Below are 127,489 nucleotides of genomic sequence, written 5' to 3' on the forward strand. Positions count from 1 at the left end.
TGCAAAATGCTTAATACCAGTTGAAATTTGCAAATGCGGAAAATGTGGAAAAGATGCAATGTGTCAGTACGTAGTCAGTCCACACAGTGTACTACTAGACATGTTTACACTGCACTACACATTATATACAGTATGAACTATATATGTGTGTATATATATATATATATATATATATATATATATATATATATATATGTGTGTGTGTGTGTGTGTGTGTGTGTGTGTGTGTGTGTGTGTGTGTGTGTGTATAAGTATGTATAAGTATAAATAGAAATATATATATATATATATGTATGTATATGTAACATGTAAGGTGCAACAGACTGTACATATACAGTGTACATATACAGAGATGTCCTGTGGTACCGATAGCTTATTGTCAGATAGATTGTAATATTAAATTAAATGCAGTGTGTGTGTGTAGTCCAGTGTTGAACTGTTGAAGTTTGAGTGCAGTGTGTAGCATACCATATTGTGGAAGTATGCTGTGTTAGTTATGGCTGTTAATTAGTCTGATGGCCTGAGGGAAAAAGCTATCCCTCAGTCGACTGGTGCGGGATCGGATGCTGCGGAGACGTCTTCCTGAGGGGAGCAGAGAGAGCAGTCTGTGGGATGGGTGGCTGGAGTCATTAGAGATCCTCCGAGCTTTTCTTATACACCGCCTGGTGTAGATGTCCTGGAGGGAGGGAAGCTCACCTCCAACAATGTGGCTGGCAGTTCGCACGACCCTTTTCAGGGTTTTACGGTTGCCAGCGGTGCTGTTTCCAAACCAGGCAGTGATGCAGCCCTTCAGGATGCTCTCTATATTGCAGGTGTAGAATGTTCTGAGGATGCTGGGGCTCATTCCAAACTTCCTCAGCCATCTCAGGAAGAAGAGGCGTTGGTGTGCCTTCTTCAGCACTGCGTCAGTGTGTGTGGACCAGGTGAGATCCTCACTGATGTTAACACCTAGAAACTTAATGCTTCTCACCCGCTCCACAGGTGTCTTGTCGATGGTGATGGGTCTGTGTTCTCTGCTCTGTCTCCTGAAATCTACCACCAGCTACTTGGTCTTGTCAATGTTTAGTGAGAGGTGGTTCTCTGGACACCATTTAGTCAGGGTGCTCACCTCTTCTCTGTAGGCCGTCTCATCATTGTCGGTGATCAGGCCTATCACCGTTGTATCATCAGCGAATTTGACGATGACGTTGGAGCTGTGTGTGGCTGTACAGTCGTGTGTATACAGGGAATACAGGAGTGGGCTGAGGACACAGCCCTGAGGAGCACCGGTGTTGAGGATCAGCGGGGATGAAGTATTGCTGCCCATTCTTACCAACTGACTTCTGCCTGTCAGGAAGTCCAGAATCCAGTTGCACAGAGATCTATTTAGTCCCAGAGTCTGGTGTGGCAGGCACTATTGTGTTAAATGCTGAGCTCTAGTCCACAAACAGCATTCTCACATAGGTGTTCTTATTTTCCAGGTGGGAGAGACCAGTGTGTAGGGTGAAAGCGATAGCATTGTCTGAGGCAGCACAGAGCAGATGTATTCTCTGATAAGTTTCTCAAAGCACTTACTGAAGATGGGTGTGAGAGCGCAATATTGTAGCCTATGCAAACTTTATTCTCTTTTTCTTTTATGTTGTAAACAGATCTGACTCAAAGCACAATTCAGTAACATCAGATGTACATATTTGGAAGAAAATTAGTGTATCAGTTCTTCTTAACACATCTTTCTAATTTGAGTTATTTCTCACTCACAGTGTTTCTGATATCAGTTCACAGCAGTGATGAAAACACGTACTGTAAGTGCTAAAACACCCTTATTCTTTCTCGCTTGTTTTTCTCTGTGGTTTGAAAGATATGTAAATTTGTTGCTTTATTGAAAAGATGAACATGTGCTTAGAGTTCAAACCCAAACACTGCAGTATTTAAGCAGTAAGTGAACAGGTGATTATTACACATGATACTTTCTTGCTTGTAGAAACTTTCTCATGTCGCATGTCGTCACTACATGTCGTCTGGTTACAGTACTTAAGCTGACAGTTTGTGAGGGTAGTGGAACAACTGCTTGGACGGTTGTAAGTTCAAATCCCAGCACCTATAACAGGCTGCCTCTGCTGGGCCTGTGAGCAAGGCTGTTAACACTCAGATGTATACTGTAAGTGACTCTGGATAAGGGAGTCTGCCAAAAAGTCTGTTTACTGTAAGGGTACTTCTTTATTAAAGTGTAATGAAATCAGAGCTTTTTTTTAGGTCTTTTTTCTTTCTTTCTTTCTTTTTTTTTTTTTTTACAAAATATATAATGCAGTTTTGTTATTAAAAATAAAAAATAATTATAACACACAAAACATCAGTCAGTAAGCTTTCTATTAGCTGTTTAATCACTCAGGTCAGTGAAAATCTGGTGCCTGAAGTGTAGAAGCTGAATGTTTTATTAAATAAATGAAATTATTTAATAAAAAGTAAATAAAAAAATAAATAAGAGGAAAAAAAACATTAAAATGAATGTACTATTAGATGTAAACAAAAAAATTACATTGGATGACTTATAACCAAAGAAAGTACCAGTACAGTGAACCATGTACTTCAGTACTGTAAAGCAACTAGACGTCACTGGAGGAATGATTTATATTAGAAGATGAACAAAATAAGGAAACACACACACACACACACACACACACACACACACACACACACACACACACACACACACACACACACACACACACACACACACACACACATACATTTACATTTACATTTATATTTACAGCATTTGACAGATGCCTTTATCCAGAGCGACGTACAAAAGTGATTAAGTCTCTATAATTGGATACATTAACTCTGGTTCACTACCTGTAGATTACATTATTAAGATCCCATGAATCTAAAACACTGGTCAAAGTTTTTTTTTATATACATACATACAACACACAGGGAAGGAAGTGCTAGTACACACACGCACACACATATACACACACATGCACGCAAACACATACACACGCATGTACATACACAGACACACACAAGCACACATACAGACACACATGCATACACAGACACATTTACACACGCATGCATATATACAAACACACACAGACACACAAATGAACAAACACAGACACACACCCATATACACACACATAGAAATGCATGCACATACACACACACAGACACGCATACACAGACACATACAGACACACAAAGTTTTTTTTATTTTTATTATTTTAAATATATACAGCAAACAGTGCTATTACACACGCACATACACAGGTACTGTATGCACATACACAGACACACATACACACACAGACAAACACACAGACACACACGCATGCACATACACACACACAGAGGCTGGATGAAGGTGTTATGAATTGTTATTATTGTTATTATTTCTATACTTTGCCCATAATCTCCATTATTATATGGGTCAAAGCACCAAAGTGGCATTTTGAGGTCAGAGAACTTTTTTCTGATGATTTTTTTGGTAATTACTGTACATTTTTCCCCCTGTATATTGACTAAAACTCATTAATAATCAATTGTGATTGTGTGAAACCTGATGAACTTCCTGGTAGCGACTGGGTTTAATCATTTTAATGAAAATAGAGAATCAGAGCTCCAAAGTCAAATAGCTTTAAGAACTCTTTTTACAGTTATAACCTGGTTGTTAAACCATATAACCTATAATGCATTTCAGAAACTGTGATCCAGAGACATCAGTCACTTAACAAGTGCAAATGATTCCCTGTGATGGTGCAGGGTCTCTGTGTAAAAATGTGATCATGTGACCAGTCTGCACTTATAGAAGGTTTAAAGTGGACGAGTAATTATTTATAATCTTAATGTTTAGTGTCAATAGCTGACAAAGTTTCTTTCTGTGTCTTTTTTTTCTTGCATATATTACCTGTGACTTGTTCAACACTGACATTAATTTAAAAATGTACCTCAATTAATACATTCAATTATTTGTGCTTTTTTTTAGAGGGTGTAACAGTATGAGATAAAAAAAGAAAAAACAGGAAGTCAGCTAGTACAAATTAACATCAGCCACAAGTAGGAAGTGTATTTGTTATACAAGTCTCTTAGAGAAACATGAGCTTTTACTCACTATGTGGTTCTGTAACTCTCCTTGGGTTTTTCCTCTGTATATCAGGTAAGATTAAACTCTATCATTCTCATATACTGTCTGGGTATCCTTCATTTTCTAAAGGGTTAAAGAAGCTCTTGTTGTTTATTTCCTTTCATGGAGCAGTGGCTGTTAACAGCTTTCATCACTGGTAGATTAAATGTACCTCAGCAGTGACACAGTGATTCCTGAATGTTCTGATCGTCCTGATTCAGTATCTGAGTAACGCTAATACTGCTTCCTAATGTGGCTTACTTGCAGAGGTAGAGAGCATGAAGACACTGAAAAATGTAGCTGTAAAAAGAGGAGGATCTGTCACTATTCCATGTCTTTATGATGAGAAGTACAAAGCAAACAGTAAATTCTGGTGCAAAGGGAACTATTGGTCTACCTGCAGTATCGTAGCCTATGCAAACTCAAGTGGAAATCCATCAGTCGTTGATCATCCAGAGCAGAATTTTTTCACGGTGGAACTGAACTCTGTCTCTGAGTCTGGAACGGGTTGGTGTGCTGTAGAAATTGGGGATAAATGGCAGCCGGATGACCGTGATTATTTGTACCTCACGGTTAGTCAAGGTAAGAAACTGAAATGAGTCTGAATTATAATTGTTATAAATTCCCTTACACCACTCATTTACTGCCTATTTATTCAGATCCTGATCTGTCAGTGAGGGAGAGCAGAGTGAGAGGTGAGGAAGGAGGCAGCGTCACAGTCCAGTGTCTCTACAGTGCTGCGTATCAGAATAAACAGAAGCAGTGGTGCAGATTTAAAGATGGACAATGCAAAACAGTGAGGACTGAAACATCCCAGAATTCAGCAGTGTACATCAGTGATGATGGGAGAAGATCCTTCAGTGTGAAGATGAGCAGAGTGAAGAAGAGTGATGCTGGATGGTACTGGTGCAGTGCAGGAGATCTGCAGGTTCCTGTTCACATCAGTGTCAGTGATCCACCTCCAGGTATTATCACAAACACTGATCAACTTTAACAAATGATGAGACAGAAATCACACTGATTATTTTACTTTGTATTGACAACAGTCACTACATCAAAGACCACAACAGTGCCCACAACAGTGCCCACAACAGTGACTACAACAGTGACTACAACAGTGACTACAACAGTGCCTACAACAGTGACTACAACAGTGCCTACAACAGTGACTACAACAGTGCCTACAACAGTGACTACAACAGTGCCTACAACAGTGCCTACAACAGTGACTACAACAGTGACTACAACAGTGACTACAACCGCTCATCAAGACAACACATACACGTAAGTAGGAAAGCTTCATGTTATTTAGGCATGGTGTTTTCCTCTGCAGTTTTACGTTTTTTTAATTTATGAACCATTTCAAAGATGGAAGTGATGTGAAAAATAAATATCATAAAAAATGGATATAAATCTGTCTGAGAGTTAATCACCATGAGCTAATGTATATGAATGAAGGAAAAATATTTAAAGTGACCAAACTTTATTTTCTTTTTCTTTTATGTTGTAAACAAATCTGATATAAAGCACAATTCAGTTAACATCAGATGTTCATATTTGGAACAAAATTAGTGCATCAGTTCTTCTTAACACGTTTCTAATTTAAGTTATTTCTCACTCACGGTGTTTGTGAATTTAGTTCCCAGCAGTGATGAAACCATGTAAGTACAAACACATTATTCGAAAATGCTGACCAATTTAGTCCATGATGTTTTTCTCTGTAAATTTGTTGCCTTATTCAAAGACAAACATGTGAACATTACATGATCATTTCTTGCTTGTTGAAACTTTCTCATGTCACATGATCTTATGTAAATACACATGAAATCAATAAGTACCAGATTCACAGGAAAGAAAATTTTCTACTAATATAATTTTATATTTTATGACAATTTACACCACAGGTGGAAAGTAATAAAATAACTACATGTACTCTTGGTACAGGACTTTATTAAAGTAGAACGTTTAAAATATTTGTAAATGTTGTAATAGTTTGATACTTTCCACTTCTGCCTAACTAGAGAACATGCCAATAGGATATTTAACTACTGATGATGAAGGATTATTAATGCATGATGATTAATGATGAACTGAATTAAAGGTGGGGTCTCCAATTTTTGAGAAATGCTTCAGAAAAATGAGCCGGACCGAAAACTACACAAAAATCTAAACAAACGTGTAGCCAATGAGCAGAAAGGGGCGGGTCTTGTCAATATGTGTTTGTCAGAGAGTGTTCAGTGGGCATGTGTGACATTAGCAGAAAGTGGTTTTAACATTGACATGGAGGATAAAAACAAAGAAAGAAAGTGAAGAAAGACTTATGTTAAGGCAAGAAGTAGGACGTGTTAATATAGGATCAGCATTCCAGCACTGGAGAGAACTGAAGGAGCAGGAAGTTGGCCGCATATTCACAGATTGGAGTTTCCCGAGTCAATAACTCCTGAGCTAAACGCTGTTACTACACTCAACATCCTTACAGATAAATTCCCAGTCAGGACAAGGACAACATGCCCCACACTCACTCCACAGACTTACATCACAGTCACATGACCCTCCGTCATTCAGAAAAAAAACAGTTTCCTCACTGTAGCTATCAGATTTAACTTATTCTCTTCTGTACTTTAATTTTTTGAGGCTTTTGCTTAATCTGAAATGTATTTATAGTGTTTATATTTCATGTTTTTATTTCAATATATTTTAACTCAAAATTCTTTTACATTAGCTCTTATCATTTCTGTTCACATGGTCTACAGTCCTTAAATACAACATTAGTGTACAACATAACACACTGCAGAACCCACAACACTTAATGAGTAAAAACCTGTAGGACAAATATCTTCTGATTTTAAATTAAAGCATGCAATTATTACACACTGCTTTGCTACGCTATTATTATAACCTCCTAGTGAAGCCAGTGTTAATATGAGTGATGATTAGGAAAACACTTCACATGGTGAAATTTTTACTATATGTACATAAACATCCAAGATGAAATGCTTCTCTTTTATATAATTAAGGATTTAATTCAAGATAACGGATCACAAGCAGCATGGACATTCTGATAAACTGTGCTGGAATCTGATTACAATCTGAATGGATTAGGCTCATGACCCTGTAAAGATGAACAGACCATTCACTGTGGGAGAACATCACACTTAGTCTGTAGTCTGACTGTATTGTAGCACCGTGTTTGTTAAACCTAAAATCATACCATATATTTATGGGTCGTAAAAGTGGAAACGTCAAAACTCTCTCACTCACTCACTCTCACTCATTTTCTACCGCTTTATCCGAACTACTCGGGTCACGGGGAGCCTGTGCCTATCCCAGGCGTCATCGGGCATCAAGGCAGGATACACCCTGGACGGAGTGCCAACCCATCACAGGGCACACACACACTCTCATTCACTCACACACTCCGGACAATTTTCCAGAGATGCCAAACAACCTACCATGCAAGTCTTTGGACTTAGGGAGGAAACCGGAGTACCCGGAGGAAACCCCAGAGGCACGGGGAGAACATGCAAACTCTGCACACACAAGGCGGAGGCGGGAATCGAACCCCAACCCTGGAGGTGTGAGGCGAACGTGCTACCCACTAAGCCACCGTGTCCCCCAAATGTCAAAACTGTAAGCAGAAAAATAGAATCTTACGCATAACCTGATTAAATTTTTTTTTACTAGAATTATGGCAAAGTGAGTTCTGTCATAATTCTTACAAGCCAGTGATGGGTTTTCCACAGAGTCTCACATACAGTATATAACACTGGAGCATAAATGCCTATATTTAACTCACATTTACATATAAATGCAATAACCCGCAAAGTGCTACTTATACTGTAAATGTCTGATAACAATTTGAAACATTTATGTTTTTAATGTTTGCTTAAGATGCAATAATTTAGCTGTAATGATTGAGTGGTGAATGTAATGATGTGCAGGATGATGCAGAACTGTACGTACTGTAATGTGGAACGGTAGGTTGGGGTCTGGCTGTCGTAGAATAGGGGCTGTGGTGAAACTTTTGTAGGAGTTTGTCCCGCAAATCAGACACGCAGCCTCTAAACTCTCACTGCACCACACTTCCTCTTATCTTCTAGCACTGCACCACTGATCACACCAAGATTCATATCAAGTTTGTTCTCTGTTCACAATTTTTAATTTTTACCCAATTCTCTATATTGAAGTACAAAGTATTAAAAAGAAGACTAAGTTTCAGGAGTGGAACAATGAGGCCTAAGAATAGTATACCGTGTGTCTGCACTGCAAGGTATGCAATGAACCCTGTCTCAGTTATAACAGCTATATAAATGTGTTCTTTTGTCAGCCTTCTTCTCTTCACACTGCTTTTAGAGCACAAAGTGTGATGAGCAGGAAGAGGAACTGGTTGAGCCGCTACAGACACAGTACCAACTTCACATAGAAGCAGGACGTAAGAAACCCTCACATCTGATTCAACATCAGAACAAATCAACATGAGCTGTTTTTTTATTTTTATTCTCATCTTTTCCGGTAAGTTCATTTCTCATGCAGTCTTGAAGCTCTTTACATCACAGTGAAATCAGGTATTAAACTGCAATCTGGAAATACTTATTGATTTTATCAGTAATATTATGTTTCTATTCTAAATGAATCATACAAAATTGACAACATACATTATTTGTGCTTAGATCCTGATCTGTCAGTGAGCGAGAGCAGAGTGAGAGGTGAGGAAGGAGGCAGCGTCACAGTCCAGTGTCTCTACAGTGCTGCGTATCAGAATACACAGAAGCAGTGGTGCAGATTTAAAGATGAACAATGCAACACAGTGAGGACTAAAACATTCCGCTATTCATCAGTGTACATCAGTGATGATGGGAGAAGATCCTTCAGTGTGAGGATGAGCAGACTGAAGAAGAGTGATGCTGGATGGTACTGGTGCAGTGCAGGAGATCTGCAGGTTCCTGTTCACATCAGTGTCAGTGATCCACCTCCAGGTATTATCACAAACACTGATCAACTTTAACAAATGATGAGAGAGAAATCACACTGATTATTTTACTTTGTATTGACAACAGTGATTACTAGAAAGACTCCAACAAAGTCTACAACAGCGTCTACATCAGAGTCTACAACAGAGTCTACAGCAGAGTCTACAACAGTGACTACAACAGAGTCTACAGCAACGACTACAACAGAGTCTACAACAGCGTCTACAGCAGAGTCTACAGCAGTGACTACAACCACTCACCAAGACAATATGTGCACGTAAGTAGGAAAGCTCCATTTTATTTAGCATGGTGTTTTCCTCTGCAGTTTTACACATATTCTATTTTAATTAACTTTTTTATAGAATAAAGTGTGATTAATGTGAAAAATAATCAAAATAGGAATTAAAAATGTAATATCATTATAAATCTCTATATTTAATAAGAGAACGGTCCGCAATCACCTTGAGCTAATCTATATGAATGAAGGAAAAAATATTAAAAGTAATCAAATTTGCATCTTTTACGTTTTAAACAGATCTGACTCAAAGCACAATTCAGGTAACATCAGATGTACATATTTGGAAGAAAATTAGAGAAATGGTTTTTCTTAACACATATTTCTAATCTGAGTTATTTCTCACCCACAGTGTTTGTGAATTTTGTCCCCAGCAGTGATGAAACCACGTAAGTGCTAAAACACCTTTATTCTCTCTTGCAATAAAGAAAACGCTGAACACTTTAGACCATGATGTTTTTCTCTGCAGTTTTATAGATATGTAAATTTGTTGCTTTATTGAAAAGATGAACATGTGCTTAGAGTTCAAACCCAAACCCTGTAGTATTTAAGCAGTAAGTGAACAGGTGATTATTACACATGATACTTTCTTGCTTATAGAAACTTTCTCATGTCACATGGGATTATTTTTTTGTTCAAATGAATAATACAGTTTTGCTATTTAAAAACATTTATTTTTATATTACAACATTACAGAGAAATAATACCCAAAAAACTTCAGTCTGTAAGATTGCTATAAGCTGTTTAACCACTTTAGACAGTGATGCTCATCTGTCTCCACTGTCTCAGAAAACATCTGGTAAATAAATATGTAAATAAATAATAAATACATAAGAGGAAAAAACCTTCAATGTACTTTAAGACTAATAACTAAAGAAAGTACCAGTACAGTAAACCATGTACTTCAGTCTTGTAAAGCAACTAGACGTCACTGGAGACTTGATTCAAATTAGAAGATGAACAAAATAATGAAAAGCACACACACACACACACACACACACACACACACACACACACACACACACACACACACACACACACACACACACACACACACACACACACACACACAGAGACACACACACACACACACACACACACACACACACACACGCACACATACACATACACAAACATACACACACATACACATACACACACAGGCAGACACATACATACAGCACACACAGAGGCTGGATGACGTTGCATACTTTATCATTGATCTAATCCAAATTCAGCTTTATTTCTGTCAGCACCACTTTGTCAAATGAGAGTTTATTAGACGATCGCATACAGTTAGTGTTGGCAGTATGGTTCTGTTCGGGGCAGGAATCCACACACACCCGTCCGTGCGCATGGATTCCTGCCCCAAACACTGTGATTGACCCCTGGTGTGTTTTCTGTTTCAGAGAGCAAGAGATGTTCTGTATCGTAAACAACTGAAGGACGTGATCTATCTATCTATCTATCTATCTATCTATCTATCTATCTATCTATCTATCTATCTATCTATCTATCTATCTATCTATCTATCTATCTATCTATCTATCTATCTATCTATCTATCTATCTATCTATCTATCTATCTAGTCATACAGAATTTATTACTTTAGACTGTAGAACTTTTCTATAAAAAGGGATAAGTTAATTTATTCATCTATTAACATTGTATGAATGAATATTTCATTGGGTTGTTGATTATAATAAAGTTAATACAAAAAAGTTTCCCTTTCTTTGACATGTTTAGTGACAGTTTGTGAGGGTAATCAGAAATCACAGTCCTTTTTTTTTCTTTTTCTTGATTTTGCTTTTTTTCTTCAAATGAATAATACAGTTTTGCTATTTAAAAACATTTATTTTCATATTACAACATTACAGAGAAAAAATACCCCAAAAACTTCAGTCTGTAAGATTGCAATAGAATAAAGATTGTTTAATCACTTTGGTCAGTGATGCTCATCTGTCTCCACTGTCTCAGACAACATCTGGTGCCTGAAGTGTAGAAGCTGAATGTTTTATTAACTAACTAACTAACTAACTAACTAACTAACTAACTAACTAACTAACTAACTAACTAAATAAATAAATAAATAAATAAATAAATAAATAAATAACAGGAAAATGTACTTTGAGATGTAAATGAAAAAAAAATTACTTTGGATGACTTTTAACTAAAGAAAGTACCAGTACAGTGAACCATGTACTTCAGTACTGTAAAGCAACTAGACATCACTGGAGGGATGATTCATATTAGAAGATGAACAAAATAAGGAAACACACACACACACACACACACACACACACAAACACACACACACACACACACACACATTCATACATACACACACAAATTCACACACAAACACACACACATGCAAAGACACACACATTCATACACACACACACACACACACACAAACACACACATATGCACAGACAGACACATTCATACATACACACACAAATTCACACACAAACACACACACATGCAAAGACACACACATTCATACATACACACACACACACAAACACACACATATGCACAGACAGACACATTCATACATACACACACAAATTCACACACAAACACACACAAACACACACATACACCCATGCACAGACACACACACTCATACATACACACAAAGACACACACATACACAAACACACTTACATAAACACACAGACACTCATACATACACAAAAACACACAAATACACACAGACACACATATACACACATACACACATGCACACACACCCACAAACATACACAAAGACACACACAGATTAACACACACACACACACACACACACACACACACACACACACACACACACACACACACACACACACACACACACACACACACACACACATCAACCAATCAAATTTCATCAAACACTTTGATTCCTGAATGTTCTGATCGTCCTGATTCAGTATCTGAGTAACGCTAATACTGCTTCCTAATGTGGCTTGCTTGCAGAGGTAGAGAGCATGAGGACACTGAAAAATGTAGCTGTAAAAAGAGGAGGATCTGTCACTATTCCATGTCTTTATGATGAGAAGTACAAAGCAAACAGTAAATTCTGGTGCAAAGGGTACTATTGGTCTACCTGCAGTATCGTAGCCTATTTAAACTTTATTCTCTTTTTCTTAACTAACTAACTAACTAACTAACTAACTAACTAACTAACTAACTAACTAAATAAATAAATAAATAAATAAATAAATAAACAGGAAAATGTACTTTGAGATGTAAGTGAAAAAAATTACTCTGGATGACTTTTAACTAAAGAAAGTACCAGTACAGTGAACCATGTACTTCAGTACTGTAAAGCAACTAGACATCACTGGAGGGATGATTCATATTAGAAGATGAACAAAATAAGGAAACACACACACACACACACACACACACACACACACACACACACACACACACACACACACACACACACACACACACACACACACACACACACACACAAATTTACACACAAACACACACACATGCAAAGACACACACATTCATACATACACACACACACACAAACACACACATATGCACAGACAGACACATTCATACATACACACACAAATTCACACACAAACACACACACATGCAAAGACACACACATTCATACATACACACACAAACATACACACAGACACACACACAGACAAAATCACACACACACACACACACACACACAAACACACACATATGCACAGACAGACACATTCATACATACACACACAAATTCACACACAAACACACACATACACACACACACACCCATGCACAGACACACACACTCATACATACACACAAAGACACACACATACACAAACACACTTACATAAACACACAGACACTCATACATACACAAAAACACACAAATACATACATACACACATATACACACACATACACACATGCACACACACCCACAAACATACACAAAGACAAACACAGATTAACACACACACATACACACACACCCACAAACATACACACAGACACACACAGACAAAATCACACACACACACACACACACACACACACACACACACACACACACACACACACACACACACACACACATCAACCAATCAAATTTCATTAAACACTTTGATTCCTTCATTTATCCTTCATTTTCTAAAGGGTTAAAGAAGCTCTTGTTGTTTATTTACTTTCATGGAGCAGTGGCTGTTAACAGCTTTCATCACTGGTAGATTAAATGTACCTCAGTAGTGACACAGTGATTCCTGAATGTTCTGATCGTCCTGATTCAGTGTCTGAGTAACGCTAATACTGCTTCCTAATGCGGCTTGCTTGCAGAGGTAGAGAGCATGAGGACACTGAAACATGTAGCTGTAAAAAGAGGAGGATCTGTCACTATTCCATGTCTTTATGATGAGAAGTACAAAGCAAACAGTAAATTCTGGTGCAAAGGGTACTATTGGTCTACCTGCAGTATCGTAGCCTATGCAAACTTTATTCTCTTTTTCTTCTATGTTGTAAACATATCTGACTCAAAGCACAATTCAGGTAACATCAGATGTATCAGTTCTTCTTAACACATGTTTCTAATTTGAGTTATTTCTCACCCACAGTGTTGGGAAAACACCTTTATTCTCTCTGGCAGAAAATGCTGCGTAATGTAGACCATGACGTTTTTCTTTGCAGTTTTATAGATATGTAAATTTGTTTATTCAAAGACAAACATGTGAACATTACATGATCATTTCTTGCTTGTTGAAACTTTCTCATGTCACATGATCTTATGTAAATACACATAAAATCAATGAGATAAAATCAACAAAATCTACTAATATTATTTTGTATTTCATGACAATTTACACCACAGGTAGAAAGTAATAAAATAACTACATGTGCTCTTGGTACAGTATTTTATTAAAGTAGAACGTTTAAAATATTTGTAAATGTTGTAATAGTTTGATACTTTACACTTCTGCCTAACTAGAGAACATGCCAATAGGATATTTAACTACTGATGATGAATGAAGGATTATTAATGCATGATGATTAATGGTGAACTGAATTAATGAATATTTTCACTGCAGTTGATTCAGCCAGTCTGTGCTAAATAATGCTTCAAATGTTTGTCAGTAGTTTGGTTTGGACCCTGAACCATTGGTACCTGGTGGCCCTTCTTCTGCCACTGGTGATACTGGTCATCATCATCTGTATGCTCAGAAAGAAATGTGGTAAGTGTCCCTGGTGTGTCTGTAGTTTTGAATTAGTTCTCATTCTTCTATTATTTCAAATGCGCAGGTCTGAGATCCATTCATTGGAGGTTCATTAACAAGAAATTCAACACAATCAAATATAATACAGTGTTCATACAACCAGAGGACAGATTCAAAGATTTGACAGTCAGATAAATCAGTCAGGAGTCAAACACAGTGCACCTAGAATCTGTGGGCAAATAGAAAACAGGAGAACAGAGGGGAAGAAAGTCACATACACTGATTGTAAACTCACCAGTTATTACAGTCTGAGCCTTTACACTGTATTTGTCTGTAATGTCATGAATATCACTTGTCTTTTTCCTCTGGAGATAATGTTGATGGCTGGTTATGAGCTTTCTGAACCCTGTAGTCCCACGATTCTTACATGGTCATGACAGGGCGCAGGGTTTTTTTTTTTTTTTTTTTGTCTATCTTCATTAATGGTTTTCTTCGTTGATAATAAAGTTAATACACTCAAAGCAACCATAAACAAACAAATGAGCCATTAAATCACTTAAAGTAAAACATCATTTAGGGCACCGGAAAGAAAAATAGCTAGAAAATGACAATTTAATGTCAGGAAAATATTTACAACAGAACAATCTTAAAACCTCTATCACAAAGAGAGGCAGTAGTGTATGTAGTGGGCATAACAACATCAGTGTCTAAATGTGTAACATGGACCTCAAACAAACACCAAAAACCCCGACAAAACCCAGACCCATGTGTGTTTTATCTCAACATAAAGTGAAACACGACTGCACTGTTATTTCTTCTATTTTGGAACTTCATGCTGTTTGATTTTATTGATTTAGAACTTGATATTTCAGTAAATTAGACCTTGTAAACTTGGAGTATTTTATCACCATTTCGTGGGGTGATGGAGGACAGATGGGGTTTGAAAATCAACCAAAGTTAGCAGAAAATGTTTGAGCTCCACAGATGTACACAGAACATGAGTGTAAAGATTAGGAAGAAATAAATGTAAATATAGGTGAGGTGATGGTGCCCTCTAGTGGCACAAATGTATGATAATAATAATGTGAAGTGACATACGCCTAAGTACGGTGACCCATACTCAGAATTCGTTACCTGCATTTAACCCATCCAAAGTGCACACACACAGTAGTGAACACACACACCGTGAACACACACCCGGAGCAGTGGGCAGCCATTTATGCTGCGGCGCCCGGGGAGCAGTTGGGGGGGATTCGGTGCCTTGCTCAAGGGGACCTCAGTCGTGGCCGGCCCGAGAATTATTATTATTATTATTATTATTATTATTATTATTATTATTATTATTATTATTATTATTATTATTATTATTAATAATAATAATAATAATAATAATAATAATAATAATTCATTTATTTATTGTTTTAATTGAATACAATTCAATAAATATTGAATTCAGTTGACTATGTGTAAATTTTTAGTTATTTATTTGTTTGTTTGTTTGTTTGTTTTTGTATTTTCTTTTATTTATTCTCTATTCCAGAGTTAGAGAACCAAACCAGGATCAGAGAGAGGAGCAATGACACCACTGTTCCCACAGTTAGTACTGTGTCTTATGTCTTATTTCAGTGCCTTTAGTACCTTTTAGCACTTTTAATGAACATCATCACCACAATTTCTCATCAGTGCTGTTACTTAACAGTAAATAAAACCTTTTCAGGCTGAGAGATCCTACAACTGTTTACAGGAAAAAAGAAATTAAAGCATTCACATTTGTTAAAACTCTGGCCACAGACATACCCCAGAGGGATGGCAGTTTTAACATTTTACATATGTTTGCATTTTTTTAAAATAAAGATAAAATTAAAAATAATAATAAACAAATAAAATATGTCATTTTGATTAAGTGAATTCAGATTACAGTTACATTAATGTTAATAATAGATTTAATAAACTGTATTAATAATAATACATTATAAAAAGAATAGAATGTGTGTGTGTGTGTGTGTGTGTGTGTGTGTGTGTGTGTGTGTGTGTGTGTGTGTGTGTGTGTGTGTGTGTGTGTGTGTGTGTGTGTGTGTGTGTGTGTGTGAAACAGGCGAACACTGATGAAGACTCCATTGTATACAGCACAGTTGCTGTTTCTAAGCCAAAGGTAAGATCAATACATTGGTACAATTCTGCATTTAAATGAAAATAATGATGATTATTGTTGTTGTTCTTGTTGTTCTTGGTGGTTTAGGCTAAGAATAAGCCCACTTGTACTGCTGAAGACTCGATTATATACAGCACTGTGGCTACAAAGGTAAAGATGTCAATCCATTGATCCAATTCTACATATTTCTATTACTGATTTGTTATCCTATTGTCTTCATCTGTTCTGGGTTTCATATTAGTTTCTGTATTTATACTCTGATGATGCAATGTCTTATAAAGTCTGTTTAAATTTACAAAGCACTCCTGTGATTTTTTTTTGTCCTAAACAAGAATCTCTGAATTTCACTTCAAGTAGTAAAAATAAAATACTTGTGAAATTATAATTATATTAATTTAAAACAAATCTCTCTCTCTCTCTCTCTCTCTCTCTCTCTCTCTCTCTCTCTCTCTCTCTCTCTCTCTCTCTCTCTCTCTCTCTCTCTCTCTCTCTCTCTCTCTCTCTCTCTGTGTGTGTGTGTGTGTGTGTGTGTGTGTGTGTGTGTGTGTGTGTGTGTGTGTGTGTGTGTGGTTTAGAGTAAAAAACAGGCCACTTTTACAGATGAAGACTCCATTATATACAGCACTGTGGCTAAACGCAAGCCAAAGGTAAAGATGGCAATCCACTGGTCCAAGTCTACATCAATTTCCTTATTATTATTATTATTATTACTATTATTATTATTATTATTATTATTATTATTATTATTATTATTATTATTATTATTATTATTATTATTATTATAAGCAGGATGTGACCTACAGCTCTGTAAACACTGCTTCTAAAATGAGTAAATTCTGTTAAATTAAGTCTGTTCCAGTTCAGTCCAAGCTACAGATCTAAGTGTATAAACTGATAATAAACACTTTACTCACTAATCTACCAGTGACTTTATTTATATCCTGTTCTAGGTTTCTCCAAATGATGTCACTAATGAGACCCTCTACAGCTATGAGGTTTACCAGTAAGAGGTTTGTGATAAAAATGTATACTTAACCCACTCAAATATGTAAAGTAAAATTACAAACCTTTCACACAGCAATTATATTTATTCCCTTTAGAGGATGACTTACTGTCTACTGGCTGTGGGGCCTCAGGGATCTCTACTGGGTCGTGTGTCCATCCTCAACATCCTTACAGATAAAATCCCAGTCAGGACAAGGACAACATGCCCCACACTCACTCCACAGACTTACATCAGAGTCACATGACCCTCAGTCATTCAGAAAAATAACAGTTTCCTCACTGTAGCTATCAGTTTTCACTTATTCTCTTCTGTACTTTCAATTTTTTGTCTTTTGTTTGATCTGAAATTCATAGTGTTTATATTTCATGTTTTTATTTTTATTATATTTTAACTCCAAATTCTTTTACATTAGCTCTTATCATTTCTGTTCACATGGTCTACAGTCCTTAAATACAACATTAGTGTACAACATAACACACTGCAGAACCCACAACGCTTAATGAGTAAAAACCTGTAGGAAAAATATCTTCTGATTTTAAATTAAAGCATGCTATTATTATGCTCTGCTTTGCTACGCTATTATTATAACCACCTAGTGAAGCCAGTGTTAATATGAGTGATGATTAGGAAAACACTTTACTTGGTGGAATTTCTACTATATGTACATAATCATCTAAGATGAAATGCTTCTCTTTTATATAATTAAGGAAATAATACAAGATAACGGATCACAAGCAGCATGGACGTTCTGGTAAACTGTGCTGGTATCTGATTACAATCTGAATGGATTAGGCTCATGACCCTGTAATGATGAACAGACCATTCACTGTGGGAGAACATCACACTTAGTCTGTAGTCTGACTGTATTGTAGCACCGTGTTTGTTAAACCTAAAATCATACCATATATTTATGGGTCGTAAAAGTGGAAACATCAAAGCTTTAAGCAGAAAAATAGAATCTTAAACATAAACTGATTTAATTTTTTTTTACAAGAATTATAGCAAAGTGAGTTCTGTCATTATTCTTACAAGCCAGTTATGGGTTTTCCACAGAATCTCACATACAGTATATAACACTGGAGCATAAATGCCTATATTTAACTCACATTTACATATAAATGCAATAACCCACAGAGTGTTGCTTATACTGTAAATGTCTGATAACAATTTGAAACATTTATGTTTGTATTGTTTGCTTAAGATGCAATAATTTAGCTGTAATGATTGAGCGGTGAATGTAATGATGTGCAGGATGATGCAGAACTGTACGTACTGTAATGTGGAACAAATGGTAGGTTGGGGTCTGGCTGTCGTAGAATAGGGGCTGTGGTGAAACTTTTGTAGGAGTTTGTACATTAATTGTACACTAAAAGGGCAATAGTCAGGGCTCACCTTAGTGCTGCATGGAGTGGCTTTCTCAGGACAGGCTGAACAGCAATGACCTGCTTGACCACAGTAAAGGTAGAGCCGTATGCACAGACGACACTGACGCATCTTTGGAGATACATTTGGCAATTTAAAGTATTGGAGATGAGCTCTGCCTGAAGGGAAAGGTTTAGGCCTTCTTAGAACATGGCTTTCAGTGCTGCATCCTTTCAATGTAATTTCCTTTATGTTTAATCCATTCAGGTCTGCCTGGAAATCACACAAATAACAATCCATATCATTTGTAAGTACTGAGATATTTTACACCCCTGTAACCAAATGTGTAGAATTTATTCATACATAGAATTATTAGATGACTAATAATGAAAAATTATTTTGCAAAAAATAAACAAAAAAACATGTGAAGTAAATAACTACATGTCGTCTGGTTACAGTACTTAAGCTGACAGTTTGTGAGGGTAGTGGAACAACTGCTTGGAAGGTTGTGAGTTCAAATCCCAGCACCAATAACAGGCTGCCACTTCTGGGCCTGTGAGAAAGGCTGTTAACACTCAAGTGCTCAGATGTATAGTATAAGTGACTCTGGATAACGGAGTCTGCCAAACATTCTATGTTTACTGTAAGAGTACTTCTTTATTAAAGTGTTATGAAATCAGAGTTTGTTTTATTTGCTTGAGGTTTTCTTTCTTTCTTTTTGATTTTTTTTTTACAAATAAATACAGTTTTGCTATTTTAAAAAAAATCATTACAACCCACAAAACATCAGTCTTTAAGCTTCCTATTAGCTGTTTAATCACTCTGGTCAGTGATGCTCATCTGTCTCTACTGTCTCAGACATCAGCTGGTGCCTGAAGTGTAGAAGCTGAATATTTTATTATATAAATATGTAAATAAACAAAAAGAGTAAACATTAAAATAAATGTACTAAAATAGATGACTTATAACCAAAGACACTACCAGTACAGTAAACCATGTACTTCAGTACTGTAAAGCAGGGGGATGATTCAAATTAGAAGCTGAACAAATTAAGGAAAAACACACACACATACATACAGTACACACACACACACACACACACACACACACACACACACACACACACACACACACACACACACACACGCACACACACACACAAACACACACAAACACACACACACACACACACACACACACACACACACACACACACACACACACACATACACAGAAACACACGTTGGGTGATGGTGTTATGAATAGTTATTATTGTTAATATTTCTATGCTTTGCTCATAATCTCCATTATTACAGTATGGGTCAAAGCACCAAAGTGGCATTTTGAGGTCAAAACTATTTTTTCTGATGATTTTTCAATCAACCCAAACTGCAAGCCAGACTATTAAGTTTCCCAACTTCAATTTCAACATTTGCAAAAAGATGTATAAGGATTTTGTGAACAAGTTCTAGAACGTTTTTCCTGTATTTTGACTTAAACTTATTAGTAATCAAAACACATTGAGATTTAATTTATAAAACTGAAATAAAACAATAACAACAGAACATGGCAGCCACAGGCCTAATGCACTCAGACAACTGTAATGTAGAGAGTTTAGTTACACTGATGGAGCAGAGTTACAGCCTAATAGCTGTCTGTATTTGCTGAGGGAAGGAAAGAAAACAAACAAGAAACATAAAAACATTAAACTTTGCATACTGTATCATTGATCTAATTCAAAAGCAGCTTTATAATGATGACTGTGATATTTCTAGAACAGGGCTGACATCAACCACTCATATTTCATCAGCGATTTTTATATAATTATTATTAAGATATGATCACAATGACAGGACGCATGTTCATCTCTTGTCTCTTTATTGTTCTGTGTAACCTGGTGAGCTGTAATACACACTGTGATTGACCCCTGGTGTGTTTTCTGTTTCAGAGAGCCAGAGATGTTCTGTATCACAGACAACTGAAGTACATGATCTTGGTGACAAGGAGAATATAAGACGCTGGAATGTTGGATCGATCGATCGATCTATCTATCTATCTATCTATCTATCTATCTATCTATCTATCTATCTATCTATCTCTCTATCTATCTATCTATCTATCTATCTATCTATCTATCTATCTATCTATCCATAAAAAACGTTTATCTTAGTCAGTGGACCTTTTCTGTAAAAAAGCATAACTGCATTCATTCATCTATTAAAATTGTGTGAAGGAATATTACATTTGGTTGTTGATTACAATAAAATTTAGTACAAAAAGTTTCCCTTTCTCTGACTTGTTAATTGTCTCTATGATAAATGTCAGGCCACTCAGGTGTTTGTTCAGTCCCTTGATATATGTTGACACTGGACTACTGCACCTCGCTCCTGGCAGGTCTGCCTCTGATCACCATTCCACCTCTACAACTGATCCTGAATGTAGCTGCAGGACTTGTTAAAAACCTTCCTATGTTCTCCTAAACCACCCCATTGTTATATTTCCCCCTACTGGCTTTCAGTAGCTACACACTTCAGATTTACAACCCTGAGTCTACAAAGCCAAAATTAGACCAGCAGCATCTAACCTCTCACTGCACCACACTTCCTCTTATCTTCTAGCACTGCACCACTGATCACACCAAGATATCAAGTTTGTTCTCTGTTTACAATTAGTTCATAATTCTTCCCCAATTCTATATATTGTATAAGTACAAATTATTAAAAAGAAGACTAAGTTTCATGAGTGGAACAATGAGGCCTTTAGAGGCACAATGAGGCAGGCCATAAAAAAAAACTGGTCCTTCCAGGTTCCTTATATATGACTAGAAATACTGACAAAGACACAGACATATCGAGTCCTGTGAGTTCAACAGTGTTTCATTTTAAAGAGAAATTTCACAGAGTCTTTCACAGGGCTGGACGTCTCACAGCAACATGTTTTATAATCATATAAGAGGAACTCAGATAAACTATTTATGAACAATGTAATAAACATATGATCTTATCGATGACTGACACTATGGTGCAAAACTTAGCTTAAAGTAACATGAATTAATAAAACTAGAAAAGATTTATTAAGAATAGTATACCATGTGTCTGCACTGCAAGGTATGCAATGAAGTCTGTCTCAGTTATAACAGCTATAAAAATGTGTTCCTTTGTCAGCCTTCTTCTCTTCACACTGATTTTAGAGCACACAGTGTGATGAGCAGGAAGAGGAACTGCTTGAGCCGCTACAGACGCAGGTATTATTACAAACACTGATCAACTTCAAATGATGAGTGAGAAATCACACTGATTATTTCCTTTGTTTTGACAACAGTCACAACTAGAAAGACTACAGCAGTGACTACAGCAGTGTCTACAACAGAGTCTACAGCAGTGTCTACAACAGAGTCTACAACAGTGTCTACAGCAGTGACTACAGCAGTGACTAGAGCAGTGACTACAACAAAAGTAGGAAAGCTCCATTTTTTTAGGCCTGGTGTTTTCCTCTAAACACCACTTAAAATGCATATAATTTTAAATCTGTATATGTAAAAAGAGAAGGGTCTCCAATCACCATGAGCTAATGTATATGAATGAAGAAAAAATATTTCAAGTGATCAAACCTTCTTTCTTTTATGTTTTAAACAGATCTGACTCAAAGCACAATTCAGGTAACATATTTGGAATACAATTAGAGAAACGGTTTGTCTTAACACATGTTTCTAATCTGACTTATTTCTCATTCACAGCGATTGTGAATTTTGTCCCCAGCTGTAATGAAACCACGTAAGTGCTAAAACACCTTTATTCTCTCTTGCAGAAAATGCTGAACACTTTAGACCATGATGTTTTTCTCTGCAGTTTTATAGATATGTAAATTTGTTGCTTTACATACAGTACAGTACACACACACATACAGTGAACCATGTACTTCAGTGCTATAAAGCGAATAGACATCAATGGAGAAATGATTCAAATTAGAAGATGAACAAATTAAGGAAAAACACACAAAGCCTATTTGGAGAGAAATGTTTAATGTGACAAAATGTCAGTCATTATGTGATAACGAAAATATGACTATGCCTTGACCAGTGGTCCTCAAAAGTTTTTGGCAAGCTGCATTCCAGACCCGGCTGTGCGGCAAGATGCTGTCTAATTATTTTTCTTGCCTCTTTTTTTTACTGTAATATAGTTTTTCTGAAATTTTCTTTTTAAGTTTACTGCTTTTTGTAAGAATATTTTTGTTCAGTCTCATATAAATATATCTGTATGTTGCACTGACTGTAGTGGGAAAAAAAGATGCTGCAACAGCATGTGTGTGTATCTGCAAATATTTCTGTGCATGTGATCAATCTGATAAATATTTTAGTATTATGGCAAAGCATACTAAAGATGGCTGTGCTTTTCATTATGCCCAACAGTGTGTAGTTGGTTAGGCAAAAATCTGGTAATATGAATGAAGTGTGTGCCATTTCATGCAAAAGTTTGATTTTGATAATGCTATGTGTAGTTTCGGTTGCAGTGCTTCATTTTGCAGGATAAATGAGGTATTTTGCAGTTTGGGTGTGGTTTTGTGAATCGTGTTAAGGATTTTGATCAAACCAGACTAGTTTGAAAAAACTGTACGCTGACAGCTTCTGAGGGTAGTGGAACAACTGCTTGGAAGGTTGTGAGTTCAAATCCCAGCACCAATAACAGGCTGCCTCTACTGGGCCTGTGAGGGAGGCTCTTAACACTCAAGTACTCAGATGTATAGTATAAGTGACTCTGGATAACGGAGTCTGCCAAAAAGTATGTTTACTGTAAGGGTACTTCTTTGTTTTTTGTTTTATTACAAATAAATAATGCAGTTTTGTTATTAAAAATAAAAAATCATTATAACCAGTAAGCTTCCTATTGGCTGTTTAATCACTCAGGTCAGTGATGCTCATCTGTCTCCACTGTCTCAGACAACATCTGGTGCCTAAAGTGTAGAAGCTGGATATTTTATTACTCACTCTCACTCACTCATTTTCTACCGCTTATCCGAACTACCACGGGTCACGGGGAGCCTGTGCCTATCTCAGGCATCATCGGGCATCAAGGCATCAGTGCCAACCCATCACAGGGCACACACACTCTCATTCACTCACGCAATCACACACTACGGACAATTTTCCAGAGATGCCAATCAACCTACCATGCATTTCTTTGGACCGGAGGAGGAAACCGGAGTACCCGGAGGAAACCCCCGAGGCACGGGGAGAACATGCAAACTCCGCACACACAAGGCGGGGGCAGGAATCGAACCCCGACCCTGAAGGTGTGAGGCGAACGTGCTAACCACTAAGCCACCATGCCCCCGGATATTTTATTAAAATAAATGTACTATAAAATGTAAGAAAATTACTTTGACTTATAACCAAAGAAAGTACCAGTACAGTGAACCATGTACTTCAGTACTGTAAAGCAACTAGACGTCATTGGAGCGATGATTCATATTAGAAGGTGAACAAAATAAGGAATAGCACACAAACACACACACACACACACACACACACACACACACACACACACACACACACACATACATTTACATTTACAGCATTTGGCAGATGCCTTTATCCAGAGCGACGTACAAAGTGCTTAAGTCTCTATAATTGGATACATTAACTCTGGTTCACTAGGTTACATTATTAAGATCTCATGAATCTAAAACACTGGTCAAAGTTTTTTTATATACAACAAACAGGGAAGGAAAGATAGTATATGGAATAAAAACACTGACAATAATAATCGTACGTAATTCAAAGCATTTGTGTGTACATTTTAATTTTGCGGAGTTGGCTCACAAAATTTACGACAACGACAGTTTACAGATACGAGATTTTGTGTGTTTGTTCAAATACAACTCCAAAATGTACGACTATGACAGTTTATACACACAACACTTGTTTTCACAACACCTCTTTTTCACACACGAAAACGGTCTGCGAAACAACTGTCAAAAATACGTCATCACGTTCACAGGCATTACTATCCGAGAGAAGATGAATCGATTCCACGAAGTGCGCATGCGCCACGCCCTCTTTTAAACCACTGGCGCCGAAATGGTAGAACAGCAGCCAAGCGCTCACTCATCGTCAGTGTTGTATAAAGTAGTAGAAAGCAAAAGTATCATACTAGAAAAAGACTTTGGTAGAAGTGAAAGTCTCCTTTTAGAATATTACTCAAGTAAAAGTCTTAAAGTATCTGATATTTACTGTACATAAGTATCAAAAGTCATTTTCTGATATTTAATGTACTTAAGTATTTGAAGTAAAAGTAAAAAGTACAATTTCAGTGATTTTCGGTAGGCATAAGATCAGGGGCGGCTCTAGGGTTTCATCTTTAGGGGTTTTAGCCCTCAGTGAGAATTTAAAACAAGAAGAGTTTCATATTATATATTATATGACTATATAGTAAGCCAAAAGTTATGGTATTATATTAAATGGCAAAAGTGGACACCAAAATTTTATGCTTGATGTAATGATGCCAGTCTCGAATCAAATCAGTTCATGTCGGTGTCCATTCTCTACAAACAGTGTGTCCAATGAATGCAGTCATTAATAAACACATATTCACAAGACAAAGAACAAATCAATAAATGTTATTTTTATTCAGTATTGATATTGAATTAATATTTTGTTTGTGCTATCAACTCTGGTAATAAGACTAGGGAAATTTCACTGCTTTTGGTTTCCGTCTTTGCGGCTTTCTGCCGATTAACGTTATAGATAAACGCCTCCAGCTCTGACTGCGCGTGCACGCTGCGCGTACCTGTGCTTCTCCGTAGAGCGAGCGGACGTGCGTAGTGCAAGGAGCAGTGATCCAAACCTCCCTTATTACAGTCACACACATTTCTTCTGATTTTATTTTGTAGTAACGAAGATGCTGAAATTGGAAAAGTGGAAATATAACAGAGTAAAAGTATACATTTTATCTAGGAAATGTAGTGGAGTAAAAGTGAAAGTTGACACAAATTTAAATAGCGAAGTAAAGTACAGATACGTGACATTTCTACTTAAGTACAGTAACAAAGTATTTTTACTCCGTTACATTACAACACTGCTGATCGTCTCAGGAAAGTTGGTTTTTCCTTCCAAATTCGGACATGTTTAAGTGTTAGTTATCACTAATAACAGAGAGGAGTAATATTACAGAGATAGGTTAACTATAGTAAGTAAGATTAGCTCTCAGAGTAAGGTTACATTAGGTGCTTAAAGAATACAGCTGTTTAGGAGGTCATCACTGCAGTCTGTAGCGTGATGAGATAAGGCCTACATAAAAGAATTAGCAATTTAAGTGTTAACTTACTAACAGCTGTGTACATGCACTGGAATACACAGGTCCTGCAATATGTGTTCACTGCTTAAGTGTTAAAGTCATATTTTATTGTTTATCAGGTTCCATTAGGTGACATCTTGCACTCAGCCCAGAATCTGGTGTCGATGTTGACCAACACCTTAAGTGTTGGACAACAGAAAATGGGGACCCAGTCCAATATCAGAGGACAGTCAGCACAAGAAAGAAGGTCCAAGTCAAATGGGCAGTCATTACAGCAGGAAATGGCTAGGTGTGAGGTGTGTGTGTGTTTTATGTAGGCCTATCTCATCACACTACAGACTGCAGTAATGACCTCCTAAACAGCTGTATTCTTTAAGCACCTAATGTAACCTTACTCTGAGAGCTAATCTTACTTACTATAGTTAACCTATATCTGTAATATTACTCCTCTCTGTTATTAGTGATAAATAACCCTTAAACATGTCCGAATTTGGAAGGAAAAACCAACTTACCTGAGACGATGAGTGAGCGCTTGGCTGCTGATCCGCCATTTCGGCGCCAGTGGTTTAAAAGAGGGCGTGGCGCATGCGCAATTCGTGGAATCGATTCATCTTCTCTCGGATAGTAATGCCTGTGAACGTGATGACGTATTTTTGACAGTTGTTTCGCAGACCGTTTTGATGTGTGAAAAAGAGGTGTTGTGAAAACAAGTGTTGTGTGTATAAACTGTCATAGTCGTACATTTTGGAGTTGTATTTGAACAAACACACAAAATCTCGTATCTGTAAACTGTCGTTGTCGTAAATTTTGGGATCCAACTCCGCAAAATTAAAATTTACACACAAATGCTTTGAATTACGTACGATTATTATTGACAGTGTTTTTATTCCATAATAGTACACACACATGCACATACACACACCCACACACACACAGACACATTTACACACGCATGCATATACACAAACACACACACACACATATACGCATGCACATACACAGACACACACAAACACATTTACACACGCATGCATATACACAAACACACACACACACACGCACACACAGACACACATACAAACGCTTGCATATACAAACACACAGACACACATACACAGACACACAAAGTTTTTTTTTTAATTTTATATTTTTCATTTTTATTTTTTTATATACATACATACAGCAAACAGGGGAGGAAGTGCTATTACGCACACGCACATACACACGCATGCACACACACACACACACACACACACACAGACAAACACATACGCACGCATGCACATACACAGACACACATTCTCACAAACAGACACACTCATACCTGTATACACACACACATGCACACACACACACACACACACACACACACACACTCATACCTGTATACACACACAAACACACTCACATAAACGCACAGACACACATACACACACATATATACACACAGACACACACAGACAAACATACATACATACACATACATTATTGTTAATGTTTCTATGCTTTGCCCATAATCTCCATTATTATATGGGTCAAAGCTCTAAAGTGGCATTTTGATGTCAAACTATTTTTTTATGATGATTTTTTTGTTAATTACATTTTTTTCCTGTATTTTGACTAAAACTCATTAATAATCAAAACACATTGAGATTTAATTAAAAAAATGGATCATTGATCTTATCCAAGAGCAGCTTTATAATGATGGCTGTGACACTTCTAGAACAGGGCTGACATCAACCAATCAAATTATATGAGACATTTCACATAGATATCGTTCAGATATGATCACAATGACAGGATGCATGTTCATCTCTCGTCTCTTTATTGTTCTGTGTAACCTGGTGAGCTGTAATACACACTGTGATTGACCCCTGGGGTGTTTTCTGTATCAGAGAGCCAGAGATGTTCTGTATCGCAGACAACTGAAGGACGTGATCTTGGTGACATAGAGAATATAAGAAGCTGGACTACTGCACCTCGATCCTGGCAGGTCTGCCTCTGAGCACCATTGGACTGCAGGACTTGTTTAAAACCTTCCTATGTTCTCCTAAACCACCACATTGTTATATTTTCCTCCATACTGGCTTCCATTTTTAAGAGCTCTTTTTACATTTATAACATGTAATATATTTCAGAAACTGTGATCCAGAGACATCAGTCACTTAACAAGTGCAAATGATTCCCTGGGATGGTGCAGGGTCTCTGTGTAAAAATGTGATCATGTGACCAGTCTGCACTTATAGAAGGTTTAAAGTGGACGAGTAATTATTTATAATCTTAATGTTTAGTGTCAATAGCTGGCAAAGTTTCTTTCTGAGTCTGTTTTATCTTGCAATTATTACCTGTGACTTGTTCAACACTGATTTTAATTTAAAAATGTACCTCAATTAACACATTCAATTATTTGTGCCTTTTTTAGAGGGGGTAACAGTATGAGAAAACAAAACAAAACAAAACAAAAAAAAAACAGGAAGTCAGCTAGTACAAATTAACGTGAGCCACAAGTAGGAAGTGTATTTGTCATGCAAGTGTCTTAGAGAAACATGAGCTTTTACTCACTATGTGGTTCTGTAACTCTCCTTGGGTTTTTCCTCTGTATATCAGGTAAGACTAAAACTCTATCATTCTCATATACTGTCTGGGTATCCTTCATTTTCTAAAGGGTTAAAGAAGCTCTTGTTGTTTATTTACTTTCATGGAGCAGTGGCTGTTAACAGCTTTCATCACTGGTAGATTAAATGTACCTCAGTAGTGACACAGTGATTCCTGAATGTTCTGATCGTCCTGATTCAGTGTCTGAGTAACACTACTGAGTAACAATACTGCTTCCTAATGTGGCTTGCTTGCAGAGGTAGAGAGCATGAGGACACTGAAACATGTAGCTGTAAAAAGAGGAGGATCTGTCACTATTCCATGTCTTTATGATGAGAAGTACAATGCAAACAAGAAATACTGGTGCAAAGGGTACCATTGGGCTACCTGCATTATCGTAGCCTATGCAAACTCAAGTGGAAATCCATCAGTCATTGATCATCCAGAGCAGAATTTGTTGACGGTGGAACTGAACTCTGTCTCTGAGTCTGGAACGGGTTGGTGTGCTGTAGAAATTGGGGATAAATGGCAGACGGATGATCGTGATTATTGGTACCTGACGGTTAGTCAAGGTAAGAAACCAAAATGAATCAGAATTATAATTGTTATAAATTCCCTTACACCACTCATTTACTGCCTATTTATTCAGATCTGTCAGTGAGCGAGAGCAGAGTAAGAGGTGAGGAAGGAGGCAACGTCACAGTCCAGTGTCTCTACAGAGCTGCGTATCAGAATACACAGAAGCAGTGGTGCAGATTTAAAGATGGACAATGCAACACAGTGGAGACTAAAACATCCCAGAATTCAGCAGTGTACATCAGTGATGATGGGAGAAGATCCTTCAGTGTGAAGATGAGCAGACTGCAGAAGAGTGATGCTGGATGGTACTGGTGCAGTGCAGGAGATCTACAGGTTCCTGTTCACATCAGTGTCAGTGATCCACCTCCAGGTATTATCACAAACACTGATCAACTTTAACAAATGATGAGACAGAAATCACACTGATTATTTTACTTTGTTTTGACAACAGTCACTACATCAATTACTACAACAGTGACTACAACAGTGCCTACAACAGTGCCTACAACAGTGCCTACAACAGTGACTACAACAGTGCCTACAACAGTGCCTACAACAGTGACTACAACAGTGCCTACAACAGTGCCTACAACAGTGACTACAACAGTGCCTACAACAGTGCCTACAACAGTGACCACAACAGTGCCTACAACAGTGACTACAACAGTGCCTACAACAGTGACCACAACAGTGCCTACAACAGTGACTACAACAGTGCCTACAACAGTGACCACAACAGTGCCTACAACAGTGACCACAACAGTGCCTACAACAGTGCCTACAACAGTGCCTACAACAGTGACTACAACAGTGCCTACAACAGTGCCTACAACAGTGACTACAACAGTGCCTACAACAGTGACTACAACAGTGCCTACAACAGTGCCTACAACAGTGACCACAACAGTGCCTACAACAGTGCCTACAACAGTGAATACAACAGTGACTACAACCGCTCATCAAGACAATACGTACACGTATGTAGGAAAGCTTCATGTTATTTAGGCATGGTGTTTTCCTCTGCAGTTTAACATGTTTTTTATCCAGTAACCATTTCAAAGATGGAAGTGATGTGAAAAATAAACATCATAAAAAAAATGGATATAAATCTGTCTGAGAGGCAATCACCATGAGCTTATGTATATGAATGAAGGAAAAATATTTCAAGTGAATGTTTTATGTTATGTTTTAAACAGATCTGACTCAAAGCACAATTCAGGTAACATCAGATTTACATATTTGGAAGAAAATTAGTGTATCAGTTAATCTTAACACATGTTACTAATGTGAATTATTTCTCGCCCGCAGTGTTTGTGACATCAGTTTCCAGCCGTAATGAAACCACGTTAGTACAAACACATCTTTATTCTCTCTCGCAGAAAATGTTGAACACTTTAGACCATGATGTTTTTCTCTGCAGTTTTAGAGACATGTACATGTGTTGCTTTATTCAAAGACAAACATGTGAACATTACATGATCATTTCTTGCTTGTTGAAACTTTCTCATGTCACATGATCTTATGTAAATACACATGAAATCAATGAGTACCAGATTTAGAAAAGAAAATTTTCTACTAATATAATTTCATATTTTATGACAATTTACACCACAGGTATAAAGTTATAAAATAAGTACATGTACTCTTGGTACAGTACTTTATTGAAGTAGAACGTTTAAATTATTTGTAAATGCTGTAATAGTTTGATACTTTCCATTTAGGATATTTAACTACTGATGATGAAGAATTATTATTGATGCATGATGATTAATGATGAACTGAATTAATGAATATTTTCACTGCAGTTGATTCAGCCAGTCTGTGCTAAATAATGCTTCAAATGTTTGTCAGTAGTTTGGTTTGGACCCTGAACCATTGGTACCTGGTGGCCCTTCTTCTGCCACTGGTGATACTGGTCATCATCATCTGTATGCTCAGAAAGAAATGTGGTAAGTGTCCCTGGTGTGTCTGTAGTTTTGAATTAGTTCTCATTCTTCTATTATTTCAAATGAGGTGTGAAAATCCATTCACTGGAGGTTCATTAACAAGAAATTCAACACAATCAAATATAATACAGTGTTCATACAACCAGAGGACAGATTCAAAGATTTGACAGTCAGATAAATCAGTCAGGGGTCAAACACAGTGCACCTAGAATCTGTGGGCAAATAGAAAACAGGAGAACAGAGGGGAAGAAAGTCACATACACTGATTGTAAACTCACCAGTTATTACAGTCTGAGCCTTTACACTGTATTTGTCTGTAATGTCATAAATATCACTTGTCTTTTTCCTCTGGAGATAATGTTGATTGCTGGTTATGAGCTTTCTGAACCCTGTAGTCCCGCGGTTCTTACATGGTCATAACAGGGCGCAGGGTTTTTTGGGGTTTTTTTTGTCTATCTTCATTAATGGTTTTCTTCATTGATAATAAAGTTAATACACTCAAAGCAACCATAAACAAACAAATGAGCCAGTAAAGCACTTAAAGTAAAACATCATTTAGGACACCGGAAGGAAAAATAGCTGGAAAATGACAATTTAATGTCAGGAAAATATTTACAACAGAACAATCTTAAAAACCTTCACATAGAGAGGCAGTAGTGTATGTAGTGGGCATAACAACATCAGTGTCTAAATGTGTGACATGGACCACAAACAAACACCAAAACCCTGACAAAACCCAGACCCATGTGTGTTTTAACTCAACATAAAGTGAAACACGACTGCACTTTTATTTCTTCTATTTTGGAACTTCATGCTGTTTGATTTTATTGATTTAGAACTTGATATTTCAATAAATTAGACCTTGTACACTTGGAGTATTTCATCACCATTTCGTGGGGTGATGGAGGACAGATGGGGCTTGAAAATCAGCCAAAGTTAGCAGAAAAAGTTTGAGCTCCACAGATGTACACAGAACATGAGTGTAAAGATTAGGAAGACTTTAAATGTAAATATAGGTGAGGTGATGGTGCCCTCTAGTGGCACAAATGTATTATTTGTTTATTTGTTTATTTGTTTGTTTGTTTGTTTATATATTGTTTTAATTGAATACAATTCAATAAAAATTGAATTCAGTTCACTATTTGTAAATTTTTATTTATTTATTTATTTATTCTCTATTCCAGAGCTAGAGAATCAAACCAGGATCAGAGAGAGGAGCAATGACACCACTGTTCCCACAGTTAGTACTGTGTCTTATGTCTTATTTCAGTGCCTTTAGTACCTTTTAGCACTTTTAATGAACTTCATCACCACAATTTCTCATCAGTGCTGTTACTTAACAGTAAATCAAATCTTTTCAGACTGAGAGATCCTACAACTGTTTACAGGACAGGAAAGATGAAATTAAAGCATTCACATTTGTTAAAACTCTGGCCACAGACATACCCCAGAGGGATAGCAGTTTTAACATTTTACATATTTTTGCAGTTTTTATTTAATAAAGATAAAATTAAAAAATGAAAATAAAAAATTAAATAAAATATGTTAATAAGTTAAGTGAGTTCAGATTACATTAATGTGAATCATAGAATTAATAAACTGTATTAATAATAATACTTTATAAAGAGAAGTGTGTGTGTGTGTGTGTGTGTGTGTGTGTGTGTGTGTGTGTGTGTGTGTGTGTGTGTGTGTGTGTGTGTGTGTGTGTGTGTGTGTGTTTGTGTGTGTGTGTGTGTGTGTATGTGTGTGTGTGTGTGTGTGTGTGTGTGTGTGTGTGTGTGTGTGTGTGTGTGTGTGTGTGTGTGTGTGTGTGTGTGTGTGAAACAGGTGAACACTGATGAAGACTCCATTGTATACAGCACAGTGGCTGATTCTAAGCCAAAGGTAAGTTCAGTCCAAGCTACAGATCTATGTGTATAAACTGATAATAAACACTTTACTCACTAATCTGCCAGGGACTTTATTCATATCCTGTTCTAGGTTTCTCCAAATGATGTTACTAATGAGACCCTCTACAGCTATGAGGTTTACCAGTAAGAGGTTTGTGATTAAAAATGTATACATAACCCACTCAAATATGTAAAGTAAAATTACAAACTTTTAACACAGCAATTATATTTATTCTCTTTAGAGGATGACTTACTGTCCACTGACTGTGGGGCCTCAGGGATCTCTACTGGGTCGTGTGTCCATCCTCAACATCCTTACAGATAAAATCCCAGTCAGGACAAGGACAACATGCCCCACACTCACTCCACAGACTTACATCAGAGTCACATGACCCTCCGTCATTCAGAAAAATAAGTTTTCTCACTGTAGCTATCAGATTTCACATTTTCTCTTCTGTACTATAATTTTTTAGGCTTTTGCTTGATCTGAAATGTATTTAAAGTGTTTATATTTCACGTTTTTATTTCATTATATTTTAACTCAAAATTCTTTTACATTAGCTGTTATAATTTCTGTTCACATGGTCTACAGTCCTTAAATACAACATTAGTGTACAACATAACACACTGCAGAACCCACAACACTTAATGAGTAAAAACCTGTAGGAAAAATATCTTCTGATTTTAAATTAAAGCATGTTATTATTACACACTGCTATGCTACGCTATTATTATAACCTCCTAGTGAAGCCAGTGTTAATATGAGTGATGGTTAGGAAAACACTTCACATGGTGACATCTTTACTATATGTACATAAACATCCAAGATGAAATGCTTCTCTCACTCATCTCACTCACTCATTTTCAACGGCTTTATCCGAATTACCTCGGGTCATGGGGAGCCTGTGCCTATCTCAGGCGTCATCGAGCATCAAGGCAGGATACACCCTGGACGGAGTGCCAACCCATCGCAGGGCACACACTCTCATTCACTCACACAATCACACACTACGGACAAATTTCCAGAGATGCCAAGTAACCTACCATGCATGTCTTTGGACTGGGGGAGGAAACCGGAGTACCCGGAGGAAACCCCTGAGGAACGGGGAGAACATGCAAACTCTGCACACACAAGACAGAGGCGGGAATCGAACCCTGAGGTGTGAGGCGAATGTGCTACCCACTAAGCCACCGTGCCCCCCTATGAAAAGCTTCTCTTTTATATAATTAAGGAAATAATTCAAGATAACGGATCACAAGCAGCATGGACATTCTGGTAAACTGTGCTGGTATCTGATTACAATCTGAATGGATTAGGCTCATGACCCTGTAATGATGAACAGACCATTCACTGTGGGAGAACATCTCACTTAGTCTGTAGTCTGACTGTATTGTAGCACCGTGTTTGTTAAACCTAAAATCATACCATATATTTATGGGTCATAAAAGTGGAAATGTCAAAGCTTTAAGCAGAAAAATAGAATCTTAAACATAACCTGATTTAATTATTATTATTATTATTTTTTTTTTACAAGAATTATGACAAAGTGAGTTCTGTCATTATTCTTACAAGCCAGTTATGGGTTTTCGACAAGATCTCACATACAGTATATAACACTGGAGCATAAATGCCTATATTTCAATTTAAAAAAAAAACAAAAAAACATCTAACATATTTATTCATCTTATGCACTTACATTTACATATAAATGCAATAACGCACAAAGTGCTGCTTATACTGTAAATGTCTGATAACAATTTGAAACATTTATGTTTTTAATGTTTGCTTAAGATGCAATAATTTAGCTGTAATGATTGAGTGGTGAATGTAATGATGTGCAGGATGATGCAGAACTGTACGTACTGTAATGTGGAACAAACGGTAGGTTGGGGTCTGGCTGTCGTAGAATAGGGGCTGTGGTGAAACTTTTGTGGGAGTTTGTACATTTGTAATTGTACACTAAAAGGGCAATAGTCAGGGCTCACCTTAGTGCTGCATGGAGTGGCCTTCTCAGGACAGGCTACACAGCAATGACCTGCTTGACCACAGTAAAGGTAGCGCCGTATGCACAGACGACACTGACGCATCTTTGGAGATACATTTGGCAATATAAAGTATTGGAGATGAGCTCTGCCTGAAGGGAAAGGTTTAGGCCTTCTTAGAACATGGCTTTCAGTGCTGCATCCTTTCAATGTAATTTCCTTTATGTTTAATTCATTCAGGTCTGCCTGGAAATCACACAAAAAACAATCCATATCATTTGTAAGTAATGAGATATTTTACACCCCTGCAACCAAATGTGTAGAATTTATTCATACATAGAATTATTAGATCACTAATAATGAAAAATTCTTTTGCAAAAAAACAAAAACAAAAAAAAAACACGTGAAGTAAATAACTACATGTCATCTGGTTACAGTACTTAAGCTGACAGTTTGTGAGGGTAGTGGAACAACTGCTTGGAAGGTTGTGAGTTCAAATCCCAGCACCAATAACAGGCTGCCACTTCTGGGCCCGTGAGAAAGGCTGTTAACACTCAAGTGCTCAGATGTATAGTATAAGTGACTCTGGATAACGGAGTCTGCCAAAAATTCTATGTTTACTGTAAGAGTACTTCTTTATTAAAGTGTAATGAAAGCAGAGGTTTTTTTCTTTCTTTTTGATTTTTTTTTTTACAAATAAATAATACAGTTTTGCTATTAAAAAAAATCATTACAACCCACAAAACATCAGTCTTTAAGCTTCCTATTAGCTGTTTAATCACTCAGGTCAGTGATGCTCATCTGTCTCTACTGTCTCAGACATCAGCTGGTGCCTGAAGTGTAGAAGCTGAATATTTTGTTAAATAAATATGTAAATAAATAAAAAAGTAAACGTACAAATAAATGTACTATAAAGATGTAAGCAAAAATGTACTTTGGATGATTTATAACCAAAGACACTACCAGTACAGAAAACCATGTACTTCAGTACTGTAAAACAGAGGGATGATTCAAATTAGAAGATGAACAAATTAAGGAAAAACACACACACATACATACAGTACACACACACACACACACACACATACACACACACACACACACACACACACACACACACACACACACACACACACACACACACACACACACACACACACACACAAACACACATTAGGTGATGGTGTTATGAATAGTTATTGTTGTTAATATTTCTATGCTTTGCCCATAATCTCCATTATTATATGGGTCAAAACACCAAAGTGGCATTTTGAGGTCAAAACTATTTTTCTGATGATTTTTCAATCAATCCAAACTGCAAGCCAGACTATTAAGTTTCCCAACTTCAATTTCAACATTTGCAAAAAGATGTATAAGAACTTTGTGAACAAGTTCTGGAATATTTCCCCTGTATTTTGACTAAAAACTTATTAGTAATCAAAACACATTGAGATTTAATTTATAAAACTGAAATAAAACAATAACAACAGAACATGGCAGCCACAGGCCTAATGCACTCAGACAACTGTAATGTAAAGAGTTTAGTTACACTGATGGAGCAGAGTTACAGCCTAATAGCTGTCTGTATTTGCAGAGGGAAAGAAAAAAATACAAACAAGAAACATAAAAACATTAAACTTTGCATACTGTATCATTGATCTAATTCAAAAGCAGCTTTATAATGATGACTGTGATATTTCTAGAACAGGGCTGACATCAACCAGTCAAATTTCATCAGCGATTTTTATATAATTATTATTCAGAACACAATGACAGGATGCATGTTTATCTCTCGTCTCTTTATTGTTCTGTGTAACCTGGTGAGCTGTAATACACACTGTGATTGACCCCTGGTGTGTTTTCTGTTTCAGAGACCCAGAGATGTTCTGTATCTACTGTAACTATCTATCTATCTATCTATCTATCTATCTATCTATCTATCTATCTATCTATCTATCTATCTATCTATCTATCTATCTATCTATCCATCCATCCATCCATCCATCCATCCATCCATCCATCCATCCATAAATAATGATTATCTTAGTTAATGGACCTTTTCTGTAAAAAATCATAACTGCATTCATTCATCTAATAACATTGAGTTGTTGATTACAATAAAGTTTAGTACAAAAAAGTTTCCCTTTCTCTGACTTGTTAAATGTCTCTATGATAAATGTCAGGCCACTCAGGTGCTTGTTCAGTCCCTTGATATATGTCGACACTGGACTACTGCACCTCGCTCCTGGCAGGTCTGCCTCTGAGCACCATTTCACCTCTACAACTGATCCTGAATGTAGCTGCAGGACTTGTTAAAAACCTTCAAATGTTCTCCTAACTTGTTGGACATATTACAGCAACTTGTTTTATAACCATATAAGAGGAATTCAGATAAACTATTTATGAACAATGTAATAAACATATGATCTTATCGATGACTGACACTGTGGTGCAAAACTTAGCTTAAAGTAACATGAATTAATAAAACTAGAAAAGATTTATTAAGAATAGTATACCATGTGTCTGCACTGCAAGGCATGCAATGAAGTCTGAATCAGTCATAACAGCTATAAAAATATGTTCTTTTGTCAGCCTTCTTCTCTTCACACTGATTTTAGAGCACAAAGTGTGATGAGCAGGAAGAGGAACTGCTTGAGCCGCTACAGACACAGTACCAACTTCACAGAGAAGCAGGACGTAAGAATCCCTCACATCTGATTCAACATCAGAACAAATCAACATGAGCTGCTTTTTTATTCTTATTCTCATCATTTCCGGTAAGTTCATTTCTCATGCAGTCTTGCATATGCAATGTAACTAATTAATACAACAAAACCCTAAAGTATTGGAGTATCATATCAACCGTCAGTAATATGTTGTATTATCATGTATGAATATTTTATTGTCTCTGAGTAATTGCAATGTTTTTCTGTTCTGTATGCAGTTGATGCCGTTCAGTCACAGAGGTACTTTAGTCTTAAACCTGGATCATCTGTCACCATCCCATGTCATTATAATAGGGAATATATACAACATAAGAATTACTGGTGCTCTGGTACATATTTCTTTATGTGCGAAATTCAGGCCTATACCTATCATAGAAAGGGGAAAGTTAGAGTTACTGATTACCGAGCTGAGAGTTTCTTCACTGTGACTCTGGATCATCTCCAGACAACAGACACTGGATGGTACTGGTGTGGTGTAGAGATAGACGGATCATTAGATGGTAGTGAAGCTCTTTACATCACAGTGAAATCAGGTATAAAACTGCTATCTGGAAATAATTATTATTTTATCAGTAATATTATGTTTCTTTTCTAAATGAATCATACAAAATTGACAACATACATTATTTGTGCTTAGATCCTGATCTGTCAGTGAGGGAGAGCAGAGTGAGAGGTGAGGAAGGAGGCAGCGTCACAGTCCAGTGTCTCTACAGTGCTGCGTATCAGAATAAACAGAAGCAGTGGTGCAGATTTAAAGATCAAAAAATGCAACACAGTGAGGATTGAAACATCCCAGAATTCAGCAGTGTACATCAGTGATGTTGGGAGAAGATCCTTCAGTGTGAGGATGAGCAGACTGAAGAAGAGTGATGCTGGATGGTACTGGTGCAGTGCAGGAGATCTGCAGGTTCCTGTTCACATCAGTGTCAGTGATCCACCTTCAGGTATTATCACAAACACTGATCAACTTTAACAAATGATGAGCGAGAAATCACAATGATTATTTCCTTTGTATTGACAACAGTGATTACTAGAAAGACTACAACAAAGTCTACAGCAGAGTCTACAGCAGTGTCTACAGCAGTGTCTACATCAGAGTCTACAGCAGAGTGTAGCGTCTAGTACCGGTTATTTTAGATTTCATGTCCAAGGCACCCTAAATTTCAACAGCTACTCCTCAATTAACCGATGAGCAACCCAGTTTTACACACACAACTGGCTCCAGAATGTCTGGAGCCTGCACAAAGACCAGATAACCCCATGCGGCTTCTCCGATTGAACTCATAGGGGCCCTCAAACAGAACACACACACACACACACACACACACACACACACACACACACACACACACACACACACACACACACACACACACACAAAACACAATGAGACATTCGTTTTACTAATAAAACCCGAAGATAAGATACTCTAAGGTTCTCATTCTTATAACCCTTTTTGTAATGGTTTCTTCTTTTAAGGAAGGCTTGCCTGACTTAAAATTATTTGCTCCTTACTTTCATGACAAGGGTGTATTTTATTCATGTGTCAGAAACAACATTGTATTTAACATCAGTTATACTCCAATTACTGATCATGGCATGTTACAGTTTTTTCAGTCGCTAACAAGCGTTTGTCCAAACAGTTGTCACATTTTCAAAACTCTAAACACAATTAGCACAACATCAGTCTTTTGTGGCCATACCTTTCACACATTTCATGTCCTTTTCACACAATATGCAATCAATGAACACATTTCCACAATGCTTACATTTTCTTAACAGACAAGCTATACCTCCCAACAAAATTATGGATTGTTTTTGTAATATTCGCGAATGTTAACACACATCCCACAATAGCAAAAACAATATTCCAAACCTTAGATACAGTATAAAAACCTCTGCTTCTGCAATGATATCAGTTCAAAAACAATATATCTCAGCTGATAATAAACAAACAATCACCTCCATTATTCGCATCTTTCAACAAACCAACAGGTAAGTATTGCATTTTACATGGAATGTTTCTATTCTCACTTGACTTGACAATAAGGTCATACAGTAATGCATATGTTGATTTTTTTCCCCCTCTAAAGAATGCAACGTCTTCCACCCTCTGGGGGAAGAGGAAAGATCCTCAATAATGATCAAGAGCTTGCCATTGTAGAAATGGTTGTTGCAAATAATGCAATAAAACTGCATGAAATTAAAACTAGAATTGTGGAGGACCATGAGATATTTGACAATATAGAAAGCATCAGCCTCACAACCATTAGACGGACATTGTCCAAACGCAGAGTGCGGATGAAGCAGCTCTATGTTACAGGCCCCAGACCTAGGGGATATCTGTGCCGGCAGCAAATGATACACAGGTGGACCACTGAGAGAAACACGAGAGAACAAGTTAGATGCGTTCCAAGCGGCAGTCAGTTTATTACTGAGCGCGTTAAACAGGGGGAAGTAGCTCTCTCGCTTGTTTCATGCGCAGCCAATGTACCCTCTAGTGGTGTGGCGGCATAATGGCAGATGTGTTTCTGAAAAGCTCTAATTTTGTAGTGTAATTTTAAAAAAAATTAAACATGAGGAAATGTATTAATGGGGGAGTAATCAAACTTACAAATTAAATTTTACAAATCTAAGTTCTACACTTTGAGAAGAACAGTGAGAGAGTCAAGGAGCTACGACCACAATATTTCCAGGTATAGTGTGTATTCAATTCAATGTCCAGTTCTATAAGCTTTGCACTTTGCAAGTAGGAAACCTACACAGTAATAGGTTACAGTATAGTATGGTATACAGTAATGACATGATATACATAAACTTTGTTTCAGAGAGTTATGGAATTGAAGGCCAACCAGGCCCCTCATGAATTCATTTAGTGTACTTAGATGAGGCAGGATTCAATCTATCCAAAAGGCGTCGACATGGACGAAATATAATTGGAAAAAAGGCCACAGTTGATGTGCCAGGACAGAGAGGGGCAGACATTACCATGTGTGCAGCAATGGCAAATGCAGGATTACTCCTTCACATATGTCAGGTTGGACCCTATAATACCGAACACCTCCTTGCCTCTCTCAATGATCTCCACCAGCGCCTGGTACCAGAGCAGGATCAGGAGGGTGAAAACATGAGGACATTTGTAATTACCTGAGACAAAGTTGCTTTCCATCATTCGCAAGCAATAACAGCATGGTTTGAAGTCCACCCAAGACTGGTAAGTCTCTTCCTTCCACCCTATTCACCTTTCCTCAACCCCATAGAGGAGTTCTTTTCTGCATGGAGGTGGAAGGTTTGTGACCATCAGCCACATGACCAGATGTCCCTCCTTGAAGCCATGGATGCTGGCTGCAGGGACATCACAGTTCAAGATTGCCAAGGGTGGATCCGACATACCAAGCGATTTTATCCTCAGGTGTATCGCCTTGGATGATGTCAGATGTGATGTTGACGAAAACATGTGGCCTAACCCTGAAGATCGCAGGGATTAGATACATTACAGTAATTTTGTGCTATTTTTAGTTCTCCCCTTCTTATCTGGGCTTTTTGCTGTTTTGTTTTTTGTTTTGTTTTTTGTTTTTCAGAATGGTCTTATATATGATATTTTGTTCACTGTAAGCAATACTGTAAAACTTTTTCTGTTCTATTATATTGTGTTTCTACTGTACCTCCTTTAGTAAACAGTAAAGAAAAAAATAACTGATTTGTTTTTTACTGGAATGAGTTTGAATGTGAACATCACTGTACATGTGGACATACAGTTCCCAACTAAGACATTTTGTGTAAAAGGTGGATTGCATGTTACCTGAAACATAAAAGTCTATGCAGTTTTTCTAATGTCAACAATAGCCAGTATTTTGAAACCTGGTGTACTTTGATTGACTGCATATACCTTGTGAAGTGAAAACAAGTGTTATTCTTTGACAGAATAATTTCATTTTGAGTCAGATTTCCAGTGTTTCGGTAAAGTTAGTGAGTGCAGAGAAAGATGTGTTCTGTTTTGAAAAGGAGAGTTAGTATTTATTTAACAAAATGTGTTTTTGAGAGGAAAATTATCAATTTGGCCAATTGTGTTTTGTAGGTGTAAGTCTGTGTTAAGAGTTTAGAAAAATTATCTTAAGTATAGGTAAGCGCTCGTTAGCGATTGGAAAAACTGTAATGCTTTTCTTTATTACAGTTTTTTTCTATCGCTAACAAGCTTTTCTGTAAAAAATCATAACTGCATTCATTCATCTAATAACCTTGTGTGAAGGAATATTACATTGAGTTGTTGATTACAATAAAGTTTATTACAAAAAAGGTTCCCTTTCTCTGAATTGTTAAATGTCTCTATGATAAATGTCAGGCCAAGTGCTTGTTCAGTCCCTTGATATATGTCGACACTGGACTACAGCACCTCGCTCCTGGCAGGTCTGCCTCTGAGCACCATTCCACCTCTGATCCTGAATGTAGCTGCAGGACTTGTTAAAAACCTTCCTATGTTCTCCTAAACCACCCCATTGTTATATTTCTCCCCATACTGGCTTTTAGTAGCCACACACTTCAGATTTATAACACTGAGGCATGTCTACAAAGCCAAAATCAGACCCGCAGCCTCAAAAATCAAAGTAATTAATACACCACTCACTGCACCACACTTCCTCTTATCTTCTAGCTCTGCACCACTGATCACACCAAGATTCATATCAAGTTTCTTCTCTGTTCACAATTAGTTCATAATTCTTCTCCAATTCTATATATTGAAGTACATATTATTCAGTGTTGTAATGTAACGGAGTACAAATACTTTGTTACTGTACTTAAGTAGAAATGTCACGTATCTGTACTTTACTTCACTATTTAAATTTATGTCAACTTTCACTTTTACTCCACTACATTTCCTAGATAAAATGTATACTTTTACTCCGTTATATTTCCACTAAGCATCTTCGTTACTCGTTACTACAAAATAAAATCAGAAGAAATGTGTGTGACTGCAATAAGGGAGGTTTGGCGAATCACTGCTCCTAGATTACATTACACACGTCCGCACGCTCTACGGAGAAGCACAGGTACGCGCAGCGTGCACGCGCAGTCAGAGCTGGAGGCGTTTATCTATAACAGCGGCAACCAAAAGCAACCAAAAGCAGTGAAATGTCACTATTCTTATTACCAGAGTAGTAATAGCACAAACAAAATATTAAAGCAATATCAATACTAAATAAAAATAACATTTATTGAATTGGTCTTTGTCTTGTGAATATTTGTTTATCAGTGACTGCATTCACACTGTTTGTAGAATGCACACATTCATGAACTGATTTGATTCAAGCCTGGCATCATTACATCATGCATAACATTTTGTCCACTTTTGGCATTTTAAATAATACCATAACTTTTGGCTTACTATGTAGTCATATAATATAAAACTCTTCTTGCTTTAAATTGTCACTGAGGGCTAAAACCCCCTAAAGATGAAACCCTAGAACTGCCCCTGCTCTTATGCCTACCGAAAATCACTAAAATTTTACTTTTTACTTTTACTTCAAATACTTAAGTACATTAAATATCAGAAAATTACTTTTGATATTTAAGTACAGTAAAAATCAGATACTTTAAGACTTTTACTTGAGTAATATTCTAAAAGGTGACTTTCACTTCTACCAAAGTCTTTTTCTAGTACGATACCTGTACTTTTACTCAAATATTGCTTTCTAGTACTTTATACAACACTGATATTATTAAAAAGAAGACATGATTGGAGCAAGGAGGCAGCGTCACAGTCCAGTGTCTCTACAGTGCTGAGTATCAGAATACACAGAAGAAGTGGTGCAGATTCAAAGATGAACAATGCAACACAGTGGGGATAAAAACATTCCACTGTTCAGCAGCGTACATCAGTGATGATGGGAGAAGATCCTTCAGTGTGACGATGAGCAGACTGAAGAAGAGTGATGCTGGATGGTACTGGTGCAGTGCAGGAGATCTGCAGGTTCCTGTTCACATCAGTGTCAGTGATCCACCTCCAGGTATTATCACAAACACTGATCAACTTTAACAAATGATGAGACAGAAATCACACTGATTATTTTACTTTGTTTTGACAACAGTCACTACATCAAATACTACAATGGCGACTACAAACACTCATAAAGACAATACGCACACGTAAGTAGGAAAGCTTCATGTAATTTAGGCATGGTGTTTTCCTCTGTAGTTTTATGTTTTATATTTATGAACTTTTTCAAAGATGGAAGTGATGTGAAAAATAAACATCATAAAAAATGGATATCATTATGAATCTGTCTGAGAGACTGCAATCACCATGAGCTAATGTATATGAATGAAGGAAAAATATTTAAAGTGATCAAACTTTACTTTCTTTTTCTTTTATGTATTTAACAGATCTGACTCAAAGGACAATTCAGGTAACATCAGATTTACATATTTGGAATAAAATTTGTGTATCAGTTTTTCTTAACACATGTTTCTAATCTGAGTTATTTCTCACCCACAGTGTTTGTGAATTTTATCCCCAGCAGTGATGAAACCACGTAAGTGCTAAAACACCTTTATTCTCTCTTGCAGAAAACGCTGAACACTTTAGTCCATGATGTTTTTCTCTGCAGTTTTATAGATATGTAAATTTGTGGCTTTATTGAAAAGATGAACATGTGCTTAGAGTTCAAACCCAAACCCTGCCGTATTTAAGCAGTAAGTGAACAGGTGATTATTACACATGATACTTTCTTGCTTATAGAAACTTTCATGTCACATGGGATTAAATACTCATGAAATCCATCCAAATTCATGATAATGTGCACCACTGAGGGAAGTAAATAAGTACATGTTGTCTGGTTACAGTACTTAAGCTGACAGTTTGTGAGGGTAATCAGAAATCACAGTTCTTTTGTTTTTCTTTTTCTTGATTTCTTTAATTTTTTTTTTTCAAATGAATAATACAGTTTTTCTATTTAAAAACTTTTTTTTCATATTACAACATTACAGAGAAAAATACAGCAAAAACTTCAGTCTGTAAGATTGCAATAGAATAAAGATAGTCACTTTGGTCAGTGATGCTCATCTGTCTCCACTGTCTCAGACAACATCTGGTGCCTGAAGTGCAGAAGCTGAATGTTTTATTAACTAACTAACTAACTAACTAACTAACTAACTAACTAACTAACTAACTAACTAACTAACTAACTAAGAGGAAAAAACATTCAATGTACTTTGAGATGTAGGAGAAAAAAATACTTTGGATGATTTATAACCAAAGAAAGTACCAGTACAGTGAACCATGTACTTCAGTACTGTAAAGCAACTAGACGTCACTGGAGGGATGATTCATATTAGAAGGTGAACAAAATAAGGAAACACACACACACAAACACAAGCACACACACATTCATACATACACACAAACACACACACACACACACACACACACACACACACACACACACACACACACACACACACACACACACACACACATAAATTCACACACAAACACACACATAAATTCACACACACACATGCACAGACACATACACTCATACATACAAACAAACACACAGACACATACACACACACAAACACACTTACATAAACATACAGACACTCATACACACACATATACACAAAAACACACACATGCACACACACCCATAAAAATATACAAATACACACAGACTAACACACACACACACACACATACACACGCATGCATATACACAGACACACACACACACTCATCTGTTTAGCTTATTCTACATCATGATTTGTAATTTTGGTCCAATTTGTATTTCTAACTATTTTATAACTACATATATTTATATATATAAATATATATATATATATATATATATATATATATATATATATATATATATATATATATATATATATATATATATATATATTGTTGTTGTTGTTTTTCTCCTTCTTTTGTACGGTGACCTTGAGTGTTCAGAAAGGCACCTTTAAATAAAATGTATTATTATTATTACATGCACATACAGACACACATGCATACACAGACACACACAGACACATTTACACACGGATGCACGCACACAGACACACACATACAAACGCATGCACATACACACACAGACACGCATACAGTACAAAGACACACAGACACAAAGAATTTTTTTTATATACTCTACATACAGTACATACAACAAACAGGGAAGGAAGTGCTATTACACACAAGCACATACTGTACACCCACACACACACACACACACACACACACACACACACACACACACACAGTACACACGCATGCACATACACACACAAAGGCAAACACATACACACACATGTACATACACAAACACACACAGGCACACACGCATGCACACACTAAGACACACACACATACACACAGAGGCTGGATGATGGTGTTGTGGATTGTTATTGTTAATGTTTCTATACTTTGCCCATAATCTCCATTATTATATGGGTCAAAGCACCAAAGTGGGATTTTGAGGTAATACTATTTTTTTTCTGATGATTTTTTGGTATTTACATTTTTTTCCCTGTATTTTGTCTAAAACTCATTACAGTTTTTTTTCAGTTGCTAACAAGCATTGTTCAATACCGAAACCACATTTTCAAAACTGCATGAAGGCAGTCTGCATGAATGTTGCCAAACAGTTACATAATATTAGAAATAAAATGTACTGCAGGTTCAAGTCTCTGTGCTGAGTGATTGTGTGAAACCTGATGAACTTCCTGGTAGCATCTGGGTTTAATACTTTTAATGAAAATAGAGAAAAAGCGCTCCAAAGTCAACGAAACTTACCGATTTCTGAGGTTGTGCTCTATCTTTAAGAGCTCTTTTTACAGTTATAACCTGGTTGTTAAACCATATAACCTATAATGCATTTCAGAAACTGTGATCCAGAGACATCAGTCACTTAACAAGTGCAAATGATTCCCTGTGATGGTGCAGGGTCTCTGTGTAAAAATGTGATCATGTGACCAGTCTGCGCTTATAGAAGGTTTAAAGTGGACGAGTAATGATTTATAATCTTAATGTTTAGTGTCAATAGCTAGCAAAGCACACACACATACACACAAAGTTTTATATATATATAATATATAATATAATATAATATAATATAATATAATATAATATAATATAATATAATATAATATAATATAATATATAACATATAATATAATATATATATAATATACATATATATTTATATATATATATATATATATATATATATATATATATATAATATATAATATATATATATACACACACAAACAACAACAACGGAGCTCTCAAGTTTTGAAGGCAGGCAAAAGTGCCCCCCCAGGGGAAAAAAAACAAAAACAACAATAATGGGGGTGTTGTTATGTTTGGTAAGGATCACTGACCACAGTTTAACCAAATACGAAGTAGGCTATTTGTTCAATTTCCATGTTCAAATTCCATTAATTTGTGTGTGAGAGCGAGAGAGAGCGAGAGAGAGCTAGAGAGACAGACTGGTGTTGTTTGTTGCCTTTTTGGACTCTATCATTTGTAATGTTGCTCCTATTTAAGACAGTTCGACTGAAGCCCAGCCAATTTTAGGGTCATGATTGAGGACAATGTCCTGTCCAGAGACAAGCTGTTTCATGTTGAGGTTTTATTCAAACCGACCATCAAAAATACCCTCTCTTTTTTTTTTTTTTTTTTCATTGGTTGTTGCGTTAAATCTTACCCAGATAGTGTTATTTTCTGATTGTGTAGCCGCTTTTTTGATTGGCTGATAAGTGTCAGGGTCGACTAAGAACTACAGGGGAGACGCGCTTGATTCCTGCATGGTTCCATAGAGACAGCGGTGCGGACAGATACATTTTGGCCGCTGCAGCATATTAAATATATGATAAATAGTCAAAAAGTTTTTCTGCGCGAGAAATTCCAAGTTTTCATTCTTTATTTAACCAGGTGAGTCAGTTGAGAAGCAGTTCTCATTTACAATGACGACCTGACAAAGACGCAACATAAAACAAATACAATACACAAACACAGCTATAAACAATGACATGTAAAAACAAACAAAATACTAAAAACAAGTACAGTGATCTTGAGTTAGTGACTGAACTGAATATTTAATGAAAGAAAGCGATATACATTAACTAAGCTTAAGAGTCCGCTGCAGATGATTCCAATCATATGCAGCAGAAAACTGAAAAGAGCATCGACCAAAGGACGTACGGACTTTAGGAATGCAGAAATTAAAGAATCGGCTAGAGCGCAGATTACGACTCGTATTATTAACATTAAGAAGGGACTGTAAATGTGTGGCGGGATGTGTGGCGAGAGAGCGTGACAAAAAACCCAAATGAGTGTCTGTCATGCTGAATGTGTGACACTTGATAGCCCTGCAACAAACTGGGAAGGAAGTGCTATTACACACACGTACACATACACACGCATGCACATACACACGCATGCACATACACAAACACAAAAACAGACACACATGCACATACACAGACATACACACATACACATACACACATATAGACACACACAGACAAATACACAAGCATGCACTTACACATGCATGCACACACACACACATGCACACACATACAGTACACATGCATGCAAATACACACAGACACACACGCATACACACACAGACACACACACTCATAGACATACACACAGACAGACATAGACAAAGACACACGTGCACACACACACATGCACATACACACACACATGTACACACACATAAAGATACACACACAGACCCATAAACATACACATGCAGACACACATGCACATACACACACAGACACATACACACACATACAGCTACACACACACACACACACACAAACACACACACACACACACACACACACACACACACACACACACACACACACACACACACGCACATACACACACACACACACACACACACACACACACACACACACACACACACACACACACACACACACACACACACACACACATGCACATACACACACACACACACACACACACACACACACACACACACACACACACACACACACACACACACACACACACACACAGGCTGGATGAAGGTGTTGTGGATTGTTATTATTGTTAATGTTTCTATACTTTGCCCATAATCGCCATTATTATAATGGCCAAAGCACCAAAGTGGCATGTAGATGTTGATTTTTTCTGATGATTTTTTTTGGTAATTACATTTTTTTCCTGTATTTTGAAAAACTCATTAAAAAACTCATTAATAAATAATACACATTGAGATTTAATTAAAAAACTGTATAATTGTTCTTATCCAAAAGCAGCTTTATAATGATGGCTTGTGATACTTTTAGAATATATATATATAGAATCAACGAATCAAATTATATAAGACATTTCACATAATTATCATTCAGATATGATCACAATGACGGATACATGTTCATCTCTTGTCTCTTTATTGTTCTGTGTAACCTGGTGAGCTGTAATACACACTGTGATTGACCCCTGGTGTGTTTTCTGTTTCAGAGAGCCAGAGATGTTCTGTATCGCAGACAACTGAAGGACGTGATCTTGGTGACATCGAGAATATAAGCAGCTGGACTACTGCACCTCGCTCCTGGCAGGTCTGCCTCTGAGCACCATTCCACCTCTACAACTGATCCTGAATTCAGCTGCAGGACTTGTTTAAAACCTTCCTATGTTCTCTCAAACCACACCATTGTTATATTTTCCCCCTACAGACTTCCATACATCAATAGTAAAACATTGAGGCTTGCACACAGAGCCAAAAACAGACCAGTAGCCTCTATCACACCCCTCACTACACCTCACTCCCTCTGATCTTCTAGCACTGCTCCACTGATCTCACCGTCTCTTCTCTGTTTTGCCTCCTCATTAAACTTCCCCTAGATGTCTGAACTGCTGTGTCACTTGGGGAGGAATAAAAAATAAAAAAATATTTAAAAATAAAACTTGCCGTCTGTCTGTTTTTCCTGCTTTATTACTTTTATAAATAAAAAAACATTCATTCATTCATTTTCTACCGCTTATCCGAACTACCTCACAATAACAGTATGAGATAAAAAAAAAGAAAAAACAGGAAGTCAGCTAGTACAAAGTAACGTCAGCCACAAGTAGGAAGAGTATTTGTCATGCAAGTCTCTTAGAGAAACATGGGCTTTTACTCACTATGTGGTTCTGTAACACTCCTTGGGTTTTTCCTCTGTATATCAGGTAAGACTAAAACTCTATCATTCTCATATACTGTCTGGGTATCCTTCATTTTCTAAAGGGTTAAAGAAGCTCTTGTTGTTTATTTACTTTCATGGAGCAGTGGCTGTTAACAGCTTTCATCACTGGTAGATTAAATGTACCTCAGTAGTGACACAGTGATTCCTGAATGTTCTGATCGTCCTGATTCAGTGTCTGAGTAACGCTAATACTGCTTCCTAATGTGGCTTGCTTGCAAAGGTAGAGAGCATGAGGACACTGAAAAATGTAGCTGTAAAAAGAGGAGGATCTGTCACTATTCCATGTCTTTATGATGAGAAGTACAAAGCAAACAATAAATTCTGGTGCAAAGGGTACTACTTGTCTACCTGCAGTATCGTAGCCTATGCAAACTCAAGTGGAAATCCATCAGTCATTGATCATCCAGAGCAGAATTTGTTGACAGTTGAACTGAACTCTGTCTCTGAGTCTGGAACGGGTTGGTGTGCTGCAGAAATTGGGGATGAATGGCAGCAGGATGACCGTGATTATTTGTACCTGACGCTTAGTCAAGGTAAGAAACCAAAATGAGTAAGAATTATAATTGTTATAAATTCCCTTACACCACTCATTTACTGCCTATTTATTCAGATCTGTCAGTGAGCGAGAGCAGAGTGAGAGGTGAGGAAGGAGGCAGCATCACAGTCCAGTGTCTCTACAGTGCTGCGTATCAGAATAAACCGAAGCAGTGGTGCAGATTTAAAGATGGACAATGCAACATAGTGGGGATTGAAACATTCCGCTATTCATCAGTGTACATCAGTGATGATGGGAGAAGATCCTTCAGTGTGAAGATGAGCAGACTGAAGAAGAGTGATACTGGATGGTACTGGTGCAGTGCAGGAGATCTGCAGGTTCCTGTTTATATCAGTGTCAGTGATCCACCTCCAGGTATTATCACAAACACTGATCAACTTTAACATACGATGAGACAGAAATCACACTGATTATTTTCATTTGTACTGACAACAGTGACTACTAGAAAGACTACAACAAAGTCTACAGCAGTGTCTACAACAGCGTCTACAACAGAGTCTACATCAGAGTCTACAGCAGAGTCTACAGCAGAGTCTACAGCAGTGACTACATCAGAGTCTACAGCAGCGTCTACAACAGAGTCTACATCAGAGTCTACAGCAGCGTCTACAACAGAGTCTACATCAGAGTCTACAACAGCGTCTACATCAGAGTCTACAGCAGAGTCTACAGCAGAGTCTACAGCAGAGTCTACAGCAGTGACTACATCAGAGTCTACAACAGCGTCTACAGCAGTGTCTACAGCAGTGACTACAACCACTAACCAAGACAATACGTGCACGTAAGTAGGAAAGCTCCATTTTATTTAGCATGGTGTTTTCCTCTGCAGTTTTACACATATTCTATTTTATTTAACTTTTTTATAGAATAAAGTGTGCTTAATCTGAAAAACAATCAAAATAGGAATTAAAAATGTAATATCATTATAAATCTCTATATTTAATAAGAGAACGGTCTGCAATCACCTTGAGCTAATCTATATGAATGAAGGAAAAAATATTAAAAGTAATCAAATTTGCATCTTTTACGTTTTAAACAGATCTGACTCAAAGCACAATTCAGGTAACATCAGATGTACATATTTGGAAGAAAATTAGAGAAATGGTTTTTCTTAACACATGTTTCTAATCTGAGTTATTTCTCACCCACAGTGTTTGTGAATTTTGTCCCCAGCAGTGATGAAACCACGTAAGTGCTAAAACACCTTTATTCTCTCTTGCAGAAAACGCTGAACACTTTAGACCATGATGTTTTTCTCTGCAGTTTTATAGATATGTAAATTTGTTGCTTTATTGAAAAGATGAACATGTGCTTAGAGTTCAAACCCAAACACTGCAGTATTTAAGCAGTAAGTGAACAGGTGATTATTACACATGATACTTTCTTGCTTATAGAAACGTTCTCTTGTCACATGGGATTATGTAAATAAACATGAAATCATCCGTCATGATAATGTGCACCAGTGAGGGAAGTAAATAACTACATGTTGTCTGGTTACAGTACTTAAGCTGACAGTTTGTGAGGGTAATCAGAAATCACAGTTCTTTTGTTTGTTTTTTTTTCTTGATTTTTTTTTCTTCAAATGAATAATACAGTTTTGCTATTTAAAAACATTTATTTTCATATTACAACATTACAGAGAAAAAATACCCCAAAAACTTCAGTCTGTAAGATTGCAATAGAATAAAGATTGTTTAATCACTTTGGTCAGTGATGCTCATCTGTCTCCACTGTCTCAGACAACATCTGGTGCCTGAAGTGTAGAAGCTGAATGTTTTATTAACTAACTAACTAACTAACTAACTAACTAACTAACTAACTAACTAACTAACTAACTAACTAACTAACTCTACTAAATAAATAAATAAATAAATAAATAAATAAATAAATAAATAAATAAATAAATAAATAAGAGGAAAAAACATTCAATGTACTTTGAGATGTAGGAGAAAAAATACTTTGGATGATTTATAACCAAAGAAAGTACCAGTACAGTGAACCATGTACTTCAGTACTGTAAAGCAACTAGATGTCATTGGAGGGATGATTCATATTAGAAGGTGAACAAAATAAGGAAACACACACACACACACACACACACACACACACACACACACACACACACACACACACACACACACACACACAAACACATGCACTCACACACACATTCACACACACACACACACACACACACACACACACACACACACACACACACACACACACACACACACACACACACACACACACACACACACACAAATTCATTCACAAAAACACTCACATACACACACAGACACTCATACACACATATACACAAAAACACACACAGACACACATACACACACATGCACACACACCCACAAACATATAAAAATACACACAGACTAACACACACATATACACACACACACAACCATATACACAGACACACACATACACACGCATGCACATACACAGACACACACATGCACACATACAGACACACATGCATACACAGACACACATACACAGACGCATTTACACACGGATGCATATACACAAACACACACAGACACACACACAAACACACATGCACGCATACATACACACAGAGACACACACAGACACACACACATACAAACGCATGCACATACACACACAGACACGGATACAGTACAAAGACACACACAGACATACGAAGAAATGTTTTTATATACTGTACATACAGTACATACAGCAAACAGGGAAGGAAGTGATATTACACACACGCACATACTGTACACCCACACACACACACACACACACACACACACACACACACACACACACACACACACACACACACACACACAAACATACTGACTTGCTTAAAGAAACTTTCTCATGTCACATGGGATTATTTTTTTGTTCAAATGAATAATACAGTTTTGCTATTTGAAAACATTTATTTTTATATTACAACATTACAGAGAAATAATACCCAAAAAACTTCAGTCTGTAAGATTGCTATAGAATAAAGATAGTCACTTTGGTCAGTGATGCTCATCTGTCTCCACTGTCTCAGACAACATCTGGTAAATAAATATGTAAATAAATAATAAATACATAAGAGGAAAAACCTTCAATGTACTTTAAGACTAATAACTAAAGAAAGTACCAGTACAGTAAACCATGTACTTCAGTGTTGTAAAGCAACTAGACGTCACTGGAGACTTGATTCAAATTAGAAGATGAACAAAATAATGAAAAGCACACACACACACACACACACACACACACACACACACACACACACACACACACACACACACACACACACACACACACACACACACACACACACACACACACACACAGACACAGACATACACACACAGGCAGACACACACATACACACAGAGACACACACACACACACACACACACACACACACACACACACGCACACATACACATACACAAACATACACACACATACACATACACACACAGGCAGACACATACATACAGCACACACAGAGGCTGGATGACGTTGCATACTTTATCATTGATCTAATCCAAATTCAGCTTTTTTTCTGTCAGCACCACTTTGTCAAATGAGAGTTTATTAGACGATCGCATACAGTTAGTGTTGGCAGTATGGTTCTGTTCGGGGCAGGAATCCACACACACCCGTCCGTGCGCATGGATTCCTGCCCCAAACACTGTGATTGACCCCTGGTGTGTTTTCTGTTTCAGAGAGCAAGAGATGTTCTGTATCGTAAACAACTGAAGGACGTGATCTATCTATCTATCTATCTATCTATCTATCTATCTATCTATCTATCTATCTATCTATCTATCTATCTATCTATCTATCTATCTATCTATCTATCTATCTATCTATCTATCTATCTAGTCATACAGAATTTATTACCTTAGACTGTAGAACTTTTCTATAAAAAAGGATAAGTTAATTTATTCTTCTATTAACATTGTATGAATGAATATTTCATTGGGTTGTTGATTATAATAAAGTTAATACAAAAAAGTTTCCCTTTCTTTGACATGTTTAGTGACAGTTTGTGAGGATAATCAGAAATCACAGTTCTTTTTCTTTTTCTTTTTCTTGATTTTGCTTTTTTTCTTCAAATGAATAATACAGTTTTGCTATTTAAAAACATTTATTTTCATATTACAACATTACAGAGAAAAAATACCCCAAAGACTTCAGTCTGTAAGATTGCAATAGAATAAAGATTGTTTAATCACTTTGGTCAGTGATGCTCATCTGTCTCCACTGTCTCAGACAACATCTGGTGCCGGAAGTGTAGAAGGTGAATGTTTTACTAACTAACTAACTAACTAACTAACTAACTAACTAACTAACTAACTAAATAAATAAATAAATAAATAAATAACAGGAAAATGTACTTTGAGATGTAAGTGAAAAAAAAATTACTTTGGATGACTTTTAACTAAAGAAAGTACCAGTACAGTGAACCATGTACTTCAGTACTGTAAAGCAACTAGACATCACTGGAGGGATGATTCATATTAGAAGATGAACAAAATAAGGAAACACACACACACACACACACACACACAAACACACACACACACACACACACACACACACATTCATACATACACACACAAATTCACACACAAACACACACACATGCAAAGACACACACATTCATACATACACACACACACAAACACACACATATGCACAGACAGACACATTCATACATACACACACAAATTCACACACAAACACACACAAACACACACATACACCCATGCACAGACACACACACTCATACATACACACAAAGACACACACATACACAAACACACTTACATAAACACACAGACACTCATACATACACAAAAACACACAAATACACACAGACACACATATACACACATACACACATGCACACACACCCACAAACATACACAAAGACACACACAGATTAACACACACACACACACACACACACACACACACACACACACACACACACACACACACACACACACACACACACACACACACATCAACCAATCAAATTTCATCAAACACTTTGATTCCTGAATGTTCTGATCGTCCTGATTCAGTATCTGAGTAACGCTAATACTGCTTCCTAATGTGGCTTGCTTGCAGAGGTAGAGAGCATGAGGACACTGAAAAATGTAGCTGTAAAAAGAGGAGGATCTGTCACTATTCCATGTCTTTATGATGAGAAGTACAAAGCAAACAAGAAATTCTGGTGCAAAGGGTACTACTGGTCTACCTGCAGTATCGTAGCCTATGCAAACTTTATTCTCTTTTTCTTCTATGTTGTAAACATATCTGACTCAAAGCACAATTCAGGTAACATCAGATGTATCAGTTCTTCTTAACACATGTTTCTAATTTGAGTTATTTCTCACCCACAGTGTTGGGAAAACACCTTTATTCTCTCTGGCAGAAAATGCTGCGTAATGTAGACCATGACGTTTTTCTCTGCAGTTTTAGAGACATGTACATTTGTTGCTTTATTCAAAGACAAACATGTGAACATTACATGATCATTTCTTGCTTGTTGAAACTTTCTCATGTCACATGATCTTATGTAAATACACATAAAATCAATGAGTACCAGATTCACAGGAAAGAAAATTTACTACTAATATTATTTTGTATTTCATGACAATTTACACCACAGGTAGAAAGTAATAAAATAACTACATGTACTCTTGGTACAGTACTTTATTAAAGTAGAACGTTTAAAATATTTGTAAATGTTGTAACAGTTTGATACTTTACACTTCTGCCTAACTAGAGAACATGCCAATAGGATATTTAACTACTGATGATGAATGAAGGATTATTAATGCATGATGATTAATGGTGAACTGAATTAATGAATATTTTCACTGCAGTTGATTCAGCCAGTCTGTGCTAAATAATGCTTCAAATGTTTGTCAGTAGTTTGGTTTGGACCCTGAACCATTGGTACCTGGTGGCCCTTCTTCTGCCACTGGTGATACTGGTCATCATCATCTGTATGCTCAGAAAGAAATGTGGTAAGTGTCCCTGCTGTGTCTGTAGTTTTGAATTAGTTCTCATTCTTCTATTATTTCAAATGCGCAGGTCTGAGATGTTAAAATCCATTCACTGGAGGTTCATTAACAAGAAATTCAACACAATCAAATATAATACAGTGTTCATACAACCAGAGGACAGATTCAAAGATTTGACAGTCAGATAAATCAGTCAGGAGTCAAACACAGTGCACCTAGAATCTGTGGGCAAATAGAAAACAGGAGAACAGAGGGGAAGAAAGTCACATACACTGATTGTAAACTCACCAGTTATTACAGTCTGAGCCTTTACACTGTATTTTTCTGTCATGTCATGAATATCACTTGTTTTTTTTGTTTTTTTTTTCGGAGATAATGTTGATTCCGTGGAATCCCACGGTTCTTTTAGTCGCCATCTAGTGGGGAAAAAAGACATGACAGGGTGCAGGTTTTTTTTTTTTTTTTTTTTTTTTTTTTCAACCTTCATTAATGCTTTTCTTTATTGATAATAAAGCTCATACACACAAAGCACCCATAAACAAACAAATAGGACATTGTAAAGTAAAAGTAAAACATCATTTAGGGCACCGGAATAAAAATAGTTAGAAAATTACGATTTAATGTCAGAAAAATATTTAACAGAACAATCTTAAAAACCTTCACATAGAGAGGCAGTAGTGTATGTAGTGGGCATAACAACATCAGTGTCTAAATGTGTGACATGGACCACAAACAAACACCAAAAACCCCGACAAAACCCAGACCCATGTGTGTTTTAACTCAACATAAAGTGAAACACGACTGCACTTTTATTTCTTCTATTTTGGAACTTCATGCTGTTTGATTTTATTGATTTAGAACTTGATATTTCAATAAATTAGACCTTGTAAACTTGGAGTATTTCATCAGCATTTCGTGGGGTGATGGAGGACAGGTGGGGCTTGAAAATCACCCAAAGTTAGCAGAAAATGTTTGAGCTCCACAGATGTACACAGAACATGAGTGTAAAGATTAGGAAGAATTAAATGTAAATATAGGTGAGGTGATGGTGCCCTCTAGTGGCACAAATGTATGATAACAATAATGTGAAGTAAAAGTTGGGGGGATTCGGTGCCTTGCTCAAGGGCACCTCAGTCGTGGCCGACCCGAGAATTATTATTATTATTATTATTATTATTATTATTATTATTATTATTATTATTATTATTATTAATTCATTTATTTATTGTTTTAATTGAATACAATTCAATAAATACTGATTTCAGTTGACTATGTGTAAATTTATTTTTATTTTTTTATTAATTCTCTATTCCAGAGTTAGAGAATCAAACCAGGATCAGAGAGAGGAGCAATGACACCACTGTTCCCACAGTTAGTACTGTGTCTTATGTCTTATTTCAGTGCCTTTAGTACCTTTTTAGCACTTTTAATGAACATCATCACCACAATTTCTCATCAGTGCTGTTACTTAACAGTAAATAAAACCTTTTCAGACTGAGAGATCCTACAACTGTTTACAGGACAGGAAAGACGAAATTAAAACATTCATACTTTGGCCACAAACATACCCCAGAGGGATAGCAGTTTTAACATTTTACATATTTTTGCAGTTTATATTTAATAAAGATAAAATTAAAAAATGAAAATAAAAAAATAAATAAAATATGTTAATAAGTTAAGTTAGTTCAAATTACATTAATGTGAATCATAGAATAATTTAAAACAAATCTTTGTGTGTGTGTGTGTGTGTGTGTGTGTGTGTGTGTGTGTGTGTGTGTGTGTGTGTGTGTGTGTGTGTGTGTGTGTGTGTGTGTGGTTTAGAGTAAAAAACATGCCACTTTTACAGATGAAGACTCCATTATATACAGCACTGTGGCTAAACGCAAGCCAAAGGTAAAGATGTCAATCCATTGGTCCAAGTCTACATCAATTTCCTTATTATTATTATTATTATTATTATTATTATTATTATTATTATAAACAGGATGAGGATGAGGACACTGCTTCCAACAACAAAACCGTGAGTAAATTCTGTTAAATTAAGTCTGTTCCAGTTCAGTCCAAGCTACAGATCTAAGTGTATAAATCCATAATAAACACTTTACTCACTAATCTGCCAGGGACTTTATTCATATCCTGTTCTAGGTTTCTCCAAATGATGTCACTAACGAGACCCTCTACAGCTATGAGGTTTACCAGTAAGAGGTTTGTGATTAAAAATGTATACTTAACCCACTCAAATATGTAAAGTAAAATTACAAACTTTTCACACAGCAATTGTATTTATTCCCTTTAGAGGATGACTTACTGTCCACTGGCTGTGGGGCCTCAGGGATCTCTACTAATCACTCTGGTCAGTGATGCTCATCTGTCTCTACTGTCTCAGACATCAGCTGGTGCCTGAAGTGTAGAAGCTAAATATTTTGTTATATAAATATGTAAATAAATAACAAAAAGTAAACATAAAAATAAATAAACTATAAGATGTAAGCAAAAATGTATTTTGGATGATTTATAACCAAAGACACTACCAGTACAGTAAACCATGTACTTCAGTACTGTAAAGCAGAGGGATGATTCAAATTAGAAGATGAACAAATTAAGGAAACACACACACACACACACACACACACACACACACACACACACACACACACACACACACACACACACACACACACACACACACACACACACACACACACACAAAAGCACACACAAAAAATGTTTTAAATTATTAGAATTATATGGTGATGGTGTTATGAACAGTTATTGTTGTTAAAATTTCTATGCTTTGCCCATAATCTCCATTATTACAGTATTGGTCAAAGCACCAAAGTGGCATTTTGAGGTCAAAACTATTTTTTCTGATGATTTTTCATATAATAATTAGAATAAGAATTTTGTGAACAAGATCTAAAATATTTTCCCTGTATTTTGACTAAAAACTCATTTGTAATCAAAACACATTGAGATTTAATTTATAAAACTGAAATAAAACAATAACAACAGAACATGGCAGCCACAGGCCTAATGCACTCAGACAACTGTAATGTAAAGACTTTAGTTACACTGATGGAGCAGAGTTACAGCCTAATAGCTGTCTGAATTTGCAGAGGGAAAGAAAAAAATACAAACAAGAAACATAAAAACATTAAACTTTGCATACTGTATCATTGATCTAATTCATCTCTCGTCTCTTTATTGTTCTGTGTAACCTGGTGAGCTGTAATACACACTGTGATTGACCCCTGGTGTGTTTTCTTTTTCAGAGAGCCAGAGTATCGCAGACAAGTGAAGGACGTGATCTTGGTGACAAGGAGAATATAAGAAGCAGGAATGTTGGATCTACTCTATCTATCTATCTATCTATCTATCTATCTATCTATCTATCTATCTATCTTTCTATCTATCTATCTATCTATCTATCTATAAAAAAATGATTATCTTGGTCAGTGGACCTTTTCTGTAAAAAAGCATAAGTGCATGCATTCATCTATTAACATTGTGTGAAGGAATATTACATTTGGTTGTTGATTACAATAAAGTTTAGTACAAAAAAGTTTCCCTTTCTCTGACTTGTTAAATGTATCTATGATAAATGTCAGGCCACTCAGGTGTTTGTTCAGTCCCTTGATATATGTCGACACTGAACTACTGCACCTCGCTCCTGGCAGGTCTGCCTCTGAGCACCATTCCACCTCTACAACTGATCCTGAATGAAGCTGCAGGACTTGTTTAAAACCTTCCTATGTTCTCCTAAACCACCCTATTGTTATATTTCTCCCCCTACTGGAGCCACACACTTAAGATATAGAACACTGAGGCTTGTCTACAAAGCCAAAATCAGACCCGCAGCCTCAAAAATCAAAGTACTTACAGTAACAAACCACTCACTGCACCACACTTCCTCTTATCTTCTAGCACTGCACCACTGATCACACCAAGATTCACATTAAGTTTTTTCTCTGTTCACAATTAGTTCATAATTCTTCCCCAATTCTATATATTGAAGTACATATTATTAAAAAGAAGACATGATTGGAGCAATGATGCCTTTGTGGGCACAATGAAGCAGGCCATAAAAAAACTGGTCCTTCCAGGTTGGACATCATACAGCAACATGTTTTATAACCATATAAGAGGGAGACTGTGGTGCAAAACTTAGCTTAAAGTAACATGAATTAATAAAACTAGAAAAGATTTATTAAGAATAGTATACCATGTGTCTGCACTGCAAGGCATGCAATGAACCCTGTCTCAGTTATAACAGCTATAAAAATGTGTTCCTTTGTCAGCCTTCTTCTCTTCAAACTGCTTTTAGAGCACAAAGTGTGATGAGCAGGAAGAGGAACTGCTTGAGCCGCTACAGACACAGTACCAACTTCACAGAGAAGCAGGACGTAAGAATCCCTCACATCTGATTCAACATCAGAACAAATCAACATGAGCTGCTTTTTTATTTTTATTCTCATCATTTCCGGTAAGTTAATTTCTCATGTAGTCTTGCATATGCAATGTAACGTATTATCATGTATCGATATTTTATTGTCTCTGAGTAATTGCAGTGTTTTTCTGTTCTGTATTCAGTTGATGCCGTTCAGTCACAGAGGTACTTTAGTCTTAAACCTGGATCATCTGTCACCATCCCATGTCATTATAATAGGGAATATATACAATATAAGAAATACTGGTGCTCTGGTAGATATTTCTTAATTTGCAAAATTCAGGCATATACCTATCATGGAAATTGGAAAGTTAGAGTTACTGATTACCGAGCTGAGAGTTTCTTTACTGTGACTCTGGATCATCTCTAGACAAAAGACACTGGATGGTACTGGTGTGGTGTAGAGATAGACGGATCATTAGATGGTAGTGAAGCTCTTTACATCACAGTGAAATCAGGTATTAAACTGCTATCTGGAAATAATTATTGAATTTATTAGTAATATGATGTTGCTTAAAATGAATTATACATAATTTACAAAATACATAATTTGTGCTTAGATCCTGATCTGTCAGTGAGGGAGAGCAGAGTGAGAGGTGAGGAAGGAAGCAGCATCACAGTCCAGTGTCTCTACAGTGCTGAGTATCAGAATACACAGAAGCAGTGGTGCAGATTCAAAGATGAACAATGCAACACAGTGTGGATTAATACATTCCGCTATTCAGCAGTGTACATCAGTGATGATGGGAGAAGATCCTTCAGTGTGAAGATGAGCAGACTGAAGAAGAGTGATACTGGATGGTACTGGTGCAGTGCAGGAGATCTGCAGGTTCCTGTTCACATCAGTGTCAGTGATCCACCTCCAGGTATTATCACAAACACTGATCAACTTTAACAAATGATGAGAGAGAAATCACACTGATTATTTCCTTTGTTTTGACAACAGTCACTACATCAAATACTACAATGGCGACTACAAACACTCACAAAGACAATACGCACATGTAGGAAAGCTTCATGTAATTTAGGCATGGTGTTTTCCTCTGTAGTTTTATGTTTTATATCTATGAACTTTTTCAAAGATGGAAGTGATGTGAAAAATAAACATCATAAAAAATGGATATCATTATGAATCTGTCTGAGAGACTGCAATCACCATGAGCTAATGTATATGAATGAAGGAAAAATATTTCAAGTGATAAAATGTTACTTTCTTTTTCTTTTATGTCTTTAACAGATCTGACTAAAAGCACAATTCAGGTAACATCAGATTTACATATTTGGAACAAAATTTGTATATCAGTTCTTCTTAACACATGTTTCTAATCTGAGTTATTTGTCACCCACAGTGTTTGTGGATTTTGTCCCCAGCAGTGATGAAAACACGTAAGTGCTAAAACACCTTTATTCTCTCTTGCAGAAAATGCTGAACAATTTAGACCATGATGACCGGTATCACTTCTCTCATTTCTTTCAAAAATTCTTGAACGCATTGTCTATAATCAACTGTCTGTCTATCTCTCACAGAACAACCTCCAAGATCCCAACCAGTCTGGCTTTAAAGCAGCTCACTCTACAGAGACAACCCTTTTGGATGTCTCTGAGAAGCTACATACTGCTAGATCAGCCAAACTGTCATCCGTACTTATCCTCCTCGACCTTTCAGCAGCGTTTGATACGGTCAACCACAAGACTCTCTTATCCACCCTCAAGAGTCTTGGGATTTGCGGATCAGCTTGGGAATGGTTTGCCTCCTACCTGGAAGGACGCTCATATCAGGTAACATGGAGGGGAGTGACATCTGCTCCACGCAGACTCTCCACTGGCGTCCCACAGGGCTCAGTACTTGGTCCTCTTCTTTTCTCCCTGTATACTCACTCTCTTGGTGAAGTTATTTCATCACATGGGTTCTCTTACCACTGCTATGCTGATGATACATTAAGATACTTATCTTCTCTTTCCCACCCTCAGATGCCACAGCTTCTGAGCGGATCTCAGCATGTCTGGCAGAAATTTCATCACGGATGACTGCTCATCAGTTAAAGCTTAATCCTAGCAAAACTGAACTGCTGTTCATCCCAAGTGATTCATCCCCAGGTCACGATCTTGCTATATCCCTGCACAATGATCTCATCTCCCCTTCAGTCACAGCTCGCAACTTTGGGGTAACCATGGACAAACAACTGTCCTTTTCCTCTCATGTTGCTAATGTGACTCGCTCATGTCGGTTTCTTCTCTACAACATTAGAAGGATTCGGCCATTTTTGTCCACACAGACTGCCCAGGTACTTGTTCAGTCTCTTGTCATTTCTAGACTGGATTACTGCAATGCACTGCTGGCAGGTCTACCTATGAACGCAATCCGTCCTCTGCAAATGATCCAAAATGCAGCTGCCCGGCTTGTTTTCAACCTGCCAAAGTTCTCGCATACCACCCCGCTGCTGCGATCCCTCCACTGCCTTCCGGTAGCTGCACGCATCCGATTCAAAACACTGATGCTGGCCTACAAAGCCAAAAATGGACCAGCTCCCTCTTACCTCAAAGCCCTCATCATTCCTCTCACTGCACCTCGCAACCTCCGATCTACCAGCACTGCTCGACTGGTTCCACCATCTCTCAGGGTAAGAGGCAAGTATACTACAAGACTCTTCTCTGTTCTGGCACCAAGGTGGTGGAATGAACTTCCCCTAGAGGTTCGGACAGCTGAGTCACTGGCTATTTTCAAGCGGCGGTTGAAGACCTACTTATTCAGGAAACACTTCAACTAGCACTTCTTTCCATATCTTTTGCATTAAAAACAAACAAACAAAAAAAAAAACTTTGACACTTTTTCATTGTAACTTTGAACAAATGTTTTAAACTCATGGTATCTTAAGTATGTAACCCAGTGAACCAGCATTAATGTATTCAGTGTTAGAGATTTAAGCACTTATGTACGTCGCTCTGGATAAGGGCGTCTGCCAAATGCTGTAAATGTAAATGTAAATGTAAATGATGTTTTTCTCTGCAGTTTTATAGATATGTAAATTTGTTGCTTTATTGAAAAGATGAACTTGTGCTTAGAGTTCAAACCCAAACAATGCAGTATTTAAGCAGTAAGTGAACAGGTGATTATTACACATGATACTTTCTTGCTTATAGAAACGTTCTCTTGTCACATGGGATTATGTAAATAAACATGAAATCATGCGTCATGATAATGTGCACCAGTGAGGGAAGTAAATAACTACATGTCATCTGGTTACAGTACTTAAGCTGACAGTTTGTAAGTGTAATCAGAAATCACAGCTCTTTTGTTTTTTTTTTCTTAATTTTTTTTTCTCTTCAAATGAATAATACAGTTTTGCTATTTAAAAACAATTATTTTGCATATTACAACATTACAGACAAAAAATACCCCAAAAACTTCAGTCTGTAAGATTGCAACAGAATAAAGATTGTTTAATCACTCTGGTCAGTGATGCTCATCTGTCTCCACTGTCTCAGACAACATCTGGTGCCTGAAGTGTAGAAGCTGAATGTTTTATTAACTAACTAACTAACTAACTAACTAACTAACTAAATAAATAAATAAATAAATAAATAAATAAATAAATAAATAAATAAATAACAGGAAAATGTACTTTGAGATGTAAGTGAAAAAAAAAAAAAAAACTTTGGATGACTTATAACCAAAGAAAGTACCAGTACAGTGAACCATGTACTTCAGTACTGTAAAGCAACTAGATGTCACTGGAGGGATGATTCATATTAGAAGATGAACAAAATAAGGAAACACACACACACAAACACATGCACACACACACACACACACACACACACACACACACACACACACACACACACACACACACACACACACACACACACACACACACACACACACACATAAATTCATACACAAAAACACTCACATACACACACAGACACTCATACACACATATACACAAAAACACATACACACACATGCACACTCACCCACAAACATATAAAAATACACACAGACTAACACACATATATACATACTCACACCCACCCACAAACATATACACAGACACACACATACACACGCATGCACACATACAGACACACATACACAGACACATTTACACACGGATGCATATACACAAACACACACACACACACACACACACACACACACACACACACATGCACGCACACATACACACATAGACACACAGACACACACACATACAAACGCATGTACATACACACACACAGACACGCATACAGTACAAAGACACACACAGACACACACATGCACGCACACATACACACATAGACACACATAGACACAGAAACATACAAACGCATGCACATACACACACAGACACGCACACAGTACAAAGACACACACAGACACACGAAGAAATTTTTTTATATACTGTACATACAGTACATGCAGCAAACAGGGAAGGAAGTGCTATTACACACACACACATACTGTACACACACACAAACACACACACACACACACACACACACATACACACACACACACACACACACATACATACGCATGCACATACACACACAAAGGCAAACACATACACACGCATGTACATAAACAGACACAGACACACACAGACACACACACACATACTGTATACACATGCATGTACATACACAAACACACACAGACACACACATGCACACACTAACACACACACACACACACACACACACACACACACACACACACACACACACACACAGAGAGGCTGGATGATGGTGTTGTGGATTGTTATTGTTAATGTTTCTATACTTTGCCCATAATCTCCATTATTATATGGGTCAAAGCACCAAAGTGGGATTTTGAGGTCAGACTATTTTTTTCTGATGATTTTTTTTGGTAATTACATTTTTTTCCTGTATTTTGACTAAAATTCAATAAAGTTTTTTTTCAGTTGCAAACAAGCATTGTTCAATACCGAAACCACATTTTCAAAACTCTTCACACAGTCTGCATGAATGTTGCCAAATAGTTAAGTAATATTAGAAATAAAATGTACTGCAGGTTCAAGTCTCTGTGCTGAGTGATTGTGTGAAACCTGATGAACTTCCTGGTAGCATCTGGGTTTAATACTTTTAATGAAAATAGAGAAAAAGCGCTCCAAAGTCAACGAAACTTACCGATTTCTGAGGTTGTGCTCTATCTTTAAGAGCTCTTTTTACAGTTATAACCTGGTTGTTAAACCATATAACCTATAATGCATTTCAGAAACTGTGATCCAGAGACATCAGTCACTTAACAAGTGTAAATGATTCCCTGTGATGGTGCAGGGTCTCTGTGTAAAAATGTGATCATGTGACCAGTCTGCGCTTATAGAAGGTTTAAAGTGGATGAGTAATTATTTATAATCTTAATATTTGGTGTCAATAGCTGGCAAAGTTTCTTTCTGAGCCTGTTTTTTCTTGCATATATTACCTGTGACTTGTTCAACACTGACATTAATTTAAAAATGTACCTCAATTAATAAATTCTTTTATTTGTGCCTTTTTTAGAGGGTGTAACAGTATGAGATAAAAAAAAAAAAGAAAAAACAGGAAGTCAGCTAGTACAAATTAACATCAGCCACAAGTAGGAAGTGTATTTTTTTATACAAGTCTCTTAGAGAAACATGAGCTTTTACTCACTATGTGGTTCTGTAACTCTCCTTGGGTTTTTCCTCTGTATATCAGGTAAGACTAAAACTCTATCATTCTCATATACTGTCTGGGTATCCTTCATTTTCTAAAGGGTTAAAGAAGCTCTTGTTGTTTATTTCCTTTCATGGAGCAGTGGCTGTTAACAGCTTTCATCACTGGTAGATTAAATGTACCTCAGTAGTGACACAGTGATTCCTGAATGTTCTGATCGTCCTGATTCAGTATCTGAGTAACGCTAATACTGCTTCCTAATGTGGCTTGCTTGCAGAGGTAGAGAGCATGAGGACACTGAAAAATGTAGCTGTAAAAAGAGGAGGATCTGTCACTATTCCATGTCTTTATGAAGAGAAGTACAAAGCAAACAAAAAATTCTGGTGCAAAGGGAACTATTGGTCTACCTGCAGTATCGTAGCCTATGCAAACAAAAAGAAAAAAAAGTGTAAATCCATCAGTCATTGATCATCCAGAGCAGAATTTGTTCACGGTGGAACTGAACTCTGTCTCTGAGTCTGGAACGGGTTGGTGTGCTGTAGAAATTGGGGATAAATGGCAGCAGGATGATCATGATCATTGGTACCTGACGGTTAGTAGAGGTAAGAAACCAAAATAAGTCAGAATTATAATTGTTATAAATTATCTTACACCACTCATTTACAGCCTATTTATTCAGATCTGTCAGTGAGGAAGAGTAGAGTGAGAGGTGAGGAAGGAGGCAGCATCACAGTCCAGTGTCTCTACAGTGCTGCATATCAGAATACACAGAAGCAGTGGTGCAGATTTAAAGATGGACAATGCCAAACAGTGAGGACTGAAACATCCCAGAATTCAGCAGTGTACATCAGTGATGATGGGAGAAGATCCTTCAGTGTGAAGATGAGCAGACTGAAGAAGAGTGATGCTGGATGGTACTGGTGCAGTGCAGGAGATCTGCAGGTTCCTGTTCACATCAGTGTCAGTGATCCACCTCCAGGTATTATCACAAACACTGATCAACTTTAACAAATGATGAGACAGAAATCACACTCATTATTTTGCTTTGTTAACAGTTACTGCATCAAAGACAACAGCACTGACTACAACAGTGACTACAACAGTGACTACAATCGCTCATCAAGACAATACGTACACGTATGTAGGAAAGCTTCATGTTATTTAGTCATGGTGTTTTCATCTGCAGTTTTACATGTTTTATATTTGTATATTCAAAGATGGAAGTGATGTGAAAAATAAACATCATAAAAAATGGATACAAATCTGTCTGAGAGGTAATCGCCATGAGCTAATGTATATGAACGAAGGAAAAATATTTCAAGTGATCAAACTTACTTTCTTTTTCTACGTTTTAAACAGATCTGACTCAAAGCACAATTCAGGTAACATCAGATTTACATATTTGGAAGAAAATTAGTGTATCAGTTCTTCTTAACACATGTTTCTAATGTGAGTTATTTCTCGCCCGCAGTGTTTGTGACATTAGTTTCCAGTCGTAATGAAACCACGTTAGTACAAACACATCTTTATTCTCTCTCACAGAAAATGTTGAACACTTTAGACCATGATGTTTTTCTCTGCAGTTTTAGAGACATGTACATTTGTTGCCTTATTCAAAGACAAACATGTGAACATTACATGATAATTTCTTGCTTGTTGAAACTTTCTCATGTCACATGATCTTATGTAAATACACATGAAATCAATGAGTACCAGATTTAGGAAAGAAAATTTTCTACTAATATCATTTTATATTTTATGACAATTTACACCACAGGTATGAAGTAATAAAATAACTACATGTACACTTGGTACAGTACTGTATTAAAGTAGAATGTTTAAATAATTTTTAGGTGTTGTAATAGTTCTATAATTTACACTTCTGCCTAACTAGAGAACATGCCAATATGATATTTAACTACTGATGATGAATGAAAGATTATTAATGCATGATGATTAATGATGAACTAAATTAATATGAATATTTTCACTGCAGTTGATTCAGCCAGTCTGTGGTAAATAATGCTTCAAATGTTTGTCAGTAGTTTGGTTTGGACCCTGAACCATTGGTACCTGGTGGCCCTTCTTCTGCCACTGGTGATACTGGTCATCATCATCTGTATGCTCAGAAAGAAATGTGGTAAGTTTCCCTGCTGTGTCTGTAGTTTTGAATTAGTTCTCATTCTTCTATTATTTCAAATTATTTCCTCTGGAGATAATGTTGATTGCTGGTGTGATGTTTTTTTTTTTTTTCTATCTTCATTAATGCTTTTCTTTATTGATAATAAAGTTAATACACTCAAAGCAACCATAAACAAACAAATGAGCCATTAAAGCATGTTAATTAAAACATCATTTAGGGCACCGGAAGGAAAAATGTCAGAAAATGACAGTTTAATGTCAGGAAGATATTTTCAACAGAATAACCTTAAAAACCTTCACATAGAGAGGCAGTAGTGTATGTAGTGGACATAACAACATCAGTGTCTAAATGTGTGACATGGACCACAAACAAAAACCAAAAACCCCGACAAAACCCAGACCCATGTGTGTTTTAACTCAACATAAAGTGAAACACGACTGCACTTTTATTTCTTCTATTTTGGAACTTCATGCTGTTTGAATTTATTGATTAAGAACTTGATATTTCAATAAATTAGACCTTATAAACTTGGAGTATTTCATCACCATTTCGTGGGGTGATGGAGGACAGGTGGGGCTTGAAAATCAGCCAAAGTTAGCAGAAAAAGTTTGAGCTCCACAGATGTACACAGAACATCAGTGTAAAGATTAGGAAGAATTAAATGTAAATATAGGTGAGGTGATGGTGCCCTCTAGTGGCACAAATGTATGATAACAATAATGTGAAGTAGCAGTTGGGGGGGGGGGGATTCGGTGCCTTGCTCAAGGGCACCTCAGTCGTGGCCGGCCCGAGAATAATAATAATTATTATTATTATTATTATTATTATTATTATTATTATTATTATTATTATTATTAATAATAATAATAATAATAATAATAATAATAATAATAATAATAATAATAATAATAATTCATGTATTTATTGTTTTAATTGAATACAATTCAATAAATATTGGATTCAGTTGACTATGTGTAAATTTATTTATTTATTTATTTATTTATTTATTTATTTATTTATTTATTTATTTATTTATTTATTTATTCCAGAGTTAGAGAATCAAACCAGGATCAGAGAGAGGAGCAATGACACCACTGTTCCCACAGTTAGTACTGTGTCTTATGTCTTATTTCAGTGCCTTTAGTATCTTTTAGCACTTTTAATGAACATCATCACCACAATTTCTCATCAGTGCTGTTACTTAACAGTAAATAAAACCTTTTCAGACTGAGAGATCCTACAACTGTTTACAGGAAAGAAGAAATTAAAGCATTCACATTTGTTAAAACTCTGGCCAGAGACATACCCCAGAGGGATGGCAGTTTTAACATTTTACATATGTTTGCATTTTTTTTTAAATAAAGATAAAATTAAAAATAATAATAAATAAATAAAATATGTCATTTTGATTAAGTGAATTCAGATTACAGTTACATTAATGTTAATAATAGATTTAATAAACTGTATTAATAATAATACATTATAAAAAGAATAGAATGTGTGTGTGTGTGTGTGTGTGTGTGTGTGTGTGTGTGTGTGTGTGTGTGTGTGTGTGTGTGTGTGTGTGTGTGTGTGTGTGTGTGTGTGTGTGTGTGTGTGTGAAACAGCCAAACACTGATGAAGACTCCATTGTATACAGCACAGTTACTGTTTCTAAGCCAAAGGTAAGATCAATACATTGGTGCAATTCTGCATTTAAATGAAAATAATGATGATTATTGTTGTTGTTCTTGTTGCTCTTGGTGGTTTAGGCTAAGAATAAGCCCACTTGTACTGCTGAAGACTCGATTATATACAGCACTGTGGCTACAAAGGTAAAGATGTCTTCATCTGTTCTGTGTTTCATATTAGTTTCTGTATTTATACTCTGATGATGCAATGTCTCATAAAGTCTGTTTAAATTTATGAAGCATTCCTGTGATTGTTTTTGTCCTAACCAAGAATCTCTGAATTTCACTTCATGTAGTAAAAATAAAATGCTTGTGGAATTATAGTTATATTAATTTGAAACAAATCTGTGTGTGTGTGTGTGTGTGTGTGTGTGTGTGTGTGTGTGTGTGTGTGTGTGTGTGTGTGTGTGTGTTTGTTGTTTAGAGTAAAAAACAGGCCACTTTTACAGATGAAGACTCCATTATATACAGCACTGTGGCTAAACGCAAGCCAAAGGTAAAGATCGCAATCCACTGGTCCAAGTCTACATTATTTTTTGTATTATTATTATTATTATTATTATTATTATTATTATTATTATTATTATTATTATTACTACTACTACTACTACTATAATAAGCAGGATGTGACCTACAGCTCTGTAAACACTGCTTCTAAAATCCAAACTGTGAGTAAATTCTCTTAAATTAAGTCTGTTCCAGTTCAGTCCAAGCTACAGATCTAAGTGTATAAATCCATAATAAACACTTTACTCACTAATCTGCCAGGGACTTTATTCATATCCTGTTGTAGGTTTCTCCAAATGATGTCACTAATGAGACCCTCTACAGCTATGAGGTTTACCAGTAAGAGGTTTGTGATTAAAAATGTATACTTAACCCACTCAAATATGTAAAGTAAAATTACAAACTTTTCACACAGCAATTGTATTTATTCCCTTTAGAGGATGACTTACTGTCCACTGGCTGTGGGGCCTCAGGGATCTCTACTGGGTCGTGTGTCCATCCTCAACATCCTTACAGATAAAATTTCAGTCAGGACAAGGACAACATGCCCCACACTCACTCCACAGACTTACATTACAGTCACATGACCCTCCGTCATTCAGAAAAATGACAGTGTCCTCACTGTAGCTATCAGATTTCACTTATTCTCTTCTGTACTTTCTTCTGTACACTCTGTAATTTTTTTAGGCTTTTGCTTGATCTGAAATGTATTTAAAGTGTTTATATTTCATGTTTTTATTTCAATATATTATAACTCAAAATCCTTTTACATTAGCTCTTATCATTTCTGTTCACATGGTCTACAGTCCTTATATACAACATTAGTGTACAACATAACACACTGCAGAACCCACAACGCTTAATGAGTAAAAACCTGTAGGACAAATATCTTCTGATTTTAAATTAAAGCATGCTATTATTATGCAGCGATTGAGTGTGTGTGTTTGTGCCCTGCGATGGGTTGGCACTCCGTCCAGGGTGTATCCTGCCTTGATGCCCAATGACGCCTGAGATAGGCACAGGCTCCCCGCGACCCGAGATAGTTCGGATAAGCGGTAGAAACTGAATGAATGAATGAATATTATTATTCTCTGCTATGCTACGCTGTTATTATAACCGCCTAGTAAAGCCAGTGTTAATATGAGTGATGATTAGGAAAGCACTTTACATGGTGGAATTTACTACGTCTACATGACCATCCAAGATGAAATGCTTCTCTTTTATATAATTAAGAAAATAATTCAAGATAATGGAGCACAAGCAGCATGGACATTCTGATAAACTGTGCTGGAATCTGATTACAATCTGAATGGATTAGATTCTGACTGTATTGTAGCACTGTGTTTGTTAAGCTGGCTATTAAACCAATATGAACCCTAAAATCACACCACACACCATTTATGGATTATAAGAGCATAAAAATTCATGTGCAGGATGATGCAGATCTTGTGGGAACATACTGTAATGTGGACGAGTTTCCGGTGGGCAAGGTTAGTTTTGTTGTGTTCTTTGAATTTTTTCCATGATGTCCCAAACTATGGGGTATTTATGACAAGGACCAAGCCCAAGTGACTCCATTCCTCCAAAGTCTCCTAATACCTGTTGATTGAAGTAATTATACTTGCATACGTGTCCTTTAGTGACATATGTTTTCGGAGTGCGTAGGAAACCCTTCCACCCCCCCACTAAAGGATGTGTCCTAGTTTGCACGGGTTAGTTTTGAAAACACAAGATCAACAATTAAAGTTGCTCTAACCTTGAACGCGGGTGTCCTTCGAAGCCTCCCTGTCTTCTAACAAAGTTTCCTATTCAAGTTATTCTGCCTATTCTATTGATTGAATCTTATTTGAAGGAGTCAGTCTTAGACCTTTTTTCTTTTCAGGTTCTGATCGTCCTGATTCAGTGTCTGAGTAACACTAATACTGCTTCCTAATGTGGCTTGCTTGCAGAGGTAGAGAGCATGAGGACACAGAAAAAAGTAGCTGTAAAAAGAGGAGGATCTGTCACTATTCCATGTCTTCATGAAGAGAAGTACAAAGCAAACAATAAATTCTGGTGCAAAGGGTACTATTGGTCTACCTGCATTATCATAGCCTATGCAAACTCAAGAGGAAATCCATCAGTCATTGATCATCCAGAGCAGAATTTGTTCACAGTCGAAATGAACTCTGTCTCTGAGTCTGGAACGGGTTGGTGTGCTGCAGAAATTGGGGATAAATTTGATGACAGTGATTATTTGTACCTGACAGTTAGTCAAGGTAAGAAACTGAAATGAGTCAGAATTATAATTGTTATAAATTCCCTTACACCAATCATTTACTGCCTATTTATTCAGATCCTGATCTGTCAGTGAGCGAGAGCAGAGTGAGAGGTGAGGAAGGAGGCAGCGTCACAGTCCAGTGTCTCTACAGTGCTGAGTATCAGAATACACAGAAGCAGTGGTGCAGATTTAAAGATGGACAATGCAACACAGTGGAGACTAAAACATCCCAGAATTCAGCAGTGTACATCAGTGATGATGAGAGAAGATCCTTCAGTGTGAAGATGAGCAGACTGAAGAAGAGTGATACTGGATGGTACTGGTGCAGTGCAGGAGATCTGCAGGTTCCTGTTCACATCAGTGTCAGTGATCCACCTCCAGGTATTATCACAAACACTGATCAACTTTAACAAATGATGAGACAGAAATCACACTGATTATTTTACTTTGTTTTGACAACAGTGATTACATCAAATACTACAACATTGACTATAAACACTCATAAAGACAAAATGTACATGTAAGTAGGAAAGCTTCATGTACAGTAATTTATTCATGTTATTTTCCTCTGCAGTTTTACTTATTTTATATTTATTAACTTTTTCAAAGATGGAGGTGATGTAAAAATACACATCATAAAAAATGGATATCGTTATAACTTTATAACTATATACTTTCTTTTCTTTTCTTTTTTTATGTTGTAAACAGATCTGACTCAAAGCACAATTCAGGTAACATTAGTTTTTCTTAACATATTTCTAATCGGAGTTATTTCTCACCCACAGTGTTTGTGAATTCAGTTCACAGCAGTGATGAAACCACGTTAGTACAAACACATTATTCTCTTTTGCAGGAAATGCTGAACACTTTAGACCATGATGTTTTTCTCTGCAGTTTTACAGACATGTACATTTGTTGCTTTATTGAAAGGTGAACAGGTGACTATTACACATGATACTTTCCACAAACCTAATGCACTCAGATATATGGTCAGAGTTACAGCTAAATAACTGTCTGTATTTGAGGAGGGAAAGAAAAAAAATCTAACAAGAAAAAAAACCCTTAGTCTTTGAAAACTGTATCATTGATCTAATCTAAAAGCACAAGTACGCACACACACACACACACACACACACACACACACACACACACACACACACACACACACACACACACACACACACACACACCACCCACACACACACACATATGCACACACAGACACACATACATACGCACACACATGTTTGTGCTGACACAGACACGCACACACAGACAAAAACACACACATACACACAGACACACAAACATACACACACACGCATGCACATACAGGCTGGATGATGAGGTTGTGCATTATTATTGTTATTATGCCCATAACTTTGTTATTATGCCATAACTTTGCCCATAATCTCCATTATTATATGGGTCAAATCACCAAAGTGGCATTTTGAGGTCAAAACTATTTTTTCTGATGATTTCTTTTTGGTAATTACAATCAATCAAAACTGCAAGCTAGACTGTTAAGTTTGTCTTTTTCAATTGTGACTTAATTTGGAAAACAAAATGTATAAAAATTTGTGAACAAGATCTAGAATTTATTTTCCTTTATTTTGATGAAAACCTCATTAATAATCAAAACACATAGAACTCTGACCCCTGGTGTGTTTTCTGTTTCAGAGAGCCAGAGATGTTCTGTATCATAAACAACTGAAGGATGTGATCTTGGTGACATCAAGAATATAAGAAGCTCATATGTTGGACTATCGATCGATCGATCGATCGATCGATCGATCTATCGATCGATCTATCTATCTATCTATCTATCTATCTATCTATCTATCTATCTATCTATCTATCTATCTATCTATCTATCTATCTATCTATCCATCCATACACAATCTCTTATCTTGGTCAGTGGAACTTTTCTGTAAAAAATCATAACTGCATTCATTCATCTATTAACATTGTGTGAAGGAATATTACATTTGGTTATTGATTACAATAAAGTTTAGTACAAAAAAGTTTCCCTTTCTTTGACATGTTAAGTGACTGTATGATAAATGTCAGGCCACTCAGGTGCTTGTTCAGTCCCTTGATATATGTCGACACTGGACTACTGCACCTCGCTCCTGGCAGGTCTGCCTCTGAGCACCATTCCACCTCTACAACTGATCCTGAATGCAGCTGCAGGACTTGTTTAAAACCTTCCTATGTTCTCATAAACCACCCGAATGCTATGATTTATTTGTTTTGGACAGATTTAGTTACTCAAAATTTATGATAAATTCATTATTTTATAAAATGTCATAAAGCCGGGCCCCCTGGCACCATCTCAGGGCCCCCAGTTTTAGAAGCACTGGCCTAGACTACTTGTTCTGAGCAGGTGTTGTCAGTGAACAGGCTGTAAAACTGTTGGCTAAGTTACAGACACTCATGAAACACATGCTGATTATCTGGTAAACGTCTCTAACAGCAGTCAAAATGTCATTGTTTGTGAATATTTTGTAACATTAAAATAGGAGATCATGACTTAAATAAAAAAAAGTGATGCTCGCAGCTCCAGTGGTTTTTCTGCGTGAGAAATACAATGTGTGGTGGGAGAGTGTGACAAAAGACAGACATGAGTGACTTGAGAGATTTGCATACAACAAATAGGTGTTAATAAGTGCTATTACACACACGCACATACACCCACACACGCACATACACCCACACACACGCACATGCACATACACAGACACACACATACAGCACACACAGACACACACACACACACACAGACACACACAGACACGCATGCACATACACACACAGACACACACGCATACACACACATGCACATACACAAACACATACACAGACACACGCATACACATGCACACACACATACACACACAGACACACACATAGACATACACAACCATACACACACATACATACAAACGCCTGCATATACACACACATAATTACATTTTTTTTCCCTGTATTTTGACTAAAACTCATTACAGTTTTTTTCAGTTGTTAACAAGCGTTGTTCAATACCGAAACCACATTTTCAAAACTCTTCACACAGTCTGCATTACCAGCATGAATGTGTGCCAAACAGTTAATCTCACCTACAAAACTCACTCAGACCAAAATACACTGGCAACAATTCTCATTCAGAAAACACACATTTCATTCACAACACACTGACCTAAAAAACACTAACAACAGGAAGCATTACATAATTGATAAACTTTTCTTTTTTAAAGTTTCAATGATTTTCCACATCAATAAGTTCTTCATATAGAAAACTGTAACACAATTTCACTTTATTGAAAGCATTTGTAACACAAATGAATAAGAAATTCATCAAAATTTCATTTTTTATATGAATATAGTACTTGAAAATTATAACCAAAAGGTGAAAAAAGAGGGGAAAAAACTCCAGGGCTGCAATGATAATAAAAAAAAAGAATAAATAAAATACATTCTACACATTACTGTAACATGTGTAGTTGTTCATTATAGTAAATTACAGTTCTAGTCTGCTCTCTCTCTAGCATTTGACCACAAGTTCTCATCAACATCATCTTCCACCTCCATGCAGATACTGTAAAAACTCCTCTATGGGGTTTAAGAAAGGGGAGCATGTAGGCAGGTATAATACTGACATCCTGGGATGTGCCACAAATCACTCTGTGACTGCAGCAGAGTGGTGGAATGCCACATTATCCCACACAACAATGAAATTAGGGAAGTTTGATGCCCTTTGGCTTCTCTCCTCTGCTGGCACAAGTGGAATATGTAGGTCATTTAGAAACAAAATGAGCCTCTCTGTATTGTAGGGGCCAATGAGTGGTTTGTGTAACAGCAAACCTTCATTGGACATTGCTGCACACATCGTGATGACCGACACAGATGTGAACAGGAACCTGCAGATCTCCTGCACTGCACCAGTACCATCCAGCATCACTCTTCTTCAGTCTGCTCATCCACACACTGAAGATTCCTCTCCCATAATCTCTGATGTACACTGCTGAATTGTGGACTATTTCAGTTCTCACTGTGTTGCATTGTCCATCTTTAAATCTGCACCACTGCTTCTGTGTATTCTGATACGCAGCACTGTAGAGACACTGGACTGTGATGCTGCCTCCTTCCTCACCTCTCACTCTGCTCTCGCTCACTGACAGATCTGAATAAATAGGCAGTAAATGAGTGGTGTAAGGGAATCTATAACAATTATAATTCTCTCATTTCAGTTTCTTACCACGACTAACCGTCAGGTACAAATAATCACGGTCATCCGGCTGCCATTTATCCCCAATTTCTACAGCACACCAACCCGTTCCAGACTCAGAGACAGAGTTCAGTTCCACCATGAACAAATTCTGCTCTGGATGATCAATGACTGATGGATTTCCTCTTGGGTTTGAATAGGCTTCGATACTGCAGGTACGCCAGTAGTACCCTTGGCACCAGAATTTACTGTTTGCTTTGTACTTCTCATCATAAAGACATGGAATAGTGACAGATCCTCCTCTTTTTACAGCTACATTTTTCAGTGTCCTCATGCTCTCTACTTCTGCAAGCAAGCCACATTAGGAAGCAGTATTAGCGTTACTCAGATACTGAATCAGGACGATCAGAACATTCAGGAATCATTGTGTCACTACTGAGGTACATTTAATCTACCAGTGATGAAAGCTGTTAACAGCCACTGCTCCATGAAAGGAAATAAACAACAAGAGCTTCTTTAACCCTTTAGAAAATGAAGGATACCCAGACAGTATATGAGAATGATAGAATTTTAGTCTTACCTGATATACAGAGGAAAAACCCAAGGAGAGTTACAGAACCACATAGTGAGTAAAAGCTCATGTTTCTCTAAGAGACTTGTATAACAAATACACTTCCTACTTGTGGCTGATGTTAATTTGTACTAGCTGACTTCCTGTTTTTTCTTTTTTTTATCTCATACTGTTACACCCTCTAAAAAAGGCACAAATAACAGAATGTATTAAAATTGAGGTACATTTTTAAATTAAAGTCAGCGTTGAACAAGTCACAGGTAATAATTGCAAGAAAAAACAGGCTCAGAAAGAAACTTTGTCAGCTATTGACACCAAATATTAAGATTATAAATAATTACTCATCCACTTTAAACCTTCTATAAGCGCAGACTGGTCACATGATCACATTTTTACACAGAGACCCTGCACCATCACAGGGAATCATTTACACTTGTTAAGTGACTGATGTCTCTGGATCACAGTTTCTGAAATGCATTATAGGTTATATGGTTTAACAACCAGGTTATAACTGTAAAAAGAGCTCTTAAAGATAGAGCACAACCTCAGAAATCGGTAAGTTTCGTTGACTTTGGAGCGCTTTTTCTCTATTTTCATTAAAAGTATTAAACCCAGATGCTACCAGGAAGTTCATCAGGTTTCACACAATCACTCAGCACAGAGACTTGAACCTTGAATAAAACAATGTTTAAAATAAAACACCATGAATAAATAACATGAAGCTTTCCTACTTACATGTACATATTGTCTTCGTGAGTTTTAGTAGTCACTTTTGCAGTATTTGATGTAGTGACTGTTGTCAAAACAAAGGAAACTAATCATTGTGATTTCTTCCTCATCATTTGTTAAAGTTGATCAGTGTTTGTGATAATACCTGGAGGTGGATCACTGACACTGATGTGAACAGGAATCTGCAGATCTCCTGCACTGCACCAGTACCATCCAGTATCACTCTTCTTCAGTCTGCTCATCATCACACTGAAGGATCTTCTCCCATCATCACTGATGTACACTGAATGCCAGAATGTTTTAATCCACACTGTGTTGCATTTTTCATCTTTGAATCTGCACCACTGCTTCAGTTTATTCTGATACTCAGCACTGTAGAGACACTGGACTGTGATGTTGCCTCCTTCCACACCTCCCACACTGCTGACCCTCACTGACAGATCAGGATCTAAGCTCAAATTATGTATTTTGTCAATTATGTATAATTCATTTTAAGCAACATAATATTACTGATAAATTCAACAATTATTTCCAGATAGCAGTTTAATACCTGATTTCACTGTGATGTAAAGAGCTTCACTGACATCTGATGATCCATCTATCTCTACACCAGAGTTGATCCAGAGTCACAAGTAAAGAAACTCTCAGCTCGGTAATCAGTAACTCCAACTTTCCCCTTTCTATGATAGGTATAGGCCTGAATTTTGCAAGTTACGAACTATCTACCAGAGCTCCAGTATTTCTTAAATTAACAGTTGGATGCATCAAAACTTCCTCCAGTTAAACAAAGACAAAACCGAAGTCATTGTATTCGGAAATAAAGATGAAACTCTCAAGGTTAACACACACCTTGACTCTAGGGGTCTAAAGACACTAAATAAAGTCAGAAATCTTGGTGTAATTTTAGAGTCTGACCTTAATTTCAGTAGTCATGTGAAAGCAATAAGCAAATCAGCTTACTACCATCTCAGAAATATAGCCAGAATTAGATGTTTTGTCTCAAGACAGGACTTAGAGAAACTTGTTCATGCTTTCATCACCAGCAGGGTGGATTATTGCAATGGACACCTTACTGGGATCCCCAAAAAGACCATTAGACAGCTGCAGCTCATACAGAATGCTGCTGCCAGAATTCTCACCAGAACCAAAAAATCTGAGCACATCACTCCAGTCCTCAGGTCCTTACACTGGCTTCCAGTTACATTTAGAATAGATTTTAAAGTATTGTTACTCGTTTATAAATCACTTCATGGCTTAGGACCGAAATACATTACAGATATGCTAATTGAATATAAACCAAGCAGGCTACTCAGATCATTAGGATCAGGTCAGTTAGAGATACCAAGGGTTCACTCAAAACAAGGTGCGTCAGCATTTATTTATTATGCCACCTATAGCTGGAATCAGCTTCCAGAAGAGATCAGATGTACTTCAACAGTAGACACTTTTAAATCAAGATTAAAAACACATCTGTTTAACTCTGCATTTACTGAATGAGTGCCGTGCTGCTTCACACTGACTGCACTTTTTATCCAAATCACTTTTACTCCTGTTTTATTCTTTTTAACATATTTTAAACTGTTTTTATTAAAATCACATTCATTTTATTTAATTGTTATTTGTTTTTGTTATGATTTTATCATGTTTCTTATTTTTCATATATATTTCTTTTTCTCTTTTATAAACTGTTTTCTAATTTCTATGTAAAGCATTTTGAATGACCTCTGTGTAAATGTGCTATACAACTAAACTTGCCTTATATTGAATATATTCCCTATTATAATGACATGGGATGGTGACAGATGATCCAGGTTTAAGACTAAAGTACCTCTGTGACTGAACGGCATCAACTGCATACAGAACAGAAAAACACTGCGATTACTCAGAGACAATAAAATATCCACATTTGATAATACGTTACATTACATATGCAAGACTACATGAACTTACCGGAAATGCTGAGAATAAAAATAAAAAAGCAGCTCATGTTGATTTGTTCTGATGTTGAATCAGATGTGAGGGATTCTTACATCCTGCTTCTGTGAAGTTGGTACTGTGTCTGTAGCGGCTCAAGCAGTTCCTCTTCCTGCTCATCACACTTTGTGCTCTAAAATCAGTGTGAAGAGAAGAAGGCTGACAAAGGAACACATTTTTATAGCTGTTATAACTGAGACAGGGTTCATTGCATGCCTTGCAGTGCAGACACATGGTATACTATTCTTAATAAATCTTTTCTAGTTTTATTAATTCATGTTACTTTAAGCTAAGTTTTGCACCACAGTCTCCCTCTTATATGGTTATAAAACATGTTGCTGTATGATGTCCAAACTGGAAGGACCAGTTTTTTATGGCCTGCTTCATTGTGCCCACAAAGGCATCATTGCTCCAATCATGTCTTCTTTTTAATAATATGTACTTCAATATATAGAATTGGGGAAGAATTATGAACTAATTGTGAACAGAGAAGAAACTTGATGTGAATCTTGGTGTGATCAGTGGTGCAGTGCTAGAAGATAAGAGGAAGTGTGGTGCAGTGAGTGGTTTGAGGCTGCTGGTCTGATTTTGGCTTTGTAGACATGCCTCAGTGTTCTAAATCTGAAGTGTGTGGCTACTGAAAGCCAGTAGGGAGAGAAATATAACAATAGGGTGGTTTAGGAGAACATGGGAAGGTTTTAAACAAGTCGTACAGCTGCATTCAGGATCAGTTGTAGAGGAGGAATGGTGCTCAGAGGCAGACCTGCCAGGAGCGAGGTGCAGTAGTCCAGTGTCGACATATATCATGGGACTGAACAAGCACCTGAGTGGCCTGACATTTATCATAGAGACATTTAACAAGTCAGAGAAAGGGAAACTTTTTTGTACTAAACTTTATTGTAATCAACAACCAAATGTAATATTCCTTCACATAATGTTAATAGATGAATTAATGCAGTTATGATTTTTTACAGAAAAGGTCCACTAACTAAGACAATAATTTTTGATGGATAGATATGCCACTCAAAATGTCAAAATTTGGTGCTTTGACCCATATAATAATGGAGATTATGGGCAAAGCATAAAAACATTAACAATAATAACTATTCATAAAACCGTCACCCAAGTGTGTGTGTGTGTGTGTGTGTGTGTGTGTGTGTGTGTGTGTGTTTGTGTGTCTGTTTCCTTAATTTGTTCATCTTCTAATTTGAATCATCCCCCTGCTTTACAGTACTGAAGTACATGGTTTACTGTACTGGTAGTGTCTTTGGTTATAAGTCATCTATTTTAGTACATTTATTTTAATGTTTACTTTTTTTGTTTATTTACATATTTATTTAATAAAATATTCAGCTTCTACACTTCAGGCACCAGCTGATGTCTGAGACAGTAGAGACAGATGAGCATCACTGACCAGAGTGATTAAACAGCTAATAGGAAGCTTAAAGACTGATGTTTTGTGGGTTGTAATGATTTTTTTTAAATAGCAAAACTGTATTTAATTGTAAAAAAATCAAAAGAAAGAAAGAAAACCTCAAGCAAATAAAACAAACTCTGATTTCATAACACTTTAATAAAGAAGTACTCTTACAGTAAATATACTGTAGAATGTTTGGCAGACTCCGTTATCCAGAGTCACTTATACTATACATCTGAGCACTTGAGTGTTAACAGCCTTTCTCACAGGCCCAGAAGTGGCAGCCTGTTATTGGTGCTGGGATTTGAACTCATAACCTTCCAAGCAGTTGTTCCACTACCCTCACAAACTGTCAGCTTAAGTACTGTAACAAGACGACATGTAGTTATTTACTTCACGTTTTTTTTTTTTTTGTTTTTTTTTTGCAAAATAATTTTTCATTATTAGTGATCTAATAAATCTATGTATGAATAAATTCTACACATTTGGTTGCAGGGGTGTAAAATATCTCAGTACTTACAAATGATATGGATTGTTTTTTGTGTGATTTCCAGGCAGACCTGAATGGATTAAACATAAAGGAAATTACATTGAAAGGATGCAGCACTGAAAGCCATGTTCTAAGAAGGCCTAAACCTTTCCCTTCAGGCAGAGCTCATCTCCAATACTTTAAATTGCCAAATGTATCTCCAAAGATGCGTCAGTGTCGTCTGTGCATACGGCTCTACCTTTACTGTGGTCAAGCAGGTCATTGCTGTTCAGCCTGTCCTGAGAAGGCCACTCCATGCAGCACTAAGGTGAGCCCTGACTATTGCCCTTTTAGTGTACAATTACAAATGTACAAACTCCTACAAAAGTTTCACCACAGCCCCTATTCTACGACAGCCAGACCCCAACCTACCGTTTGTTCCACATTACAGTACGTACAGTTCTGCATCATGAGCAATTTTTGAAGGGGGGGACACAAATAATAGTTTAATTGTACTTATAAAGATATGTACCCACAGTGAAAAACTTTACTTTTATCATTATTATTGTAGTCATTTTATCTAGTCTATGACACTGCAAGGCAAGTTTATTTATACTGTAGAACATTTCATACACAATGGTAATTCAAAGTGCTTTGCATAAAGAAAGTAAAACTATCATAAAAAAAATAATCACAACAATAAAAACAAGTAATTAAAAAAGGTTTTAAATTTTATTTAAAATTAATTAAGACACTTAAAAAGAAATTGATTATACAAAAAATACAGTGAGGTCAGTTCGGACGTAGCACAGTGCTCATTTGTAAATGCACAGCTAAACAATATGCTAATTGTGGCCGTTAATGTTAAGTTAACATTATGCCAAGTCGTCCCAAATAAAACAATGCATGGGAAACGGCTTTGGCGTGTTAGTTACAGTGCACTATGGAACAAGCTATTGTAAACAAGCTAATTTTAACTAGATAAGTAATATTTTAATCGCTATTATAGCAGATTCATGGGAAAAAACATCGGTAATCAGCATTTTTGCCGCAACTAAATTATGAATGAGTCTGCATCAACTACATTAAAGAGAATCGCTTTATTTAAGGTGAATAAAATCCCCTACTTAATGGAGTTTAATATTAATTGAGCCGCAGCCACACACCTGACTCGTGTGTGCAGAGTAGATGAGATGTACTGGGAAAGCAGGCAGTGGGTCAAACCACTGTGAGGAAGGGGAGGGGGGACTCAACTGTTTCTAAATGCCTTTTTTGCGGGTTTTTTCTACTTAGACAATTATTTAGGTATACATACATATATTTTTCATAATAGAGAGTGCGATATTTTTTTTAATAATTTTTTTTTTTTTTTTGGGGGGGGGGGGGGGGGGAGAGACAATCCTCGGACCCCCCCGGGATTTGAGGCGGGATTTCCACCTGAGGCGTGAGAGTGTGAAACGTTCGAGAATTGCGCAATAAAGTTGAAAAAAATTAATATGCGCCTTCTCATTGCACAGCCCGAACTCACCAGATGTATCATGTAGCATCTCGTTGGAATCGGCTCCTTATTGGCTAAAGAGCTATGACGCTCGCGAAACATCAAATCGCTACTGGAGGGAGCAATTGTCAGTCAAAGGGAGGGTCACCCACATAGCATGGAGAGACCTCATTGGCTTCTTAGCTGCCTATCTCGGCGGCACAGGCACTGGTTGGCTCATGAGAGGGCTTGATTGATTCGTCAGATCCTCGACTACAAATCTGACGCGTTTTGAAAGTTTGGTATGCGTCCAATGAGAAGTAGGAGTCGAACAAAGGGCGGAAGTGAAGCGGTCAGACACAATTCTTGTGAGGCGAGCAAAGCGTTTTGGATTAAAAGGATTACATATTCCAGTTCCTTGGACTCTTGGGGATTTTTACGTGCATTTGTTTTGGAAAATACATTAACATTAGTGACAATGTGAAGAAAGGGAAATTTAAAGACCAGCGTTAAAGGTGAGTGAGCAAAACAAACTAGCGCCACCTAGTTCAAGTTTCTATCAAATGGTTAAATTACTATAAATAATATTATGCTTTGTGTGCGCGCTTAATAAAATCCTGAGAGTCTAAGCTTTCAAACAGTATATAATTTAACCGTGTATTTAGAGGATTTAATGCTTAAAAGTTACAATGAATTTGATGCAGTCTCGCCTCCTAGCGGTGGTGGATCGTTCTCGCGACGGCGACCTGATAAGTGTTAAAACCTTCCTATGTTCTCCCAAACCACCACATTGTTATATTTTCCCCATTCTGACTTCCATACATCAAATATAAAACATTGAGGCTTGCACACAGAGCCAAAAACAGACCAGTAGCCTCTATCACACCCCTCACTACACCTCGCTCCACTGTCCCACCGTCTCTTCTCTGTTTTGCCTCCTCATTAAACTTCCCCTAGATGTCTGAACTGCTGTGTCACTTGGGGAGGAATTTAGACTAGCACTTTAAACCTTAAAAAATAAAACTTGCCGTCTGTCTGTTTTTCCTGCTTTATTACTTTTATAAATAACAAAAACTGTGTAGTTTTGTGTGAATAAAACAATCAAATTAATAATTCAATCAAAACTTGCCATGAACAGAGATTTAGTATTATAAATAATATGGACTGCAGGTTTAAGTCTCTGTGTTGAGTGACAATTGAGTGAACTTCCTGCTAGCGTCTGGGTTTAATAATTTTATTGAAAATAGAGAAAAAGAGCTCCAATGTCAGTGAAAAATTATAACTTTCTGAGGTTTTGCTCTTAGTGCAGTAGAGTGTGTCAATTTTTAACCTCTTCAGGACCTCGCCCCCTTTTTGCAGGTTTTTCGCCTACATGACCTACCCAACAAAAGGTGGTACAGCTCCCACATACTTTGACACACAGGGGTGAGCCTGGTCTCATTGGAGCCTCAATGAGTGGTCTCATTGGAAAGAAAAGATTCTCTAGTTTCAGATACAAGTGTCAGATTGACTCTCTGTCTACTACTCTGGTGTGAAAACAGGCCTGTAACTTGACACCCTGAGCTGTGAGAGTGTGAAAAGGGTCAAGGATTGCGCAATAATTCTTGTGCGGAGCTGTTTCACGCAGATCCAGGCAGCGGATATGGGGGATGTTGCATACCGTTGGAATCGTCTCATTATTGGCTAAAGAGCTGTAGAGGTCCCGGCCCTATTGGAAGGAGTAATTGTCAGTCAAAGGCGGGTTCCCAAAAATGATGTCATGACATCATTGGCTTTCCAGCCGTCTATCTCTGCAATACAAGCGCCAATTGGCTCAAATGAGGGCTTGTTTGATTCGTTAGGCCCTGCGCTATAAATATGACGTAAATTTAGAATTTTTGAATACCCCAATGAGAAGTTAGAGCCGAAAAACAAGATGGTGGCGCACTACTGTTTCCAGTTTTCGGAACACAAACGGAATATTTGCGAGGCGACCGTTTTGGATTAAAAGGCTTACAGATTCCAGTTCCTTGGACCTGTGGGGATTTTTTGTGGAATATTTGTTTTGGAATATATTACCCCAGTGAAGAAAGGGAAGCGTCTAAAGGTAAGGGAAAAACTTGGCTAGCGCCAGTCAGTTTTCTCCAAAAAAATTTTCAAATAGTATGACGGCTATGAATCTCATTATGCTTTGTGTGTGGGCTTAAGAAAATCTTGAGAGTATAAACTTTACTAGGTAAATAGGTTTTTTGTGTTTTTAGAGGATTTAATGCTTTAAAGCTGCAATGAAGCTTGTTTCTGGCTCATCCCCTAGTGGTCACTTTGTCTTCCGTGCCGTGCACGGCATGGCGGTCCTAAGAGCTCTTTTTTACAGTTATAACCTTGTTGTGAAACCATATAACCTATAATGCATTTCAGAAACTGTGATCCAGAGACATCAGTCACTTAACAAGTGCAAATGATTCCCTGTGATGGTGCAGGGTCTCTGTGTAAAAATGTGATCATGTGACCAGTCTGCGCTTATAGAAGGTTTAAAATGGATGAGTAATTATTTATAATCTTAATGTTTGGTGTCAATAGCTGGCAAAGTTTCTTTATGAGTCTGTTTTTTCTTGCGGTTATAAACCTGTGACTTGTTCAACACTGACATTAATTTAAAAATGTACCTCAATATATTCAATAATTTGTGCTTTTTTAGAGGGTGTAACAGTATGAGATGAAAAAAGAAAAAACAGGAAGTCAGCTAGTACAAATTAACATCAGCAACAAGTAGGAAGAGTATTTGTCATGCAAGTGTCTTAGAGAAACATGGGCTTTTACTCACTATGTGGTTCTGTAACTCTTCTTGGGTTTTTCCTCTGTATATCAGGTAAGACTAAATCTCTATCATTCTCATATACTGTCTGGGTATCCTTCATTTTTTTTCTAAAGGGTTAAAGAAGCTCTTGTTTATTTACTTTCATGGAGCAGTGGCTGTTAACAGCTTTCATCACTGGTAGATTAAATGTACCTCAGTAGTGACACAGTGATTCCTGAATGTTCTGATCGTCCTGATTCAGTGTCTGAGTAACGCTAATACTGCTTCCTAATGTGGCTTGCTTGCAGAGGTAGAGAGCATGAGGACACTGAAACATGTAGCTGTAAAAAGAGGAGGATCTGTCACTATTCCATGTCTTTATGAAGAACAGTACAAAGCAAACAAGAAATTCTGGTGCAAAGGGTACTATTGGTCTACCTGCAGTATCGTAGCCTATGCAAACTCAAGTGGAAATCCATCAGTCATTGATCATCCAGAGTAGAATTTGTTGACCGTGGAACTGAACTCTGTCTCTGAGTCTGGAACGGGTTGGTGTGCTGTAGAAATTGGAAATCAATTGCAGCAGGATGACCGTGATTATTTGTACCTCACGGTTAGTCAAGGTAAGAAACCAAAATGAATCAGAATTATAATTGATATGAATTCCCTTACACCACTCATTTACTGCCTATTTATTCAGATCCGTCAGTGAGGGAGAGCAGAGTGAGAGGTGAGGAAGGAAGCAGCGTCACAGTCCAGTGTCTCTACAGTGCTGCGTATCAGAATACACAGAAGCAGTGGTGCAGATTTAAAGATGGACAATGCCAAACAGTGAGGACTGAAACATCCCAGAATTCAGCAGTGTACATCAGTGATGATGGGAGAAGATCCTTCAGTGTGAAGATGAGCAGACTGAAGAAGAGTGATACTGGATGGTACTGGTGCAGTGCAGGAGATCTGCAGGTTCCTGTTCACATCAGTGTCAGTGATCCACCTCCAGGTATTATCACAAACACTGATCAACTTTAACAAATGATGAGACAGAAATCACACTGATTACTTTACTTTGTTAACAGTTACTGCATCAAAGACAACAGCACTGACTACAACAGTGACTACAACAGTGACTACAATCGCTCATCAAGACAATACGTACACGTATGTAGGAAAGCTTCATGTTATTTAGTCATGGTGTTTTCATCTGCAGTTTTACATGTTTTATATTTGTATATTCAAAGATGGAAGTGATGTGAAAAATAAACATCATAAAAAATGGATACAAATCTGTCTGAGAGGTAATCGCCATGAGCTAATGTATATGAACGAAGGAAAAATATTTCAAGTGATCAAACTTACTTTCTTTTTCTACGTTTTAAACAGATCTGACTCAAAGCACAATTCAGGTAACATCAGATTTACATATTTGGAAGAAAATTAGTGTATCAGTTCTTCTTAACACATGTTTCTAATGTGAGTTATTTCTCGCCCGCAGTGTTTGTGACATCAGTTTCCAGCCGTAATGAAACCACGTTAGTACAAACACATCTTTATTCTCTCTCACAGAAAATGTTGAACACTTTCTTCAGTTGTCTGCGATACAGAACATCTCTTGCTCTCTGATACAGAAAACACACCAGGGGTCAATCACAGTGTGTATTACAGCTCACCAAGTTACACAGAACAATAAAGAGACGAGAGATGGAAACGCATCCTGTCATTGTGATCATATCTGAATGATAACTATGTGAAATGTCTTATATAATTTGATTGGTTGATGTCAGCCCTGTTCTAGTATCACAAGCCATCATTATAAAGCTGCTTTTGGATAAGATCAATGATACAGTTTTTTAATTAAATCTCAATGTGTTTTATTAATGAGTTTTAGTCAAAATACAGGAAAAAAAATGTAATTACCAAAAAAATCATCAGAAAAAAATAGTTTGACATCAAAATGCCACTTTGGAGCTTTGACCCATATAATAATGGAGATTATGGGTAAGGTATAGAAACATTAACAATAATAACAATCCACAACATGTACTGTATGTGTATGTGTGTATGTTTGTCTGTGTGTGTCTGTGTGTATATGTGTGTGTATGTGTGTCTGTGTCAGAGGTTGCAAAACTACACACATCCTTTACTCAAGTAGAAGTACAGATACTCATTTTTGAAAAGACTCCAGTAAAAGTAGAAGTAGTGACTACACTCTTTTACTCAAGTTAAAGTAAAGAAGTATGGGCTCTGACATGTACTTAAGTAAAAAGTCGCCGATACTACTACCAGTGGTGTAGTCTAGTTTTTTGTAGTGAGTATACTGTGACCCCCCCCCCCCCCCCCAAGCCTCATACGCACTCATCCTAGAGCGACACCCCATAGGCACCACCACACTCACTAATGCATAAAATATGCATCTACATGTAATTGAGAGCATTATTAAAGACTGCTTATGTGTTATCAACATGACAATTTATGATAAGCAACAAAAGACAGTCAGCTGATAAAACCTGTGCTCCAGGTCCCATATTCATATAACATTTAAGGCTAAATGTAATCAGACAGTTGGCAGCACCCATTGACTTTCACAGTAGGAAAAAAATATAGACTATGAAAGTCAGTGGGTGCTGCCAACTGTCTGATTACCAACATTTTTCAAAATATCATCTTTTGTGTTAAACAGAAGAAACAAACTCATACAGTATTGGAACAAATTGAGGGTGAGGAAATAACGCAATTATCATTTTTGGGTGAACTTTATACCTTAAAGAGCTACATTTAGCCTTAAATATTATATGAATATGGGACCTGGAGCACAGGTTTTATCAGCTGTCAATTTTCAATGTACATTTCATGGTGAACAAAAAACATTTGTTCATTGCAGAATATTATGATAACTGGTAGTTTACAAAGCTTTCCAAATACATGTGTACTCGGGCTGTGGGTGAGATGTCACCCGAAGCTGCTGTAGCTTTAGGCGCAGACTTCCGATAACACAGAGTGTAGTTTGGGTCTGCTTTCGTTTCAGATCTTCTTTTACATTAGTTAGTTAATTTCAAATTTGCGCCACAAAACACCGCCAAGCAACTAATTTTCCTCCTTGGTAGGTGACGTCAGATCAGGTCACAGGCCACGGAAGCCCCAATGGTCCAAAAACGTTAGTGGTTTGCAATCGCAACCACAGTCTGTGTTTGCAACACAGGCGGGGTGAATTTATGAATGAAAGTTCTGTCACAAAACGATATTGTTACGTATCCTCACGCTTTTTAAGTGGGTATACGGAAATCCTTGGCATTTCCTAGTGGGTATACGGAAATCCTTGGCATTTCCTAGTGGGTATACGGAAATCCTTGGCATTTCCTAGTGGGTATACGGAAATCCTTGGCATTTCCTAGTGGGTATACGGCATATACCTGCGTATCACGTAGACTACACCACTGACTACTACCACAACTGGACGTCATGTTTTATTTATTTTATATATATATATATTTCATTAAAATGATTAAACCCAGACACTACCAGGAAGTTCATCACAATTGATTATTAATGAGTTTTAGTCAAAATACAGGAAAAAAAAAATTTAATTACGAAAACAATAATCAGAAAAAAGTAGTCTGACCTCAACATGCCACTTTGGTGCTTTGACCCATATAATAATGGAGATTATGGGTAAGGTATAGAAATATTAAGAATAATAACAATTCATAACACCATCATCCAGCCTCTGTTTGTGTGTGTGTCTGTGTGTGTAAGTGTGTGTATGTGTGTATGTGTGTGTGTGTGTGTGTGTGTGTGTGTGTGTGTGTGTGTGTGTGTGTGTGTGTGTGTGTGTGTTTGTGTATGTGCATGCGTGTGTATTTGTGTGTGTGTATGTGTGTCTGTGTGTGTGCATACGTGTGTGTGTGTGTGTGTGTGTGTGTGTGTGTGTGTGTGTGTGTTTGCATGTGTGTAATAGCACTTCTTTCTCTGTTTGCTTTATGTATGTATATTAAAAAAATAAAAATAAAAAAAAACTTTGTGTGTCTGTGTGTGTGTATGTGCATGCGTTTGTATGTGTGTGCATGTGTGTGTCTGTGTGTTTGTGTAAATGCATGCATGTGTAAATGCGTCATTGGGCATCAAGGAAGGATGCACCCTGGACGGAGTAGCGCTGAATATTATTATTATTATTATTATTATTATTATTATTATTATTATTTTTTTTTTTTTATATATATTTTGAATTATGTTTGGATTTTACTACAACAATCGGCACAAATGACACTGTTGGATTTAATCTTCATGATAATGTGGATATAACGTATGAAATGGAGTGAAAATTTTATGTCATTAATTCTTATAATCATTCTTCTCACATGAATTTTCTACAATCTAACTTCAGTACATGACCTCAACATCTGTGTCGCCAATTCCCTTTGTCTCCAGAATGTGCGTACGCACATCTCAAAGTTTGCTTAAAGGTGTGCACATTTTCCAGTCAAGTTTGTTTTTTATAGATCACAACCTTTGTGCAAAAACTGGCGTACGTACGTTTCAAGCCCCGTTTTGTGCGTACGCACGCTTTATAAATGAGACCCCTGGCCTTAGTTGACTTTAGTGCTTGGACCCCTAAATATAACAACTTTGATGTTGTGGGTTGTTATTTCCACTTCTGAGATAAAAAAGTAAAAAGTCACCGACCTTCCGGCACTGCTTCATGAAACCCTGGGCCTCATGTTGAATACCACTGCACTACATCATAACAGGATGGCTGTAGAAAATGTATCAACAGTTCCTGATTAATCACACATGAGAATCCAAAGGTGTCCAAATAAGTACTGTATAAGAATCCAAATAGTTTTACTGTAAGTACACCAAAAACATCAAACATGGCAGTGAATTTGCATTTATGTTTTATACTGAGCAACTTTCTTAAAGTACCATTTCATTACCACTTCATAAGCACTGTAAAACCTTGCCATGTGTGTGTGGGAAGGAGGATTTGATCAATATCAAAAGAATTCGGTCATTTCTATTCACACCGACCACTCAGGTGCTAGCTCAGTCTCTTTTCATTTCAATACTGGTATACTGCTACAATTTGACATCTGCGAATGATTCAAAATAGCTAAATGACTTGTTTTCAACCTGCCTAAGTTGTCACACTCCACACATCTGCTATGCTCCAGTAGCTTCACACATCACACAGCTTCAAGCTACAGAGAAAAACAAGCGAGAAAGAAGAAGGGTGTTTTAGCATTTACGTGGTTTCATCATTGCTGGGAACTGAATTCACAAACACTGTGAGTGAGAAATAACTCAAATTAGAAACATGTGTTAAGATGAACTGATACACTAATTTTCTTCCAAATATGTACATCTGATGTTACCTGAATTGTGCTTTGAGTCAGATCTGTTTAAAACATAAAAGAAAAAGAGAATAAAGTTTGCATAGGCTACGATAATGCAGGTAGACCAATGGTACCCTTTGCACCAGAATTTGTCCTCGTGTTTCAGTGTCCTCATGCTCTCTACCTCTGCAAGCAAGCCACATTAGGAAGCAGTATTAGCGTTACTCAGACACAGAATCAGGACAATCAGAACATTCAGGAATCACAGGGTCTAATGAAATTTGATTGGTTGATGTGTGTGTCTGTGTGTGTGTGTGTGTGTGTGTGTGTGTGTGTGTGTGTGTGTGTGTGTGTGTGTGTGTGTGTGTGTGTGTGTGTGTGAGAGTGTGTTTGTTTGAGGGTGTGTATGTGTGTGTGTGCGTGTGTTTGTGTTAGTCTGTGTGTGTCTTTGTGTATGTTTGTGGGTGTGTGTGTGTGTGTGTGTGTGTATGTGTTCTTACGTGTATGTGTGTGTGTCTGTGTGTACTGTATGTGTGTGCTGTGTGTGTTTTTGTGTATATGTGTGTGTATGAGTGTCTGTATGTGAGTGTGGTTGTGTGTGTGTGTGTATGTGTGTGTGCTTTGTGAGTATGTATGAGTGTGTGTTTGTCTGTGCATGGGTGTATGTGTGTGTGTGTGTGTGTGTGTGTGTGTGTGTGTGTGTGTGTGTGTGTGTGTGTGTGTGTGTGTGTGTGTACTGTATGTATCGTACTCAGATTCTGTCACGTGTTTCATCAGGAAGTGTGTAGAAGATGTGCCGACAAAAACAATCCGCGTCTACCCCAACCACAAACCGTGGATTAATAGCGATGTTCGAGCGGCCTTGTCAGCGCAGACATCTGGTTTTAAATCCGGGAATCCTGACGATCGGAAACAAGCCAGCTACGATCTCAGGAAAACCTTCAAAGCCGTAAAAAGACAATATATAAACAATGTTGAAGAACATTTCAACACCAACGACGCAAGAAGCATGTGGCAGGGCATCAACAACATCACAGACTTTAAAGGGAACTAGATTTGTAAAGTTCGTCACGACAAACTTTGATGTTGGCTTTGACGAGGCAAGTATTCGCAAAGGCCGGTGCTTTTTGGAGGCGAGTGGACATAAGGGTCAGTGTTACTTTTGGAGGCAAGTAGACAAAAAGATAGGGTGCCAAAACATTTGGAGGCAAGTGGAGACGAGCATGTGACGTCATCCGAATACTCCTGAGGAAGTTCCCCTCATTAGGCTGACTGTTTTGATATGTCACATGTTCATGTTGTGCTAATTTTTGATTTTCACGTGACATCACAAATTTTTTTGATTTTGCATATTTTGGTGGCGGGGCTGTGGCACAACCGAAAGGCCAGTCGGTACACCAATTTAAAACTTCGTTCAGAGTCTCACCCTAAAGGAGCTGGCCAAGTTTGGTGTAGATAGTTCGAAAGCTTGCCGAGTTATAAACCTCCAAAGTTTATAATGGGAGTCTATGGGGAAAAAGGCCAATTTGAGACCCGGTACCGGAAGTACCGGTACTCGGATCACTTAGAAGAGTAATAGCAACAAACTTCAGACCAGGGTCTAAAACATATCCGAATTTGGTGCATGTGGCTCGAAAGCCCTAGGCCGCATTCAATTTTATATATTTTTGTCTAAGCTTAAATAGGAAAACAGAATGTTGGCTTCTACAAAGCCAACATAATAAACCAGCAACTGTGAACATTGCCGCCTCTCTAGCGGATGAGCTAAATAACTTTTATGCTCGTTTCGAGGATCACAACCCCGCCCACACAGAGAGCGCTCCCGCGGCTGCTGCAGAAGATGTGAGTGCACTCTCCGTCTCTGTCGCGGATGTAACCCGATCCTTCCGACGAGTAAACATCCGCAAGGCTGCGGGTCCTGACGGCTTCCCAGGCCGTGTGCTCCGAGCATATGCATCCCAACTGGCCGGTGTGTTCACAGACATTTTCAACCTCTCCCTGTGTCTGTCTGTGGTTCCATCATGTTTCAAAAAAATCCACCATTGTGCCCATACCAAAGAAACAGAAAATCACATGACTTTGTCTTTGAGAAACTTATCAGAGAATACATCTGCTCTGTGCTGCCTGCCTCACTTGATCCGCTACAGTTTGCATACCGCAGCAACCGTTCCACAGACGATGCTATCGCTTTCACCCTACACAATGGTCTTTCCCACCTGGAAAATAAGAACACCTATGTGAGTGCTGTTTGTGGACTAGAGCTCAGCATTTAACACAATAGTGCCTGCCACACTTGTTGCTAAGCTCCAGACTCTGGGACTAAATAGATCTCTGTGCAACTGGATTCTGGACTTCCTGACAGGCAGAAGTCAGTTATTAAGAATGGGCAGCAATACTTCATCCTCCCTGATCCTCAACACCGGTGCTCCTCAGGGCTGTGTCCTCAGCCCACTCCTGTATTCCCTGTATACACACGACTGTACAGCCATACACAGCTCCAACGTAATCGTCAAATTCGCTGATGATACAACGGTGATAGGCCTGATCACCGACAACGATGAGACGGCCTACAGAGAAGAGGTGAGCACCCTGACTAAATGGTGTTGAAAGAACCACCTCTCACTAAACATTGACAAGACCAAGTAGCTGGTGGTAGATAGCTTTTTCCCTCAGGCCATCAGACTAATTAACAGCCATAACTAACACAGCATACTTCCACAATATGGTATGCTACACACTGCACTCAAACTTCAACAGTTCAACACTGGACTACACACACACACTGCATTTAATTTAATATAACAATCTATCTGACAATAAGCTATCGGTACCACAGGACATCTCTGTATATGTACACTGTATATGTACAGTCTGTTGCACCTTACATGTTACATATATATACATATATATATATATATATATATATATATATATATATATATATATATATGTAACATTATATTTATATTATATATATATATATATATATATATATATATATATATATATATATATATATATATATATATATATAATTTATATTTATACTTATATATATATATATATACACACATATATAATTCATACTGTATATAATGTGTAGTGCAGTGTAAACATGTCTAGTAGTACACTGTGTGTACTGACTACGTACTGACACATTGCATCTTTTCCACATTTTCCGCATTTGCACATTTTTCTAACCTGTTTGTAAAATGTTCTAAAAAATATCAATTAAATTTCTATAAATTTCTGTTTCTTAGCTACTGTATGTAAATGGTTCTGAAATTTCTGGAGCTCTCTCCCAAACATTTCACTCACCATGGCACATGTGCTGTGGTGATGTGACAATAAAGGTGACTTGACTTGACTTGACTTGTATGAATGGATGTGTCTGTGCATGTGTGTGATTGTGTGTATGTTTGAATGGGTGTGTCTGTGCATGTGTGTGTGTTTGTGTGTATGTTTGAATGGGTGTGTCTGTGCATGTGTGTGTGTTTGTGTGTATGTTTGAATGGGTGTGTCTGTGCATGTGTGTGTGTGTTTGTGTGTATGTATGAATGGCTGTGTCTGTGCATGAGTGTGCATGTGTGTATGTGAGTGTGTGTGTGTGTGTGTGTGTGTGTGTGTGTGTGTGTGTGTGTGTGTGTGTGTGTGTGTGTGTGTGTGTGTGTGTGTGTGTGTGTGTATTTGTGTGTGTATTTGTGTGTGTGCTTTTTTGTTCATCTTCTAATATGGATCATCCCTCCAGTGACGTCTAGTTGCTTTACAGTACTGAAGTACATGGTTCACTGTACTGGTACTTTCTTTGGTTATAAATCATCCAAAGTATTTTTTTTCACTTACATCTCAAAGTACATTGAAAGTTTTTTCCTCTTAGTTAGTTAGTTAGTTAGTTAGTTAGTTAGTTAGTTAGTTAGTTAGTTAGTTAATAAAACAAGGTGTTCTCTTATTAAATACTGTATATTTAATTATATATTTTATATATAATTTTTTTTCCTATTTTGTTTTTCACTTTAATCACACTTTATTCTTTAAAAAAGTTATTAATATAGAATATGTGTAAAACTGCAGAGGAAAACACCATGCTAAATAAAATGGAGCTTTCCTACTTACGTGCACATATTGTCTTGGTGAGTGGTTGTAGTCACTGCTGTATACTCTGTTGAAAACTCTGTTGTGGTCTTTGCTGTAGACTTTGTTGGAGTCTTTCTAGTAGTCACTGTTGTCAATACAAAGGAAATAATCAGTGTGATTTCTGTCTCATCATTTATTAAAGTTGATCAGTGTTTGTGATAATACCTGGAGGTGGATCACTGACACTGATGTGAACAGGAACCTGCAGATCTCCTGCACTGCACCAGTACCATCCAGTATCACTCTTCTTCAGTCCGCTCATCTTCACACTGAAGGATCTTCTCCCATCATCACTGAGCTGCACTGTAGAATACCAGAATATTTGAATGTAGCATTGTCCATGTTTGAATGCACCACTGCTTCTCTTTATTCTGATACTCAGCACTGTAGAGACACTTGACTGTGACGCTGCCTCCTTTCACACCTCTCACTCTGCTCTCAATCACTGACAGATCTGCATCTAAACACAAATAATGTATGTTGTCAATTATGTATGATTCATTTAGAATAGAAACATAATATTACTGATAAAATCAATAATTATTTCCAGATAGCAGTTTAATGCCTGATTTCACTGTGATGTAAAGACCTTCACTACCATCTGATGATCCGTCTATCTCTACACCACACCAGTACCATCCAGTGTCTGTTGTCTGGAGATTATAAAGAGTCACAGTAAAGAAACTCTCAGCTCGGTAATCAGTAACTCTATCTTTCCAATTTCCATGATATGGTATAGGCCTGAATAATGCAAGTTACAAACTATCTACCAGAGCACCAGTATTTCTTATTTTGTATATATTCCCTATTATAATGCCACGGGATGGTGACAGATGATCCAAGTTTAAGACTAAAGTACCTCTGTGACTGAACAGCATCAACTGCATACAGAACAGAAAAACACTGCAATTACTCAGAGACAATAAAATATCAATACTTGATAATATGTTAAATTGCATTTGCAAGACTACATGAGAAATTAACTTACTGGAAATGATGAGAATAAAAATTAAAAAGCAGCTCATGTTGATTTGTTCTGATGTTGAATCAGATGTGAGGGATTCTTACGTCCTGCTTCTATGTGAAGTTGGTACTGTGTCTGTAGCGGCTCAAGCAGTTCCTCTTCCTGCTCATCACACTTTGTGCTCTAAAAGCAGTGTGAAGAGAAGAAGGCTGACAAAAAAATACATTTTTATAGCTGTTATAACTGAGACAGACTTCATTGCATGCCTTGCAGTGCAGACACATGGTATACTATTCTTAATAAATCTTTTCTAGTTTTATTAATTCATGTTACTTTAAGCTAAGTTTTGCACCACAGTGTCAGTCATCGATAAGATCATATGTTTATTACATTGTTCATAAATAGTTTCTGAATTTCTCTTATATGGTTATAAAACATTTTGCTGTGAGACGTCCAGCCCTGTGAAATGCTCTGTGAATTTCTCTTTAAAATGAAACACTGTTGAACTCACAGGACTCGATATGTCTGTGTCTTTGTCAGTATTTCTAGTCATATATGAGGAACCTGGAAGGACCAGGTTTTTTTTTTTACGGCCTTCCTCATTGTGCCCACAAAGAAATCATAGCAATGGGGTGGTTTAAGAGAACATAGGAAGGTTTTAAACAAGTCCTGCAGCTGCATTCAGGATCAGATGTAGAGGAGGAATGGTGCTCAGAGGCAGACCTGCCAGGAGCGAGGTGCAGTAGTCCAGTGTCGACATATATCAAGGGACTGAACAAGCACCTGAGTGGCCTGACATTTATCATAGAGACATTTAACAAGTCAGAGAAAGGGAAACTTTTTTGTAATAAACTTTATTGTAATCAACAACCAAATGTAATATTCCTTCACACAATGTTAATAGATGAATGCATGCACTTATGCTTTTTTGGATGGATGGATGGATGGATGGATGGATGGATGGATGTCAGAGTGCAGGAGAAGCTATGATACAGGGCCCCTAGAGCAAGGGCCCAGCAGTGGCAGCCTGGCTGACGTCCTTCAGTTGTCTGCGATACAGAACATCTCTGGCTCTCTGATACAGAAAACATACTAGGGGTCAATCACAGTGTGTATTACAGCTCACCAGGTTACACAGAACAATAAAGAGACGAGACATCCACTTGCTACAAGTCATTGTGATCATATCAAACAATGTGAAATGACTGATGACATTTGACTGGTTTATGTCAGCCCTTTTCTAGAAGTATCCCAGTCATCATTATAGGTCTGCTTTTGGATTAGATCAATGATACACTATGCAAAGTTTAAGGTTTTTATGTTTTTTGTTGGATTGTTTTCTTTCCCTCCCCAAATACAGACAGCTATTAGGCTGTAACTCTGCTCCATCAGTGACCATGTAATTAAACTCTGTACATTACAGTTGTCTGGGTGCATTAGGCCTGTGGAAAGTATCATGTGTAATACAGTAGTTACCTGTTCATGAACAATACAATAGAGTCAAGAGTCAAGAAGCTTTATTGTATGCAATGATTCAAAATGTCAGCTGTAAATGTACAGTTTGGTTTCACACATAAATTAAATACTTATATAAATATAAAATTTTAAAATGTTGTCATGCCATTGTTCAAAACAGTTCCTATTTAACTGAACACACAAGGGAACATTACATGTTTTGCATTTCCAAGGTGTGTCCTGTCTTTTACCATGCACTGTCTTGCAGCGCACACATTTCCGGTGACCAACAGTGGCAGTATTTCTTACATCAGAGGTCGGCCGAGATACCGGAACTGGCACATGTTTACTCCTGGTCTGTTTTGGTTCTGCTTTATCTGTTATGCCACAGAGCTCTACAACTAGCTGTTCCATGAACTGTTTGTGGGTCATGTTACCATATAGCTCCTTGTGCATAATGAAGGCATTGGTGGCAGCAATGTCCAAGAAGTGTAACAAGATCTTTCTGTACCACTTTATTGTCTTGTGCTGTGCAGTGTAGTACTGTACCAGCTGATCAGAAAGGTCAACACCCCCCATGTGTTGATTGTAGGCAGTCACAGGTGCAGGACATGGAAATGTCTTTGTGCTCCATGTGTCTTTTGATTTTACCCTCCTTTGCACTGTCTCTCCTGTATAAGTAAGTAAGTAAGTAAGTAAGTAAGTAAGTAAGTAAGTAAGTAAGTAAGTAAGTAAGGTTTATTTATATAGCACCTTTCACAGATAGAATCACAAAGTGCTTTACAAAATATAACAATAAAACTTAAAAGTACAATAAAACAATCTTACAAAGTAAAAAGAGAAATTTATAGAGATGATAAAACTACAATTATAAAACAATGATGACACTACAACAGGGATGAAACCATAAAAGCCCAATCAGCTAAAAGCTTGTCTAAATAAGAGTGTCTTCAGTTGCTTTTTAAAGGAATCAGCAGAATCAGCCACACGCAGAGACAGGGGCAACGCGTTCCACAATCTGGGGGCCACAGACTGAAAAGAAAGATCCCCCCGAGTTTTAAAATGGGTTTTAGGGACCACAAGCAGATTTTGACCTGATGACCTCAATGCTCTCGAAGAGCCATAAGGGGTCAACCGGTCAGTGATGTACCCAGGAGCCTTCCCATGAAGGGCTCTATAAGTGAGGACCAAAATTTTAAAATCAATTCTATATTTGATTGGTAACCAGTGAAGAGAGTATAAAACTGGTGTGATGCGAGATCTTCTGCTGGTTCCAGTTAAAAGCCTCGCTGCTGAATTCTGAACAATCTGAAGACGATTTAAAACACGTTTGTTAAGACAGGTAAAAAGTGAATTACAATAGTCCAAACGTGAAGAGATAAAAGCATGTATAATCATCTCTAGATCTGCATTGGACAACATTTTCCTCATTTTAGAAACATTCCGTAAGTGATAAAAACAGCTTTTAACCAACTGTCCTGAATGTTGACCTAAAGACATGGATTTATCAAATACAACACCAAGGTTCCTGAGGCTTGACTGAACAGAAGAGCCCAAAGAACCAAGATGTTGTCTGATCTGTGGAATTTTCTTATCTGGGGCAATGATCAAAGTTTCCGTCTTTTTCGGATTTAGTTGAAGGTAGTTACTGCCCAACCACTCCTTAATACAGGACAGACACTCTAACAAGCTAGACAGCAAGTGAAACTCAGACTCCTTGAAAGAACAGTATAACTGAATATCATCAGCATATAAGTGATAGGACACATGCTTAAAACACTGAATTTTCTGAGCAAGAGGTGTCATATACAGTAAAAACAGCAAAGGACCTAATACTGATCCCTGTGGTACTCCACATGAGAGAGGCACAGTGTCAGACATGATCTGATTTATCACCACAGAAAAAGTTCTATCAGTAAGATAAGAAGAAAACCACTTTAGTACAGACCCAGATAAACCAATAACATTTTGCAAACAATTTAGCAAAATTTTATGGTCAACTGTATCAAACGCTGAGGTTAGATCCAGTAGAACCAACACTGTGTACTGGCCCGCATCTGCTGCCATCAAAATAAATATACAGACTTATAAATAAGCTATAAAGCTATAAATACTTGCTTTCCTAGTGACGTGTACGTATTGTCTTGGTTAGTGGTTGTAGTCACTGTTGTAGACACTGCTGTAGACTCTGCTGTAGTCTTTCTAGTTGTGACTGTTGTCAAAACAAAGGAAATAATCAGTGTGATTTCTCACTCATCATTTGAAGTTGATCACTGTTTGTAATAATACCTGCGTCTGTAGCGGCTCAAGCAGTTCCTCTTCCTGCTCATCACACTGTGTGCTCTAAAATCAGTGTGAAGAGAAGAAGGCTGACAAAGGAACACATTTTTATAGCTGTTATAACTGAGACAGACTTCATTGCATGCCTTGAAGTGCAGACACATGGTATACTATTCTTAATAAATCTTTTCTAGTTTTATTAATTCATGTTACTTTAAGCTAAGTTTTGCACCACAGTCTCCCTCTTATATGGTTATAAAACATGTTGCTGTATGATGTCCAACCTGGAAGGACCAGTTTTTTTATGGCCTGCTTCATTGTGCCCACAAAGGCATCATTGCTCCAATCATGTCTTCTTTTTAATAATATGTACTTCAATATATAGAATTGGGGAAGAATTATGAACTAATTGTGAACAGAGAAAAAACTTAATGTGAATCTTGGTGTGATCAGTGGTGCAGTGCTAGAAGATAAGAGGAAGTGTGGTGCAGTGAGTGGTTTGTTACTGTAAGTACTTTGATTTTTGAGGCTGCAAGTCTGATTTTGGCTTTGTAGACATGCCTCAGTGTTCTATATCTGAAGTGTGTGGCTCCAGTAGGGGGAGAAATATAACAATAGGGTGGTTTAGGAGAACATAGGAAGGTTTTAAACAAGTCCTGCAGCTACATTCAGGATCAGTTGTAGAGGTGGAATTGTGATCAGAGGCAGACCTGCCAGGAGCGAGGTGCAGTAGTCCAGTGTCGACATATATCAAGGGACTGAACAAACACATGAGTGGCCTGACATTTATCATAGAGACAATTAACAATTCAGAGAAAGGGAAACTTTTTTGTACTAAACTTTATTGTAATCAACAACCAAATGTAATATTCCTTCACACAATGTTAATAGATGAATGCATGCAGTTATGATTTTTTACAGAAAAGGTCCACTGACCAAGATAATCATTTTTTTTATAGATAGATAGATAGATAGATAGATAGATAGATAGATAGATAGATAGATAGATAGAGAGATAGATAGATAGATAGATAGATAGATAGATAGGTAGATAGATAGATAGATAGATAGATAGATAGAGTAGATCCAACATTCCTGCTTCTTATATTCTCGTTGTCACCAAGATCACGTCCTTCAGTTGTCTGTGATACAGAACATCTCTGGCTCTCTGAAACAGAAAACACACCAGGGGTCAATCACAGTGTGTATTACAGCTCACCAGGTTACACAGAACAATAAAGAGACGAGAGATGAATTAGATCAATGATACAGTATGCAAAGTTTAATGTTTTTATGTTTCTTGTTTGTATTTTTTTTCTTTCCCTCTGCAAATACAGACAGCTATTAGGCTGTAACTCTGCTCCATCAGTGTAACTAAACTCTTTACATTACAGTTGTCTGAGTGCATTAGGCCTGTGGCTGCCATGTTCTGTTGTTATTGTTTTATTTCAGTTTTATAAATTAAATCTCAATGTGTTTTGATTACTAATGAGTTTTTAGTCAAAATACAGGGAAAATATTTTAGATCTTGTTCACAAAATTCTTATACATCTTTTTGCAAATGTTGAAATTGAAGATGGGAAATTTAATAGTCTGGCTTGCAGTTTGGATTGATTGAAAAATCATCAGAAAAAATAGTTTTGACCTCAAAATGCCACTTTGGTGCTTTGACCAATACTGTAATAATGGAGATTATGGGCAAAGCATAGAAATTTTAACAACAATAACTGTTCATAACACCATCACCATATAATTCTAATAATTTAAAACATTTTTTGTGTGTGCTTTTGTGTGTGTGTGTGTGTGTGTGTGTGTGTGTGTGTGTGTGTGTGTGTGTGTGTGTGTGTGTGTGTGTGTGTGTGTGTGTGTGTGTTTCCTTAATTTGTTCATCTTCTAATTTGAATCATCCCTCTGCTTTACAGTACTGAAGTACATGGTTTACTGTACTGGTAGTGTCTTTGGTTATAAATCATCCAAAATACATTTTTGCTTACATCTTATAGTTTATTTATTTTTATGTTTACTTTTTGTTATTTATTTACATATTTATATAACAAAATATTTAGCTTCTACACTTCAGGCACCAGCTGATGTCTGAGACAGTAGAGACAGATGAGCATCACTGACCAGAGTGATTAGTAGAGATCCCTGAGGCCCCACAGCCAGTGGACAGTAAGTCATCCTCTAAAGGGAATAAATACAATTGCTGTGTGAAAAGTTTGTAATTTTACTTTACATATTTGAGTGGGTTATGTATACATTTTTAATCACAAACCTCTTACTGGTAAACCTCATAGCTGTAGAGGGTCTCATTAGTGACATCATTTGGAGAAACCTAGAACAGGATATGAATAAAGTCCCTGGCAGATTAGTGAGTAAAGTGTTTATTATCAGTTTATACACATAGATCTGTAGCTTGGACTGAACTGGAACAGACTCCATTTAACAGAATTTACTCATTTTAGAAGTAGTGTTTACAGAGCTGTAGGTCACATCCTGTTTATAATAATAATAATAATAATAATAATAATAATAATAATAATAATAATAATAATAATAATAAGGAAATTGATGTAGATTTGGACCAGTGGATTGCCATCTTTACCTTTGGCTTGCGTTTAGCCACAGTGCTGTATATAATGGCGTCTTCATCTGTAAAAGTGACCTGTTTTTTACTCTAAACCACACACACACACACACACACACACACACACACACACACACACACACACACACACACACACACACAGAGAGAGATAGAGAGAGAGAGAGAGAGAGAGAGAGAGAGAGAGAGAGAGAGAGAGAGAGAGAGAGAGAGAGAGAGAGAGAGAGAGAGAGAGAAAGAGATTTGTTTTAAATTAATATAATTATAATTTCACAAGTATTTTATTTTTATGACATGAAGTGAAATTCAGAGATTCTTGGTTAGGACAAAAAAAATCACATGAGTGCTTTGTAAATTTAAACAGACTTTATGAGACATTGCATCATCAGAGTATAAATACAGAAAATAATATGAAACAGAGAACAGATGAAGAAAATAGGATAACAAATCAGTAATAGAAATATGTAGAATTGGATCAATGGATTGCCATCTTTACCTTTGTAGCCACAGTGCTGTATATAATCGAGTCTTCAGCAGTACAAGTGGGCTTATTTTTAGCCTAAACCACCAAGAACAACAAGAACAACAACAATAATCATCATTATTTTCATTTAAATGCAGAATTGTACCAACGTATTGATCTTACCTTTGGCTTAGAAACAGTAACTGTGCTGTATACAATGGAGTCTTCATCAGTGTTTGGCTGTTTCACACACACACACACACACACACACACACACACACACACACACACACACACACACACACACACACACACACACACACACACACACACACACACACACACACACACACACATTCTATTCTTTTTATAATGTATTATTATTAATACAGTTTATTAAATCTATTATTAACATTAATGTAACTGTAATCTGAATTCACTTAATCAAAATGACATTTTATTTATTTATTATTTTTAATTTTATCTTTATTTAAAAAAAATGCAAACATATGTAAAATGTTAAAACTGCCATCCCTCTGGGGTATGTCTGTGGCCAGAGTTTTAACAAATGTGAATGCTTTAATTTCTTCTTTCCTGTAAACAGTTGTAGGATCTCTCAGTCTGAAAAGATTTTATTTACTGTTAAGTAACAGCACTGATGAGAAATTGTGGTGATGATGTTCATTAAAAGTGCTAAAAGGTACTAAAGGCACTGAAATAAGACATAAGACACAGTACTAACTGTGGGAACAGTGGTGTCATTGCTCCTCTCTCTGATCCTGGTTTGATTCTCTAACTCTGGAATAGAGAATTAATAAAAGAAAATACAAAAACAAACAAACAAACAAACAAATAAATAACTAAAAATTTACACATAGTCAACTGAATTCAATATTTATTGAATTGTATTCAATTAAAACAATAAATAAATGAATTATTATTATTATTATTATTATTATTATTATTATTATTATTATTATTATTATTATTATTAATAATAATAATAATAATAATAATAATAATAATAATAATAATAATAATAATAATAATAATAATAATAATAATTCTCGGGCCGGCCACGACTGAGGTCCCCTTGAGCAAGGCACCGAATCCCCCCCAACTGCTCCCCGGGCGCCGCAGCATAAATGGCTGCCCACTGCTCCGGGTGTGTGTTCACGGTGTGTGTGTTCACTACTGTGTGTGTGCACTTTGGATGGGTTAAATGCAGGTAACGAATTCTGAGTATGGGTCACCGTACTTAGGCGTATGTCACTTCACATTATTATTATCATACATTTGTGCCACTAGAGGGCACCATCACCTCACCTATATTTACATTTAAATTCTTCCTAATCTTTACACTCATGTTCTGTGTACATCTGTGGAGCTCAAACTTTTTCTGCTAACTTTGGTTGATTTTCAAACCCCATCTATCCTCCATCACCTCACGAAATTGTGATAAAATACTCCAAGTTTACAAGGTCTAATTTATTGAAATATCAAGTTCTAAATCAATAAAATCAAACAGCATGAAGTTCCAAAATAGAAGAAATAAAAGTGCAGTCGTGTTTCACTTTATGTTGAGTTAAAACACACATGGGTCTGGGTTTTGTCGGGGTTTTTGGTGTTTGTTTGTGGTCCATGTCACACATTTAGACACTGATGTTGTTATGCCCACTACATACACTACTGCCTCTCTATGTGAAGGTTATTAAGATTGTTCTGTTGTAAATATTTTCCTGACATTAAATTGTCATTTTCTAGCTATTTTTCTTTCCAGTGCCCTAAATGATGTTTTACTTTAAGTGATTTAATGGCTCATTTGTTTGTTTATGGTTGCTTTGAGTGTATTAACTTTATTATCAATAAAGAAAACCATTAATGAAGATAGACAAAAAAAAACAAACAAACAAAAAACCCTGCGCCCTGTCATGACCATGTAAGAATCGTGGGACTACAGGGTTCAGAAAGCTCATAACCAGCCATCAACATTATCTCCAGAGGAAAAAGACAAGTGATATTTATGACATTACAGACAAATACAGTGTAAAGGCTCAGACTGTAATAACTGGTGAGTTTACAATCAGTGTATGTGACTTTCTTCCCCTCTGTTCTCCTGTTTTCTATTTGCCCACAGATTCTAGGTGCACTGTGTTTGACTCCTGACTGATTTATCTGACTGTCAAATCTTTGAATCTGTCCTCTGGTTGTATGAACACTGTATTATATTTGATTGTGTTGAATTTCTTGTTAATGAACCTCCAGTGAATGGATCTCAGACCTGCGCATTTGAAATAATAGAAGAATGAGAACTAATTCAAAACTACAGACACACCAGGGACACTTACCACATTTCTTTCTGAGCATACAGATGATGATGACCAGTATCACCAGTGGCAGAAGAAGGGCCACCAGGTACCAATGGTTCAGGGTCCAAACCAAACTACTGACAAACATTTGAAGCATTATTTAGCACAGACTGGCTGAATCAACTGCAGTGAAAATATTCATTAAATCAGTTCATCATTAATCATCATGCATTAATAATAATTCTTCATCATCAGTAGTTAAATATCCTTTTGGCATGTTCTCTAGTTAGGGAGAAGTGGAAAGTATCAAACTATTACAGCATTTACAAATAATTTAAATGTTCTACTTCAATAAAGTCCTGTACCAAGAGTACATGTAGTTATTTTATTACTTTATATCTGTGGTGTAAATTGTCATAAAATATAAAATGATATTAGTAGAAAATTTTCTTTCCTAAATCTGGTACTCATTGATTTCATGTGTATTTACATAAGATCATGTGACATGAGAAAGTTTCAACAAGCAAGAAATTATCATGTAATGTTCACATGTTTGTCTTTGAACAAAGCAACAAATGTACATGTCTCTAAAACTGCAGAGAAAAACATCATGGTCTAATGTGTTCAACATTTTCTGTGAGAGAGAATAATGATGTGTTTGTACTAACGTGGTTTCATTACGGCTGGAAACTGATGTCACAAACACTGCGGGCGAAAAATAACTCAGATTAGTAACATGTGTTAAGATTAACTGATACACTAATTTTCTTCCAAATATGTAAATCTGATGTTACCTGAATTGTGCTTTGAGTCAGATCTGTTTACAACATAGAAAAATAAAGTAAGTTTGGTCACTTGAAATATTTTTCCTTCATTCATATACATTAGCTCATGGTGATTACCTCTCAGACAGATTTATAGTGATATCTAATTTTTTATGAGGTTTATTTTTCACATCACTTCCATCTTTGAAATGGTTAATGAATAAAAAACAAGTAAAACTACAGATGAAAACACCATGCCTAAATAACATGAAGCTTTCCTACTTACGTGTACGTATTGTCTTGATGAGCGGTTGTAGTCACTGTTGTATTCACTGTTGTATTCACTGTTGTATTCACTGTTGTAGTATTTAATGTAGTGACTGTTGTCAAAACAAAGGAAATAATCAGTGTGATTTCTCTCTCATCATTTGTTAAAGTTGATCAGTGTTTGTGATAATACCTGGAGGTGGATCACTGACACTGATGTGAACAGGAACCTGCAGATCTCCTGCACTGCACCAGTACCATCCAGCATCACTCTTCTTCAGTCTGCTCATCTTCACACTGAAGGATCTTCTCCCATCATCACTGATGTACACTGCTGAATTCTGGGATGTTTCAGTCCTCACTGTGTTGCATTGTCCATCTTTAAATCTGCACCACTGCTTCTGTTTATTCTGATACGCAGCACTGTAGAGACACTGGACTGTGACGCTGCCTCCTTCCTCACCTCTCACTCTGCTCTCGCTCACTGACAGATCTGAATAAATAGGCAGTAAATGAGTGGTGTAAGGGAATTCATATCAATTATAATTCTGACTCATTTTGGTTTCTTACCTTGACTAACCGTCAGGTACAAATAATCACGATCATCCAGCTGCCATTTATCCCCAATTTCTGCAGCACACCAACCCGTTCCAGACACAGAGACAGAGTTCAGTTCCACCGTGAACAAATTCTGCTCTGGATGATCAATGACTGATGGATTTCCACGTGAGTTTGCATAGGCTACGATACTGCAGGTAGACCAATAGTACCCTTTGCACCAGAATTTATTGTTTGCTTTGTACTTCTCTTCATGAATACATGGAATAGTGACAGATCCTCCTCTTTTTACAGCTACATGTTTCAGTGTCCTCATGCTCTCTACCTCTGCAAGCAAGCCACATTAGGAAGCAGTATTAGCGTTACTCAGATACTGAATCAGGACGATCAGAACATTCAGGAATCACTGTGTCACTACTGAGGTACATTTAATCTACCAGTGATGAAAGCTGTTAACAGCCACTGCTCCATGAAAGGAAATAAACAACAAGAGCTTCTTTAACCCTTTAGAAAATGAAGGATACCCAGACAGTATATGAGAATGATAGAGTTTTAGTCTTACCTGATATACAGAGGAAAAACCCAAGGAGAGTTACAGAACCACATAGTGAGTAAAAGCTCATGTTTCTCTAAGAGACTTGTATAACAAATACACTTCCTACTTGTGGCTGATGTTAATTTGTACTAGCTGACTTCCTGTTTTTTCTTTTTTTCATCTCATACTGTTACACCCTCTAAAAAAGGCACAAATAAAAGAATGTATTAATTGAGGTACATTTTTAAATTAAAGTCAGTGTTGAACAAGTCACAGGTAATAATTGCAAGAAAAAACAGACTCATAAAGAAACTTTGCCAGCTATTGACACTAAACATTAAGATTATAAATAATTACTCGTCCACTTTAAACCTTCTATAAGCGCAGACTGGTCACATGATCACATTTTTACACAGAGACCCTGCACCATCACAGGGAATCATTTGCACTTGTTAAGTGACTGATGTCTCTGGATCACAGTTTCTGAAATGCATTATAGGTTATATGGTTTAACAACCAGGTTATAACTGTAAAAAGAGCTCTTAAAAATTGCCACACTCTACTGCACTTAGAGCAAAACCTCAGAATGTGATCAGTTTTTCACTGACATTGGAGCTCTTTTTCTCTATTTTCTTTAAAATTATTAAACCCAGACGCTACCAGGAAGTTCATCAGGTTTCATACAATCACACATCACAGAGACTTAAACCTGCAGTCCATATTATTTATAATATTAAACCTCTGTTCATAGCAAGTTTTGATTGATTTATTAATTTGATTGTTTTATTCACACAAAACTATACAGTTTTTGTTTGGTTATTTATAAAAGTAATAAAGCAGGAAAAACAGACAGACGGCAAGTTTTATTTTTTAAGGTTTAAAGTGCTAGTTTAAATTCCTCCCCAAGTGACACAGCAGTTCAGACATCTAGGGGAAGTTTAATGAGGAGGCAAAACAGAGAAGAGACGGTGGGATCAGTGGAGCGAGGTGTAGTGAGGGGTGTGATAGAGGCTACTGGTCTGTTTTTGGCTCTGTGTGCAAGCCTCAATGTTTTATATTTGATGTATGGAAGTCAGTAGGGGGAAAATATAACAATGTGGTGTTTTGGGGGAACATAGGAAGGTTTTAAACAAGTCCTGCAGCTGAATTCAGGATCAGTTGTAGAGGTGGAATGGTGCTCAGAGGCAGACCTGCCAGGAGCGAGGTGCAGTAGTCCAGTGTCGACATATATCAAGGGACTGAACAAGCACCTGAGTGGCCTGACATTTATCATACAGTCACTTAACAAGTCAGAGAAAGGGAAACTTTTTTGTAATAAACTTTATTGTAATCAACAACCAAATGTAATATTCCTTCACACAATGTTAATAGATGAATGAATGCAGTTATGATTTTTTACAGAAAAGTTCCACTGACCAAGATAAGACATTGTGTATGACTAGATAGATAGATAGATAGATAGATAGATAGATAGATAGATAGATAGATAGATAGATAGTCCAATATTCCAGCTTCTTATATTCTTGATGTTACCAAGATCACATCCTTCAGTTGTCTATGATACAGAACATCTCTGGCTCTCTGAAACAGAAAACACACCAGGGGTCAGAGTTCTGTGTGTTTTGATTATTAATGAGTTTTTCGTCAAAATAAAGGAAAATAAATTCTAGATCTTGTTCACAAAATTTTTTGTACATTTTGTTTTCCAAATTAAGTCACAATTGAAAAAGGCAAACTTAACAGTCTAGCTTGCAGTTTTGATTGGTTGTAATTACAAAAAAAATCATCAGAAAAAATAGTTTTGACCTCAAAATGCCACTTTGGTGATTTGACCCATATAATAATGGAGATTATGGGCAAAGCATAGAAATATTAACAATAATAATCCACAACACCGTCATCCAGCCTGTATGTGTGCATGCATGTGTGTGTGTGTGTGTGTGTGTGTGTGTGTGTGTGTGTGTGTGTGTGTGTGTCTGTGTGTCTGTGTGTCTGTGTGTCTGTGTGTGTATGTGTGTGTGTTTTTTAGTATGTGTGTGTGTTTGAGTATGTGTGTGCGTGTCTGTGTCTGCACACACGTGTGTGTGCGCATATGTATGTGTGTTTTTAGATTAGATCAATGATACATCTCAGTGTGTTTTGATTACTAATGAGTTTTAGTCAAAATACAGGGAAAAATATTCTAGAACTTGTTCACAAAGTTCTTATACATCTTTTTGCAAATGTTGAAGTTGGGAGACTTAATAGTCTGGCTTGCAGTTTGGATTGATTGAAAAATCATCAGAAAAATAGTTTTGACCTCAAAATGTCACTTTGGTGCTTTGACCCATATTGTAATGATGAGTCGTAAGATTGAGGATCCATTTGCAGCTTTAATATATGATCTCGGAAACAACAGGCAGAGTTCAGTACCGGTAAACACGACAGTGTAGGTAAGGCAAAAACGTAGTCAGAACAACAGGCAAAAGGTCAGGGCAGGCAGAAATCAGTCGTGAGGCAAAATACAGAAATAGATCAAAAACCAGAAACAGGAACAATCAGACAACGCTCAGAATGATAGCCGTAGCAAATCAAGACTTCGCAGTGAAACGGAGTTCAAGTTCATGCTTTATAGGAAACAGGTGATTGAAAGCAGCTTGTGGTGTAATCATGACAGGAGTGGTGGTTTGTGGGAGATGTAGTTCAGAAGCGCTTAATACTCCGGAGACGATTCTCTCCGTTGTGGGTGCGGAGGTGAGGCAGGTGTGCTGATCATGACAGAGCCCCCCCCCTGCGAGCGGCTCCTGACGCGAGGACGTGTGCGACGTCGAGGTCTACCACGAGACCGGGGAGCGGGCCTGTCTGGGTGGCGTAGGTGGAAGTCAGTGGTGAGTGAAGGGTCCAGGATGTCCCCTGCCTTGACCCAGGAGCGTTCTTCCGGGCCGTACCCCACCCAGTCGGCTAGGTATTCCAGGCGGCCCCGTCGGCGCCTGGAGTCCAGCAATTCGTGGACCTGGTATGCCTCTCCCTCGTCGACCAAGAGGGGTGCTGGTGGTTCGGCGGAGGTTTCTGGGTCTCTCGGTGGTCTCTCCGCGGGTTTCAGAAGTGAGGCGTGAAAGGTGGGAGATACGCGGTATGACGGGGGTAGTGCCAGGCGGTAGGAGACTGGATTAATCCGTCTGATGATGCGGAATGGGCCCACAAACCGTGGGCTGAGCTTACGACAGGGCAGACGGAGGCGGAGGTCACGGGTGGACAGCCAGACCCACTGTCCGGGTTGGTAGTCGGGGTGCTCACGGCGGCGTCTGTCGGCCTGTGTCTTTTGCCTGCGAATGGCTCGCCGTAGCTGCCGGTGCGCCGCGCTCCATGTGTCCCCACTGCGACGAAACCACTCGTCAACGGCCGGTAGGTCCGAGGGTGTGTCGGACCAGGGGAACAAAGGAGGTTGAAATCCCAGGACGCACTGGAATGGGGTTAGACCCGTGGCGGGTTTGAGGAGAGAATTCTGAGCATACTCAGCCCATATCAAGTATGTGCTCCAGTCGGTCTGGTTATCGTGGCAGTAGGAGCGTAGGAACCGGACGAGATCTTGGTTCAACCGTTCCGTCTGTCCGTTGGCTTGCGGGTGGTACCCCGAGGTGAGGCAGATGTTCACGTTGAGCTGTTTGAAGAATGCCGCCCAGACTCGTGAGGTGAACTGGGGACCGCGGTCGGACACGATATCCTCAGGCAGGCCATAGTACCGGAAGACAAAGTTGCACAATGCCTCCGCGGTCTCGAAGGCTGTGGGAAGTTTCGGCATGGGGATCAGACGGCAGGCTTTGGAGAATCGATCGATCACGGTGAGGATAACCGTGTGGTTGTTGGAACGGGGAAGGTCGGTGACAAAGTCAATCGCAATGTGGGACCAGGGGCGTTGAGGCGTGGGCAGAGGAAGCAGTAAGCCCGCGGGGAGCTGATGAGAGGGCTTAGAGGTATTGCAGATTGTACAGGCTCGGACGAATTCGCGCACGTCTGTGGCTAGAGTCGGCCACCAAAACTGGTTCTGAGCCAGGTGTAGGGTGCCTGTGATGCCGGGATGGCCGGCGCTGGGGTTGGAGTGTAGGAGCTCCAGGAGGTTCGTGCGCCAGTTCTCGGGCACATAGGTCCGGGATGGAGGGCAATTGGCAGGTGGTGGTGTGTGGGCGTTGGCCTGGGTTATTTCCGTCATGATGTCCCACTGGATGGGCGCGAGGATGTGGGCTTCGGAGATGATGGGTTCAGGGCTTGTGTCCGGGCCGGGTTCACGGAACATGCGGGACAGGGCATCGGCCTTGATATTCTTGGTCCCCGGCCTGTAGGTCACCGTGAATCTGAACCTCGTGAAGAACATGGCCCACCTCGATTGACGGGGATTCAGGCGTTTGGCGGCGCGGAGGTATTCCAAGTTCCGGTGATCGGTGAGCACGGTGAACGGGTGTACCGCGCCCTCTAGCCAGTGCCGCCACTCCTCGAATGCTACCTTCATGGCTAGCAGCTCTCGGTCCCCCACGTCGTAGTTGCGTTCCGTCGGAGATAGCTTGCGAGAGAAGTATGCACACGGGAACATCTTGTTGGCCGGGCCCTGGCGTTGAGACAGTATGGCCCCCACCCCCGTATTAGAGGCGTCCACCTCTACTATGAACGGCCGGTCTGGATCCGGGTGGTGGAGAATGGGGGCTGAGGTGAAGCTCGCTTTCAAGCGCCGGAATGCCGTTATAGCTTCAAGGGACCAGGTAAGCCGAGTGGATGCTTTTTGGTCATCGAGGTGAGCGGGGCCGCAATCGTGCTGAAACCACGGATGAAGCGGCGATAGAAATTAGCGAACCCCAGGAAGCGCTGTAACTCCTTCAGGCTCTGTGGTCGGGGCCACTGTAGTACTGCGCGCACCTTGGAGTCGTCCATGGCGACCCCCTCGGCTGAGATGACGTAGCCTAGGAAGGTCGTGGAGGTCTGGTGGAATTCGCATTTTTCGGCCTTGGCGTACAGACGGTGTTGGATAAGACGTTTAAGGACTGCCCGCACGTGCTGGGTGTGTTCCTCCATGGTCTCTGAATATATAAGGATGTCATCGATGTATACGACCACCCAGCGGTCCAGCATGTCGCGGAACACGTCATTAATGAATGACTGGAACACCGCGGGACTGTTCGAAAGGCCGAACGGCATGACTAAATATTCATAATGGCCTGATTGGGTCGAAAAGGCGGTCTTCCATTCATCCCCCTCTCTGATCCGGATGAGGTTGTAAGCGCTGCGTAAGTCCAATTTCGTGAAGTATCGGGCCTGGCGGAGCTGTTCGAGAGCCGACGGCACGAGGGGAAGAGGATACCGGAACTTGACTGTCATGTCGTTCAGAGCCCGGTAGTCAATGCATGGGCGGAGGCCTCCATCTTTTTTCTTCACGAAGAAGAACCCGGAGGACGCCGGGGAGACAGAGGGTCGGATGAAGCCCTTCTGGAGCTCCTCCTCGATGTAGGTTTTCATGGCTGCCGTCTCTGGTTGCGACAGCGGGAAGATTCTCCCTCTGGGTGGAGTGGATCCAGGCAGAAGTTCTATGGCGCAGTCACTGGGCCGGTGCGGTGGCAGTTCGGTGGCCCGAGTCTTGCTGAAGGCCGCCGAAAGGTCTTGGTATTCCGCTGGGAGATTAGAGGTGGTGGAAGTGGAGCATACAGAGAGCGTGGTGTTGGGTCGTGGGGTTTTCGGAGGCAGTGGCTGGTGTCGGTGGCATGCTTCGCCCCAGCTTGAGATGTGCAGGTCTCTCCAGGAGATGACGGGGTTGTGAAGTTGGAGCCAGGGGAAGCCTAGGATGAGGGTGTGACGCGGGGAGCGGATGATGTGGAAAGGCAGGTATTCTTGATGGTGAGGGCCCACCTGCAGCCGGAGACGCCTGGAGATGTGCGTGATGTGGCCCTCACTGAGCGGCCTGCCGTCTACCGCCTCCACTGCCAAAGGAAAAGCACATGGGATCACTGGCACGTTATAGGCTTGCGCAAACTCCCTTGACATGAAATTGCCCGCGGCGCCGGAGTCGATTAGAGCAGACAGATTAATCATTTTCCCCCGTATTTCAACTTGTACTTGTACTACCGCGCAGTTCGAAGATTGAGGAATGAGCGGGTCAGGATTCACCGATGTGTTCCGTCTGCCGGGCGGCTTGTTGGGGCAGGCGACCAGTCTGTGACCGGCTTCTCCGCAGTAGAGGCAGAGTTGGAAGCGGAAGCGTCTTGCTCTCTCCTCAGGCGTGAGGTGCGTGGCGTCGAGCTGCATGGGCTCGGGGTCCGCCGGTCGGGCTGTGCGAAGTGTCTCGCGCGCGTGTCGGGCGGTGTGCGTAGGAGGTCGACGTGTCCGCATCAAATTGTCAATGCGGATGGACAGGTCAATGAACTCCGTCAAATCTCTCCCTTCATCACGGCAGGCGAGCTCGGCTTGTAGACCCGGATGCAGCCCTTTGCGGTAGATCACCTTTAGGGGTCGCTCCTCCCAACCTGTCTCGGCGGCGAGCGTACGGAATGTCAGCGCGTACTCAGCGGCGGGACGGTCGCCCTGAGATACGGCCAACAAACGCTCCTCTGCGCTCTCACCCGTGGCGGAGTGCTCGAAGACAGCGCGGAATTGGGAGAGGAAGTGTTCAAACGTGGGGAAGGCGGAGCCATCCTCTTGCCAAACCGCCGTGGCCCACTCCAGCGCTTTCCCGGTGAGGAGCGTGCACACAAACGCTACGCGGCTAGCGGCGGTCGGATACAGGGACGGTTGTTGCGCCACAAATAGCTGACATTGCATTAAGAAACCTCCGCATTTTCCAGGATCTCCGTTAAACTTTTCCGGAAACGCGAGCCGCGGGCTGGTGACAGCTGGGGTCGCGATTGGATCGGCCGGCGGGCGGGGCGCCGGTGCCGGAGGGTTCGGAGCCGCAGCGGAGCCTCGCAGACCTTGTAACGCCGCAGCGAGCTCTCCGATGAGCGAGGTAAGTCGCGTTAGTTGTTGGTGGTGTCCGGCGAGCTGCTGGGCTTGAGCGGAGAGCTGGGTGGCAAGCTGAGAGACGGCTGCTGGATCGCTTGGTGGCGAAGTCTTCTGTAATGATGAGTCGTAAGACTGAGGATCCATTTGCAGCTTTAATATATGATCTCGGAAACAACAGGCAGAGTTCAGTACCGGTAAACACGACAGTGTAGGTAAGGCAAAAACGTAGTCAGAACAACAGGCAAAAGGTCAGGGCAGGCAGAAATCAATCGTGAGGCAAAATACAGAAATAGATCAAAAACCAGAAACAGGAACAATCAGACAACGCTCAGAATGATAGCCGTAGCAAATCAAGACTTCGCAGTGAAACGGAGTTCAAGTTCATGCTTTATAGGAAACAGGTGATTGAAAGCAGCTTGTGGTGTAATCATGACAGGAGTGGTGGTTTGTGGGAGATGTAGTTCAGAAGCGCTTAATACTCCGGAGACGATTCTCTCCGTTGTGGGTGCGGAGGTGAGGCAGGTGTGCTGATCATGACACATATAATAATGGAGATTATGGGCAAAGCATAAAAACATTAACAACAATAACTATTCATAACACCATCACCTAACGTGTGATTGTGTGTGTGTGTGTGTGTGTGTGTGTGTGTGTGTGTGTGTGTGTGTGTGTGTGTGTGTGTGTGTGTGTGTGTGTGTGTGTGTGTGTGTGTGTGTGTGTGTGTGTGTGTGTGTGCTCAGATAATTTAATTTGTCTTTTGCTTGATCTGGTCACATCCTGCTTATTATAGTAGTAATAATAATAATAATAATAATAATAATAATAATAATAATAAGAAGAAGAAGAAGAAGAAGAAGAAGAAGAAAACGAAGAAGAAGAAGAAGAAGAAGAAGAAGAAGAAGAAGAATGTAGACTTGGACCAGTGGATTGCCGTCTTTACCTTTGGCTTGCTTTTAACCACAATGCTGTATATAATGGAGTCTTCATCTGTAAAAGTGGCCTGGTTTTTACTCTAAACAACACACACACACACACACACACACACACACACACACACACACACACACACACACACACACACACACACACACACACACACAGAGAGAGATTTGTTTTAAATTATTATAATTCTAATTCCAAGCATTTTATTGTTACAACATGAAGTGAAATTTTTTTTTTTTTGGGTTAAACAGACTTAATGAGACATTGCATCATCAGAGTATAAATACAGAAACTAATATGAAACCCAGAACAGATGAAGACAATAGGACAACAAATCAGTAATAGAAATATGTAGAATTGGATCAATGGATTGCCATCTTTACCTTTGTAGCCACAGTGCTGTATATAATCGAGTCTTCAGCAGTACAAGTGGGCTTATTCTTAGCCTAAACCACCAAGAACAACAAGAACAACAACAATAATCATCATTATTTTCAATATTATAACTTATATTTCTTATATCAAAATGAAATGTTCACTAGCATTAGAGTGTGTGTGTGTGTGTGTGTGTGTGTGTGTGTGTGTGTGTGTGTGTGTGTGTGTGTGTGTGTGTCTGTGTCTGTGTCTGTGTGTGTGTCTCTGTGCGTGTGTGTGTGCTTGTGTGTGTGCATGTGTGTGTGTGTGTGTGTGTGTGTGTGTGTGTGTGTGTGTGTGTGTGTGTGTGTGTGTGTGTGTGTGTGTGTCTCTGTGCGTGCGTGTGTGTGTGTATGTGTGTGTATGTGTGTGTGTGTCTGTGTGTGTCTGTGTGTCTCTGTGAGTGTGTGTGTGCTTGTGTGTGTGCATGTGTGCATGTGTGTGTGTGTGTGTGTGTGTGTGTGTGTGTATGTGTGTGTGTGTCTCTGTGTGTGTGTCTCTGTGCGTGCGTGTGTGTGTGTGTGTGTGTGTGTGTGTGTGTGTGTGTGTGTGTGTGTGTGTGTCTCTGTGTGTGTCTCTGTGTGTGTGTCTCTGTGCGTGCGTGTGTGTGTGTGTGTGTGTGTGTGTGTGTGTGTGTGTGTGTGTGTGTGTGTGTGTGTGTGTGTGTGTGTGTGTGTGTGTGTGTGTGTGTGTGTGTGTGTGTGTGTGTGTGTGTGTGTGTGTGTGTGTGTGTGTGTGTGTGTGTATGTGTATGATCCAGTAAGTGAACCTACACACTATAACATCCATCAGCATATAATAAAAGTCTGAAGAATAATTCTGTCTAAGAGTGAGATGATGTTTCATGCCAGACAGCACGAGCAGAATCAGAACCAACTGCAGCATCTTCATCTCTTCTTCAGGAACAACATGAGATTTGAGAAGTATGAGCTGGGGCATGATATTTGAGAAGTAGAAGATGTTCCTGAGAGAAAAAAAGGCAAAGTTTGCACTTAATATAGCTTTAAACCATAGAACAGGAAGATGATCAGAGTCCTCAGGCAGTATTTATATCCACATACATACAGCGGTTAAAATATTGAACACATCAACATTTTTCTCACTAAATATATTTATGAGAAATTTTCACCAGATGTTGGTAACAACTTAAGTTATCTTTACAAAGAAAACAAAACAAATGAGTTCAGAAAATAAATTACGTACTAAAATGGAATGATGGAGAAAGGGAGGTGCAAATAGCTTGGAAAGACAAGACACCAGCTGAAATCTATTAGTAATTAGAAACCAGTCCTGCTGCTTGTCAGTGGACATTAACATCAGCTGGTTCAGTCCCAACTGGTGCCCTATAAAAAAGGTGTCACACAACCAGACATTGACCCCAAACACACAGACAAGGAAACACATTTGTTTTAATGATAATTGAACATTTAATAAAGATGCTAGAACAGTCCAGCATATCACCTGATCCAATAGAAAATCTATGGAAAGGTCTAAAGATCAGAGTTTATAGAAGAACCCCAAATAACCTTCAAGAATTAAAGATTATTTATGTGGAAGAATGGGCCAAAATCATTTGAACTTATTATTTATTTATCTATTTATTAATTTATTTTGTATGGTTACTTGGCTTGTTACCGACATCTGGTGAAAATTTAATGTCTCAGAAAATATATTTACTGAGAAAAATGGTGACCAATGGTGTACATAAGGACTTTTGTCCAAACCTTATATATCAGTCTTATCTTTATTTAAATAAATATTTATTATACAGTACAGACTAAAATATTGGACACACCTTCCAAAAGTTTGGACACACCTTCCAAAAGTTTGGACACACCACCTTTTCAACAGGACAATGACCCCAAACACACCTCCAGGCTGTGTAAGGGCTATTTGACCATGAAGGAGAGTGATGGGGTGCTGCGCCAGATGACCTGGCCTCCACAGTCACCAGACCTGAACCCAATCGAGATGGTTTGGGGTGAGCTGGACCGCAGAGTGAAGGCAAAAGGGCCAACAAGTGCTAAGCATCTCTGGGAACTCCTTCAAGACCATTTCAGGTGACGACCTCTTGAAGCTCATCAAGAGAATGCCAAGAGTGTGTAAAGCAGTAATCAAAGCTAAAGGTGGCTGCTTTGAAGAACCTAGAATATGACATATTTTCAGTCGCTTCACACTTTTTTGTTAGGTACGTATATAATTCCACACGTGTTAATTCATAGTTTTGATGCCTTCAATGTGAATCTACAATTTTCATAGTCATGAAAATATAGAAAACTCTTTGAATGAGAAGGGGTGTCCAAACTTTTGGTCTGTAGTGTATGTAAATGCACCACAGGTTTAAATTTGGACACACGCATTTATAAAAGATTTAAAAGTCTGTGGGGACAAAATGCAAAGTTTGCACTTAATATAGCTTTCATTTCAGAAACAGCTTTCAGTGCTCAGCATCGAGTCAATGATCTCAGTGTGTATATTTAAAGCCATTAGTGAGTGTGTGAAGTGTGTGTGTTCCTGAAAACGAGATGAAGACGCTGCACTTGGTTCTGATTCTGCTCGTGTTGTCTGTATGAAACTTTTTACTACTGTCTGATAACAAACTTCTAATGATTTTAGGTTTAATTTTTGTTAGGTTAATAATCCTGATTAATAAAAACCCACAAAATCAGTAATTAACCTGCTCATGTTCTGGACTCTCGGTGCACTGTTATGATCAAGCTGTGTGTGTGTGTGTGTGTGTGTGTGTGTGTGTGTGTGTGTGTGTGTGTGTGTGTGTGTGTGTGTGTGTGTGTGTGTGTGTGTGTGTGTGCGTGTGTGTGTCTTTTCAACTCACAACAATAAGCTCTCCTAGACTCGCTATATGGTATTAGATTCCATGTAATACTCCAATACAACACACGAGGGCGCGCCGCCGCGTGTCGCGCACGATTTTAAACCTTTGAATCAGATAACGAAGCAGTCACGTGGGTGTGTGTGTGAGAAACGAAGCTCCGGACGTCATCGGTTACGTGATTTTACCAGAACGAATCCAGCTTCGATACAAAGCTTCAATGAAAATCGGTTCATTTTTTTGACTCACGCCTCGGAGCTTCGGTGTCACCGGTAACATCACTAACTCAGAGTCCGTTACCATAGTGACTTACTCTGTGAACCTAACCTGGTCAGGAGCAGGTTTTCTTCAGTAAACTCAGAGTTTCTTTCGGTCTCCTCCCTTTATTTAAAGAGGAAGCGATGTTTAAACACATCATTCATTGCACACATTTCAGTAGAGAGTTTCTAAGGGAATTAAATGTCCTTTTATGGACGATCCTGTTTACGAAGAGGCTTTATTCATTTGTAGGGAGTTACATTTACATCGGGACAGGATTTTGAGGCCCAGAGTGGATTTTTGGTCACATCCCTATGCATTTTATTTGAGCGGTCAACAATTATCTTCACAGTCAATAAAATACATCCATAATCTCATCCATCCTTACATCAGAAACATCAGCCATCATGGCCGTGCTCTTACATCCGAGCAGATGCTTTGTGTTGCCTTACGTTTCTGTGCAAATGGTAGTTTTGTGTATAACATCGGGGATGCAGAACATATTAGTAAGGCTACTGTTTGCAGAGCGGTCAGGAAAGTGTGTCTCACTCTTAAGCGCTTTCTGACAATTTTTGTGTTGTTTCCTGATAAAATAAAATACTGTTCTTCCGGTTAAACTAAAACAGTCTAGCAAGCCAGAAGAAGAGGAAGAAGAAAAGGTAGAATAACTACAGGGTTCCTACTCGCCCTTGGTGCTTGGACCCCTAATTACAATGAAGAAATCACATGAATTTAGACTTAATTAGAGAATCGATTCCTTTGTAATAAATATAACACTGGCTCTATTGGGGACGATACTGTCACAGCCCGACTAAGCAATGTCTGGGACGATTTATAACTGGACAGCTGACTGGCACTCAGTTTGGCTTCTCAATTTAAGCCATTTGTGTAACTCTTATTCCTTTCTTATAGCATCACCAACACCCCACTACCTCTTTATCAATAAAAAGAAATGACAAAATGTAAGAGTTTAAATGTCCTTCTTAACAGGATGTGTACAGCAAATAAATGTCCTGTGATATTAACAAGTCTTAAATCCTAAAGAATTAAATGCATTGGTAAAATGTATGATGAGGTTTTATGATGATGTCAAAATAAACCTCATCTGCACTGGGGTTGAATGAGGTGTGAAAACATCATAACTTTGTGGTCTCTTTCCAACACACAGACATTTAATTAAAAATATAAGCGAGTCTGTTGAGGAAATGATGAATGTTTCTAGCTGTGATGGCATCAGTGAGAACAGGAACTAAAGTCATGTCACAGATGTTTAAGAGCAATAGAACATAATTATAAACTTTTAATAAAGTGTTCATGTTCTTTAATAATGAAAACTGGCCGATTGTGGTGGTGTAAGATGGTGTAAGCCCATGTGGTGGGCTTTTGCATTAGTCTGTGTTTGAGTTCCTCAAGCACCAAAAATTTTGTTTCACACGATGTAGCGTAGAAGATTCTGCCAGGTCTGTCACAGTGGGTACTGTATGATGTGGGAAAGGGCTACAGAATCCAGTTTGTGTCTCTTCCTTCTCCTTTCAGGTTGTGCTGCCACTGTTGTTGGCACAGACCAAACCTCATACCTTCAGGAGGAACTTTTCTTGCAACTGAGGAAGGAAGCATAGAACGTATTCCCCTTCCAGGTTGAGCCTCTGGCTTCACAGCTGGAATTTCCTGGTTCTCAAGAAGGACGAAGGCTGCATCCAGGTTTGGACCTGTGTGTTCTGAATTGCATGTTGGAAGTTCGAGCTAACATTCACAGTCAATGTTAACGCTGTGTGGCTTCACCTCAGGGATTAGGGCTCACTTCATTATGTACATCACTTTGTCCAGCTCTCTTAATGGGGATATTTTCCTCTTGGATATATATGTTCTGTGGCAGGTTGGTCTTCTCTGCAAATCCGTTCAGTTTATATAACCTGGAACCCACCCCAACTGGTCTCTCAGTGCGATTGACAACATCTTCTCGACGAGAAGCCTGGGTTCCGGGGAACCTGACTGCCCTGCTGGAACGTTCGCAGCTGGCTATACGCGTGGGAGAGATGGCGGGTCGTGTGACTGGCAGCTCTTTCCATGGAGGACATTCTACTTATTCCGAACCATGATAACAGGTTTTCTGCTGATTGGATTAGGCATTGCCCTGGTTTATCGAGAAATTCAGAACAAATGGATCGATTTGGAGACCAGAATGTACTAAGAGAGTAGTTGTGTAAATTGGAATGCGTCTACTCGCCCCGAGACCAAACAATCCCAATCTTATCTGCTTTCGGCTCCTCTCAACTAGCACTGGATTAGCCAAGGCCCGCTGTTGGAACAACAACTCCCCCAGAACAGCACTGCAGTGAGACTCTTTTGTGTTCCTCCCCCCACTTCCACAGACACCTGCTGATTGTTGACTCTGTCTAGGACCTGATCAAGGCTGACTCCATGGCAATTTGCTGTGCATCGATATGACAATCTTGCGGACTGAGGCACCTAGATTTGATTCCGGGAGCAGCGACTCTCCAGGTCTACACATACAAGAACTTTTACATACACACACACCCACACACACACACACACACACACACACACACACACACACACACACACACACACACACACACACACACACACACACACCATCCCACGCATTTGCCGCATTGTACCCCCAGTCTGACAAGCGGTTCTGTGACCAGCGCCAAGAATGGCTGCAGGACCGGATGGCTGCTTTCCTGTGCTGGGTTACCTCCACCCCCTACTCCCCTCCCCTGTTGCAAGTCGTGTGGTTTTATGGCATACTGATTACATGCTTATGTTACTGAGGTATTTTTCCTGTTCCCCTCCCTCATGTTATGCTGTATTTTGTCCTCAATGTCCTTACGTCCTTACGTCCCTCCCCACTGTTTTCCTGTTCTGTCCCCCCTTGTCATATTGTATCTATTGTATGTATGGGCAGGTTGTGGCTAATTTTGCCAGTACCTGTGACCAGTGACAATAAAGACTACTACTACAGTTTCATTTAGGTGGATGATAACTGTTGTTGCTTGAGGTATTTAAATATCTGTCACATGATATCGACCTCTCTTGACTTTATACATCATCATATCTACTGCAGAGATGTGGAACGTCTCCATATTAATGTGCCTTTGGAAAGGGAGATCGTAATCATAATCATGTCTGATGGTCAAATCTCCAGATAATTTGTCTGTACACTTTACTTCTGGGTCAAAACGCATGTATAAGAACATGTACTTGTGTTTAGAAGACCTCAACTTCCTGTGTTGAACAATTTGACACCCATGGTGTGAGTTTGTAGATATTTTGTGTGTATTGTTTTAGTCCAGGAAGTACTTTTATTTCTCATACACTGAAGAAGAGATGAAGATGCTGCACTTGGTTCTGATTCTGCTCGTGCCGTCTGGCATGAAACATTATCTCACTCTTAGACAGAATTATTCTTTAGACTTTTATTATATGCTGATGGATGTTATAGTGTGTAGGTTCACTAACTGCATCATACACACACACACACACATGCAGACACACACACACACACACACACACACACACACACACACACACACACATATGCACACAGAAACACACACACACACACACACACACACACACACACACACACACACACACACACACACACACACACACACACACAGTATTTATCAGTAAGTAAGTTACAATATCATGATCGTTAATAAGGAATAAAACACAACATTAGTAAAAATATTAAAAACATTTAAATTGCTCAGGTCCTGGGCTCTGAGTGCACTGTTACGATCCTGATATACAGAATAAATGATAAATACAATGGAGTCTTCATCAGTGTTCGCCTGTTTCACACACATTGATACACACACACACACACACACACACACACACACACACACACACACACACACACACACACACACACACACTTCTCTTTATAAAGTATTATTATTAATACAGTTTATTAATTCTATGATTCACATTATTTTATTATTTATTTTTATTTTCATTTTTTTATTTTATTTTTATTAAATAAAAACTGCAAAAATATGTAAAATGTTAAAACTGCTAACCCTCTGGGGTATGTTTGTGGCCAAAGTATGAATGTTTTAATTTCGTCTTTCCTGTCCTGTAAACAGTTGTAGGATCTCTCAGTCTGAAAAGATTTTATTTACTGTTAAGTAACAGCACTGATGAGAAATTGTGGTGATGAAGTTCATTAAAAGTGCTAAAAGGTAATAAAGGCACTGAAATAAGACATAAGACACAGTACTAACTGTGGGAACAGTGGTGTCATTGCTCCTCTCTCTGATCCTGGTTTGATTCTCTAACTCTGGAATAGAGAATAAATAAATAAATAAATAAATAAATAAATAAATAAATAAATAAATAAATAAAGAAAGAAAGAAAGAAAGAAAGAAAGAAAGAAAGAAAATAATTTTACAAATAGTGAACTGAATAAAATTTTTATTGAATTGCATTCAATTAAAACAACAACAACAACAACAACAACAACAACAATAATAATAATAATAATAATAATAATAATAATAATAATAATAATAATAATAATAATAATAATAATAATAATACATTTGTGCCACTAGAGGGCACCATCACCTCACCTATATTTACATTTAAATTCTTCCTAATCTTTACACTCATGTTCTGTGTACATCTGTGGAGCTCAAACTTTTTCTGCTAACTTTGGCTGATTTTCAAACCCCATATGTCCTCCATCACCCCACGAAATGGTGATGAAATACTCCAAGTTTATAAGGTCTAATAAATTAATTGGGTTTTTGGTGTTTGTTTGTGGTCCATGTCACACATTTAGACACTGATGTTGTTATGCCCACTACATACACTACTGCCTCTCTATGTGAAGGTTTTTAAGATTGTTCTGTTGTAAATATTTTCCTGACATTAAATTGTCATTTTCTAGCTATTTTTCTTTCCGGTGCCCTAAATGATGTTTTACTTTAAGTGATTTAATGGCTCATTTGTTTGTTTATGGTTGCTTTGAGTGTATTAACTTTATTATCAACGAAGAAAACCATTAATGAAGATAGACACAAAAAAAATAAAAAATAAAAAAAACCCTGCGCCCTGTCATGACCATGTAAGAACCGTGGGACTACAGGGTTCAGAAAGCTCATAACCAGCCATCAACATTATCTCCAGAGGAAAAAGACAAGTGATATTTATGACATTACAGACAAATACAGTGTAAAGGCTCAGACTGTAATAACTGGTGAGTTTACAATCAGTGTATGTGACTTTCTTCCCCTCTGTTCTCCTGTTTTCTATTTGCCCACAGATTCTAGGTGCACTGTGTTTGACTCCTGACTGATTTATCTGACTGTCAAATCTTTGAATCTGTCCTCTGGTTGTATGAACACTGTATTATATTTGATTGTGTTGAATTTCTTGTTAATGAACCTCCAGTGAATGGATTTTCACATCTCAGACCTGCGCATTTGAAGTAATAGAAGAATGAGAACTAATTCAAAACTACAGACACACCAGGGACACTTACCACATTTCTTTCTGAGCATACAGATGATGATGACCAGTATCACCAGTGGCAGAAGAAGGGCCAATTATTTAGCTCATCATTAATCATCATGCATTAATAATCCTTCATCATCAGTAGTTAAATATCCTATTGGCATGTTCTCTAGTTAGGCAGAAATGGAAAGTACCAAATTTTACATTTACAAATAATTTAAACGTTCTACTTTAATAAAGTACTGTACCAAGAGTACATGTAGTTATTTTATTACTTTCTACCTGTGGAGTAAATTGTCATAAAATATAAAATTATATTAGTAGAAAATTTTCTTTCCTAAATCTGGTACTCATTGATTTCATGTGTATTTACATAGAATCATGTGACATGAGAAAGTTTTAACAAGCAGGAAATGATCATGTAATGTTCACATGTTTGTCTTTGAATAAAGCAAAAAATGTACATGTCTCTAAAACTGCAGAGAAAAACATCATGGTCTAAAGTGTTCAACATTTTCTGTGACAGAGAATAATGATGTGTTTGTAGTAACGTGGTTTCATCACTGCTGGGGACAAAATTTACAAACACTGTGAGTGAGAAATAACTCAGATTAGAAACATGTTTTAAGAAAAACTGATACACAAATTTTATTCCAAATATGTAAATCTGATGTTACCTGAATTGTGCTTTGAGTCATTTGTGATTTGTTTACAACATAAAAGTAAAAGAAAGTAAAGTTTTATCACTTGAAATATTTTTCCTTCATTCATATACATTAGCTCATGGTGATTGCAGTCTCTCAGAATGATTCATAACGATATCCATTTTTTATGATGTTTATTTTTCACATCACTTCCATCTTTGAAAAAGTTCATAAATATAAACATGTAAAACTGCAGAGGAAAACACTATGACTAAATAACATGAAGCTTTCCTACTTACGTGTACGTATTGTCTTGATGAGCGGTTGGTTGTCTTTGATGTAGTGACTGTTGTCAAAGTAAAATAATCAGTGTGATTTCTGTCTCATCATTTGTTAAAGTTGATCAGTGTTTGTGATAATACCTGGAGGTGGATCACTGACACTGATGTGAACAGGAACCTGCAGATCTCCTGCACTGCACCAGTACCATCCAGCATCACTCTTCTTTAGTCTACTCATCTTCACACTGAAGGATCTTCTCCCATCATCACTGATGTACACTGCTGAATTCTGGGATGTTTCAGTCCTCACTGTGTTGCATTGTTCATCTTTAAATCTGCACCACTGCTTCTGTGTATTCTGATACTCAGCACTGTAGAGACACTGGACTGTGACGCTGCCTCCTTCCTCACCTCTCACTCTGCTCTCGCTCACTGACAGATCTGAATAAATAGGCAGTAAATGAGTGGTGTAAGGGAATTTATAACAATTATAATTCTGATTAATTTTGGTTTCTTACCTTGACTAACTGTCAGGTACAAATAATCACGGTCATCCGGCTGCCATTTATCCCCAATTTCTACAGCACACCAACCCGTTCCAGACTCACAGACAGAGTTCAGTTCCACTGTGAACAAATTCTGCTCTGGATGATCAACGATTGATGGATTTCCACTTGAGTTTGCATAGGCTTCGATACTGCAGGCAGACCAATAGTTCCCTTTGCACCAC

The 127,489-nt window shown here is 38.0% G+C and overlaps 4 protein-coding genes, 1 long non-coding RNA gene and 2 pseudogenes across 13 annotated transcripts in view; 4 read left to right on the forward strand and 3 right to left on the reverse strand.

Moving 5' to 3' along the window:
- The first annotated feature begins 4,003 nt into the window (after positions 1–4,003).
- Positions 4,004–18,296, forward strand: LOC113661202 (CMRF35-like molecule 3). Of its 8 annotated transcripts, none has more exons than XM_047806076.1 (11): positions 4,004–4,138; positions 4,373–4,687; positions 4,765–5,070; positions 5,152–5,389; positions 14,507–14,604; positions 16,127–16,182; positions 16,682–16,738; positions 16,826–16,888; positions 17,314–17,407; positions 17,717–17,748; positions 17,839–17,980. In XM_047806076.1, exons 1-10 carry the CDS (start codon positions 4,078–4,080, stop codon positions 17,743–17,745), a joined length of 1,317 nt encoding a protein of 438 aa, XP_047662032.1. In that variant the 5' UTR covers positions 4,004–4,077; the 3' UTR covers positions 17,746–17,748; positions 17,839–17,980. The 8 variants fall into 8 exon arrangements, with proteins under 8 accessions (XP_047662032.1, XP_047662031.1, XP_047662029.1 ...); XM_047806075.1 differs by having other exon boundaries at positions 17,314–17,385; positions 17,689–17,748; XM_047806073.1 differs by lacking the exon at positions 17,717–17,748 and having other exon boundaries at positions 17,314–17,385; positions 17,839–18,296.
- Positions 18,297–28,898: 10,602 nt separating this feature from the next.
- LOC125139921 (uncharacterized protein YBL113C-like) lies at positions 28,899–54,831 on the forward strand. Its single transcript, XM_047806088.1, has 7 exons — positions 28,899–29,005; positions 29,251–29,565; positions 29,643–29,942; positions 51,345–51,690; positions 51,949–51,971; positions 52,061–52,097; positions 54,632–54,831. The coding sequence occupies exons 1-7, from the start codon at positions 28,945–28,947 to the stop codon at positions 54,663–54,665; spliced, it is 1,116 nt and encodes a 371-aa protein (XP_047662044.1). The 5' UTR covers positions 28,899–28,944; the 3' UTR covers positions 54,666–54,831.
- Positions 54,832–60,844: 6,013 nt separating this feature from the next.
- Positions 60,845–72,283, forward strand: LOC125139919 (annotated as a pseudogene).
- On the forward strand, positions 66,326–68,086 carry LOC125139923 (annotated as a pseudogene).
- Positions 72,284–76,923: 4,640 nt separating the features above from the next.
- On the reverse strand, positions 76,924–109,299 carry LOC113661201. The gene is made up of 16 exons (XM_047806754.1): positions 108,965–109,299; positions 108,415–108,729; positions 108,038–108,337; positions 107,864–107,957; positions 107,608–107,630; positions 107,482–107,518; positions 106,853–106,950; positions 105,247–105,302; positions 104,688–104,744; positions 104,538–104,600; positions 102,557–102,604; positions 101,446–101,499; positions 99,466–99,708; positions 97,806–97,884; positions 77,894–78,208; positions 76,924–77,818 (listed from the first exon to the last, which is right to left on the reverse strand). The coding sequence occupies exons 1-16, from the start codon at positions 109,023–109,025 to the stop codon at positions 77,502–77,504; spliced, it is 2,160 nt and encodes a 719-aa protein (XP_047662710.1). The 5' UTR covers positions 109,026–109,299; the 3' UTR covers positions 76,924–77,501.
- LOC125139927 lies at positions 87,060–88,251 on the reverse strand. The gene is made up of 3 exons (XR_007139078.1): positions 87,949–88,251; positions 87,715–87,833; positions 87,060–87,617 (listed from the first exon to the last, which is right to left on the reverse strand). It is a non-coding gene; the product is annotated as an uncharacterized LOC125139927 (long non-coding RNA).
- A 14,838-nt stretch (positions 109,300–124,137) lies between the features above and the next one.
- The window catches only part of LOC113645233 (polymeric immunoglobulin receptor-like), a 17,456-nt gene continuing 14,104 nt past the window's right edge, over positions 124,138–127,489 (reverse strand). Inside the window, exons 4-6 of one of the 2 annotated variants that reach the window (XM_047806092.1) lie at positions 127,278–127,489; positions 126,901–127,200; positions 126,460–126,824 (exon numbers count right to left, since the gene is read on the reverse strand). The exon at positions 127,278–127,489 is cut by the window's right edge and continues 103 nt beyond it. In XM_047806092.1, the coding sequence (XP_047662048.1) occupies positions 126,685–126,824; positions 126,901–127,200; positions 127,278–127,489 (652 nt within the window). In that variant the 3' untranslated portion in view covers positions 126,460–126,684. Of the gene's footprint in view, positions 124,166–124,600; positions 124,657–126,459; positions 126,825–126,900; positions 127,201–127,277 lie in introns of those variants that run through there. The other variant, XR_007139066.1, reaches the window with a different exon arrangement.

Source organism: Tachysurus fulvidraco, chromosome 22 (genome assembly GCF_022655615.1).
Source record: "Tachysurus fulvidraco isolate hzauxx_2018 chromosome 22, HZAU_PFXX_2.0, whole genome shotgun sequence".
Classification (NCBI taxonomy): Eukaryota; Metazoa; Chordata; class Actinopteri; order Siluriformes; family Bagridae; genus Tachysurus; species Tachysurus fulvidraco.

Excerpts from the sequence above, each read along its gene's own strand:
- LOC113661202 (XM_047806073.1), top strand. The coding sequence starts at position 4,078 with ATGAGCTTTTACTCACTATGTGGTTCTGTAACTCTCCTTGGGTTTTTC. Across the intron at positions 5,390-14,506 it reads CATCAAGACAACACATACAC|TAGTTTGGTTTGGACCCTGA; the intron begins GTAAGTAGGAAA and ends AATGTTTGTCAG. Across the intron at positions 14,605-16,126 it reads TATGCTCAGAAAGAAATGTG|AGTTAGAGAACCAAACCAGG; the intron begins GTAAGTGTCCCT and ends TCTCTATTCCAG.
- LOC125139921 (XM_047806088.1), top strand. The coding sequence starts at position 28,945 with ATGAGCTTTTACTCACTATGTGGTTCTGTAACTCTCCTTGGGTTTTTC. Across the intron at positions 29,006-29,250 it reads GTTTTTCCTCTGTATATCAG|AGGTAGAGAGCATGAGGACA; the intron begins GTAAGACTAAAA and ends GCTTGCTTGCAG. Across the intron at positions 51,691-51,948 it reads AACCAAGACAATACGTGCAC|ATCTGACTCAAAGCACAATT; the intron begins GTAAGTAGGAAA and ends CGTTTTAAACAG.
- LOC113661201 (XM_047806754.1), bottom strand. The coding sequence starts at position 109,025 with ATGAGCTTTTACTCACTATGTGGTTCTGTAACTCTCCTTGGGTTTTTC. Across the intron at positions 107,519-107,607 it reads TGACTCAAAGCACAATTCAG|TGTTTGTGACATCAGTTTCC; the intron begins GTAACATCAGAT and ends TTTCGCCCGCAG. Across the intron at positions 99,709-101,445 it reads TTGAGCCGCTACAGACGCAG|CTGGTACAGTACTACACTGC; the intron begins GTATTATTACAA and ends CTTTCTGATCAG.